The 144,179-nt window shown below is 38.6% G+C and overlaps 3 protein-coding genes, 1 long non-coding RNA gene and 1 pseudogene across 5 annotated transcripts in view; 1 reads left to right on the top strand and 4 right to left on the bottom strand.

Moving 5' to 3' along the window:
* Window positions 1-99, bottom strand: part of LOC309507301 (cytochrome P450 2K1-like) — a 7,829-nt gene extending 7,730 nt beyond the window's left edge. The window contains exon 1 of the mRNA XM_082181461.1: window positions 1-99. This exon is cut by the window's left edge and continues 163 nt beyond it. Within this exon, the coding sequence (XP_082037587.1) occupies window positions 1-41 (41 nt within the window). The 5' untranslated portion in view covers window positions 42-99.
* Window positions 100-11,379: 11,280 nt separating this feature from the next.
* Window positions 11,380-19,263, bottom strand: LOC309507287 (cytochrome P450 2K1-like; annotated as a pseudogene). Its single transcript, XR_014211743.1, has 9 exons — window positions 19,009-19,263; window positions 18,764-18,926; window positions 17,827-17,976; window positions 17,579-17,739; window positions 17,297-17,476; window positions 12,473-12,614; window positions 12,201-12,385; window positions 11,980-12,121; window positions 11,380-11,711 (listed from the first exon to the last, which is right to left on the bottom strand). The product of XR_014211743.1 is annotated as a cytochrome P450 2K1-like (transcript).
* A 21,644-nt stretch (window positions 19,264-40,907) lies between these two features.
* Window positions 40,908-109,786, bottom strand: abca3b (ATP-binding cassette, sub-family A (ABC1), member 3b). Its single transcript, XM_082182426.1, has 40 exons — window positions 109,571-109,786; window positions 108,227-108,304; window positions 103,849-104,104; window positions 97,963-98,090; window positions 93,459-93,624; window positions 90,302-90,561; window positions 90,096-90,212; window positions 86,645-86,765; window positions 83,382-83,555; window positions 83,114-83,295; window positions 81,495-81,641; window positions 81,210-81,339; window positions 79,764-79,918; window positions 78,669-78,824; window positions 78,224-78,434; window positions 76,123-76,273; window positions 74,691-74,789; window positions 73,296-73,494; window positions 71,465-71,774; window positions 71,117-71,390; window positions 70,208-70,412; window positions 68,134-68,353; window positions 67,883-68,041; window positions 66,224-66,384; window positions 66,002-66,136; window positions 65,493-65,687; window positions 65,148-65,335; window positions 62,567-62,737; window positions 62,275-62,471; window positions 62,124-62,197; window positions 60,859-60,986; window positions 50,505-50,607; window positions 50,260-50,422; window positions 44,064-44,213; window positions 43,798-43,958; window positions 43,523-43,702; window positions 41,855-41,996; window positions 41,583-41,767; window positions 41,362-41,503; window positions 40,908-41,240 (listed from the first exon to the last, which is right to left on the bottom strand). The coding sequence occupies exons 2-40, from the start codon at window positions 108,278-108,280 to the stop codon at window positions 41,053-41,055; spliced, it is 6,537 nt and encodes a 2,178-aa protein (XP_082038552.1). The 5' UTR covers window positions 108,281-108,304; window positions 109,571-109,786; the 3' UTR covers window positions 40,908-41,052.
* LOC309508032 lies at window positions 96,115-97,287 on the top strand. Its single transcript, XR_014209354.1, has 2 exons — window positions 96,115-96,299; window positions 96,868-97,287. It is a non-coding gene; the product is annotated as an uncharacterized lncRNA (long non-coding RNA).
* Window positions 109,787-110,710: 924 nt separating the features above from the next.
* ccnf (cyclin F) lies at window positions 110,711-135,720 on the bottom strand. The gene is made up of 17 exons (XM_082180822.1): window positions 135,499-135,720; window positions 133,721-133,875; window positions 133,522-133,628; window positions 132,785-132,852; window positions 132,500-132,696; window positions 131,331-131,384; window positions 126,189-126,293; window positions 126,031-126,108; window positions 124,332-124,480; window positions 123,868-124,032; window positions 121,425-121,548; window positions 118,412-118,592; window positions 116,859-116,946; window positions 115,094-115,193; window positions 114,824-114,957; window positions 113,106-113,278; window positions 110,711-112,188 (listed from the first exon to the last, which is right to left on the bottom strand). The coding sequence occupies exons 1-17, from the start codon at window positions 135,509-135,511 to the stop codon at window positions 111,785-111,787; spliced, it is 2,295 nt and encodes a 764-aa protein (XP_082036948.1). The 5' UTR covers window positions 135,512-135,720; the 3' UTR covers window positions 110,711-111,784.
* Between the last annotated feature and the right edge of the window lie 8,459 nt (window positions 135,721-144,179).

Here is a 144,179-nt window from a genome sequence, read left to right as displayed (position 1 = left end):
CCTGTGCTGAGAAACTGCAGAAGTGACTCAATTACAGCCATTTTATCTCTAAGCTTCTGAACTGATGCACTCACAGATTTATAGCTGCTTTTTAAGGGAGGGTCCTTGTGTGATCCTGAACTAATTGACAAAAAATCTATTATAATAGACTTGTTATGGTTACATCAGCATGTGTGTGACACTTTGTGGTGAATTATTAACCTTCTTCAGCTTGTTAAAACAAGAAGGGAACATCATGGCCTTATTGCTAAACACAAAATATTTGCTCCAATATTATTGCATTTACATGATTAAAACAAGTCTTGTGGTTTATATATGCACTAAATATTGTTGTAATGTCTACTTTCCCAGCAATGCACAGCAAAGCAGGTTTGAACTGTGACACACAGAGAGAGACTGCAACCTTTATCAAACTTCAAACTAGCACAGTATATATTCCAACACTTAACATGAATACGTTTGAACATTATTATGAGCTCTATTATTAATCTTTTATATATTACAATCTTTACAATAACTCAAACACACAAATCATCTATGTGTTTAGATGAGTATTAAAACACAGTTAATCATTCCAAAGTTAGCCTTTTCTCCAAAATGTAACAATCTATCAGTTACAGTTTTAAGATGCGCTGCTTTGCACTTGGGCAATGAGTGTAATCATGTAAATGTTTCATTGAAAAATATTTGCACATACTTGAACTTGTGGGTTGTGTAAGTGATCGGTGGTCGTTGTACAGCAGAAACTGAATCCGACTTGATTGCTTCACGGCACATGAGAAAAATAATAAAATCTCAATTAAATTAGAATATACTGGTGATAATGGGGGGTACTAACATCACTTAATACATTTTATTACACATTTTTGTAAGGGAACTAGGATCAATATAACTCAAAGGGTGATTGAATTAAAGTGAATAATAACCTAATTAATATGAAAATGATTCAGAATGAATATTTAACACTTTATCAACTATTCGTCCACCGGTAAATTGAGATTAGGGTATTTTATCAATTCTGGAAAGAATATTATCCTGTGGCCTATAATAATATCATAAAATTATGATCACTGATTATGAGCAAGGTAGCAAGATCTAACGTTACAGTTTAAGGCAGTAACTTGTAAGCACACTGCACAATACACTTGTATGTAAAATGAACCAAGACTTTATTGAACTACTCTAATACACACAAACTAATCTAACGAAAACACACAAACATTAATTCAAACAGTGACAGAGAAAAGTGATGTTCTCTTACGAGAGGTCTCTCGTACTGCGTAAGATATCTTACGCTAGGGGAAAATCCTTTTTCCGCGAGATATTGAAGCCAAAAATTATCCTTAATTTTGTAATAATGCAAAACGCGTTGCGGCAGCATGCAGACATAGGCGAGGCAGCTCGCGCGCCTATTGGCTGCTCTGCGGCAACTGCAGCAGCCTATCGAGCGAGGCCTGGCGTGACGCCAGACCCAATCAGGGCACTTCGCACCCGCTGCGTCACGTCCCGCCGAAATGGGCGTGGTCAAGGCCTATAAATACCGCTCGCAGGCAGCTATTATCTGATTTTTCATCCTTCAAGCGAAGCACACGCATCGCTGGAGCTGGATAAGAAGCCGCGCCGTCTGAAAGAGAGCACCTTCAGCGGGACGAGTCACTGAAGTCGCTGGCCGCGCCGCCTTCCTTGCCTTCCTGCTGCGCTATCCGGCGTTATATCCTTTCTCTGCTACTGTGTTTATGTATGTGTGTGTGCTCGCCGCCGCGACACACACTCCCATTGCACTAAAAGAGCTGGGCGTCTTTTTCAAGACGCCCCTTTTCCTGATCACGCAGCTCTCGCACTCGCTGACGGCGACTGCCCTCACTGCGAGTTAGTTACTGCCTATGGTGACTCTGAGGACTCACCTGGCATCCTTCTCCGAGACTGCGGACCTTCTCATGTGACGCTCTTATATGCTCGTGCATCCGAAAACCTTTGTGTTCCCCCCTGTGGCTCAGTGGCGGAATCATTGGTTTTCCTCGCGAGAGACCGGAGTTCGAATCCCGGTCTAGCGGCAGTTAAAATTATGCCGCCAATGCTTCGCTCTGTCAGTTCCCTGAAAAGCGACTGCAGATGTGCATTTTGCAGCCAACGAGCGCGTTGCACAACCCGCTCGCCTGCACCCAAACACCGTTTCTATGGTTTCCGTGCGTCACTGGCGTAAGAAAAAAAAAAAAAAAAAAAAAAAAAAAAAGGGAGTTTTTCTGGTCCCGCTGCGGACGGACCAACCTCCTTTTTCCTATACATTTCCCATTCCCCTCTGGAATTCAGGCGACTGGAAATGTCAATATTGCAGTGAACAAGCCTGTTGTAATGCACGCAGGCCTGCAATAAACGCCAGCATGTTGACGCTCTCTGTTTCTATGGCAACTTCTCGCTCGTTCAGTTCCAGTAAATGTGACTGTTCCAGTGTATCCTGCAGTAAACAAGTCGGTTCTGTCACCCGCTTGCCTGCACACAAACGCCGTTTTTACGGCTACCCAGATAAATCCCATAAGTGTGAATTTTTCTGGTGTCCCGGCCACGGCCGATGGTGCTTTATGTGTAGAAAGAATGCCCACTGCCCAGTGCCCATCTCTACACACAAGCACAGCCCGTCACACAGGGCTCGCGCACATGAATCGACTCAGATCGATTGCGCTTCAAACATGGTGAATGTGCCCACTAACACCACGTTATGCATGTCTCACGGTTTCTGTAAAAACGAAACCAACGTGCATTCGCTTCACTCAAGCGAACGATGCTTTCAGTGTGGTAAATTTGCCCGCTGTCCCGCGCCCACATCCACACATAGACATGACAGTTCCTACGGGAACCGCCCAGCCCTCCCCCTCGCGGTTGACCACCGCAGAGGAGTCGAGCGCGGGCAATCTGCCCGCTGTTATCAGCGCGCCCCATGCCTCAAATGTCACGAGCGCGACGCTTGTGTTACAGCACTCCGAAGCCTCCCCATCGCTGAGCGAGCGGAGCGCGCTTCGTATTCAACCCCTAGCTATTCATGCGGACGCATGGGCAAAGCTGCCCGGGGTTTCGAAGTGGGTGCTGAACATTATAAAAAGAGGCTATTCGCTACAGTTTCGCCGACGCCCTCGCCGCTATGTGGCGCGCGTCGAGACCACGGTAAAAACAGAAGTAGCACATTTACTTTGAGCCGAAGTGGCGAAACTATTGAGCAAAGGGGCCATAGAGCCTCTCTCTCAAGTTCAGAGCGAAGGAGGGCTATACAGCAGATACTTCCTGGTACCGAAAAAAGACGGGGGTCTCAGACCCATACTAGATCTAAGGCAACTGAACAAAGTGCTTGTGAAGCGACAGTTCAGGATGCTCACGACCAGACAAATCCTTGTGCAGATTCGCCAAGGAGATTGGTTTGTGTCAATAGATCTGAAAGACGCGTATTTTTCAAATACAAATAGCGTCACGTCACAGGCGATATTTGAGATTCGCCTTCGGGGGCCAGGCATATCAGTACACAGTCCTGCCGTTCGGTTTGTCCCTGGCACCCCGTACATTTACGAAGTGCATGGATGCGGCGCTCGCACCCCTCAGAATGAGAGGCATGCGAGTACTGAACTATTTGGACGATTGGCTGATTCTAGCGCAATCTCGCGCAGTGCTCATAGAACACACGACCATTTTACTCGATCACTTCGAGGATTTGGGTCTCAGTGTCAATTGGGCGAAGAGCTCTCTGTCACCCAGTCAGAAGATATCTTTCCTGGGCACAGAATTGGACTCGCTGTCCATGATAGCGCGACTATCACCACAGCGCGCGGTAGACATTCAACGCACAGCGAACTCGTTTCGCTGCGGCGCGTCTGTCCCGCTCAAGAAATTTCAGAAGATGCTAGGTCTCATGGCCTCAGCATCATCAGTGCTCCAGCTGGGCCTGCTCCGCATGCACCCGCTGCAGTTTTGGCTGAAAGCGCGAGTCCCACGCAGAGCGTGGGCATCCGGTTCGCTTCGCCTCAGGGTCAATCAGAAGTGCGTCACAACTCTGAAACCTTGGAGAGCGAACGACTGGTACCAATCAGGTGTAAGCCTGGGGACTTCCTCGAGGGTGAGAGTGGTGTCCACGGACGCGTCCACCTCGGGATGGGGAGCGCTGCTCGAGGGCAGACCGTTCTTCGGCCAGTGGTCGGAACGGGAAAAGCTCCTGCACATAAACTGCCTCGAAATGACCCACAGACAGTCCAACTGCTGTGGAAGAAATTCGGCAGAGCGGAAGTAGACCTGTTTGCGTCTCAAGAAAACGCTCACTGTCCGGAATTTTTCTCCAAGAGCAGGAACGCGCTGGCCCATGTGTGGCCCCGCCGCCCGCTCTATGCTTTTCCCCCCGTCTCTCTCCTGCCTCAGGTGATAGAATGGATCAGGGAAGAAGGATGCTCAGTATTGCTGGTGGCACCGTTCTGGAAAAACCAACCTTGGTTCCCAGTCGTGATGTAGTTAGCAAGTACTGCCCCGTGGCCAGTACCAGTGAGGAGAGACCTCCTCTCACAGGCCCACGGCTCGATCTGGCATCCTCACCCGGAACTATGGTCCCTTCATGTCTGGGCCATCAACGGGTACATGTTGGACTCCCTAAAGGAGTATTAAACACGATCACGCAGGCTAGAGCTCCGTCTACGAGACGGCTCTACTCCTCGAAATGGTCAGTGTTTTCGGGCTGGTGCACAGCCCGTGGTGTGTCACCCACAGACTGTGGTGTGACGGAGGTGTTTTCCTTCCTACAAGAGCTGTTGGATGAGGGCAGGGCCCCCTCCACGCTCAAAGTTTATGTGGCGGCTATAGCAGTGTCTCAGGAACAACGCTTGGTCAGTCAATAGGAAGGAACGATTTAGTCATCCGCTTCCTTAGAGGGGCTAAGAGACTGAATCCTCCCAGACCTCCCTCAGTCCCCGTATGGGACCTTTCTACGGTTCTGGAAGCCATGAAAGGTGCGCCATTTGAGCCTTTACAGTCAATTGATTTGAAACACCTGTCTTTCAAGACGGTGTTTTTGCTGGCTCTCGCTTCAGTGAAGCGCATAGGGGATCTACACGCGCTCTCTGTGAGTGCGGCGTGCATGGAGTTTGGGCCTAATGACTCAAAAGTTATACTCAAACCTAAGCACGGTTATGTTCCAAAATCCCTCAACACACCGTTTAGGGCGCAGGTTATCTCCCTGTCAGCCCTACCGGTCCCTGATGAGGAAAGAGACGCGAGCCTCCTTTGCCCAGTCAGGGCATTACGAGCTTATGTGTCTCGCTCGTCTGTTTTCAGACAGACGGAGCAGCTCTTTGTTTCATTTAGCGGGCGTTCTAAGGGACTAGCCGCGTCGAAACAGAGCCTATCCAGATGGATAGTTGATGCTATAGCGCTGGCATACGCCTCCAAGGGCATGCAGTGCCCGTTGGGTGTCAGAGCGCACTCCACGAGAGGCATGGCCTCTTCGTGGGCCTGGTAAAGTGGGATTGCCTTGCAAGATATTTGTATGGCGGCAGGCTGGGCCTCCCCGTCTACATTTATAAGGTTTTATAACCTAGAGGTTCCCGCCCTGCAGGCCAGGCTGCTGTCGGTCTAAGTTTACCAGTATTATCTGACCTGATGCTATCAGCTCAGAATGCTGCGTCTACTGAGCACAGCTCAATGTTCGACAGTAAAAAGTAGCAGCACGAGATGTGCCTGGGCAGACTGTGTAAGACCCACATTCCCCCATCAGTTCAGGCCGTACCCCGCCCTGTCTGTATGAAATTCGCGTCTCAGCGACGCTGCCATATGTGGAAGAGTGCGGCTTCGCCCCTCCCTCTTCCCGGACTCCCTGTGAGTTCCCTGAGTGATTGTGCACTATATGTACCCCGGGCTTTCGCCCTTGGGTCTTTGGTGTCAGATCTCAGCATGCACGGCGTTTTGCATTGGGTCCCCTAGCGTAAGATATCTTACGCAGTACGAGAGACCTCTCGTAAGAGAACGTACTCGGTTACTAACGTAACCTCGGTTCTCTCTAGAAGAGGGAACGAGTACTGCGTATCTTGCCGTGCATGCACACGCTCTGGTTGCTTTGATGATGAAAAACCAGATAATAGCTGCCTGCGAGCGGTATTTATAGGCCTAGACCACGCCCATTTCGGCGGGACGTGACGCAGCGGGCGCGAAGTGCCCTGATTGGGTCTGGCGTCACGCCAGGCCTCGCTCGATAGGCTGCTGCAGTTGCCGCAGAGCAGCCAATAGGCGCGCGAGCTGCCTCGCCTATGTCTGCATGCTGCCGCAACGCGTTTTGCATTATTACAAAATTAAGGATAATTTTTGGCTTCAATATCTCGCGGAAAAAGGATTTTCCCCTAGCGTAAGATATCTTACGCAGTACTCGTTCCCTCTTCTAGAGAGAACCGAGGTTACGTTAGTAACCGAGTACGTTATTAACGGAGTGTGAATGGAGGAAACTATTTCTTGACCGCAACCTGAGAAAATCAATCTACTAGCACTTTAATCTAGCAAGGATTAGGAGATTGTGGCCCTGTCCCAAATGGGACCCTAAGCACTCGCGGTCCTCCTTTTGAGTCCGCACTTTCGTGACGTAACGCCGCTTTGTCGGGAAGAAGTCTGCTGCGGAGCTCGCATCAGTGCGGGATCAGCAAAAGTGCGCATCGAGGCTGCAAAACGGCCGCATAGGGGGCACTCGCGGGCACCCTTATGAGACCTAAAATGACAAATGGGACACGATACGCTCTCACGGACTTAACGGACACGCGCATGCGGCAGCCACTGTAAGTCCACAAGACCGAAAGTGTATATGAAGTGTGCCATTTGGGACAGGGCCTGTGTACTTGCGTTTGGATGCTCCTGTAAGTTCCCTTCCGTGACGAAGTTGCTGGAGGGAATCTCTTCGGCGCTTATTGGCTGGCAGTGGGTTGACGATGCGTTCTGAGGGACAGCACTCGATAGTGAATGGTTGGTTGGCTTTGCCGGGTGGCACTTCGTGTGCGAGTTTTCCTGGATTGCGGGTTTCTTTGCAACAGAGTTTCCTCTGAGTCTGGGGCTGTGTTCCAGTCCACTTTTATCAACTGGCCGGAATTTTGCGATCTCAAAATTCCGGCCAGTTGATAATACCTAGAATATAAAAATCGACTGCTGGCGCCAGATCCTTCTCCTATTTAGCACCAAAATTTGGAACATTCTTCCTACCATTGTCCGGGAAGCAGACACACTCTGTCAGTTCAAAGGTAGACTAAAAACACATCTCTTTGACCTAGCATACACATAACACATTATAGACTTCTATATTTCAATGTTAGGCTGCATAGATCAGGTCAGCCGGAACCGGGAACACTTCCCATAAATCCTGATGTACTCGTTACATCATAAGAAGAATGGCATCTACGCTAATTTTAGTGTTTTTGTTTATCCGCAGCCTGCCGGATCCAGGCTGTATCCAGATCTGATGAAGGACCTGTGCCTGGACCCGATGTCATAGCGGGGTGCTAAAGTGCCAACTAGTTTCTCCTTATGGAGGATCCCTTTACCACTCTACAGATAAAGCGTTGTCAGGAAAATTCGGTTCGCGTATCTCCCCATAAGTGATAAAATTCTGGATCAAAAATGTTAAGGCCAGACAAGTAGTTTTTTAAGGCTTGGTTTGTAGGGAATTACAAACCTGCGCACATATATTCAAACGCGCACACCAATAGACTGAACTCGTAATACGCATGTGCACGCCATCAGCGTTCTCACAGGTTTTGCGTTTAAAGTCTGTGTAGAGTTTCCTGTTAATACGGTGTCGTGTTAGCGGACCCTAAGTTAATAACTAATGATCATTGCGACGGAAGTGAATCAATCAAATAAACTTTAGCTGGAAAATAACTTTATTCAAGAACTGCTATAAAGCCAAAACCATCGCTGTTACTTTAAACTATCATTGTATCTCTGTAAAGCCGCTTTGGAACAATCTACATGGTTAAAAGCGCTATATAAATGAAGATGACTTGACTTGACTTTTAGACATGCACTTGCAAACTTTCCTAAGCACTTCCCCTCGGGGGAATCCCTGCCGGCATTTTGAAGTGCGTTCCACTTCGTGAAGTGGACGAGGGAAGTTTATATGGACAGACCCTCGTTCCCTCGATTTTGACCGAGGGAGCGAGTCTACTTCATATGTACACTTGTACACTCATCGTACACTCATCCCTACATACTGGCATTTTCCTTACTGCATTCAAGCAGGCTCGGGTAACTCCACTGCTTAAAAAGCCAACATTAAACACATAATTTGTAGAGAATTACAAACCTGTCTCTCTCCTACCATTCACTGCGACAACACTTGAACGAGTATCTTTCAACCAAGTAACATCCTTCTTGTCTCTGAACAACCAGCTGGATGTCAACCAATCTGGCTTCAAGAAAGGGCATTCAACCGAGACTGCATACTGTCGGTCACAGAAGCCCTACGGATCGCAAAAGCTGCTTCCAAATCTTCAGTTCTCATTCTCCTGGATCTGTCTTCTGCCTTCGACACTGTGAATCATCAGATCCTTAAATGCTTTAATAAGCCAACTTTATAACATCACAAACATCTACTTTATATAAAAATTCTAGAAATCATTTACCCATCAAGTAGGTACCAAATAACATATATTTCCCGCAGTTGAGGTGGAAGTTAATAAGGATTTAGCTGTGATAAATGTTTAACACAAAAAATTAACTTGGGTAATGTAAAGCATACATAATACAGAGGATTTACATATATGAGGCAACTTCTGGTAATTAGTTTCTATAACTGAGGTACATCTCCTTTAGCCATCTTGGCACCATGAATGTGTTTTATGACTTACTAATGGGAATAGTTCCGAACTGTGGAATGCGGAGTTGTGTTCATTAAATGGCCTGTTCACGGATAATCCTACATATTCTATTAATATTATATTTCTCAGAATTAAACATAAATAGTATTAAGGGTTAGCTCACCCAAAAATAGAAAATCTCTGTGGCACACAAAAGAAGATATTTTGAAGATGTTCACGCTGCTCTTTTCCAAGCAGTTACAATGAATGCAGACTAAGCCCCATTCACACCACCAGCAACTTTGTCGCTGTATGTCGCTATTCTCTGTACTGTGAAGACGCTTTTGGGCATTCCCATTTCAGTCGTTCTAATGTTATTGTATAGACTACACGTCTGTGGCCATATCTTTAGAAAATTCAATCACATATGATGTGCACAATGTGTTTTTAATAAAGTACGATAATCACAACAGTGCTGGACCTCTTGCTATAATATCATTGTGCTGAATCAGGGGCGGAGCTACGGCCCACCCAGTCAGATGTTTACAATGTATGGCAGGTTGCCGGTACAGGACTCAGACATTGTAATTTCTCTTTGTGATATAACTTAGTTGTTTGAGAGGACTCGGGTCTCTCTCCTGCTATGTTTTTGTTTTCCTTTTTCACGTGATCGCATTGAGCAATAGCACTTAAAGCTTAAAATGAGTGATTAAAGTTTAAGGATGTAGTCTCTGCTACAACACTAGTGGAACCCAGCAGAATTACAAAAATAAAGCAACATTGCAAACCCTTCTGCCTGGTTAACGGATACCCCTTTAGCCTCAGCCCTGTTGGTGGCTCGGGACTCGGCTGCCCGACTGTGTAAAAGTTGATTTTCAATAAATGTATTGTTGATTTAAATTCTACGCTTCTGGGTCCTCTCTGTTGCAGAACCTGGCAGTGCTTATACTGTAAGCCACCTTGCCATACCCAAGTGCTAAAAAATTCATTATAAATAAAATGCATCAAGATATAAATGATTAAATTAGTTGTAAATTAGTTACAAAAAGAAAAGAATAATACATTGACTTGGGTATATAGGGCCTATTATTTGTTCTAACGTTCAGGCAAAAACTGTCATTCTGACTGTCTGACGACCTGAGCACAACAGAGATAAATACACATACTCTTCTGAGGTTTATACTGTAGCCTTATGTAATTAAAATGTATTAAAGCTGAAATCCGGAAAAAAGAAAACATAGGGTAACTTTTCCTGGGCGCACTGGCACGAACTGCTGCGCGCTCGTGTGTATGTAGCAATGGTGAGGCCAAGATTTTCACTTAATAATAAATAACATTTTCGGTTTGTTTCTCGTCAAACCCAGTAAATATTCAAAAAAAATATAGCACGATTTGCATGAGATTATTTTATGACATGTGAATCCTCTTCTTTCTTTTTTTTTACTGCATGAAAGTGCAGCAGGGATTTTTTTTTTTGTGTGTGTTCTGAAAAAAAATAAGGTAATAAGGCTTTAAAACAACATCGAGGTGAGTAAATAATTACTGAATTTCCATTTTTTGTGTGAACTGTCCCAAAGACAGTCACAGAAAAATAGTGAAGGGGTAAATAAACTTTAAACAGATAAAATACATTGTTTGCTAAGCGACGTAGGCCTAGTGGCTTTTAAACCAACCGAATTCACTAATTTATGAGATATTTCACCTTTTTTTGTAGAATCGTAAGGGAATTTTTATTCATTCATATAGCTCCCTGTTACCAACTTATTTCAAAATATGTGAATATTTTTTTAATATATTTTTTAGGTTTTTAAATCGGTGGAGGGGAGTGTGATGCACAGGCAATGTTCTGCTGGGAAACTTTGGGTCCTGGCATTCATGTGGATGTTACTTTGACACATATCACCTACCTAAGATTGTTGCTGACCGTGGCAATGGTGTTCCCTGACGGCAGTGGCCTGTTTCAGCAGGATAATGCACCCTGCCAAAATGCAAAAATTGTTCAGGAAGGGTTTGAGGGACATGACAAAGAGTTCTAGGCATTGCCTTGGCTTCAAAATTCCCCATAGCTCAATCCGATTGAGCATCTATGGGATGTGCTTGATGAACAAATCTGATCCATGGAGGCCCCACCTCACAACCTGATACCACAGGACACATACGGAGGTCTTGTGGAGTCCTTGCTTTGACACATCAGAGCTGATTTGGCAGCATGAGGGGAAACTACATGATATTAGGCAGGTGGTTTTAATGCTGTGGCTGATCAGTGTACATTGCAAATATTAAATCTATTGTAAACTAAATATAAACCCTTGAGGATACCAGATTAACCTACAATAAGATAACAAAAGAGGGGTAATGAGAAAAGACCCAAACAGATATGAAGAGTTAAGACAGTGGAGGATAAACAAAAGAAACCAGAGGACAAAACAAAATACTGAAGGGTCCGTTAAAGTGATTATGTGCCTAATCTTATCTTACATCGTTGTGCCTCTCAAGTAATCTGGTTTAAGCTACTTTTTGTGTGAAAACCAAAAAAATGTACTACAAAATGTTTTCATAGAAGAAATTAAACACAATATGCACCTGCTGCTCAAGATGTTTTATGCAATAAAAAAGTCAGAAGTGATTTTGTTTTGTGGAGTTATTCGCATACATTTTGTGAATTTAATCATTCCAGTTCTTATTTAAAGTGAGGTAAAATGTGTTCTTTCTGTTTTGATTGTCCAGTATCAGGAGCGTCTGATTGCACACAGCTTGTGTGGGGACGGATTCAAAGTGATTCCGACTATTCCTTTGAGATCCAGATCATCTCCAGACACTCCAGGTGAGTTGTGAAGCGGTAGCTCTGAAGGAGGGAAGTGAAGAACAGGAAGAGCTCCATCCTGGCCAAACTCTCTCCCAAACAAACCCTTCGGCCTGAGAGAGAGAGAGAGAGAGAGAGAGAGAGAGAGAGAGAGAGAGAGAGAAGAGAGAGAGAGAGAGAGAGAGAGAGAGAGCGAGAGAGAGAGAGATGAGAGAGAGAGAGAGAGAGAGAGAGAGAGAGAGAGAGAGAGAGAGAGAGAGAGAGAGAGAGGAGAGAGAGAGAGAGAGAGAGAGAGAGAGAGAGAGAGAGAGAGACCGTTTTAAATTCCAAATCAAATGTTTATTTCTTCAAAACACTAGGTGTTTAGAGTTGAGCGTATACCTGCAGAAAAGGGCATGAAAGCATCTCTCTTGACAAGCTGGCCCTTCTCATCTAGGAAGTGTTCTGGGTAAAAGCTGTTCGGTTTCTCCCATTCGCTTGGATCCTTCAAAACAGACGTCAGCAGAGGAATGACAGTGGTACCCTAGAAAATGGAGAAAAGACAATGTTCAAGATGCACATAGTATCTTTTCTAGGGCTAAATATTTATTCTTCTCACTGACCTTCTTGATGAAGTATCCATTGAAGTGAACATCACAGCTGGTTATATGCGGCAGACTCAAGGGAACGATATTAGCCAGTCTCTGGGTTTCATGAATCACAGCGTCTGTATACGGTAATTTCTTTCTATCTTCCACCGCTGGCTGACGTCCACCGATCACTCGGTCAATCTCCTCATGAATTCGATCTGGACAAAAATGCAACACACGTTTGTTCCTGTAGACAATATTAAACTCAGCATGAGGAAAAACTCTTGGCATTACTGTGTTTTTACCCTGTATATGAGGGTATTTGGCCATGAGCATCAAACCCCAGCGCAGAGTCGTTCCTATCGTGTCAGTACCAGCGATAAACAGATTTCCCACCGTCACAAGAAGATTCTCCTGGTGAAAGTGTGTGTCCTTCTTGCAGGATTGCTGACAAGCAAAAATACATTCATGCTCAAATAAACTTCTAATAGAAAACTTAAACATCCAAGTTCATGTAGTTGTATTTTAAGAACCAAAATTACATAAAAACTTCAAACAATACAAACTTTGGAGAAAAAGAAACAAAGCAATGCATGAAACGAGAAACAGGTGCAATGCATTAATCAAACAATGAATGACCATGGTAACAAAAGCTAACAAAGGAAACAGAACAGGAAACCAATGAAAATACAACTGAAACTCAGACTAAATGTGATAGTACCACTTTACAATAAGGTCCCATTAGTAGTAAGTATTAACTTGAACTAACCATGAGCAATACCTTTGTGAGTGATGAATAAATGAATAAAAGTAATTATTCATTTTTTAATGTAAGGCCTGGGACACACTAGACGACTTTCAAATCTGACTTTTAAAACTGATTTTTAGCATTTTAATCTTCCGAATGCACACACTAGAAGATTCGTCCTGGACCGCGAGACCGCACACCTGTCCATTGTTTTTAACATTTTCACAGTGCGATGATATCTCATGGAGACTCGCAAGATCAAACTTGAGAAAAAAAAAAAATGGAGGCCGATCAACGTTGTCAGCTGTTTTAAAGTTTTGTTTTGTGGGAAGAAATACAATGGAGAAAAAAAGAATATGGGTGATCTTCTTTCTCAATACTCCACTTTTGTGGCTTGTTTGTGGCTACCAAGTTTCAGCTATAGAAGCACGCAACATCCAATTGGTTTTTCTTGACAAAAGTTTTGCGTTTGGTGAGCTAATAAAATATTAAAACTCAGTCGAATCAATATTTTGTGAACAGTTATTTAATTATGCCATCCAGTATCATGGACTCGCTCTCTCGTTTCATACAAGCACAGCTGCTGCCATTTTGTGATTATTGTTTTGTACACTGTTGGAGTTGGATTATGAGATACAAACAGGTACGATTTTAAAACAGTTTAATCTGAAATCAATATACACTGTTAACCCTTGCTGTAAAAAAAGGCCAAATTCTGACAATATCATACCATTTTCCATTAAAACAGTAATATACCGTAGAAAACAAAAATAGCCTACAGGAATATACTGTAAATGAACAGTGCTCAAAATCATAGACAGTATATAAAATGGACACAGCGACCCCATTGGATTCAACGGAGAAAAGTGAAGTCAATTAGAAGCACTAACTTCCTGATGGTCGAGCGTGCTGCGCAGACTCAAGCTGAGCTTGACGACGTAGATGTGACGTGAGCAACCCGTCTGTCTTCTAGTAACTGTGTCGAGAGAAATCTGAATCATTCCCTTCCGAAACTTGCAGAGACGGAGAGTGTGAGTAGGAGGTGTCCATGAGCTAGGAGCAGGAGAAACTTTTGCAAAGTATTCTGGTTAATTACTTTGTCATTTTGCCTCCACGTCCCCCCGATTGCCCGCGAGCTTCTCCTCCTGTCCATACGGTAATCTCTCTACTGTGCGACAGAGAGTCGCGTGTTATCACGCAATCGTTAGCCTACTTTTACAAAAACTGCTTCTACGGGAACATAACGTAAGATACAAGGTAATGGAGCCTTTTATACATTTTTGTGTTTCTCAAGAAATAAATAATGGACAAATGGAGTCTTTAAACGCCTCAGATGTAAAGTTATTCGCTGTCAAAGTGACGCCAAAATGAATGGGAGTCAATGGGATGCTAACAACAGGTGATGGTCCGCTAGCCAATGGCGGCGCCCGGGGAAACTTCAAAATAATATGAAACCCTGCCCCCCTGCTCAAAAATCGACACTCAGAGGCTGTTTTCCCAATCACACCCTATACCCTCATTCACTATTCCCTACATTAGTTCACTAATATAGTCCCCTTGACAGAGTGAATAAAAGAAGTGAGTGAATTGAGACACTGATGAACACCTGATAAGCAGAATAACTGAAGGACAGAGAAACAAGAACAGAAAAAAGAGAAACACAAGAACTACTGACTTCCAGCCACCGAGTGTGAAACCAGTTTACAAACCAGTTTAACATTATTTCTTTCACACATGAGCAAAAGTTCTTGCTGAGAATTAACAGATATTTAGTTGGTGATATTTTATTGAAAATAATAAAGTTTGTAGTCACCATGATGGAGATCAGTATTTGCTTTAGTTGGTCTCTTGACCCTTGACTTTATAATTTATTATGGCAACAGAAAGTTGATCAGATGTTTTAGGCTGTTGTGATGATGCCATAATCATCCTGAACATGTCTGATTCTCTGATCATAGCCTGCATACAACTTTGAATTTATGGGTATTTCATATTTATCATATATCTGTTAATCTACAACATGAAATCGGTAATAAGTTATACTGAAGGATATTGAAGTAATGTAGTGCATTAAAATATTTTGACACAGACACCAACAATCAGCCCATGAATCTCAACAATGGTGACAATAAAAAGTTTCATGTCGCAATACATGCTGGGTTCCAGGATAGTATAAAACTCCCAGCATACACTGCTGCATGAAAAATGATTGCCACCATTGTTGAGATTCACGTGCTAATTTTTTATATCTCTGTGTTTCTACAATACAGTGTAGCTCTGTTTCTTTGGTTGTGCATGATGAATTCATCATAGTAACTCATTGCTGTAGTTTAACAGTAGTGCTAATGTAACATTTTTGATACATGATTAAACTCTGAATGAGATTAGTGAATGAACAGGCTAAATGATGATTTTGGCATCATAATCAATATAACTGCAATCATTCACTAACCATGTGTGTGCACAAGTGTGATCTGCAATAACACAGTTTAAGCAGCAAAAGACAAACTAATGTTATTAAGTCAAGAGTCCAGAACCCAACTAAAGCAAACACTGATCTCTATAATAGTAACTTCAAAACAAACATTTTCTGTAGATGTATAACAGAAATAAAGTCATACTGGTTAATAATAAGTGCAATAATGCGTAATGGCTGGAAGTCAGTTGTATTTCTTGTGTTTCTCTATTTTCTGTTCGTGTGTTCCTCTTTCCTTCAGTGATTCTGCTTGTTAACAGCAGGTGTTCATCACTAATGCTCAACAATCACTTACATATTCTCTTAATTATCTCACTGCAACACTGCGTCAATGTTACTTTTACTCTTTGTAGTGTGGATTTTCCTGTGGGGTTGAAAGGGTTAACAGTGTAAGATAAAAAGACACACCCACAAACTGTAGTTTAAAGGTGCATTGCGCAAGTCTCTGAGTTTTTGCAGAACTATGCCCCCTCTGGCGGCAAGCAAAACTGCAACAACAAAAGTTTTCTTTTCTTTTTTTATCTTACGTGGAGTTTGCGTTGGTGTTTGAAATGAACTACAAGCCAAGCCGGTCTCTTAGAATCCATCTTCTACGGAGAATGGCGGCGAATACACAAACCTGCCAGACATAGCCAGGTGAGCGTGCCGTGAACGCGCATGACGTCACGCCCAGTCTCAAATTCCGACCCGAATCCCTCTTATTTATTTTACTGTACAGGATTATAGAGACAATCGCAGTGATCAGAGAAGGGTTCATTCAGCCCATCAGGCAATTGTTTAAGCATGTATGGGTTAGAAAACGGGTATTTTTAAAATGAAAAGTTGCGCAATGCACCTTTAACAGTAATAAACTGTAAGTTATAAAACAGGTATATACTGGCAACACTGTTGCCAGTAGTTTACTGTAAAATAAAAAAAATGTGGGTCACCATTGTGCTGAAGAGTAGAGCCTGTGCTTCAGTCCAGGAGAAGATCTATAGACATAGATAATATTCTGCATGTTGCTTTGTTTAACAGGCAGTGACTGTGTATTTGTGGTCCAGTGGAAATCTTTTTATGTTCAATAGTTTTTTAGTGGTCTCAAGTGAAATAAGTTCACAGTAATACTTTGCTCACATTTTTTATGCATTATACATTTTTGTTAATACATTTAAATGCCAGTTGGTCAATTTAAGGCAGTCAGTTTCTGCAAGTGAAATTAGTTAACTCGAGTTTTAATTTAGTGCATTTTTACAGTAACATACTGTAGATAACAGTAAAGAACAGTGTTGCCAGTATTTTACTGTAAAAAAAACCTGGTAAGGTCTAACAGTGTATCTTATCCCCATAATTATTTGTGAGGCGAAATGCTGTGTAATAAGTGATATTAATGACTGTATACCGTATCTCTTAAATGTCCGTTTAGTTTGAACTTGCCGCGCTGCTGCTCTCTCCGTGGAAGCTTTGCGTTTAAAAACCTAATAAAATATTTCAACACAGATCAATATTTTGTGTCTAATTATTTACTTGTGTGGCAAGGAGCTGTGTAATAAGTGGGGTAATGTACATCCAGCCGGTGGTTCTCTCAAAATAACCCCCTTCAGGCTTCATACATTATCCCTTACATATTAACTTTTAATTTGAATAATGTATCAATAAATATTGAAATTTACATAAACTATGATGAATAAATGCTTTAGAAGTATTTTTAATTGTTAGTTCATCTTAAATTTACTAATGTTTACAAAAGGAACCTTATTGTAAAGTGTCGCCAATTATATTTAGTTTTAGCATCTTTTGTGCACATTTAATTTACATTTAATAACTATACCTAATAATTAAACAAATAATTGTGTTTAAATATCAAAGCTGATGATTACTTTTTACTTTCTCCTGTATTTCTATGGAACAAGGTGATTTCTGTACCTCATCGCTCTGTTTGCGGATGAGAAAGGAGTCGACAAACCCTCTGCGGTCGTGTGGATTCAGAGTCTCCAGCAGTCCAGTGATCAACCTCGTAATTTCTGCTCTACTTTTCAACACATTTCTTACAATAATCCTTTTGCTGTTGAGGAATGGACCCAACCACGGAAATATATTATAAAGCTGCAAGTACACACAGAGAAAAAAAACAAAATGCATGTATTAATGAGTTTAAAAAAAATGAAGTCACCAAAAACATGCAGTAAAACATACTTAAAACCATACCGTTATAGAAGCCGATCCCAAAAGCTGAACATTTTCATTTGCCCTGTTGACCATTTCTGTGAATCGAGGGTCTGTGTATTCAAATCTGCTGCCGTACACAATAGATGAGATGATGTTTGACACAGCGTAGTTCACAGGCTGTGTTGTGTCGAAGGGTTTCCCTGTGAAGAGAAAACAAATGTCTCTCAATGGATCCTTTAAACTAAGAGCATGATTGCAGATGTCCATAAATGTGTTTCAGCTTGTACCTTCAAACTTATCAAACTCTCCTTTCAGATACTGAATTTCCTCTATGATTTTTTCTTCACTTCCTCTCTTGCCCATCCCGAAGTCCCGCAGGTTGCTGAGAGCGAAGCGTCGCATCTCTCTCCAGTTCTCTCCATTGGAAAAGAGGATCCCTGATCAACACAGACAAAATCAACTGACCGTGAGTTTCAGCAACAACACAAGCAGAAAATGATTACTTACTGGGTTAAACATACGTTAACCTTAGACCTTTGGGACTTATACAGAGTCAGCTTGCTTATACATGTTATATGTCAGGTTAATAAGCGACTAATCATTTTCATCACTGACTACGCAGTAAAATCCAACAGTTCTAACTTTCATTTTATGAGAGAACATCACATAAGCTGACTTCATAAAGTGATGTAGATTTCCCTAAAATGGTTTTGTTTGAACTCACCATTATTGTGATTAGTTCCCTGCGACTTAATTTATATTATTATTATTCTCTTCCTATTGATGCAGTGATGCAACAAGAAATTACAATTATTTGGTTTCAAAGGAAGGGAAGGAATAAATAGGTTGCCTTTGAAGCGTGACCAAACTTATAACTAAATCATTAACAATATTTTTCAAGTCAAATAATGATCTTTTCATCCAAGCTACATTTTTCTAAATGTCATAATCATTTTTTAACAAACAAGTATTCATTACTTCAATGAGCTTATTGTTTCTGCTTATATTATTACATTGTTTAAATTAATACATTTTTAGCTAACTGTGATTTTGTACATGTACATTTCTGAAACACATAACTTAGCCAGTTATCATTGATAACTAAAGCTGCTTTGAAACAATGTGTATTGTGAAAAGCGCTATACAAATAAATGTGAATTGAATTGAATTGAATAGAATTGAATTGAATCTTTTGAGTTGAAAAAACAAAACAAAGATTCCTACCATGTTCTTTGCTCATTATCCTGAAACCAGGTCCAATTTTTCTGTCGCCGAACTCTTCTGCATAGTTCACGAGAGCTTCTTTGACAGTTTTGTACCCAACTAAGACCACAGTTTTTCTGGGACCCAAAAACACTTGGAATATGTTTCCGTAGGTTTTGGACAGCTGGAGGACACAGAGAAAGACATTTACAAACAAATCTTAAAATGTTAGACAACTATTCATTTTAAACGTATCAAGTTCTCACCTCAAAAAAGGTGTCAAAGGGTCTCTTGAGGTCAAGGGTCAGCAGGTTCCCCAGCAGTGGCAGAGGTTTGGGTCCCGGTGGCTCTTTTCCATCTTTATGAGATCTGGATCCAGAGGAAAGCCAATACAAAACCAGAAGCAACAGCAAAGCGCCTAGTAATGTTCCTGTGCTGAGAAACTGCAGAAGAGCCTCGATTACAGCCATTTTATCTCTAAGCTTCTAAACTGATGCACTCGCAGATTTATAGCTGCTTTTTAAGGGAGGGTTCTTGTGTGATCCTGAACTAATTGACAAAAAATCGATTATAATAGAGACTTGTTATGGTTACATCAGCATGTGTGTGACACTTTGTGGTGAATTATTAACCTTCTTCAGCTTGTTAAAACAAGAAGGGAACATCATGGCCTTATTGCTAAACACAAAATCTTTGCTCCAATATTATTGCATTTACATGATTAAAACAAGTCTTGTGGTTTATATGCACTAAATATTGTTGTAATGTCTACTTTCCCAGCAATGCACAGCAAAGCAGGTTTGAACTGTGACACACAGAGAGAGACTGCAAACTTTATCAAACTTCAAACTAGCACAGTATATATTCCAACACTTAACATGAATACGTTTGACTTTAAAACATTATTATGAGCTCTATTATTTATCTTTTATATATTACAATCTTTACAATAACTCAAACAGACGCACACACAAATCATCTATGTGTTTAGATGAGTATTAAAACACAGTTAATCATTCCAAAGTTAGCCTTTTCTCCAAAATGTAACAATCTATCAGTTACAGTTTTAAGATGCGCTGCTTTGCACTTGGGCAATGAGTGCCCAGCTAGAAATGTTTTGTTCTAAAAACGTTCTGAGAACATTACCATGAAGTTTTAATAATGTTTTCAGCGGGTAGTTTTATTTTGGTTCCCAGAATGTTCTCCTAAAACGTACACAGCAAAAAAAAAAAACTCCAGTGATAAAAGTTAATGAGATAATTAAGTGATTAATTGAGTGATGAGTGAGCATTATTGAAGACACCTGATGTTAACAAGCAGAACCACTGAAGGAGAAAAATCACAATTTTAAGTCACCATTATTGTGATCCGTGTTTGTTTTAGTTGGGCTCTTGACCCTTACAATTTTAACTTTAGATTTTGTTTGGCTGTTGTAACTGAGTTATAACTCCCAGATAAACAAAGAAAAAAGGTGATCAGATGTTGTTGGTTATGTTTTGACATAATCATCATTTTACCTGAATCACAAAACTCATTTAGAGCCTAATCTCTGACTTAAATTTATATTGTTGATTACATCATGAAGTGATTCTACAACATAAGATCCAGAATTTTCTATTTATTCCAAAGGATTTCTTAAAAGTTGTTTTGATATAAAAAAATAAAAAAAAAATAAAAAAAAACATCACCAGGCTGCTGCAATTAACAAGGAAAACCTAACTCTCTAAACTTTAGTCCCCTGTTGTAAGTTGCTTTGGATAAAAGCATCTGCTAAATGACTGAGTGTGAATGAGTTTGGTGTTTCAGGTCAAATGATGATTACGTCAAAACATAACCAACACCACCTAATCACCTTTTATCTTTGTTCATCTGAGAGTTATAACTCAGATACAACAGCCAGACAAAATCTAAAGTTAGAAGTTTAAGGGTCAAGAGCCCAACTAAAGCAAGCACTAATCACCATAATGGTAACTTAAAAATAGATTTTCTCCTTTGGTGATTCTGCTTGTTAACATCAGGTGTCTTCAATAATGGTCAATCATCACACAATTAATCACTTAATTATCTCATTCATTTTAACACTCTTCAGTGTTCCTTCAACACTCATATTTTAACACTTTAACCCTTTGAGTGTGGAGTCAAATAAATTCCCAGGAGAGTTAATTTAAGTTTTTGCTGTGTAAGATAACATTCTCTAAAAACATCCTCAAAATGTTACAGTTAAAAGTTATATCTTAGTTTACATTTAACCTTATAGAAACATTATTTGGAATGAGAAAACATCCTCATAACATTCTTTGAACATTACATTCAAATGTTTTCTTTAAAACATTAACCAGAACTTGTAGGGAATGTTAGCCAACGTTCTGAGAACGTTCCCTGCTAGCTGGGTGTAAAGTGTAAATGTTTAAAGGTCCCATGACATGCTACTTTTTGTAGGCTTTAATATAGGCCTTAGTGGTCCCTAGTACTGTATCTGAAATCTCTTTCCAAAAATTTAGCCTCAGTGCAGAATTATAGCCACTACAAGCCAGTCCCAGAATGAGCTTCCTTCAGACGGGCCGTTTCGGTGTCTGTAGCTTTAAATACTAATGAGGAGGAGAAAGGCGGCGCAAGGTGGAGGGTGGGTGTGGCCTTGACCATCTTGCGCAACGGTAACGTGGCGTGCATGTTTACGTTGGATATAGCAATGGCACGAAGACACGCAGTCTTTCAAGCATTTCAGTTTGACCCAGAATCTGATCCGGATGGAGAAGCAACGGATGAAGAAGTTGCAACTCAGCGGCTCCAGCAGGACGTTTCCGAATGGTTAGTTTAAAATATTATGTCTGGATACGGTACTTTATTCGGATGGTTTACAGTTATTATCATGTAGCTAACGCTAACCTACTGTTGCCTTTTCATGAGAGATCTGTAACGTCTGTATTTATCTTATTACAATTACATCAAGCTCTGCGATCTTGAAATGCGGATATCGCGCGTGCCATATAACCAACAGGAAAACGGTTATCCAAATAACAAAGACGTGTACAACACTCGCGTTACAGTGCGTGTATTCACACACATAAACTGCATAGCTGCATAGCTAATGTTACAGCCACATTCTACGTGTAAAATCTAGGTAACCATAAACAGTAAAGCAACACACTTATATATCATTAGTTGACTTACTTGTCCGAGGTGTGTAGCTGAGCCAAAGAGAGTGATCCAGACTTTAGTTTCAAACGTTCAGCAAGCCCAGCTCTGTATTGACCCTTCGGTGTTCATTTGTACATCCAATTATTGAGCAATTATTATGCTTCGCTCGCTCAAAAGCCATGATATCTCTCGTGGACAAACTAAAATCGCGCGCGCGCGTTCCTACTTCCTAGCGCATTTTCTCATGGGCGGAAAATATTCTCTGGGCGGGCAAAGCAGAGACAGGGGAGGTAACATTTCCTCCTTATGACGTCATAAGGAGGAGATTCAAGATCAGTGCGTATGAGCCTCCATTTTCTCAAAGGCAGAGAAAGATAGCAAAAGCTCGATTTACACTGGTTGAAATTTTTAGAAACTTGGGAACCATATACAGGCTAGGGGAACTCATATTAATGTTAAAAAACCTCAGAAAGTGAAAATTTCATGTCATGGGACCTTTAATTGAAAAATATTTGCACATACTTGAACTTGTGGGTTGTGTAAGTGATCGGTGGTCGTAGCAGAAACTGAATCCGACTTGATTGCTTCACGGCACATGAGAAAAATAATAAAATCTCAATTAAATTAGAATATACTGGTGATAATGGGGGGTACTAACATCACTTAATACATTGTATTACACATTTTTGTAAGGGAACTAGGATCAATATAACTCAAAGGGTGATTGAATTAAAGTGAATAATAACCTAATTAATATGAAAATGATTCAGAATGAATATTTAACACTTTATCAACTATTCGTCCACCGGTAAATTGAGATTAGGGTATTTTATCAATTCTGGAAAGAATATTATCCTGTGGCCTACGGTAATAATATCATAAAATTATGATCACTGATTATGAGCAAGGTAGCAAGATCTAACGTTACAGTTTAAGGCAGTAACTTGTAAGCACACAGCACAAGACACTTGTATGTAAAATTAACCAAGACTTTATTGAACTACTCTAATACACACAAACTTGCCAATCCGTCTCTACAGCTCGACTTCACTATCCAGCTAGACTCATCATCAATCACCCCATCAAGGTCGGTTAGAAATCTTGAGTAATATTTGATATACCAGCTGACCTTCACAGACCAAATTACAAAGACCGCTCGATCATGCAGGTTTGCACTGCACAACATCAGGAAGATCAGGCCTTTCCTAACTGAGCATGCAACACAACTTCTCGTCCATGCCCTGGTCATTTCTAGGCTTGATTACTGCAATGCTCTTCTGGCTGGACTTCCATCATGTGCAACTAAACCTCTACAAATGATTCAGAATGCTGCAGCTCGTCTTGTCTTCAACGAGCCCAAAAGGGCCCACGTCACTCCTCTGTTCGTCTCTCTGCACTGGCTACCACTCGCTGCTTGCATCAAGTTCAAGGCATGTCACGCTTGCTTACAGAACTACCACAGGCTCAGCTCCCTCCTACTTTCTCTCGCTCCTACGAGTCTACATCCCTACCAGAAGCCTACGATCGGTCAACGAGCGACATCTCGTGGTACCATCCCAGAGAGCCACAAAATCACTCTCCAGAACATTCTCATTCACAGTTCTGCAGGTGGAATGATCTCCCCACCCTCATCCGGAATGCAGAATCCCTGACAACATTCAAAAGTCACCTGAAAACTCATCTCTCTCGTGAGCACTTAAACTCATAATTTTATTAATTTTTTTAAACGTCCTTTTCCTTTAATCCTCCCTTGTCTGGCATATGCTAATCTGAGCAATGTATTATCTCAAAGTACAAATGTACTTTGTATTTTGAGCACTTCTTGCGTTGTTTTTGTCTCTTCACGATGACTCGCTTATTTTAGTTCTAATTTGTAAGTTGCTTTGGACAAGGGCATCTGCTAAATGTAAATGTAAATGCACACTTCAGGCACCTATATGTCCCACAATGCAGTACGATTGTGACGTCAACACATATCTTGTCTAATCACCACTACAACTAACAACTCTATGATATATGAATTATATATATTTTTAAATTTAAAACAACCTAAACACACCTATATACATTTGGATGCAGCATTAAACAAATTCTTAAAGGGAAAACAAATGTAAATAAAACATTTCCAAACAACTCCATTGCTGATTCCAAGTGATCAAGGGCTTAGGTTCCAGTTCAGCCCATTGCAGTTTCCGCCAGTAGTGGGCACTCGTGCAACATAAGCAATGACGTACATTCGAGTGAACGCGACGGAGGGAAGTTAATGAGTGAAGAGCATGACAATTTTGGACTGTAATGCAGCCTGGAGGAGCTGCTGGAGCGACTCTGAGAGGGTTTTCTTTGACGAAGTTCAACGAAGGCTCTTACGGAAGAGTTGATGAGTTTTGAGTGAGCTCTTTGAAGAGCATGTAAGTGTACATGCTGGACAATGGAAAGGTCTGCACAAATCAAAGCAAGAGAAAAAAGTCACTGCAAAAGCAAGGCAAAAAGCAACGAAGAGCTGCTTGTCATTGGGTTATAAGCATGTCCATCCGACCCATCTTTCCGAGTGTGTCAGCCAATCAGAAATGGTCTTGGGTGGGACCTACGCCCCTTTCGCCAGTTCTTGCATGTAATTAGCATAATGTTCACATGATCTCGTGTGCCCAAACTCCTGAGAATTTAGTTAAACGCTTCAATAAGCCAACTTTATAACATCACAAACATCTACTTTATATAAAAATTCTAGAAATTATTTACCCATCAAGTAGGTACCAAATAACATATATTTCCCGCAGTTGAGGTGGAAGTTAATAAGGATTTAGCTGTGATAAATGTTTAACACGAAAAATGAACTTGGGTAATGTAAAGCATACATAATACAGAGGATTTACATTTATGAGGCAACTTCTGGTAATTAGTTTCTATAACTGAGGTACATCTCCTTTAGCCATCTTGGCACCATGAATGTGTTTTATGACTTACTAATGGTTCGATGGGGAATAGTTCCGAACTGTGGAATGCGGAGTTGTGTTCATTAAATGGCCTGTTCACGGATAATCCTACATATTCTATTAATATTATATTTCTCAGAATTAAACATAAATAGTATTAAAGGGTTAGCTCACCCAAAAATTGAAAATCTCTGTGGCACACAAAAGAAGATATTTTGAAGATGTTCACGCTGCTCTTTTCCAAGCAGTTACAATAGCCGCGTTTCCACTGTCGGGCCAGGGCCAGGGCCGTGCTAGTGCGCGCCAGGGCCAGTCGCGTTTCCACTGTCACTTCCGGGGCTTGATCGGGGCTTACTCGGGGCCAACGGCCAGGATTTCTGGCCCGTCGAATACCTTGGGCCAGAGCGGGCCAGCTCGGGCTAGAGGAGTGGTTATGAACAGAGGCGGAGTTTACGTGAGTCGGGAGACGGCAGCGCCGGATGATTCTGTCAGCATTAAAGACTTTTTAAATAATTTAACTCGTGTTCATGTTTGAATGCCTTGTGTTTGTGATGCAAAAGACTATGCGCGCTAACCATTACCATAGTAAACATAGTAAACGCTTGAAGATACGCATAGTAAAAAAACATAGTGAACGCTTTAAGAAATCAGACCAATCATTTTTTATCTGTCAGTAGCCTACGTCTCGTCTCTTTATACCGGACTATCATAAAATAAAGCAACTTTTTTTTCGGGAGCTTCCTCTGTTTCTCTGACGGAAAATATCTGTATGGGAGTCGAGAGAGTGCTGCTAAAGCTCCTCAGGTCGTATTTTTGGTGGCATATATTTGTAGAAATTATCATTCTTTCTAAATGTGATGTAAATATGTCCTGTAACTACCAGATAAACAGTAACAGACGCGACTGAAGAAGTAAGTGTGTCCTCTTTCTTTTGTGAAATAGACCTAACGGTAATTTATTTCTGAGTGACTAATGTGCAATTTTGACATAAATTAATTCATTATGATCAATGTATCACTTTTTATTGTAAACCTGTGGTAAAACATCGATGCTTGGGTTTTAAATATTCAAGTAAACAACAAAAATGCCAGCAAACGGCCGCTTTTATCATGTTTGTTTTCAACGCTGTTTCCAGTGATTTCTGATTAGTTTTCTGATAAAACTTCCATTTGCTGGTGAAATGATGGGTTAGTGTGACGTTGTTCCAGAGAGGCGTGTTACGGGCGTGTTTTAGTGAAGCGCTGTGGAGCTTCTGGCCTGACAGTGGAAACGCAGGCCCGGTGCTATTAGCCCGAGGCTATCAACCCGGCACGGCCCGTTTAAAGCCCTGGCCCGGCCCTGGCCCGACAGTGGAAACGCGGCTAATGAATGCAAGCCCCATTCACACCACCAGCAACTTTGTCGCTGTATGTCGCTATTCTCTGTACTGTGAAGACGCTTTTGGGCATTCCCATTTCAGTCGTTCTAATGTTATTGGTATAGACTACACGTCTGTGGCCATATCTTTAGAAAATTCAATCACATATGATGTGCACAATGTGTTTTTATAAAGTACGATAATCACAACAGTGCTGGACCTCTTGCTATAATATCATTGTGCTGAATCAGGGGCGGAGCTACGGCCCACCCAGTCAGATGTTTACAATGTATGGCAGGTTGCCGGTACAGGACTCAGACATTGTAATTTCTCTTTGTGATATAACTTAGTTGTTTGAGAGGACTCGGGTCTCTCTCTCCTGCTATGTTTTTGTTTTCCTTTTTCACGTGATCGCATTGAGCAATAGCACTTAAAGCTTAAAATGAGTGATTAAAGTTTAAGGATGTAGTCTCTGCTACTACACTGGAACCCAGCAGAATTACAAAAATAAAGCAACATTGCAAACCCTTCTGCCTGGTTAACGGATACCCCTTTAGCCTCAGCCCTGTTGGTGGCTCGGGACTCGGCTGCCCGACTGTGTAAAAGTTGATTTTCAATAAATGTATTGTTGATTTAAATTCTACGCTTCTGGGTCCTCTCTGTTGCAGAACCTGGCAGTGCTTATACTGTAAGCCACTGAAGGGTTACAAATTTAAGAATCTATTTCAGATATGCTTCCTTACATAACATCACGGTGAAGAATCTTTTAAGGTTAAGATGTCAGCAAAGTTGCAATCTCTATTGTGTCAGATCACTGAGATTCTCACCTTTCGGAGCCCAGACATTGAATCGTTAGGTTGATTGGATTAGCTGTAGGGGAGACTTTCACCTTTGTCTTTAATGGCTCTGGGATGGCCCTTGGAACCGGAGTTCCTGGCCAGTATCAGCATTTGAATAGGTATGCTGATTAATTTGAGACTGCCGGTCTGGGGCGGGTTTCTTAACCTGTATACTCATTTACATGCTTCGTTTGAATTTGTCTCCACCTTCAAAAGTCCCTCCTCCTAAAATGCCTATAAGACACCATGTAAATTTATGTACGTTAGATAATGTTGGAAGTACTGCAGCCACGTACAGCGGAGTTCTCAATAAAGAATAACTTCTGTTGAACGCGAACCCAACTGTCTCCTGGTCTCTGCTTCGATGAAAGAAAACGTTACAACAGATGGGGCCGTGACCCGGATGGAGAAACTGAAACTCAACAAAGAACTTCAAGCTCAAAGATCTGAATCTTGAAACTTAAATCTCAACAAAGATCTGACAAAGATTGCCAGACTGAATCTTTCCAGCTTCCTCCAGATTGAAAACTTCAAGCTCCAAAAAGATCTCAAAGCCTGACTGAGTTCCAGACTGAATCTTGAAACTTCAAGCTCAAAGATCTCAACAAAGCTGACTGAGTTCCAGACGAATGTTTTCTGTACAACCAACGATTCAGTGAGTTTCATTCTATTAAAAGAACCGATGCAGACCAGTAAAAAAATTGGTTTTCCTCTGTGCAGACAGAGAAGAAGTTAATAAACAGCTGCAGGGTTTTGTTAACTAAGTTATCCTCTAAAGTTGTCTTTTAGAGATGAAATTTATCCTCTGTTCTTGTCAGGCAGGGAAGATTAGTGTAAAGTGCTAGTTTTGTATTTGTGTTATCTTTTGCTCAGGGCAAGGAAGGTTAACAATGGTTGATCTGTGTTAACGTGTACCCTCTGTTGATCAGAGAAGTTTAGTGTTTGTTTGTGTGGTAACATAGAAATTCACAAAATGTTTAGGAAAAGTACTAGACTGATTCCCACAACTGAGAAAGCTGGACTAGCTACACCTTTAACAGATAGTGAATTCAAGTCTTTGTTATCAGAGCACATGGACTCCATCGTGACTGAGCCAGTCAGATTGAATTTAACAAAGAAATTTGGCATTGATGCAGACAAAGTATGGTCAATTGAAGATTGCAAGAAAGTGTTGGGTGCATGTATCAGGAAGAAAAATGTGAAAGGTATTATCTTCTGTCACAGAGAATTTAGCTTATCCATTGTACAAGAACAAGCTCGTTGTATTGATAAGTTAAAAGAACAGAACAAACAATTGCATACTCAAGTGTCCTGTTTCACGAAAAAGTTGGGCCCTAACAAGGCCTCAACCAAATGTGACTCAGAAGACCAACAGTCAGATGAAAGCTATCCTGATTTACAGTCTTTTGATAGAATAAAAGACAATGTCAATATAAATGCAGTTGAAATCTGTGGAGCAAGACAAAAAGCTCAGGGAAAAGGGGTTGATTCAGTTCAATCTGCGACCTCCATACTAGCAGTCAACACAGCTTTATGTCCTAAAGATATAGAGAGACTATCCCAGAGCTTACCCTCACCACGCACACATTTTTCTGAATTTAGAAAAGCATTGATCAGTAAAATGCGTCTCTATGACATGTCTCTAGCTGAAGTCACCCAGCTAATATCACAGATCTTGACTGAGTCAGAATTCAATGATTTTGAAAGTGCTGTAAACAATTCTGAACTGCAACAGGCCAGTAAAGATGACTTGAGAGAGGAAGTTTTGAAAGTGTTAAAGAACATTGTTGGACCAAACGTGGACTGGTCAAAGCTCACTAGTTGTTTACAGAAGAAGGGGGGAAATGTTTGTGAGTACACAGAAAGATTTTGCCAGACCGCTGCAGCTTACAGCGGAATTGCTGACACTTCAGAGAAGGTGCTAGGTGATAATGGTCCCCTAGTTCGCACATGGTTTCAGGGTCTTCTGTCAGAACATAAAAATGCATTGCCTTACTTAGAATTAACATGGTCCAGTAGAACCCTTCAAAACAACTTGGACAGGTTAGCTACATGGGAAAGAGACTCTGATGTCAAGGCAAGAGTAAAAATTGCAGCAGCATCCTTTAAGGTCAATTCAGAGAAACAGAGACGCAAATGTCCTAGAGAAGCCAGTTGTTCTTACTGTGGCAAGCACGGACATTTTGGAAAAGAATGTAGAAAAAACAAAAATAACAAGACAAGTTAACAATGTTATGCAGCTTTTACTACATTTGTTTGCTACTTTGAAGCAACCCCTCCCCTCGTCATTGGACTCGTGGGTAAGCTTTTTGAGGTGTTAACCATTTGGGCTGTGATTGCTTATCTCCCCAGTAACTTACAACAAAGATGAAATACTTATTGACTGTCACAGCCTTTGTTTGGGGGACATTCAGTATACTCACAGCCTTAAATGTTATACTGCAGAACATTACAATCAGACACCATCCTCTGTTACTGTATGATGTCTATTATGACTGATGTTTCACTGGAGAATGGAAATGTGGCAATTCATAATTGCATTATTTTGGGAATTTTCTGTCATCTGCTAACTTATTCACAGCACCTACAGGGACAGGATAGGACACACGGACAAGTAAGGTGCCCTGGGAAGAACTGAACGCAACAGGCTTCGGGGGTGAACCCAGGGTGAAGACACTACCTCATAGGCCTTTCCCCATTTAGTCCATCCTTACCTCACTGGTCCATAGGTTTTGGTGAGGACATAAATCAATTGTCAAAACAATTAAGAAATAGGGAAAGAATGAAACAACAACAGCAGACTCTAAAAACCACACAACCCTAGTGTTTGAAGAAATACTGCTCTGTTTTCTGTTTTCTTTCTTCCTCTGTACAGATACCACTTGATGGCTGTTCCGAGATCCATATGCAATGACCGTCTCACCTGCATATGAAGCCACAACCTCAAGAAGACAACTAGACCCACTGCTGAACGAACTATCCCAAAAGAAAACAAAAACAACAACAACACAACGCAGAGACTTCACGGACCCTAATTGCATGTTTTGTTTCTGTGTCAGCATTAGGGTTGGGTATTGGTTGGGTTTCATCCGATACCAGTACCTACTCGGTATTTTTCAAACGGTTCCGGTGCTTAAACGGTTCTTAAACTGGTACTTAAGAAAACGAAACCGCACACACTTTATCAAAAATAAAATAATTCCTGTGTGTGTTTTCTGAAAAAGATTTTCTGATTTCTGATAAAATAAAAAATTGTGCTGATGTAGCCGAAAACACTTAAGTTAAGATCAAAATTTTGTCTTCTCATATTATTTATATATATATATATATATATATATATATATATATATATATATATATATATATATTATATTACATATTATATATTATATATTATAGACTTTTACAAAACAGAGAAATATCTGACACTGAGCAGAAATATTTAACACACAAAGCATAGTATAAATATACTTGATATACTTCATACTTGATATGCAAGATTTGCAGTTGGCATTAAAATACTAGACTTACCCGAAGAGGAACACTGCAGCTGAACTTGAACTTTAGTCAAGAGTGTAAGAGGTTTTGGGTTCTAATCCGCATTCGTAGGTTTTTATTTTTTTATTTTTTTATTTTTAAACCGATTATGCTCATCAGTGGTTGTATATCAAGCAGGGCAACATGACATCATGACTTTGCGTAAACATACACGCCACTTTCAAGTCAAAAGAGGCGTGTTATCTATACGCATTTTGAGCTATCCGCGTGTATGTTCACGCCGAAACGAACCGCCATCTTCCGCGTGTATGTCTACGCCGTTAAATGTCCGAGCGAAACGGAGCAAAATGTACGTGAAATAATCATGTTGGTCCCCTTTGGAAAACGTGTAACGTTAGATGTCACAGTTTAACAGCCTCAGACGTGAATCTTACACGTACCATTATCCCCGGACGTTTGCTAATCCTACCCCTAAATCTAATCATAACCATTTCTTAAAACTATAGGCTACAATTATAAAGAAAAACAACAGACAGACAAGTATAATCACAATAATTTATTTAATGAGAAAATGTCAAAATCGGTACCAAAAGTTGTTCACGTGACGATGTGTCGCAGTCCTCTCTGGCAGTGGTTTTAAGTTATTAATTCAAATCCATGAAAACGTTAATCCGTCTTCATTTCAAATGTGCATGACGCAATCTGTGACGAAGCAGGCGAGGCGAGAGCCAATGAGCGTTTGATATTACTGCCGTAACCATAGTAACCTGTCTTTTCTTGAGGGCGCAATTTTTGAATTTGAATTCATAACAAGCGCGGGGTTTGACGTTTACGGTCAAGATGACGATTACTGGATAAAGGGCTGAGTTTGGATCTTTTTCTTGCAAATAATATATGTGTAAGAGTCACCAGTAAGTCTCCTATGCTTCTGTTATGGATAAAACAAAATAAAAAAACACAAGTCCTATATAATCAAAACATTAGACACTGAACAAGATCAGCGAATCAGGCAATTGCATGATGATGACTTTGTCATCATCATCAATAAACAGCCAACATTACCTGATCTCTTTTTCTCTTGGCTTTTTTGCTGCAACAAATGTGTTTTATAAACACATAATTATAGCAGCCAGAGAATTTTTATATTAAAGAGTCAAGGGTCAAGAGTCCAACTAAAGCAAACGCTAACCACCATCATGGTGACTTAAAAATACACCTATTGTTTTCATTCAAACGGAAATGAAATAAAGTCAGTCTGGTTAGTAATAAGTGAAGCTGGTAATGCTGTTTGTGGAGTTGTTTAATCCTCCTCTGCTGAGATCTTCACAGATTTAATGTCTTCTTTTCTCTTCAGTTGATGTCAATCTAAGGCTGTGGCTGAAGTCAGTTCTTGTGTTTCTCTTTCCTTCAGTGATTCTGCTTGTTAACAGCAGGTGTTCATAATTAATGCTCAATCATCAGTTAATTATCTCATTAACTTCAAGACCGCTTTACCTCTGTAGTGTGCACAAATATGAACACTGAGCAGTGTTAATTTAACATGGGCGTTTTTCTGTGTACTATTACATAAATCTTACCTGTTTCATTTACATACGACTGACAAATATAAATCACATTCAGTTTATTAATACAATTACATAAATCTTATCTGTTTCATTTAGATATGACTTAAAAATATGAATCACATTCAGATTATTGATTGGTTTATGTTAAATGGTAAATGGTAAATGGACTGCATTTATATAGCGCTTTCACAGACCCAATGGCCACCAAAGCGCTTTACAATATTGCCTCACATTCACCCATTCACTCACTCATTCATACACCGACGGCGGTGTCAGCCATGTAAGGCGATCCAGCTCGTCGGGAGCAGCTGGGGTTAGGTGTCTTGCTCAAGGACACCTCGACACTTGGTCAGGTGGAACCGGGGATTGAACAACCAACCTTCCGGTTTGTAGACAATCTACATGAACCACTGAGCCACTGCCGCCCCATAAGTTAAAACTATGTAATCCAAATGCATGGAAATTTGTTATGCAATTCAAATACATAAATCTTATATTTAGATAAAAACATTTTTTTGAGTGTAGGGTATGGTATATACCACACCATGGTGTATATCATCCGAAGAAACGAAAGATCAGGGTCGTTTTCGACTGCGGAGCTACATTCCAGGGAACATCTTTGAATGTTCAGCTCCTACAGGGACCTGATCTTACCAGCACGCTAATTGGAGTTATGACCAGATTTAGAAAGGAGCCTGTTGTGCTCATGGCTGACATCGAGGCTATGTTTCACCAAGTCAGAGTACAAGCTGAGGATTCGGACCTGTTGAGGTTTCTCTGGTGGCCGGATGGAGACCATAAACAGAGCCTAGTGGAGCACAGAATGGTTGCGCATCTGTTCGGAGCCACGTCCTCGCCAAGTTGTGCAAACTTTGCTCTCAGAAAGTGTGCGGAAGATAATCGGGAGCAATTCAGCTCCAAAGTAATCGAAACGGTACTACACAATTTCTATGTGGATGATTGCCTAACATCAGTGGCTTCTGAGGAGGAGGCGATAGCACTCTACCAGGACCTTCGTGCCCTTTGTTTGAAAGGGGGCTTTCAGCACATGAAGTGGATCAGCAACAGACGTGCCGTGCTGGCAGCCATACCTGCAACAGAGAGAGCAAAAGAGGTTAAGGATTTGGATTTGGACAATGACACACTTCCTGTAGAAAGAGCATTGGGTGTTCAGTGGTGTGTTCAGTCTGACACTTTTAAGTTCAAAATCCTCATTAAGGATCGACCCTTAACCAGAAGAGGGATCCTCTCCACGGTCAGTTCAATCTATGACCCCTTAGGAATCTTGGCACCTGTGGTCTTATCTGCCAAAAAGATCCTTCAAGACTTGTGCAGAAAGGATCTAGGTTGGGATGACCTTATACCAGATTTGTCTGCACAGGAGTGGAGAAGTTGGTTGAAGGAGCTCTGGCAGCTTGAAAGGTTTGAAATTGCCAGATGCTTGAAACCAATGGATTTTGGGGAAGTGATTTCTGCTCAGTTACATCACTTTGCGGATGCATGTGAGAGAGGCTATGGAACCGTGACTTATCTTTTATTAAACAACATAGACAGACAAGTTCACTGTGCTTTCATAATGGGTAAAGCCAGAGTGGCTCCATTAAAACCAATTACCATCCCTCGTATGGAGTTGACGGCTGCCATGGTTGCAGGTCGAATGGATGAGCTGTGGAGGAAGGAGCTGCAGATGCAACTTCAGGACTCAATTTTTTGGACCGATAGTACTTCCGTACTGAAGTACATCAGCAATGAGACCTCAAGGTTTCGTACGTTTGTAGCCAATCGGGTTTCAAAGATACTGGGCCCTATTTTAACGATCTGAAACGCAAGTGTCAAGCGCAAAGCGCAAGTAACTTTGTGGGCGGGTCTCGGCGCTGTTGCTATTTTCCCGGCGGGATAAATGACTCTTGCGCCAGGCGCAAATCTAAAATGGGTTGGTCTGAAGTAGCTTCATTATTCATAGGTGTGGTTTGGGCGTAACGTGAAATAAACCAATCAGAGCGTCATCTCACATTCCCTTTAAGAGCAGATGCGCTTTTTCCATAGCGGATTGCTATTGTAACGGCGGATTTGCCAGGCGCGCGCCAGGAGCGGTTCACAGCCAAGGAGAGCAACGCTCTCGTCACGGCCGTAAAAGAGAGAAGTTACATTGAAATGGAGAAACCCACCCAAATTAACTTCGGTTAAACAGGCGTATGATAATTTGGGTAAATGTGTAAGCTAGATGTATGCTTTTAAAATAAATTGTCTATCTATCTATCTATCTATCTATCTATCTATCTATCTATCTATCTATCTATCGTAATAATGTATGATTTGCAAAAATGAAAACTGCTGCTTCTGTGTAGATGAGAGAATCAAAGTGTATGCGCGTTGTGCACACGCTACATTGATTATGGCCAAGCATGCGCCCTTAAAATAGCATATGAATAACATGCGCAACGCGCCACTGACTTTAAACAATTTTTTCCTGGTTAGTGGCGCAATTGTTTTCTTAACCTGCAAAATAGCAAGAAGGAACGTTTGCGCCGGAACACGCCTCCTCTTTGCGCTGAACCGCCCCCGCGAGCGCAAGTGTATTTCTTAGTTAACCGACGTGCTTCTGTGGAGGGAAAAGTCCGCTTTGCGCGGGTGCAAAATAGGAATGATACATGCGTCGGTGTACAAAGTCACTTGCGCTGGGTGCAAGATAGGGCCCACTGAGTGTATCAAACCCATCTCAGTGGAGATATGTTAACACCACAAGCAATCCTGCTGATTTGGCCTCCAGAGGAGTAAAGGTGACATCACTCCTGAGAAACAACATATGGGTGTCTGGACCTCAGTTCCTTGTTGGGCCTGAGGAGGGGTGGCCTGAAAACCCAGATGGCTCTGTGAGAATCCCGACAGATGACCCCGAGGTTAAGATGGGCTTGGTTGTGAATGCCGTGCAGGCTGAAGAAAGGATTGATGCAGTCACTCGCTTGATTAACTACTTCTCCTCTTGGACCCATCTGAAGAAGACGGTTGGTTGGTTCCTTAAGCTGAAGAGTCTACTACTGTACTTCAGTCAGAAGAGAAAGCAACTGAGCATGACTCTTGCTCATTCTGGCTTGGATAAGGACCAACAGGGAAAAAAAAATAGAAAAAGAGATGAAGAGTATCAAGGCTCAGATTGGGAGTGGTCTTCTTTCAGTTGAGGAACTCAGAAGAGCTGAGATGGAGATTAAGTTTTGTCAGAGAAGGAGGTTTCCAGGAGAATTCAACAGCTTGCAAAAGGGAGAAAGTGTGAAAAGGACTAGTCACATTTATAAGCTCAACCCAATACTTGAAGACGGTGTTCTGAGAGTTGGAGGACGACTTAGCAGAGCAGCTATGCCGGAAGAAGCTAAGCATCCTGCCATATTGGCAAAAGATTTACATATTTCTGACATAATTCTTCAGTACATACATCAAGAGGTGGGACACAGTGGTCGTAACCACATGCTAGCTAGCCTGCGCCAAAGATATTGGATCCCTGGGGTTAGTGTGGCTATAAGGAGAACCCTGTCGAAATGTATTGTCTGTCGACGACTCCATGCAGCTCCAGGGCAGCAGCAGATGGCAGATTTACCTCAGGACAGAGTTTCTCCAGATGAACCGCCATTCACTCGGGTTGGAGTTGATTACTTCGGACCTTTTGAAGTTAAGCGAGGAAGGAGTACATTGAAGAGGTATGGGGTTCTCTTCACATGCCTTTCTATAAGAGCGATCCACATCGAAGTTGCATCATCCTTGGACACAGATTCCTTTATTAATGCTCTTCGACGCTTCACAGCAAGACGTGGACAAGTATCGGAACTGCGCTCAGACAATGGAACCAACTTTGTCGGTGCAGAGAGAGAATTGAGAGAGGCAATGGAAGGTTGGAATCATGCTCTAATTAATAACACCCTCCTCCAGAAAGGAATTAAGTGGATTTTCAATCCCCCCACCGGATCGCATCATGGAGGGGTTTGGGAAAGGTTGATAAGGTCTGTGAGGAAGGTCCTGAATTCCACCCTGAGGTTGCAGACCCTTGATGAGGAGAGTCTACACACTGTTCTCTGTGAAGCAGAAGCCATTATCAACAGCCGTCCCATTACCAAGGCATCCACTGATCCCAATGACTTGGAACCTTTAACCCCTAACCATCTGTTGCTGCTCAAGATTATGCCATCTTTGCCACCGGGTCAGTTCAAAAAGGAGGACATCTACGCTCGTCGCAGATGGAAACAAGTTCAGTATATATCTGACTTGTTTTGGAAACGTTGGATTAAAGAGTACTTGCCTCTTCTTCAGGAGCGTCAGAAGTGGTCTGGTGTCAAGCGCAACTTTCTTACTGGAGATATTGTACTTGTAGTTGACGACTCAGCACCTCGCAACTCATGGCTTACAGGAAGGATTGTGCAAACTATCCCTGACAGAAGAGGACTTGTTCGTCAAGTGCGAATTAGGACAAAGACCAGTTATTTGGACAGGCCTATTACCAAGATTTGCCTTATACAGGAAGCAGAGGAGCCATGAGGATATCCATCTGACCTTTGAACTTCCTAGACTTTGACTTTAACTTTGACACTGTTATACAGACCTTTTTTCTTTACATGACTGACTAAGTGATTGTGAAGATCATTCTTTACAAGACAAAGGACTTTGTCTCTTTCTTTGGTTTGGTCTAAAGAAGAAAGGACATTTTCAAACGGACTGCCTTATCTTGAAAAAATAATAAAATATATTATTGTTGATCTCTTCCATAATGTGCAGTTGTATAATTATTGTGTGAAAATAATTAGGGGCCGGAATGTAAGAGCCACCAGTAAGTCTCCTATGTGTTCTGTATGGTTTCATTCATAAATATTCACTGCACTCGGATTGTAGGTGGTGGGCGTGTCACCGGGGTTTGGGCGGAAGTGATGGTTTATTTGTTTTGCTTCACGGGCTCACCTGAATTCAATGGGGCTTTGACGGAGAGAGGGAGTGAGCCTGGGAGCGAACACTTTCTGTTGACCGCACTTTTACCACTCATACAGCACTTTTATCACCTGGTAACTGCAGTACCATGTACTTTTACGTGTTGAAGTGCAATAAATGATTAAACTTGGATCAACGAGTGGAAATGAGTTTTCGCGCGTCGCAGTGCATTCAGACTCTCAGTGTTTAGTCCCTCGCGGCTGCGGGTTTATGTTTTGCCTCGTCCACAATCGCTAACAATATGGATTCTGAAGGTTTGGATTACATCAAGCTAATAAAATTGGTGTATTTTGTGAATCGATGTTGTGTTGTAAGGTTAGTATATTATGGTTCTATAGGAACCATAAATAAATTATTGTGATTATACTCGTCTGTCTGTTGTTTTTCTTTATAATAGTTGCCTAGGTAGTTTTAAGAAATGGTTATGGTTAGGTTTAGGGGTAGGATTCGTGGCTCAAACTATCTTTTAATGCCATATTGTTCATAAAAATGCCATTTTCCTACATATCTGTCCATAACGTTTTATCATTTTAATATTGTCCATAAAATGGGTATGTTTAGGTGTGGGAAGATTAACCCCAGTGACGGGTAGGTTTAGGGACTTTTAGGGAGTTGGGGTAGGTCATATCTATATATACAGACTAAGTAATGTAACGTTAAGTCAACGGCGTTGATAAACACGCTGAAAAGCGATTATGCGTGTTGATAGCACGCCAAAAATGGAAATCGAATTGGTGTGTCATACATACGCCATTTCATGAGATCAGTCTGAGCAGGGACACTTTGTATGCATTAGGCTATATTTTGTGATTTCACCAGAACGAATAGATATGAGGCGCCGTCTAGAGCCTAAATCGAACTTCATTCACGGACACATAAAACGATTGCATACACATACTAAGTAGTCACACATACTGCTGAATGCTCCAACTATATGAAATGCACAACGCCACATCTAAAGTCGCTCACGCACGCACACAAACACACACACACACGACGCGCGGAACTCTCCACGCACATACTCATCTGAGACGCGAGCACACACACACACACACAAACTCTCCGCGCACATACTCATCTGAGAGGCAGCACACACACACACACAAACTCGCACACATACTAATCTGAGACGCGAGCACGCACACACAAACTCTCCGCGCACATACTCATATAGACGACGCCTCATAAATAGATCGATCTCTGCAACGTATTGAAGCGCGCGTCCGAGTGAAGAAAGTGCGGTGTGCGCGAGCCACAAGAGAAAACACTGTATCCGCGCCACTGATCGCAGCGGCAACGAGCACTTTGATCACTTGATTTAAAAAACACAGTTCAGCGCTATATCGTCTCTTATTTAACAAACAAACTAAATGAATGCTCTGCTGGTTAACTGGATATGTTTTGTTATTGGATCATTCGTGCCGCGAGATGTTTTATAGGGGGCGGTGAAAAAAGTCAGGCACCGAAATCAGGCACCGAAAGTTGCGTTCTTATTCGGTCTCGATACTACCGTTTATGTCAGAACTGGTTCCCTATTGGAACCGGGTTTCGGTACCCAACCCTAGTCAGCATGCAATTACAGATGAACAATTAACACAGATCATGCTTGTGCCTATAACTTTTTCAAGATACAAGAATGGACTTTTAAGTGTCTAAATTTGTATTTTGTGAGAGTTTTTAAGAACTCTCAAAGACGGGACTGAAGGGTTACAAATTTAAGAATCTATTTCAGATATGCTTCCTTACATAACATTACGGTGAAGAATACTGATTTTAGCTTTTAAGGTTAAGATGTCAGCAAAGTTGCAATCTCTATTGTGTTTTAAATGAGTCAGATCACTGAGATTCTCACCTTTCGGAGCCCAGACATTGAATCGTTAGGTTGATTGGATTAGCTGTAGGGGAGACTTTCACCTTTGTCTTTAATGGCTCTGGGATGGCCCTTGGAACCGGAGTTCCTGGCCAGTATCAGCATTTGAATAGGTATGCTGATTAAATTGAGACTGCCGGTCTGGGGCGGGTTCCTTAACCTGTATACTCATTTACATGCTTTGTTTGAATTTGTCTCCACCTTCAAAAGTCCCTCCTCCTAAAATGCCTATAAGACACCATGTAAATTTATGTACGTTAGATTTTGTTGGACGAACCGCAGCCGCGCTCAAATAAAGAAACTCTTCTGTTTGAACGTGATCCCAACGTCTCCTGGTCTGCTTTGAAGAAAGAAAAAACTTTCCAACACCACCTTGCTATACCCAAGTGCTAAAAAAATTCATTATAAATAAAATGCATCAAGATATAAATTATTAAATTAGTTGTAAATTAGTTACAAAAAGAAAAGAATAATACATTGACTTCGGTATATAGGCCTATTATTTGTTCTAACGTTCAGGCAAAAACTGTCATTCTGACTGTCTGACGACCTGAGCACAACAGAGATAAATACACATACTCTTCTGAGGTTTATACTGTAGCCTTATGTAATTAAAATGTATTAAAGCTGAAATCCGGAAAAAAGAAAACATAGGGTAACTTTTCCTGGGCGCACTGGCACGAACTGCTGCGCACTCGTGTGTATGTAGCAATGGCGAGGCCAAGATTTTCACTTAATGATAAATACAATTTTCGGTTTGTTTCTCGTCAAACCCAGTAAATATTCAAAAAAAATATAGCACGATTTGCATGAGATTATTTTATGACATGTGAATCCTCTTCTTTCTTTTTTTTTACTGCATGAAAGTGCAGCAGGGATTTTTTTTTGTGTGTGTTCTGAAAAAAAATAAGGTAATAAGGCTTTAAAACAACATCGAGGTGAGTAAATAATTACTGAATTTCCATTTTTGTGTGAACTGTCCCAAAGACAGTCACAGAAAAATAGTGAAGGGGTAAATAAACTTTAAACAGATAAAATACATTGTTTGCTAAGCGACGTAGGCCTATAGTGGCTTTTAAACCAACCGAATTCACAAATTTATGAGATCTTTCACCTTTTTTTGTAGAATCGTAAGGGAATTTTTTATTCATTCATATAGCTCCCTGTTACCAACTTATTTCAAAATATGTGAATATTTTTTTAAATATATTTTTAGGTTTTTAAATCGGTGGAGGGAGTGTGATGCACAGGGCAATGTTCTGCTGGGAAACTTTGGGTCCTGGCATTCATGTGGATGTTACTTTGACACATATCACCTACCTAAGATTGTTGCTGACCGTGGCAATGGTGTTCCCTGACGGCAGTGGCCTGTTTCAGCAGGATAATGCACCCTGCCAAAATGCAAAAATTGTTCAGGAAGGGTTTGAGGGACATGACAAAGAGTTCTAGGCATTGCCTTGGCTTCAAAATTCCCCATAGCTCAATCCGATTGAGCATCTATGGGATGTGCTTGATGAACAAATCTGATCCATGGAGGCCCCACCTCACAACCTGATACCACAGGACACATACGGAGGTCTTGTGGAGTCCTTGCTTTGACACATCAGAGCTGATTTGGCAGCATGAGGGGAAACTACATGATATTAGGCAGGTGGTTTTAATGCTGTGGCTGATCAGTGTACATTGCAAATATTAAATCTATTGTAAACTAAATATAAACCCTTGAGGATACCAGATTAACCTACAATAAGATAACAAAAGAGGGGTAATGAGAAAAGACCCAAACAGATATGAAGAGTTAAGACAGTGGAGGATAAACAAAAGAAACCAGAGGACAAAACAAAATACTGAAGGGTCCGTTAAAGTGATTATGTGCCTAATCTTATCTTACATCGTTGTGCCTCTCAAGTAATCTGGTTTAAGCTACTTTTTGTGTGAAAACCAAAAAAATGTACTACAAAATGTTTTCATAGAAGAAATTAAACACAATATGCACCTGCTGCTCAAGATGTTTTATGCAATAAAAAAGTCAGAAGTGATTTTGTTTTGTGGAGTTATTCGCATACATTTTGTGAATTTAATCATTCCAGTTCTTATTTAAAGTGAGGTAAAATGTGTTCTTTCTGTTTTGATTGTCCAGTATCAGGAGCGTCTGATTGCACACAGCTTGTGTGGGGACGGATTCAAAGTGATTCCGACTATTCCTTTGAGATCCAGATCATCTCCAGACACTCCAGGTGGAGTTGTGAAGCGGTAGCTCTGAAGGAGGGAAGTGAAGAACAGGAAGAGCTCCATCCTGGCCAAACTCTCTCCCAAACAAACCCTTCGGCCTGAGAGAGAGAGAGAGAGAGAGAGAGAGAGAGAGAGAGAGAGAGAGAGAGAGAGAGATTTAAATTCCAAATCAAATGTTTATTTCTTCAAAACACTAGGTGTTTAGAGTTGAGCATATACCTGCAGAAAAGGGCATGAAAGCATCTCTCTTGACAAGCTGGCCCTTCTCATCTAGGAAGTGTTCTGGGTAAAAGCTGTTCGGTTTCTCCCATTCGCTTGGATCCTTCAAAACAGACGTCAGCAGAGGAATGACAGTGGTACCCTAGAAAATGGAGAAAAGACAATGTTCAAGATGCACATAGTATCTTTTCTAGGGCTAAATATTTATTCTTCTCACTGACCTTCTTGATGAAGTATCCATTGAAGTGAACATCACAGCTGGTTATATGCGGCAGACTCAAGGGAACAATATTAGCCAGTCTCTGGGTTTCATGAATCACTGCGTCTGTATACGGTAATTTCTTTCTATCTTCCACCGCTGGCTGACGTCCACCGATCACTCGGTCAATCTCCTCATGAATTCGATCTGCACAAAAATGCAACACATGTTTGTTCCTGTAGACAATATTAAACTCAGCATGAGGAAAAACTCTTGGCATTACTGTGTTTTTACCCTGTATATGAGGGTATTTGGCCATGAGCATCAAACCCCAGCGCAGAGTCGTTCCTGTCGTGTCAGTACCAGCGACAAACAGATTTCCCACCGTCACAAGAAGATTCTCCTGGTGAAAGTGTGTGTCCTTCTTGCAGGATTGCTGACAAGCAACAATACATTCAAAATGCTCAATTAAACTTCTAATAATTTGAAAATTTCAACATCAAAATTCATGTAGTTGTATTTTAAGAACCAAAATCCAAAATTACATAAAAACTTCAAACAATACAAACTTTGGAGAAAAAGAAACAAAGCAATGCATGAAACGAGAAACAGGTGCAATGCATTAATCAAACAATGAATGACCATGGTAACAAAAGCTAACAAAGGAAACAGAACAGGAAACCAATGAAAATACAACTGAAACTCAGACTAAATGTAATAGTACCACTTTACAATAAGGTCCCATTAGTAGTTAGCATTAACTTGAACTAACCATGAGCAATACCTTTGTTAGAGTAATTATTCTTTTTTTAATGTAAGGCCTGGGACACACTAGACGACTTTCAAATCTTAACCGCTTTTAAAACTGTGGGAGACCACAGGGCAGTTTGAACCGATTTTTAGCATTTTTAGCATTATAATCTTATGAATGCACACACTAGAAGATTCGTCCTGGGCCGCGAGAGCGCACACCTGTCCATTGTATTAACATTTTTACAGTGAGATGATATCTTGAGAAGAAAAACAAATGGAGGACGATCAACGTCGTCAGCTGGTTCTCCTGGCGGGAGTTTTGTGGGAAGAAAAACTAAGGAGAAAAGAATATGGGTGATCTTCTTTCTCAATACTCCACTTTCGTGGCTTGTTTGTGGCTACCAAGTTTTAGCTATAGAAGCACATTATCCAGTTGCTTAAGTTTGCTCGCTCTCATTGGCTATTGCAGGTAATACATCAGAGGCAGCCCGATCAAGAGTCATGAGAACATGTTTGATATTTATGATTTGAGATTGTGCGGGCTCCAACGTGATCGAGAAGAGTAAAATTATCGTAATGACACCACACACTTGAGGATTATTTTGGACAAAAAGTCGTTTGCGAGAAGCCTTGAATCGGGTCACACACCCCAGATCATTGGGGGCGCAAATCAGGCCCAAAATTGGGCTTAAAATCTTCAAGTATGTGGCCAGCCTTAGGAAAAATTACAACTGTTGTTAGTTCATGTTAACCTGTGTCTTATTAAATAATATTAACTTTTAATTTGAATAATGTGTTAATAGATGTTTAACTTTTAATTTGAATAATGTGTTACTAAATGTTTAACTTTTAATTTGAATAATGTGTTAATAGATGTTTAACTTTTAATTTGAATAATGTGTTACTAAATGTTTAACTTTTAATTTGAATAATGTGTTAATAATGTTGAAATTTACATCAACTATGATGAATAAATGCTTTAGAAGTATTTTTAATTGTTAGTTCATCTTAAATTTACTAATGTTTACCAAAGGAACCTTATTGTAAAGTGTCGCCAACTATATTTAGTTTAAGTATCTTTTGTGCATATTTAATTTTCATTTAATATCTATGACTAATAATTAAATAAATAATTCTGTTTAAATATCAAAGCTGATGATTACTTTTCACTTTCTCCTGTATTTCTATGGAACAAGGTGATTTCTGTACCTCATCGCTCTGTTTGCGGATGAGAAAGGAGTCGACAAACCCTCTGCGGTCGTGTGGATTCAGAGTCTCCAGCAGTCCAGTGATCAACTTTGTCATTTCTGCTCTATTTTTCAACGCATTTCTTACTATAATCCTTTTGCTGTTAAGGAATGGACCCAACCACGGAAATATATTATAAAGCTGCAAGTACACACAGAGAAAAAAAATGCATGTATTAATGAGTTAAAAAAAAAAATGAAGTCACCAAAAACATACAGTAAAACATACTTCCATACCATCATAGAAGCCGATCCCAAAACCTGAACATTTTCATTTGCCCTGTTGACCATTTCTGTGAATTGAGGGTCTGTGTATTCAAATCTGCTGCCGTACACAATAGATGAGATGATGTTTGACACAGCGTAGTTCACAGGCTGTGTTGTGTCGAAGGGTTTCCCTGTGAAGAGCAAACAAATGTCTCTCAATGGATCCTTTAAACTAAGATATATAAACTCATATAAACTATGATTGCAGATGTCCATAAATGTGTTTCAGCTTGTACCTTCAAACTTATCAAACTCTCCTTTCAGATACTGAATTTCCTCTATGATTTTTTCTTCACTTCCTCTCTTGCCCATCCCGAAGTCCCGCAGGTTGCTGAGAGCGAAGCGTCGCATCTCTCTCCAGTTCTCTCCATTGGAAAAGAGGATTCCTGATCAACACAGACAAAACCAACTGACCGTGAGTCTCAGCAACAACACAAGCAGAAAATGATTACTTACTGGGTTAAACATACGTTAACCTTAGACCTTTGGGACTTATACAGAGTCAGCTTGCTTATATGCATTATATGTCAGGTTAATGAACGACAAGTCATTTCACCACTGAATACACTGTAAAATCCAACAGTTGTTATAACTGTCACTTTTTAGCTTACTTAATGTCTAAACTTAATTGTAAATATATACTAGTAATCTATACTATTCACATACTATGCCTTTACTCAGAAAATTCTTAAAATACTTCTCACTCATTCTTTTCACTCATTTCCTCACTTCTGTAGTTATCTTTCTCTGCATTCACTCATTTCCTAAAGTCATAATCTTGAATGTGGAATTGTCAATACAACTGAAACATTTGAAAGCACATCACATAAGCTGGTTTCATAAATTTATGTAAATTTTCCTAAAATGTTTTTGTTTGAACTCACCGTTATGGTGACCAGTGTTCCCTTTGGTTGGGCACTTGGAACTTAATTTACATTATTGTAATTCTCTTCCTATTGATGCAGTGATGCAAGAAGAAAATCACAGTTATTTGGTTTCAAAGGAAGGGAAGTAATAAATAGGTTGCCTTTAAAAGGTGATCTAATTTCTAACTAAATGATTAACTTCATTTTTCATGTTGAATATAAATCTTTTACAATTGTATTACTAACACTTGTGAAACTTGTATTTGGGTTGATATAATCCCTCTATATTTGTGAAAATATCTTGCAATTGTCCATTCTTGAGTCACACACAGACTTCAACATTCAGCATGCACAACAAAACAATGGAAACAATGAAATGTTATTTATTTGTATTAATTGTAACAATAAAAAAAAATATTTGCTGTTTTTGTTGTGCTACTACTGACACAAGACAGCGAATAAAATTGGCAAATAAAACAAAACAAAAATAGTCAAACAAAGCAATTGCATATTACATAAATTGCAATTACATCACTATATAAGTCACCACAAGGTGGCAGGCTTATCACAAAAACGATGATTACCGATGATGGTAAAGTGTACATACACTTACACTTTCCTCCCCCACTAGATTACTCATACTAAGAAATATGAAACACATAACTATAAACTTACTGCGTAACATTTACAGTTAATCTAACATAGGTGTTGCTAACTACAACATAGCTACAAATCAAGCCTTTGTGGAGGTTTTCTACATCTCTCAGGATAACATCTCTGTAAGCCTGGGTGAGGTTCAGGTGCAACTGGACTTGCCACATCTGGCTTGTCTTCTTGGGACACAGTCATTCACGTTAACTGAGGTAGGAGGGGCAGTTTCAACAGCCTCAATGTCCTTATCATTTGAATCAGGGGCAGATAAAGGAGAGGATTTTGTCTGGCGATCCACCAACTGATCTACGTGACGTCTCCACGTGTTATCTCCCACCTTCACAGTGTACGTCAGGGGTCCAGTTCTAGTGGTAAAGGTACCTGGTTGCCACTTTTCTAGTGCTAAGTGCTAAGACTTGTTGTCCAACTTGGAAGTTTCTTGCGGGTCTGTCATTCATGTGCACAAACTGTTTGTTTGCCACATCACGTCAAACATCGGGTTTGATGAGATCCAAACGAGATCTTAAGGAACATCATCGCTGGTGTTTGGCCAGTTGTGGCGTGTGTTGCATTTCTATACATTAATATCAGTCACGTGACCTCTTACGTCATCCGCTCTTTTTCCAGTTGACTGCCGCCATCTTTAGTACCTACCGAGTACTGTCTATACTATAGTACTAACAAGCATTAACTAGCTAGCTTGCTACTATTTACTGCTTCGTACGGATACAGTAAATGGCTACGAAAGACAACATTTCGCACCTCGACTGCCATGAAAAGAAACGCTACTTTCAAAAAATTATATCGTTAGGGTGTGATCCCTACGCGATACCTGATGCGTACTTCCAGCCTCTGTCCGCTGCTACCGAACTACCAATCCTGGCATTCAATGATATTATATGTTGATCTGACTATTTTAAGTGTGTATTCAAATGGTCCAGGGGCAGAACTTTTGCCAAGCGTGTCAGAGGTTCCTGGTTCTAATCCGCACTCATATAGTTTTTTTTTTTTTTCATCAAAACCGATTATGTTTATCAGTGGTTGTATATCAGGCAGGGACACGTTTGTGTGCAGTTTGTTTTGTAATTTCATCGGAACGAATAGAGAGTCTCTCCACATTGAAGCGCGCGTCCGAGTGAAGACTGTGCGCGAGCCACAAACAAACACAGTATCCGCACCACTGATCGCAGCGGCAACGAGCACTTTGATCACTTGATTTCAGAAACAACACATTTCAGCGCTAGATCGTCTCTTATTTAACAAACGAACGAAATCAATGCTCTGCTAGTTAACTGGAGATGTTTTGTTTATTTGTATTGGTACATTCGTGCCGCGAGATGTTTTAAAAGTGGTGGGGACATGTCCCACCCGTAAATTACGCCGTCTTTTTTCGTCCTGAGGTGGCCTGTAAAAGGATATTTTGGGGTCTCCTTTTTTGTTGTTGCACCCCACCGCACAACATATTGAAGGTATAGCTAGCTAGTTCCTTTGCGACTGACGTGAATCAGGTACTCAAGATGGCGGCAGACAAGTTTTAGAAGTGAGTGACGTCAGTGAGGAGACGTTGGTGACATCATCTGAAATTCATCTATACATGAAAAGGAAGTTGTCTATTTCGTGTTGTAGCGTGATGTTGTCACTGTCCATTGCTTTTATTGCTTTCTTGAAAGTCTTTACAAACCTTTCGCCAAGCTGGATGGTATGGTGCAGAAGTGATGTGTTTGACAGCTTCATGAATTTCTGAAACTCGTCTGAGACGAACTGTCGTCCATTATCCGTGCATATCTGTTCTAGCAACCCGTTCCTGGAGAATATTCTCCTCAACACAGAAACTTTTCAGATGTTTGTCTTCATCGTAATAACTTCAGGCCATGCGAATGCGCGTCCACAGCGATCAAGAACATGGAGTCCTTAAATGGTCCAGCAAAATCAACGTGCACTCTTTGCCATGGTGTTGATGGCCATTCCCAGGGATGCAAAGGAGCTAATGGTGGAGAGTTCTGGGTCCTTTGACATTCAGGACAAGCCTTTGCTAGATCCTCAATCTGCTTGTCGATTCCCGGCCACCACATATAACTTACGTGCAAGGTTCTTCATTTTTACAGTCCCCAAATGTCCTTCGTGCAATGTGTCCAACATCCTATTGTGCAATTTGGAGAGAATGACAACTCGTAATCCACACATCAGAGTTCCTTGACACACAGAAAGCTGTTCTCTCATTACTGAAAATGCTGGATACAGTGAGTTTCCATGTGCTGGCCATCCGTGTACTGTGATAGACTTTGGACAATGTTGGGTCATTACGGGTCTCTCTCTGAATAGTGGCATTTGTTACAGGTAGCTGACTCATGATTGTGGTATGAAACACTTCAGCTGGATCCATAGAATCTGACTCTTCCATAGACTTCAATGGAAGACGCGACAAGCTGTCCGCATTACTGTATAGTTTGGTGCCCTTGTACTCAATATCATTGGTGAGCACCCAAGAAGAGTGACCAATGCTGCAGCCGTGCCGAGGCCATCACTGAGACACCCTTCCGAACATTGAAGATCGAGACCAAGGGCTGATTGTCTGTGATCAGGGTAAACTGTTGACCATACAGGTAATGGTGAAACGTTTTAACATCCCACACAAGACTAAGTGCTTCTTGGTCTATTTGTGCGTAGTTATGTTCTGCTGCCGTTAGTGATCTCGATGCGAAGGCGATTGGTTTTCCTGTGCCTTCTGGAAACTTGTGTGATAGCACCGTGCCAATTCCATACGGCGACGCATCACATGCCAGCCTGATGGGCATGGATGGGTTAAAATGTGTCAACACTACATCAGAAGTAATGAGTATTTTGGTCTTTTGGAAAGCTTGCTCTCAACTGTCTGACCATTTCCACTGTGTCCTTGTTTGCAACAGTGTGTTCAATGGATGTTGCACAGTCGAGAGGTTCGGAAGATATTTGTGGTAGTAGTTCACAAGTCCGAGATATGATCGAAGTTGAGACACATTCTTTGGGTTTGGTGCATTTAACACAGCTTCAATTTTGTCCTGCAACTTATGTAGACCATCTTTGTCTATCACATGACCACAGTAAGAAATCCGAGACTTGAGGAAATCACATTTTTCTTTGTTAGCTCTTAGTCTATACTCACACAGTCCCGTTGTAAGTTTTGGAGGTGATCTGAATCATCCTTCCCCGTTAAAATGATATCGTCCAGGTAACACTGCGTTCCCGGTATGCCCTGCCCGGTATAGCCTGGTCCATCGCTCTCTGCCACAAAGCAGGAGCTGAGGCAATTCCGAAGACTAGACGGTTGTACTGATAGAGCCTTTATGTGTGCAGATGGTCAAGAAAAGACACTTCGGGTGTGAGCCAAATAACTCTTCGATCTGTCTCCTTAATATTATACAGTTCCAGACATGAAAGATCATCCGTACCTGAACTTGTTTTCGAACCATTTTCAGTTACTTGATGTACAGTGGCGGATTTGCGTTTAAATTTGTGCGTTCTCCCCTTTTCTGTTTCTCAATGTGTCCTTTTTTATGACACCTTCTGCACTCTTTATCTTTGAACCAGCAGTCATTTCCATCATGAGACATTTTTCTACAGCGATAACAATTTAGCTTTCTCTCTGATTTCAGTGACAGTTTATTTGCTGCACATTCCATTGATTTTTGTTGCAATTCCAATGCATCTTTTGCTGCTGTCTCCAGGGAAATTGCTATGTTCAGTGCACGCTCAAGTGTCAAATCTTTTTCTGTCAACAGTCTTTTTTGTGTGCTTTCATTTCAAGTCTCTTTCATTTCAATGCATCTGCCAGTCCAGCTCCGAATTGGCAATGCTCTGACAATCGGCGTAACTCGGCTATGTATTCGGAAATGCTTTCTTCTTTAGCTTGGTACCGCTTATGGAATCTGAATCTTTCCGCAATTACTAAGGGTTTGGGGTTCAAATGTTCATTTAAAATAAATGTCCATTATTGCTTGGAAGTTTTATCCGCTGGCTTTTCAGGGGTTAACAAACTACAAAGCAGTCCATACATCTTTGCTCCCATCACGCTCAGCAAAACAACCACTTTCTTATCATTTTCAATGCCGTTAGCCTCGCAGTACAACTCCACTCTTTCCACATAAGTTCCCCAATCCTCAGCATTACTGTCAAATGCAGCGATAGTTCCAATCATTGATATTTTTGCTCGTTTGCAATTTCGCTTTAGACATTAAATACGACCTCACGTTTTGTCAATCACGCTTGCACACTGTAAGTTGTAAGCAAGTTGTTCAACAGCAAATGTTGTGTGCATGTTTAAAGTGAGCTCATATTAGTGTCAAATTTAATAAAAAATAAAAAACGTCTGTACTTCAGTTGTTAAACCCAATTACATTAGCCTGGAGAGGCCACGAGGAACTGAAAGCAGGGTTTTTCCTGCATAGAGAATTACAAGGCTTCCGTCAAATTTCGTGCCGCCTCCGGCTCTCGACAAAACTCGGACACAGCCACATGCTCAGATACACTTTTTCCACCGTGATGGTTCAGTTGCGGGTTCCCGGCCTGTGTTCATTCTCAAACCGTATAGTTTGCCGATAGTGCTGGGTGGACCAAGTTATAAAAACATAACATTCCAATTAATCAACGGTGGATGGTAGATCAATCATTATAATGTGTAGAGTTTAATAAAGACAATGAACTCTCGTCATGGTAAAACGCCATGAACATGCGTCACTCTTTTACTTTCGTTTTCAACAACGTAATACTCTTCAGGGAAACCCAATCAAGGAAAACATATCAGGGCTCGACATTAACGCTTGTCCAGGACGCTGACTGAAAAACCCTGACTGAAAGGATTTGCCACATGTTTGTTTTTTCAGCATGTCTAACATTTACAGTTTGTTCTGTACGTTAAGAAAACAACAAAGATTCCTACCATGTTCGTCGTTCATTATCCTGAAACCAGGTCCAATTTTTCTGTCGCCGAACTCTTCTGCATAGTTCACGAGAGCTTCTTTGACAGTTTTGTACCCAACTAAGATCACAGTTTTTCTGGGACCCAAAAACACTTGGAATATGTTTCCGTAGGTTTTGGACAGCTGGAGGACACAGAGAAAGACATTTACAAACAAATCTTAAAATGTTAGACCACTATTCATTTTAAACGTGTCAAGTTCTCACCTCAAAAAAGTAGTCAAAGGGTCTCTTGAGGTCAAGGGTCAGCAGGTTCCCCAGCAGCGGCAGAGGTTTGGGTCCCGGTGGCTCTTTTCCCTCTTTCTGAGATCTGGATCCAGAAGAAAGCAAATACAAAACCAGAAGCAACAGCAAAGCTCCCAGTAATGTACCTGTGCTGAGAAACTGCAGAAGTGACTCAATTACAGCCATTTTCTCTCTCAGCTTCTGAACTGATGCACTCGCAGATTTATAGCTGCTTTTTAAAGGAGGGTCCTAGCGTGATCCTAAACTAATTGTAAATATCCATGAGAATAGAGGGTTGGTATCGTTACATCAGCATGTATGTGACACACTTTGTGGTAAATCATTAACCTTCTTTAGCTTGTTAAAAAAGACAGGAACATGAATCAAGCAATAAAGACTGTTTTTAAAAGTTGAAGGACATTCAATGCACTCCAACACTTTTTATATAATGTGCAATATGCTTTTTATATGTAATTTAATGTGTATGTTTATGTTAAATGACAATGTACAATGACAATAAATTATCTTGCATCTTATATTATTAGGGTAAAGAAAATGTATTATTAGACAAATTCGAGTTGATATTTTAGTAATTTTTGGCAGTACAAGTGAGTTTAATACGTTGATTGATCGATTGTTAATATGGTTAATGATTTAATGCACTGAGCACTGCTGTAGTTTATATCGCAACACTCTCTAACAGCAGAAAAGGCTACACTGAAAAAAAGACCATTATTGCATCATGCTTTTTAAGTAAATTCAACGAAGTAATTAAGTAAAATTAACAAGAGCAAGAAACCTTGTTATAAATACTTAAATATACAAATTCACTCAACATTCTTTACTTAATGAGTTTACTTAGAAAACTTGAGTATTGGTAACTCAATTTTACAAGTTGAGCACTTGGTTCAGTCAACTTAAAAGTTTTAAAAACCGTTTTCTTAACAAATTTGTTCATAAACTTAAATTATATGGAAACTGATTGCCTTACACTTCTCAAGCATGTTTTACTCAAAGTTGTTAGTTGTTAATATAATGACATACAAAAAAAGTGTTTGGACAACAATGGACTGTACATTTATTTACATTTATTAAACTGCATAATGCAAATACTTGGTGTATTTTAATTAAGAAGTGAAATTAGAAAACATTTGTATAAAGTAGCTAATAAACATCACTTAAATAAAGCAACATGCAGCATATTATCAATGTTTCTTGGTCTTCTCTTGGACTGAAGCACAGGCTCTACTCTTCAGCACAATGCTGACCCACAAAACTCAACAGAATATTATTCAATTTACATCATTAAAACATGCCTTTTTTGTAAAAGATATGCACTAAATGTTGTATTGCCTCCTTTCCCAGCAATGCACAGCAAAGATGATATTGCCGATATGTCAAATTATAGACCCATTTCAAATTTACCTTTCCTGGCATGTGTGTGTTTGTTGGCCAACTCCAAACTCATCTCTATACGAATTGCCTACTAGAAACTTTTCAATCTGGGTTTAGATCTAGACACAGTACAGAGACTGCACTAGTCAGGGTCTTGAATAACCTCCTCGTTATAGCTAATTCTGGGGCTTGTGGCATTTTGGTTTTGTTAGATCTCAATGCTGCATTCGATACCATATGTCACAGCATATTATTGGACAGATTGGACTGGTCTGTCTGGAATTTGTACTGGTTCAAATATTACCTCTCAGATCGCTCCCAATATGTTTACCTGGGTACTAACAGATCTCAGACTGTCCCTTCGTGTCAGGGTGTCCCTCAGGGGTCAGTTTTGGGTCCCGTTTTATTTAGTGTTTATATGCTACCTCTTGTGCAGATCATTAAAAAGAGTCGCACGAATTCGGCTCAAAATCGGATGAAAATCGCACAGTGTATGCCCGCCTTAAAAGGTTGTAATACACAACTCAGCCACGTGTCTTTTGACTTATACACCTTCACGCCATCACATTACCCCCGTGCTCCAGCAACTGCATTGGGTTCCAATTCAATCATGTATTGATTTTAAAATTCTGATTTTAACCTATAAAGCAGTACATGGGTTGGCTCAAGATTACATCTGTGATTTGGTTATTCCATCCATACCCGTTCGCTCTCTCCGCTCTGCTGGCTCTCTCTCTCTCTCTGTGTCAGCATCGTTGTAAATTAAAAACCATGGGGGGAAGGGCATTCTCTTATAATGCGACCAAGTAATGGAACTCATTTCCTGCATCTATTAGGAATGCTGCTTCTGTGGATAGTTTTAAGAAACTTCTAAAGACATCTTTTTAGTCAAGCTTTTAATGTATAATTTATTACTGTGTATTTTTTATATTTGTATTTATTTCTCCTTGGTTGATTTATTTTGTTCTGTACATGCTGTAGTGCTTTGAGTTTGAGAAAGGCGCATTACAAATAAAATGTATTATTATTATTATTATTATTAAAGCAGATCTGAACTGACACACAGAGATACTGCAAACTTTATCAAACTTCTTAATTTTTTCCAAAATTACTTAATTTACATACAAGTTTGTAAGAAATGACTGTTAAAAGCAGGACTAATTTCAATAAACAGCATCCTAACATAACTGTTCGGCTGCTCTAAATGTGTCAGAGCTGTGTGAAGTGCAATTGAGACAGCATCATCTGTAGATCTGTTCGCCCGATAAGCAAATTGATGACAGTCCAGATCCTTAGGTATACTAGCTTTGATGTGCGACAATATCAATCCAACTCTCTCAAAACACTTTATAATAATATATGTCAGGGCATATGGACCGTCTGTTCCTACTCCAGAGTGAGCTCTACTGTTATTTTGATCATCAAAGCGAGCAGAGAAGTAGTTCAGAGAATCAGGGAGACATGGATCATTACTAATAAGTAAAGACCTGCCATTATATTCAGTAATGGCCCTTATTCCCCTCCACATGCTACGGGGATTGTTGTTGTCTTCAAGATGTTGTTTCAATTTCTTCAATTCTCCCCTGGCATTGCTGTAAGCCTCTGTGTCACCAGACTTAAAAGCTGCATCTCGCTCGTTAAGCAGAGACCAAACTCTCCTATCAAACCATGGCTTCTGTTTAAGGAATATCCTAATAGTTTTAGTTGTTAAGACGGTCTCAGTGAAGTAATCTATATAGGCCAGAATTGATGTACTATATTCGTCTAAGTCAACCCCCTCTGCAAATACATCCCATTCTGTAATATCAAAACAGTCTTGTAGTCGTGAGGTGGCCTCCTCAATCCACACTTTTACAGTTTTAACAACTGGTTTGGTTCTGCTGATTAGAGGCTTATAAAATGGAATCAACATCAATGAAGTATGATTGGACAGGCCCAAATGAGCCAATGCAATAGTTTTGTAAGCTCCAGGAATATTTGTATACATTTGATCCAGGATATTCTTTCCTCTAGTTGGAATAGTTACATTTTTATAAAATATTGGTAGTATTATCTTCAAATCAACATGATGAAAATATCCTGCCTCAATCACTGGCCCCATATGCGTTCTGCTGGTTGCTGATAGCAGTATGTAGCTTCTCTAGTGCGACGTTAACGTTTGTTTGTGGTGATGTGTATACAGCCATGACTATAATGACAGTAAACTCTCTAGGTATGAAGAACGGTCTACACTTCACCATCAAAGTGAGTTTGCAAGAAAGAGGTTCGGCAGAGGTGGCTTGTTTGGATTAGCTTGATCAAGCAGATCGGCTCCCTCCGCCATCTACTTCACCTTTTTGGCGGGATAATGCAAACTCCAGCAAGCTGCAAAGTCAAGTTAGCTTTTCCACTCTTGCAAACAGAGGTAAGGTTATGAGGTGTGGAGAGACATCATGTATCATTGGAACATAAACAGACAGGGTCCAATTTGTAATAAATTTAAAGAATACAATGCAATTAACATAAACTTTCTGACAGAGTGTGGGACATCCGACTACTTTCCAAGAAGGGGAGCAACTGATTTACAAATATCTTGATAAATATGTACAGGAATTGAGGCAGTAGCCAATGACAGCAGTAGAAGTGAAAGCTGCAGGATTATGTACGAGTATACAAATATGTACTAGTATTGTACGAATTCGAAAACTTGTTAAATCTTGTGAATTAGGAAAAAGTATTGATTTACCTAACAAATATTGGATTTTACATTATTAGGCATTAAACGCATGGTAAGTGTTGTGGTTACTATGCATTTACAACAATTATAACTTTTAAACTACCAATACTGAGGTAAAAGCATGGTAAGTTTTGTGGTTACTATACTTTTACTACACCTATCACAGTACAGCTAAGGTTACTGTGGTAAAAGAATGGTAAGTGTTGTGGTTGCTGTGCGTATACAACAAATATCACATTAAAACTACCAATAATGTGGTAAAAGCATGGTACGTTTTGTGATTACTGTCCTTTACTACACCCATCACAGTAAAACTAAGGTTACTGATGTTAAAAGCATGGTAAAAGTTGTTTTTACTGCGCTTCTACTACAAATACCACTTTGGAACTAATTGTACTACTTTGAACCTGATATGAATATGATTAACTGATTGAAGGTCTATAGCACGTCACGTGACAAGCATTGTTTAATCACCGTAGTTTAGTAAGGTGTTGAAAGCAAGCAATGAAACGCAAAGCCTCCGTGGAATGACAGATATAATGCAGTGACTGAACATGAGGGAGCTAATCTGATAAATATCGACAAACAGAAAAGACATTATAACAAACATTATTATGACAGCGTATTTACGACTAGGCAACTTACCAACATCTGTGTTCGGAATGAGACTTCTTAAGCATGATTTCCTACTGATAAAATTTGCGTCTGTTGTTGACGCCACAGGTTTCCCATTGAAAGCAATGGACTTCCCAATTCGTCCATAGAGTGACGCAGAGGGGCGCCTTTGGCGTCTTCATTGTGACGCCGGGGGAGCTTGACCATGCTTCAGTTTTTGACTCCTTGGGAGTGAGAATGGGTTGCCAATTAACAACACAAACTATCAATGAATGAGTCAAACTCACTTAGACTGCTGACAGTTTTTCCATGTATCATTTTATTACATCCATGTATGTGGTTACAGTCTAATCATATAAAACTGTGAAATTGCTCCAGAACTCTGTCCTGTCTTACCTGCACTCGAGGCAGTAACGTGAGCTCCACTTAGAGTCTTCACTCCTATTTGAAATTCGCTGCTCATTTGCAAAAAGTTAAACTTTTCGGAACTTTTGTCACGTTACTCGCATCGCTTGACATGCCTACATGCTGTCACTGTCATTCGTGTCACTGGAAGTCGACAGCCCTCCACTGAAAATGAATGGGATCAAAGCCACTGAATGGCAAGCCTGTAACCTTAGCCGAAAAAAGCGTAACGCCTGCTAACACTGCAGCACACAGGGAAGGAGACAAGAGGCTGTTTTTTTAATGGATGTAAATGGAGGAGACTGAGAGGCTTCACTACGCTGAATAAACCGTTTTTGTGTGGAAATAGCTTATCATTTAACGAATCGACAGCCTCATCGGCTAATCTTCAACATGTTTGCTCTTAACCCTCTGGGGTCTGAGATGTTTTCTGGACCCTGGAGGTGTTTTGACATGCTCTGACATTTGTGCTTTCTGTTACTTATAACATTTTTATAGCTAAAGTCTGATTACACTGTATTCAGCACAAACTCTGCTACAATATGTGAGCAGCATGTATGTAAAAGTTTGTAGTTTTGAGAAAATGACGTTTATGCGTAGTTGAAATAAGGCTATAAAATCCATCCTGAATATTTGTTCAACTGGATTTTGTAGCCTTGAATATTTGCTTCAAAAAGATGTGATAATCATCCTGCCCACTCATTCACATATAACAAGATATTGATTTAAAATTTGCAAGACATGTTTTGTGTTAGAAATATCATTAGAGGAGGCGTAAATGATCACGAATAAAGATGTGTTTCACACCTGGGAAGACACAGACCCTTCCAATTAGGAATCAAACAAAAAATATTTTAAAAGAACACCAGGTTTGTTGTGCCTGCTTGTAAGGCTGTACAATTGGCCCCAACAAGTTGTGCTTATATATTAATTTGAATAATAATGATTATTGATTATGTTTATTAGTAGCCTACTAAATCAAAATATATAAAAAATAGAAATGATACAGTAATAGAACTATTTACTATATTAATTATTTCACATTAGTTTCAGATTGATCTATTTTTAGTTTACACCGGAATAAAATGCTGTTTTATAAGAGATGTCACGGACAATTGGTGTGTTTCAGTTTAATGCACTTCTCATTCATTTCCATGGTATCCACAAACTGACAGTTGCACAGCTCTGAACGAAATTAAATGATGCCAAGGCTGTAACGTGAATGTTATCAATTGCTTTGATTTCATGCTTATTTTCTATGCAAAGCACTTTGAATTGCCATAGTGTGATTATTTTAATTCCTTTCTATGTAAAGCATTTTTAATAACTGTTTTAATTTTCCTTGCTTTTATTTTGTGATTATTCTTATACCTTTCAATGTAAAGCACTTTGAATTGCCATAGTGTATGAAATGTGCTATATAAATAAACTTGCCTTGCCTCTCACCTCTGTTACACTTTAACCTGGAGTGATTTCAGACCTACTTTCACAGACCTGATTAAGCAATGCAACGTTTCGTCAGAGGGTTTAGGATTTAAAACCTTGTGTCACGAACACTAACTGCCCCTGTCAATCAAATCAGCTCTCAAAAAGTGTCAGTGAGGTCAAGTCAATAAGATCACTGAAGATTAAGTGTCCACAACTAAGCAAGCCAGAAGAAACAATGGCAAGGAACCCAAACTCCATCAGGTGACAGAATGGAGAAATAAAACAGTCGGGGCTCATGCAGTCGGAGAGCAGTTCTCCTCTGGCAAATGAATGAACACAGTGTCATGATTCAGGCTGCATTACAGGTCAGAAGTCAATATGGACAGATTGTGTCACGCTCAATCTTAAAACCCATGAACTAAACTAAACAAGGTACAACAAAAATGACCAAAGTAAAAATTGAATAACGGTTCACTTGTAATAAAAATAAACGGTGTTTTTATAATCAACCACAATGTGCAGCAAATTAATAATTAATATTAATTAAAGACTTTAACCAACCAAATGCTCAAACTGTAGACAATAACTGTGAGTCCATCCAAAGTTAATTGAATTTAACTTGTGGGCAAAATTGGAATATCGCATAAAACATTTGCGAATAAAGTAGTGTTTCTATTCTATGTGTTTGGTGCAAAATATGAGTATAATAAAAATCGGGGAAGCCATTGTGGCTCAGAACTTGAATATACTTTTTTTTTTGCTAATTTTTTTAGAATGTATGCGCATCTTGTCATGTGCATCCAGCATTTTTTAATACGATATCCCAAAATTTGCATAAAATAGATGGATGGAAATAGCTATTGTAACACTTTTCCTATTCACCCTGTTGTGTTAATCATTTTGCACTGGTCAGATGTTCAGCTATTGTCTTAAAACAAACATTAACTAACTACCCTTAGGTACTATATAAATGGCAATAAAAAATGGCAATCAAACTATAAATGGTTCATTCTCAGCAGAAAGAGCAACATTTTTCCTCTGTTCAGTTTTACTGTTTATTTGGCCTGATATATTGATGGCCAACTGCATCAAGAGGAAGGTTGCATCACTATATTACACAGCTGTTTTAACACCTGCAATAGATCAGATCAGACCAAAGATTATTTAACATTGTGCAATACACTTTTATACCAAGGAAACATCTCTGTACTGCAATCTATCAACACCATAGTGTATCATGTTGATAGTTAATGTGATGAACTTCACATGTGGTTCCTCTGCTATGTGAACTTGAGAAGAACTGACTTTATACATTCATTAATAATCACCATTACACCAGCTGATTCAAAAGATATTGAGAAAAAATTATGGCAAAAAGTAAAGTTAGTCACTTGATCAAATGCAATGATATTTACACATTACAAGTAAGTCTAAATACCTAAATTGTGCCGCTGTACTGAAAGACAGTTGCCATTCGTCCTCCTTTCCCATGGCTGAACCTTCACCTGTCTGAGGATGATTAGCTTTAATTGCTAACTGTGTCAGGGGTAAACAGGAACACGGAGACTGTTTTGATTGTTGTACACTTGTGCTAGCAGGTCTGAGAACATAAAAGGTGAATTATGGTGATTTTCAGTTCAAGATACGGAATGTCTTCACCTTCAACCCATATACTCGTAAAAGTCTACGAAATGAACTCTAGCCTCCTTTTTTTTCCAGAACAATAACACGGGTTTTAAACTTTTGGCATTGATGGTTCAATGAAGAATCTTTAATCGCAAAAAATAAATAAATAAAAGGTTCTTTATAATGAAAAAGGGTTAATTAGATTTAGATGTTAATAATTGCAGAACTGAGTCATCAAACTGAGAAAGGGTCCGTAGGATATCAAAAACAAAACAAATGTTAAACACAATTCCTTTGCATAAGGCTGATTTAATAATAAAAAAAGGAAAAATGACAATACTTACATTTCTCACAGGTTAATTGAGTGATAGCCTACAGTACACAAGATTACAATTATGTAAATTCCCTTTTTGCATTATGTTTTGACCATTTTTAATCAACATTGTCATCATTCCATTGTCAAGTTTGTTTTCTCAATTCTCAAAATGCAATGTTTCAGTTTCAAACAAGCAGTTCAGACACGACAGCCAGAGCACTGTGCAAAACAGACCAATAAACATAGAAAAAACATAGAAAAGAAACTATTTGTGGTCAGTCACCTTAAAGCCCTATTTTATATTTAGTATGTCAGAGTGTATGAGGTTAAGGTGACGAATGAGCCTGCGTTTTTTTTTTCCTTCGCTATGAATTAAGTACATTCAGTTAACATGAATCTGGACGGAAGTGTGGACTGACGCAGGTTAAACTGATTGTAGAATCAATCAAGAGCACAACAATGTGCAAAGCATTGGAGAAATTAGCCAAGCATCATGAAGTACAAGCAGAACAAATTTCTCGTAGTTATATAAAAACCTTCAATGCAGTGATAATTATTTGACAAACAATTGCACAAAATGATTCTTACATTAAATCCTTGGCTTTACGATACTTCATGTTTCTGTGAGCTCTTTTATGGATCTTTCTGACAGCGATTGAGTTGGTCCACATCAGTAGTGCAACAGAACACAACAGGATGAATCCAAAACCACAGTAACAAGCTAAAGTTTCTATAAATGTTGTGTTTTTTGCTCTGTGACAGACTCTCATCATACAAGCGAACATTAGTGTGTATCTAAAGACATTCAGTTTGATGCAGACGTTAAAAAGGTGCACTGTACATCCTCTAGTGTTCATCTGCGGAATTACACATAGCCCATGTTGCACTATTCCAAAAAAATATATATATATAAAAAAAAAAAATTCACAATCTGGTAAAAATCATAACTGGATATGTGGAGAGAAAAAAGCATTAAAACATTTGTGGTCTTGAGGAATTTGGAGTTACTTTTAGCAGCGAAATTTGTTTTTTAAAAAGTGACTTATTTTGACATACATAACACAAACCGTCTATTACTAGAATGATTTCCTTGTTTTTTTTGGAAGATGAATTCAAATATCACAAATAACTGACTATAAATGCCAAAATAAGGGGAATAAAGCTATTGTATAAATTCTAAAAATGACCTAAAGCTATTCTATAAAATTGAACATTTTATTTTCACTTTTCCTGTAAATTGTATTTTCTATTGTTATTGCAAACCCAAAGCAGCAGCATTTTTTGCTTAGACTTTTTTGTTTTGGACATCGCATTTTTCAATATTTCCGCCCCTTTTTGCGCATTTTATCATAAAGGGGATGAAGTGGAAGTGGCTTCAGCCTTAAGACCACATTTGAAAACAAGTGAAGAGAAACAAACAAAAAAAGTAATTCATAAATAACACCGTAATCGTACACAATGAGACATCTGGTCTGTCACGCTTACAGATGATGAACAAACACCACTTCCTTTCAGGCAAGACCCACAGATAAAAATTCAGAGTATTTCAGAGTGTGACGAACTTCCCGTTGAAACTCAAACCGCTCGCAAACGCACAGACAGACTTTAAATACGGTTACCCTACTGGCCAAGGTCTTGAGTTAGTGGTCCTGCCTCTGTGCGACACACACAGTGCTTGAGTCTGGAAGTGTTATGCATGTATGATAATGTCAGAAACGCGTGAAGAGAGACACCTGAGCAATGTCCATAGTCTGACGGGGAGTCAGTCAGCCCAGGATGAACCTCCTACTCAGCAGGTGAAGGAGCGCCGCCCCCTCGGGGCTTCAGCGTGTCATTTCCTGCAGGCCTCAGCGCAGTGTTGGAACTGGGCGAAGCCGAGAAACACCTGTTCCAGAGAGATCTGACTGACGCAGTAGTCCTCGATGCTGTACTTCTCTTTGGCTGTTTCTAGCACCCCGAACACCTGAGACAAAATGACGTGTTAAAAACGTGTCCTATCAGTGTGTTTACGGTGCGAACTGTGCCTTCTCGTGGAGGTCTTGTCTATCGAGCGGCCATTCTGCATTATACACACACACACACACACACACACACACACACACACACACACACACACACACACACACACACACATATAAGTCTGACTTCTTACTACAGTATTTCGAGGTACTTCCCTGAACTCTTAAATCAATACAATACTTAATACTTGTTATATATATATATATATATATATATATATTTTTTTTTTTTTGTGATAAACATGTTTTATGTAATGGCCTCAGAAATGGTAAAAAGGGTATTTTCAGCATGAAATGTACAGAAAAATGGAGACTAAGTATGCTCAGGTCAAAGACCATGTAGACTTGCTTAACACAGTAGAACTAACAGTCATGTGATTAGCTTAGATCATTTTTAAACTCATCACCAGAGCAAATCACAATGAAGAAGACTTGAGTGATATTGATTTTTACTCAATTGTAAGATTTAAATGTACATGTATCTTTTGTTCAGGAGTTTCACTTGGTTGCTGTGACCAGTGATCGCCCGGCCGTGAATAAAACGTAATTTCTTCAAAGAGCAACTTGGGAGTCGTGTCAGATATATTCTGCGCAGCTGAGAAATAGAAGTACTAAAGATTCTACGCTCAAAAGACAACAAAAGAAACAGCTCAAGTGTGATTGAGGTAGTGATAGTAGCTTCTTGACGGGATGCTGTCACCTTACTTAAGGGAAGTATTGGATTGGATTGTAAGTATTCAGGGAATTACCTCGAGATACTGTAGTAAGAAGCCAGATTTAGTTGAGGATTTCCACGACAATATATATTAAAAAAAATCATTTCTCCTTTTAGGCTTTGGCCTTAGACTATAACTTTATATAGTTTGTTTTAAGTGTTGTTTTTGGGAAACAAAAACTGATGTCTACATTTTAAAATTGAATCAAAAGGTAAATCACAAAAAAAATGTCTCGTATGAAAAAGTAGGCTAAATTTAAATTTGAAATGCAGCCGAGATCAAACTATAAATGGAAGGTCAAGTACAGAGCATTGCATTGTGGGAAACTGCACATTTGGGAAAGTCTGGGTAAGCACTGAGACGTACCTGTGCCCAGGTAAGAGTTTTGTCAGTCAGGTGATAGTGGACCATCCCCTGGTGTTCATCCTTCAGAGAACTTCCTATGAAAGCCATCAGGTGAAAGGTTTCAAAACTGTCCAACTGTCCAGCGGAAATACAAAGCGTGTCATTTAAATACCTGGAAAGGTGTTTTCAATGAAGTCTTTGAAGAGCTGAAGGTCCATCTCCTCTATCTCGGTCTCCACACGGACTTTGGCCAGCAGCGTGTAACCGCTCCCAAACTTGCTCTTCAGGTGCTGTGGGCTGCCCAGACATTTGAACTGGCCGTTCACCATGACAGCCAGCCGAGTACACAGCGCCTCGCACTCCTCCATACTGCAGAGACACAATGAGACGGGGTTTATTCTGCTGCAAAATGCTCTTTTCATTTCCAGTTCATATCTGTGTTAGTCAGGAGATGTGTGGCTTACCTGTGTGAGGTTATAATGATGGCTTTGCCAGACTCTCTGGTTCGTGTGATCGCGTCCCAAAGCAACCGTCTGGCCACGGGGTCCATGCCAGTGGAAGGCTCGTCCAGAAAAATCACGGGTGGCCCACCAATCAGAGCCATGCCTGCACTCAACTTCCTCTTATTGCCACCACTGTGCAGAAGAACCAATAGACAACTTAGAATACAACATTTCACAAACAATTGATTTTACTTCTGAACCACCAATCTATCATTCATCGCATCAAACCATCCGTTCATTATATCTAGATCATATCCATTCATCACAACTAACCATTCATTCATCATATCTATAATTCATATCTCATATCTAATTATGCATCCACCCTTATAAAATATCTAACCATCTATTCATCGCATCTAACCATTTATTCATCATATCTAACCATTTGTTCATCACATCTAGCCATCTATTCATCATATCTAACCATCTATTCATCATATCTAACCATTTATTCATCACATCTAACCATCTATTCATCATATCTAACCATATATTCATAATATCTAACCATATATTCATCATATCTAACCATATATTCATCGCATCTAACCATTTATTCATCATATCTAACCATCTATTCATCATATCTAACCATCTATTCATCATATCTAACCATTTATTCATCACATCTAACCATCTATTTATCATATCTAACCATATATTCATCATATCTAACCATATATTCATCATATCTAACCATATATTCATCGCATCTAACCATTTATTCATCATATCTAACCATTTGGTCATCACATCTAACCATCTATTCATCGCATCTAACCATCTATTCATCATATCTAACCATATATTCATCACATCTAACCATCTATTCATCGCATCTAACCATCTATTCATCATATCTAACCATATATTCATCACATCTAACCATCTATTCATCGCATCTAACCATCTATTCATCATATCTAACCATATATTCATCACATCTAACCATCTATTCATCATATCTAACCATTTGGTCATCACATCTAACCATCTATTCATCATATCTAACCATATATTCATCACATCTTACCATCTATTCATCGCATCTAACCATCTATTCATCATATCTAACCATATATTCATCACATCTAACCATCTATTCATCACATCTAACCATCTATTCATCGCATCTAACCATCTATTCATCGCATCTAACCATCTATTCATCATATCTAACCATATATTCATCACATCTTACCATCTATTCATCATATCTAACCATCTATTCATCATATCTAACCATATATTCATCACATCTTACCATCTATTCATCATATCTAACCATCTATTCATCATATCTAACCATCTATTCATCACATCTAACCATCTATTCATCACATCTAACCATCTATTCATCGCATCTAACCATCTATTCATCACATCTAACCATCTATTCATCATATCTAACCATATATTCATAATATCTAACCATATATTCATCATATCTAACCATATATTCATCGCATCTAACCATTTATTCATCACATCTAACCATCTATTCATCATATCTAACCATATATTCATCATATCTAACCATATATTCATCATATCTAACCATATATTCATCGCATCTAACCATTTATTCATCATATCTAACCATTTGGTCATCACATCTAACCATCTATTCATCGCATCTAACCATCTATTCATCATATCTAACCATATATTCATCACATCTAACCATCTATTCATCGCATCTAACCATCTATTCATCATATCTAACCATATATTCATCACATCTAACCATCTATTCATCGCATCTAACCATCTATTCATCATATCTAACCATATATTCATCACATCTAACCATCTATTCATCATATCTAACCATTTGGTCATCACATCTAACCATCTATTCATCATATCTAACCATATATTCATCACATCTTACCATCTATTCATCGCATCTAACCATCTATTCATCATATCTAACCATATATTCATCACATCTAACCATCTATTCATCACATCTAACCATCTATTCATCGCATCTAACCATTTATTCATCGCATCTAACCATCTATTCATCATATCTAACCATATATTCATCACATCTTACCATCTATTCATCGCATCTAACCATCTATTCATCATATCTAACCATATATTCATCACATCTAACCATCTATTCATCACATCTAACCATCTATTCATCGCATCTAACCATCTATTCATCGCATCTAACCATCTATTCATCATATCTAACCATATATTCATCACATCTTACCATCTATTCATCGCATCTAACCATCTATTCATCGCATCTAACCATTTATTCATCATATCTAACCATTTGTTCATCACATCTAACCATCTATTCATCGCATCTAACTATCTATTCATCATATCTAACCATATATTCATCATATCTAGCCATCTATTCATCATATCTAACCATTTATTCATCACATCTAACCATCTATTCATCATATCTAACCATATATTCATCATATCTAGCCATCTATTCATCATATCTAACCATCTAGTCTTCATTTCTAACCATCCATCCTCTTTCTCTCAGGTCTCAGGTTCATACCTGTAGCTGCGGACGAGTTTGTCAGCGTGAGGTTCGAGCAGCAGCGAGCGCAGGACGTTTTCTACACAGGCGGTGGTATACTTCTCTGGGATGCCCCTCAGTCTGGCATACATGATCAGGGTTTCCCGCCCTGTCATGTGATCCAGTACAGCGTCAAACTGGGGACAGTAGCCAATTCTCTGTTGCACCTGAAGAGAAGTCACATTAAACACTGTGTTGAATCATACATCATTCACATATGCCAACTATGATCAAAAATGTCAAAATATCAAATGTAAATCTCCAGTGTTCAGGAACTTAATCTTTTATATGAAGTGTAAAATATGAGATAACAAAATGGCCAACCTTTTTCACATCTCGGAGGATGCTGTAGCCGTCAATAAAGGCATCCCCTGAGGTTACGCTTTCATCTCCCGTCAGCATTTTGAATGTCGTTGTCTTTCCTGCTCCATTAAATCCCAGCAAACCAAAGCACTCACCCTTCCCAACGGCCAGGGACAAACGGTCCACTGCTAACAGCGTCTGCCCGCCTGAATATACCTAGTGAAACACAACCACAGATCTTAGGCAAAGGAGGAGAAAAGGACAATAACAGTAAACTAAATGAGTAGATGATGCTGTGACCAATTTAAAATGGTGTTTTCAGGGCAATGATAAAGTGGAATTTGCATGTCACTAGATTAAATCATTGCAAAAATATGTTCTCACTGATGGAATCTGTAGGTGAATTTAATCCATCAACAAACCTTAAAATGGCAGGAAAATATAGACCAGTGGAAATTGAAACCTTATGGTAAATACAGTACGTTGACACACAGTAGTTTGGAGCCAAATAATACTATGTGACGGCATACCTTGCTGATCTCCTGTAGAATGAGTGGGCTGCCCACCATGGATTCAACCACTGGCTGGCAATCCAAAACTCTCTTCCTCTCCTCGGCAACATCTCTGTCCTCGGGTTGAAGAGCTTCTTCTGCCAACAGTAGAGCCTGACAAAAACACACACCCGTGATTGTGACTGCTAACATACAAACCAATAATATTTTTTTGGCAGCATATTTTCTCTCCTCTCCCACCTTCTTGCGTCTCCTGAAGAGGTTGAGTAGCGTGCGGATGCACCGGAGCTCGATGAAGAAGACCAGGGCGATGAAGACGACACCCTGCAGGGACATGGCCACCAGGTAGCGGCCCACTCCGGGCTCGTCCATGGAAAAGTAGTTCACTTGATACGTGATGTCTGCAGACGACAATGAAAATGACAACACAGTCCCCCATTAGGTGCGCCAGATGATGCTAAGATTTAAAAGGTTTACCAACAATCAAATAAAATCAGGATTTTCAATCTCGTAGCTCATCAAGACAGCAAAATGATTTAATTAGCGTGGACACACACAGGCTAACATGTTACAGAAAACAGGCCGAACAGAAGATTTAGTGTCCACAGCTTCACATTTACATTAGCCAAGTGAAATTCCTAAGATGAGTCGGCACCAAATCCAACGCAACTAAACGACACGGAAATAATAGGCTAATTATTTATTATTAGTTTTCATATATAACCAGCCATCACATACAACCATCCATGTATCATATATAACCATCATATATAACCATTCATCCATCCTTCCATCATATCTAATCATCCATCATATCTAACCATCCATCCATCGTATAACCATCCATCCAGCCATCATATCTATCCATCAATCATATCTAACATGAAGTTATATCATATCTACCCATCCTTCAATCCATTGTGTCTAACCATCCAGACATCCATCCATCCATCCCTCCATCCATCCATCCATCCTATCTAACATCCATCCATCATATCGAACCATAATCCATCGTATCTACCCATCCATCCACCCTATCTAACCATCCATCCATCATATCAAACCATAATCCATCGTATCTACCCATTCATCCATCGTATCTATCTATCTATCCATCGTATCCATCCATCCATCGTATCCATCCATCCATCGTATCCATCCATCCATCGTATCCATCCATCCATCCATCCATCCATCCATCCATCCATCGTATCCATCCATCCATCCATCCATCCATCCATCCATCCATCCATCCATCCATCCATCCATCCATCCATCCATCCATCCATCGTATCTACCCATCCATCGTATCTACCCATTCATCCATCGTATCTAACCTCCATCCATCCTATCTATCTAACCTCCATCCATCCATCCATCATATATAATCATCCATCTATCTTGTCTAACCATCCATCTCTACGTACCATATCTATGTAACCATCCATCCATCCATCCATCATATCTAACAATCCATTTATCATATCTAACCATCGATCTATCATATCGAACCATCCATCCATTCATCATATCCATCATATATAACCATCCATCTATCTTGTCTAACCATCCATCCATCATATCTATGTAACCATCCATCCATCTATCATATCTAACAATCCACCCATCCATCCATTATATGTAACCATAATCTGTCACTCTAACCATCTAACCATTCATTCTTTATATCTAACCATCTATTCTTCATATCTAACATCCATCTATCATATATAACCATACATCCATCAATTCTAACCATAGAACTCTTCATATCTAACTAACCATAGTTTCTAACATCCATTTATAATTTCCAATCATCCATCATATTCATAAATTTTGGACAATTCACTGTGGGCGGGGCTGCCCAGAGCAACGCCAGAAACAGAACCGATCACTCACTGTAGTGCTTGCAGATGTATTTGGCAACGATGCTGGAGGTGCAGAAGGTGATGATCTCGTAGTTCTGGTAGAACTCACTGAAGGACATGCCCAGGCAGTAATTCGGGAAGATCAGGAAGACTTTATCCAGTATATGGGAGAGGTCTAGCAGATTCAGCTCTGGACCACAAGAACACGAGGTGTGTGAATACAAGTTCTTGCAAGAAATGAAAAGCATTCTGAGCGCACGAGTGTGGACATGCGTTTCTCACCAGGTATGGTCATGATGGTGACCGCGAGGAAGGTTGCGGTGCCGCTGATGATGTTGAAGATGGTGAGGCGCGTGTAGGCTGTGGCTGCCGTGGAGAACAGGAAGCTGAGCAGGTACATGAGGGGAATCACCGCCCAGCCATACAGAAGCAGCAACAGTAGAACATCCACCAGGTGGTTGTCGGCCACGAACGCTTTTACTGAAAAGACTCGGAAGACCACCTGAGAGAAAAAAAACAAACACGTCAAGAATGTTGAGCTTAGTTGAACATATAGACATTCAGTCAGAGCAGACGACATAGTAGAGAACCTGTTCTAATTTAAAGGAGTCATGACCTGTAATTTTCACTTTTCCAAGAGAAAAAATGTATGTTATGATTGCCTAACGATTATACACTGGCCGGGAAGCCGATATTTAAAAGTGAAGCGTTTGTTTACCCCTGGGGTTCGTCAACCAGCCCACGTGCACGCGCACTCAAATACGTGATGCTAATTTCTGCGCCGACTTGACGTCAAGTCGGCGGAGGATATACCATATATGGACACCGCAGACCTATGCTGCAGGAAGCCCGCCCTGCCCCTCTCCCCCTCATATTCAGTCGAGCGCCGTCATTACTGAATTCCGATTCGAAGTACGCACTCGACCGTGAAAGATGCAGAAACGTGGTGCACATGTGAGTTGCTCTGTTGTTGACTGCCAGAATCAACATGGAAATGTTTTTTCTCTCCCAAGAACGGACCAACTATCAGGGACCAGTGGATTAAATTCATTTTTAATGACGCGGTTCCTACAACCCTTCCCACTGGCTTAGGTGTCTGTGCTAAACATTTTACAAAAATTTCGTTGCAATGATAAGATCTTTATTCACGCGATCAACAGACTGTCTGTCATCTGCTCAGTCAGTGCTCATCATGCTGCAACCTTTCATGTGATGGAATAGATTTAAATATAATGCTTTAAACGATACTTTTCACGATTTGTTAATCTCGATAGTTGTAATAGTAAAAACGTAGTAAAAGTTTTCGAGAGAGTTCATGTAATACTAGCTATTTCATATGCACCCATGTCAGCCAATCACAGCAGTGGGCGTTTGCACTGCAGTCTCACAGCAGACACGCCCCTTAAAACAGAGCGTTCAAATCTGAGGCTGAAATCAGGCTTGGAAAAATGGCTTTTATTTATAAATTATGACAATTTTTGATGTAAAAATCATACTAACATTATAAGGGCACCCCAGGCAACATTATAAAATAATAAAACAATCCAGTTCATGACCCCTTTAATCCCAGGATTCCGTTAACAGTTCTTGAGCATTTTTCCACAGAATATACACAGGCTCTTTTTCAAATGCCGCCTGCTGGGACTAAGGTCTATGAAGTTCTGAGACAATATGTTGTTCTTGCATGTCAAATGATAAATATGTCCTAGACCAGTGGTTCTCAATTTCTTTGACTCCCTTGTAAAACATATGAAGGACCCCCAAGATATTTCTGGTACTGTTGTAAAGACAAAGCTGCTCTTTTTTTTTGTTACTTTTTTTTTTGTTTGCAGAGACTAGGAGTGGCAAAATAACTAGAATTAAACAGTTAAATATTTATTTAAATATTATTAATTATTTTTCTAATACCGTTTACTTGAAATAATAAAATAAAATGATTCTAAATAATTTAAATAATACAATTCCATAATTTTTTTAAAACTGAAATGTTCTTCAGAGTTTGCACTTTTTAGTATCACAAATTATTTTTATGCTCACAAATAGCAATTTCATTTCAATAAAATATATATTGGTTATATAAGTGTCCATGACTTTTACTTTCGATGACTTTTCCAGGTCTAGAAATGGAACTTTTAAAATGTCTAGGTTTTCCAAGACTGTGGGAACATTGGTTCACAAACAAAAAATGAGGGAATTTATTAAAATAAGAAATATATGACATCAGCTTACATTTGAGCTGTTTTAGTGCATTTTAAATCACATTTTGTCTTATTTTAAAACATTTTGAGCCATCTTGCAACTGTGATGAGGCCCCCAGATTAAGAAGTACTGTCCTAGACAGCACGTTCATACTGACCAGCATGAGCAGGCAGGGCAACAGGAAGTTGATGAGGTCCCACAGCAGGGCGGAGAACCAGAAGTTGGAGAGGTAGACCCCGCTGACCTGCTGCAAGTGCTTGGACTTCACCGACCGCTCAGAGACGAGGAGCAGGGCAAAGGTGCTGGCTAATGACGCCATGCCGTACATGAGGTTTATGGCGATGGCGAAGCCTGTCTGACCCCTGTAGAGACAAAAATGGAAGATCGATGAAACAACCAAACAGCTAAATGTGCCAAGGTTAGGGTTCTGGGTTTGTTCAAATTGCTATATTATACTGTAAAAAGACTGCGGTTTAAACATGAAGTCTGCATTATGCAATGTGTTTCAGCTACATATTTGTCTACTACACATACTTCTTAAAGCAATAATAAGGTCCTTACACACTGAGTCTGAAATTTTCGCATGCGTTTTTTTTCGTATTCGTAATTCGATGGCTCTGAATTGTCAAAACACCATTCAAAATGCTTGTTACGGAAAACGCAGAAAAGCAAGATTGCAAAGATCTTAACTCTGTTTTGCAACACTTCTTGCTAAAAAAGTTACATTTTACACTTGATTATGTTGTAAAAGATTAATTTAAAGTTTTATGCCTTAATTTGATTACCACCATTTTTCATAATAAACAAGTATTATACCATAAAACACAGAATCCAGGAAAATTAAAACAGAATTTCTGGAAAAAAAACAACAACTAAAAGGCATTTTCTTAGGGCCCTGTTATTGTTAAAATGTTAACAAGTTAATGAAGTTTTATGAATTAGATTGATAAGACATTATTTTTGATGATTAAAATTTACTAACGGAATCCAGAAAAACAAAGAATTTGGGAAAAGCTAAAATGGAATTTAGGAAAACATGAAATGGAGTCCAAAAGCTGGCACGTACTCAGACAGCTGGCTCTGCGCCACCTCGGACATGTTGCGGGGCATGGGGTAATTTCCAGTGCGGATAGAGGCGTTGGGTCCTGCTAGTAGCTTGTAGAGAGCGTTGTCAACCAGCATGAGCGCCGATGCGGAGGTGTGGTAGCCCTGGTTGTTGAAGTAGCCGATGATCTCAGCGTACTTCCTGGATCTGCCCCTGAAAGCAGCGCCCACCACACAGTGCTCGTTGAAAGCTCCGCCCTCCCGCATGGCGTTATATAGCACGTACTCTGAGAAATCTGAACAGACAAATGTTAGGATGTTGTCAAGGCAGCTACTGCGTATCACACTAGCACAATAAGAGCAGCGTTACCTGTTATATTAGTGTCAGCAGTGGCTCTTTGGGAAGGCAGCTGTGTGGCATAGATCTCAGCCAGAGCTGCAGCCAACGGCCCAGCGTGGGCATCTAAGGCCACAGGTACGTGGGTAGGGCCGTACTGCTCTAGTGCCAGGCGGAGCTGGGGTGAGTTATGGCTCCTAGGGACGGTTTGGGCCACCACTAGAGCCACCACTGTGAAGATGAGCGGCACCAGGAACTGAGCCACCATCACTTTCCAGTTGCGCCAGCTATAGAGCGCCCTCTTCAGGAACATAGCGTAGAACTGCTGCATATAGAGTCTGGCCTGAGGATAAAAACATGCAGAAAATAATGTTTATAAAAACAGTAAATGCCAAAAAGAGAGAACCACTATTCTGTCTATCCATCCATCTTAATCCTTTTATAAATAAATTAATACTTTTATTCAGCAAAGACACATGCAATTTATGTAAACAAAAGATTTCTATTTCAAATAAATGAAATGCTGTTCTTTTGATGTTCTTTCTATTAATCAAAGAATCAGAAACGTTTCTTGAGCATCAAATCATCATATTAGAATGATTTCTGAAGGATCATGTGACACTGAAGACTGGAGTAATGATGCTGAAAAGTCAGCTTTGATCACAGGAATAAAATTACATTTGATAATATATTACAATTAGAGCTGTCATAATATTACATAATGTGTGTGTGTGTGTGTGTGTGTGTGTGTGTGTGTGTGTGTGTGTGTGTGTGTGTATGTTTGATGATGCATATATATTTGATGATATATATATATATTATGATATTTGATGATATTTCTATATATTGTATGCCTGTGTATAAATAAATAAATATATATATATATATAGTAAACAAACTTTATTCTCCCACAGAAAATGGTCATTAAAAAAAATACTGCACAAAAGTCTCACACCTCAAGGAAGTAACCAAAGTAACCAAAATACCAAAGCTATTGTACGAAAAATTATTAGACAAAAACATTTAGTACTTTCAACCCTGTAACCCATACTAGATTTTTTTTTTTTTTTTTACAGTTTAAAATAATTAAATAATTGATTTTTAATACTAACAATTTTACTTGATGTTATTGCAAAAAAATTTTTTTTTTTTAAAAAGGGTATTAAACTATATAAAATGTCCCACACAGGACTGCAATACCTTTATAAAACAGAAACAAAAATAAAACAACCACTACTTAATGTGACCTCCTCAACAACATTTTCTGAAGCACCTCCTTTCTCTGACCTTGAGCTGATAAATAAAACAATTCTTCTTTATTAATTTCCTGCTGTATTTTGTTATTAGAGAACAAAAAGCCTGGAAAACGCACAGTGGGATCAAGAGGTGAATGTATGCAATTATTTATTATTATTATTATTTTATAGTATTGTGAGTGGTCCAAAAGTCGCTGACAGGTAATTGCATGGCTCTATGGTCCACGTGTCTATAATATTCTGGCTTGGGTTTCTCATTCAATGTTAGATTATAGGATCAAAGTTGCAGTAAGCGATTTCTGAGAAATGCTGTGGAAAGTGGATCGGACAGAGCACCAAAACACACTTGTAGCCAATAGCCAATCAGCAGTAAGGGGCGTATACACTCATTAGTGCCTATGTCGCATAGTGTGTTCATGAATTTGGGGGCGGAGCTATCAAGATAGAAGTGTGATCATTTTGGATAGGGGCATGTTTGTTTTGGTGATTTCAAATATCAACAGCGTTTCTCAGAAATCACTTACTGCACCTTTAATGTCTGCTTAAAAAAGTAATATCACCTCATTTAAAAAAGCTCAGTTAGTTTGCCAAGCGCTAAAAGCACTGACCCCGGTGTTGAGTTTGATATTGGAGCAGTCCTCTGAGATCATAGTGCCGCTGTCGGTGAAATCCGTCACGTCAGTCATGCCGCTGATGCTGCTGGAGTCGTCCATGGTCCAGTCATGTGACCTCCGCTCATGCTGGTACTGCAGAGCAGGGAGCTGGATGGCCTGAATATCCAGACTGGAGTCCACGAGCTTCCCGACCCTGAGAGATTGAGCGCACGCAATCACACACGGTTACATAAAAAGACGAAACAAACATGAGGATCTGCATGAAAGTGGCTGTTACTGGAACACAGCTAGACAGCCATTCAATGTGCCTACACAGAAGTGGTTATATAAAATGTAGAAGGGCTCTACATTTTATGTACACTGAAGGAGAGAAAGCAATGATGTCACTGTAACCTGTCACTCCGAACCCTGTCCTACAGCTAATGGCTGAAGATTCAGGACTGCATTTAAGCTCTCCAAATCCATCATGAAAAAGGTTTTGTGAATGTGAAGGAGAATTGATTAGAAAATCTTCTCTGAATGACACACCAGAGATTGAGCATGTTCACGCAGGATGTGTTTTCAATAACATGGTTGGTTAAGAAGCCCTGCAAATCAATTATTTTAAAAGAATCAGCTCATATATCCAATTAAGTGATTCTTTTTAGTTGCTAATGTGTTTACAGAGATCCTGTCTCTTTTCTAAAAGCATTCAGAATACGTGGCATGATTTCAAAGTGGACGGTCAGTGTTAAAATCAGGGAACATACTGTTTACAAAATGGTAATTTAAACAATTAATTCGTTTTTCCACATCCGATTTCATGTTTACATTTCAGCAAACATATTCACGTAGTTTATTATGAGACAATATGTAAACATGAAAAGCTGTTTATGAAGAGGAGCCCAGTGTTGTTATTGTTCATTAAAACTATTAATAATTGTTTTTGTTCAGCTGTATTATTAAAATACTAGATGAACAATTTGAAATGTTGCCTTGAAAACTAATTGCAATAAATAAGTTGAAGTTCTTAAATGACTAAAATAAATTAAAGCTATATAAAAATATTTAAAAATAAACAAAAGGACAAAAAAAGCACATAATAAAATGTAAATATGAAACAGAAAATATACAATTATAAACCAATTCAAAATGTTAATAAGTTATACAATAGTAAATAAATAAATAATCCTAAAATAACACTGGCAGGAGCAGGGAGGGGAAAAATATGTGTGAGTCAAGAGCCGGTGGGAAATCAGTTTCTCACAGAGCTTTAATTCAGTGTGGAAAACCGGAACACAATATTAAATGAAAAAGATGGGGGATCAACATTATGTCACAACTCCAAAAACTTTACTGAATAAAAATTGGAGCTTTTATCAATAGGAGACTTTTCTTGTGGTCAGATACCTGAGAAAAACCTCCTCCATGGTGGTAACGGACGCCCCGTAGCTGGCGATGCCCAGCTCGTCTCGATTCATCTCCAGCTCAGCAAACAGCAGCTCAAACCTGCGGAGAAACACCAGATCTGAGAGCGCAGTGCAAACTCAAGCCTCAACAGACAGGACAGTCAAGAACTGCTCAAACTGCTGAGACTGGAGAGAAAGAGTCCATCCATATCCATTCATTTCAGTTCAACAAAAATGCAAATGTATAATTCTCACGTCACTCAAAGCTTGTATGATGTACCACATATCTGATCCTTTTTGGCTCTTGAAGCTGCTGGCCATCATCCAAATTCTGTATTATTTAATTTTAGTATAGTATTATTTTAGTATAATTGAGATGCTATAATAGTTTTTGTTAATATTTTGAATAAAATTTCATTTTTATATTTTCTGTTCTTGTTTTAGTTAAATGTTAAGTTATTTTTTCATTTTTAAAATTGTTTAAAATATGTCCATAGTTTTCATTTGAGTTATTTTCAGTGCTTTAACTTAAACTAAAAGAAAATGAAAAATGTTGGCAACTAGCTGAACTGCTTTACGATAATAACCTTGGTTCCACGAAAACACAAACATTTTGTACATTCAGGAACATTGAGGATCAAAAATGGCATCATTTTCCTTTTGAGGTGAAGCATTTCTTTTACAAAGTGCTTTTATGATATTTTTCTCTCACTGAGGAGATTCAGAGTCGCTGAGGAGAAAGATGCGTGTGTCATGAACAGAGAAGACTGTTGTTTCAGGACCTTCACTAAAAAACAGATCAATGGGTAAATTTAGTCCATCTGTTGCTATGGCAGCTCACAAGAATCAAACCCAAGACTGAAGCCTCATGCGCTTCATTCATCTGTATACACCAAAGTACTTTTTTTCATAATTCATTGTCGCTTAGAAGTACCAGCTGAGTTTGTGCAATCGAGGTTATTGATTAAAGACAATGATGATGAGGACCTTGATTTGAAATAACACAACCTCTTCAAAATCAGATGTAAGGATGATTTCAGCAGGATTCGACAGGAGCAAAGGTGCATTTGCAACAGCATACTAAAATACTGCACATGATTTTTTTTTAGTATGCAGTTCAATGTATGCAAATTCTATTATGCAAATGACCACATTTGCCAAAATCTGTAGTACACAACCAGAGCACACCACATTAAATATATCATATCCCACTATGCAATGTACTTGACTCGTTCAAATAGACACAAAATTGGATCGTCTAAAAATAATAATAGCACGCCACTCGCTGCATTAAAAATGCTAAATTATGAAGTCATGTGATGACAATGTAGAAAACTAGTGTTTGAAATGTATTGCAAGCAACATATGGTTTCAACACGCTACTTTAAAAAAACCAGGCATCTAATATGTGCTGTGTCTGAGTGTTGTCTTACCGGCTGGTGCTCTCTTTGGGCAGTATGTAGGAGAGTTCAGCGCCGGCGCTGCTCTCTAGAGTGGCATCAGGCACATACATGCGGACTAGACGGGTGATCTCAGACACGTTACAAAATGCATCTTTTACGATAACCATGTGGTAACCAGCACCTGAGAGAAGTACAAGAGGATAGGTTTAGATAAATAAAATAAATTAAAAAAAAATATTCTGAGGGCGTTTTCACACCAAGCTTGTTTTGGAACCCGGTGTGTTTTCTCCATTAGTTCGGGTTCATTTAGGAATATGTGAACTTGGCTATCGCACTCGGATCCACACTAAAACAATCTCTCTGAGATCACCTTAACGAGCAGTTCGGTTGAGGTGAGAAAGCAATCCGACCCAACGGGCCAACGAAAACCAAGCGGTATAATTATTCAATATGGGGAATTTAAAGCAGCAGTGTCTGATTCTGTGAGTGAACACATTAGTTGATTGCAGTTGAAAACCAAAGAGAAAGCAAGAATGCTGTCCTGACGAAGCCTTGATTCCCGCTCTAACTATATATTTCATTTTAAATACAATTTTAGGGTTGTGCAACGATTAATCGCATCCAAAATAAAAGTTTTTTGTTTACATAATATATGTGTGTGTACTGTGTATAATTATTTTGTATAAATATAAATACACACACATGCATGATTATATTTAAGAAATATTTGCATGTATATGCTATATTTTTAATATTATTATAAATATTTTATGTATAAATAAACACTTTTCTTAAATATATACAGTACATGCGTGTGTGTGTGTATTTATTTACAAAATATTTATACACAGTACACACACATATATTATACAAACTATTATTTTGGATGCGATTAATCGTCGTACAGCCCTAAAAAAAAAATGTATATATAAAAATTATATTATATATAAATAATTTATCAGTCAGGGAAGCGTTTCCTGTACAATGACGTAACTCACTGCTTAACTACCATAGTACGATGCATCGTTGAAGAAACAAACTTGCTAGTCACGACTGTTTCCCGAAACCACGTTGGTTAACGATGTCACGCAGATGGTGGAGTAATAACTTATTTTAACGAATCCTTGAGATCGAATTAACGCTAGATGTTTTGCTATATATTACAGACATGGCATCTGAGGACTTGTTCAAATTTTCCTCAGTTATTTTGCTTAATTTCTAGATTCAATCTAGGCTCGTTCTTAAGTATTAGAGCTCGTACAAAGATGCACACTCTTCATACACGGTGCTTTAAATCTCGACAAACTAAAAGACGTAATAGACATTTGTATGTATTCTAAATAAAAGATATAGATTGTAATGAATGTCAGCTTGCTTATTTTGCCCAAGATAAGGATTTATTAAGCCCACGTCATAAAAACAAGAAACTCTGCTTCTAACCACAGGTCGAGAGTTGTCGTTCCAACCACACAACTTTGCGATGCTACTTGCAAATTTTCATTGGATCTATGTTTTCAGGAAACACGGACTCGTTGAACTATGCTGATAACGACAGAACTTACGACCATAGTTGGCTAACGATGCTATTGGGAAAAGAACCCTGAGCGGGAATGACAGCTACATTCAAGTGTTTATGTGTCTCAACAACTACAGATAAAGCCACAACAAGCTCACGGAACGAACTTGTCAATCATCTTGATGGATGACGCAGAGGAAACTCTAACTATTAAGTGGACAGTTTTTACTCACATGTGACTTGCATAAACAAATTTTGGTATGCTTTGAAATGTTGCCTTGTGAAAGCGAACCAAAACAAAAAGGAAAAGCAACATTATATAACAAATTAAGTCCCTGTTTCAGAACAAAGCAATTGGATCTACAGGTCTGAAAACCCCCTGGGACTTCTCTAGGTAGAAGCAAAGCCCTTACAGGAGCAAGTTGGTTTGTGTGATTGCCATCTTGAAAACACGACTTTACTCTAAATTTACTATAGCCACCATATTGGACTTGGGAAATGTCACATTCTACTCAAGTACCCATCTCTTCCTATCATCTCTGCTAGCACGTTTTATGCATCAACAACTCGTGACAACCTCTTTTTGTTCCTCTCATGATCTTGCAGCGGTCTCACCGTATTTGTTCTTGAGGAAGAGCGGCGAGCCGCAGCACTGGAGCTCCCCACTGGCCATGATGGCGATGCGATCTCCCAGCAGGTCGGCCTCGTCCATGAAGTGTGTGGTGAGCAGGATGGTACGTCCCCGTTTCTCGCCCTGCAGCAGGTCCCGGGTGGCCCGTCGGGCTGAGGGGTCCATCCCTGAGGTGGGCTCGTCCAACATCACCACCTACAGGGAAACAATGGGTTTCTTCAGGATTTGAGTGGCTAACGCTAATAGGAAACCTTTCCTCATCTAACTTATACAACCAGCATTACTATGCTAAGTAGCATAAACCAACCTGGATAAACATGAAGATGTTTTTTAAAAATTTACGCAAATACAACATAAAAGCATTTGCTAAACATAAAATATCTGTGAAATAAAACAGCAGTGGTTTAAACAAAGTTTCCGTTGTCTGACCTTTGAGTCTCCGATTAAAGCAATGCCGATGGAAAGCTTCCTCTTCATCCCACCAGAGAGGGTCTTGGATCGCGCACTACGCTTATCCTCTAAATTAAGGATCCGAAGGATACGGTCGACCTCATCGGGGATCTTTTCACGAGGGTAACCCTTCAGCTGAAGAGAAGAAACAAGCTATGTAAAGATCCATCTCAATGTTAAACAGACTGCAACCGTCTAAAACTCCCATTAATTTTCTCCACATGGAAATTGATTTTTATCGATAATTTATAAACTGTTAAAAACAGGCCTAATGTGAGCTATGAAGTTCATCGATGGCATATGCTTTTGTCTAAGCCATCAACTATCAGCTTATTTTTTAACTAATCATGTTCTAAGTCGTCATGAAATAAGAATTTACTCTATTTACTTTGTTAGCGCAAATCATTAGTCTTCTGGTGAACAAATCCGTGCAAGTAACAGAAAAAAATGTGTTTGTCGTGGTAATCTTTGATCAAAATCTGAACATTTGCTTCCGCTCTGGAATGGCGTTCCTCCAGTCAGTTTGACGGCTTGGGTTGAATATCTTTAACCACAACCCTTCAGCTGCCAATCTGCTATGAGCAAGGGATGGAGGAGGTGCGCTAAAGTAAAAGCCCTTCACTTGGAAATACGTCACAACACTGGAGAAAAGATTGTTGCAACTTCCAGTTCACGGGGACTTGAGCGTAATTCCTGTCGAAAACTACATTACTCATAATTCTGTAAAGAAATCCACCTGTCAGAGACTAGCGACAAGCAAAATCACTCCACAAGAGCTCCGCCCATTACCTATGACATAAACGAGTCAGTCTCCTGACGCTTTCAAACCACTTAAATATTTGTGTATAAATGTATATTTTGCAATAAAGATAACTTGTATTGTTTCTGTATACATAATCAACATCTTTAAATTAATAGCTTTATAGATTTTGGTTTGGTTTGTGACATCTCGAATTTAAGTTAATTAAAAAAAAGAGCATGTCGGACATTTGACCAGAAAACATGTATAACATATTATATGGAAGATCACAGAGTTAGGTGTCTTATAGACCTCCTCGAGTGATCTGTGTCTACCTGCGTGTAGAAGAGCAGGTGTTCTCGGACGGTGAGGTTGTCGAAGAGCACGTCGTGCTGCGGACAAAGACCCAGGCTACGCCGGATCAGAGCCATATCCTGACATATGTCATAACCGTTAATGTACGCACGGCCGCTGCTGGGCGGGAAAAGGCCTGGGAATGAAGAAAGAAAGAGAATTTGAATGATGTAAAGAAGCGTTCTACTCTGACTGACCTCCGTTATCACTGTTTACAGCTAGGAGCAGAATCAATGGTGTAACTGTTAAGAGATAAGCTTCAAGCTTCTCATACTTTCAAGGTAAATTAAAAGCTTGTAGCTTGTAGCTATACAAGCTGCTAACAAAAATTTGCTAAACTGTGATATATTTAAAAAAGCTTTATCTTTTTATAATATAACTTATATTGATATTATGATCAATATATGTACCTACTATGATATTAGACTACATAGCCTGTAATAAAAGATATTTTTATTCAAAGATCAACAGTCTGTCATTAGTCTTTAGTCTGCCACAATAAAACAACATTCAAATCATAAACTCAAATGTCATTGTGAAAAAAACAAACTATGACTGTTGTAACAGTGCGTAAATCAGACCTTTTCAGGCTATAGCCTAACGCTAATAAGCCTTATACCAAAATTATTATTTGGCCTACAACTAAATTGTCAGTCATTAAATAAGAAAAACGAAATAATTGTGTGGATGATTTGCTTTGTGTAACCTGTCATCAGACATTAGGCCGAAGTATTTTTTTTGCACACAGTGCCGCGACCAATCAATCACTCCTTTACGACTGGCTGCCTGCACATTCACTGTCCTCGCGGCTGCAAAAGATGCTGCAGCCAATGAGCAGCCGGCGGGGGCTGGCTGCAGGACGACTCAACCTCCACGGACAGTTTTTAATGTTTTATCAGAAAATAACTACAAGATTTTGCTTTAGTATAATTTTCGAGGGACAATTAGGGCCAGATTCGGGATTTGGGACAGCAGCTTAGATTTCGGGACTGTCCCGGGACATCTGGTCACGTAGTTAAACAGTCAAGCTAGTTTAAAAAAAGTACTTAGCTACTTTTTTTGTTAGTAGCTTAAAATGCATTATTTACCAAGACAAAAATGATTTAAATGCTCATTACATTATTCAGTTAAAAAAAGAGCTGTTTTATTTAGATTTACACTAAACACTCAATTATTAAACCTATAATACAACACCTTAATTCAACTAAATCATACAAATAATGCTAAATAGCTACAAAACAGATCATGTACATTGTTCAAGGAACACAATACAGATATGATTCAAATGAATCATTTATTGAACCAGTTCATTCAAATGAACCATTCAAATGAACTGAAGAATCACATTTCCTAAAGCAATTTGAGAGGGACAGTCACACAACTTAAAAAACTTAAAGTACATTAAAACTAAATTTCTGTGTTCTCACCTGTCAGCATTGATAGTGTGGTTGTCTTGCCCGCACCGTTGTGACCGAGCAGGACAGTGATCTGGCCTTCGAACATGTTGAGCGTTAAATCCCTCACCGCCTCCTTGGTCTTATTGCCCACTTTGAACACCTGCGACAGAATGATCCACATGTTTACCTTCTCCAACAGTTTATAGAGGAAATCCATGTCTCTGTCACACTGACCTTGCACACACACACACAGAGTCTGCCATCTGTCCCCTGTGAATCTAATAATATTAATGCAAACCACGGTGCATCCGATACCTTAGCCAAATGTTTGATCTTGACCCCCGAGACCAGTCCAGCTGGCTCCTCTTCGATAAATTCCCCCTTCGTCGCCTTCTCGGCTTCCTCGTCATCCTCCTTCTCCTTCAGAAAGGCCACACGAGGGCTGCTGCACCAGTACGAGGGCTGAGGGCAGATGAGGAGGTCAAATATTTGACAACCCTTTTTTTTAATACCTTAATTTTTTATTATTAATTTTTTTAACACACATGCTCCTAAATACATTTTGCAGTTCGGACACACCTAATGTGAGTAAAACGCTCACACTGTTGAGCCCTGATGATGGCTAAAAGTTTCACGATAAAGGGGATTTAATCCTGCCGAGATTAAAACTTTAATCACATGATAATTTTAACATTTCCTCTTGTTAATGAGAGAAAACATATGTCCAAAGGTGCGGTCATATTAGCAACATTTTGGCTACAAAATATGGCAATTATCTATAATCAATACTGTAGCTTTATGCTGGTTTCAGACAGCAACTGTGTTACACCAAGTCATTTGTGTATAAACATGCTAGACATCCAGACACCACCGAGTCATAGGTGTGACCCAGGAGGCCATTGTTCCATATCACTTTCACTCCGGCGGGGTCTTTATTACCGGCCCGATGATAAGCCAGTCTGCAAACACAAGCACTGACGCAACGGGTGTCCTACATAAACAATAGCTCTGCGCAAACCGAGTCGCTGTTCTTCGTACCCTCCCTCTTCACACCCTACAGTAAATCCTGTACGTCAGGAGATAAGGTTGTGCATGCACTTCCTGGCCGTCATGATGACATAAAGCAAGGTTTTCCTGCCGAGACCAAATGCTTCCTGTCTTTCAAGGGCCTCTGATCAAGGCACTCCAGTCCTCACTCACTCACACTTTAAAAACTTCTCATAGGTGAACCGCTAACCACTGCGACAAGTTCACAAGGCCAAAGTAAGACTGTTTTGACCAGTTTCGCAAGAACGCCAACCCATGTGATGAGCACGAGGAAGTTTGAGGATTGAGGAAATAATCAATGCACTCAAACAGAAGACTAGTTAGACTTGTGACTACATTCTTTAAAAAAAAATTGATGGTTCCAGTGAAGAACCTTTAACATCCATGGAACCTTTCCAATCCACAAAAGATTCTTAATAGTTTTAGAGATTTTTTAAATGTTCTTCAGATCAATGGTGTTAGTTTTTTACATTATAAAGCCTGATTTGTTCCCCACTTTAGGAATAAAATGTATGGAATTTATGATCAAATCTGATCTGAAATAATTGACTTCTTGAAGGGATAGCCCAAAAATGAAATTTATATAGACGTTCAATGAAGAGAGAGAAACCTCTTTTATTAAACATCTTAATTTGTGTTTTTAAAATGAACCACAGTCTTTTGGGTTTGGAACGACATGAGGGTGAGTAAATGATGACTGAATTTTCATTGTTGGGTGAATTGTCCCTTTAAGAACTTGAACATTCTTACAAACTTATACGAATTTAGAAAAAAAGAATAAACTTTTTTCTTCAGAAGATTTTTGTGAATCCGGCCCAAGGTCTTCAATACAGCTTATAGTGACCAAGAATATGGCTATAGACAATGTGCACGTATGAAATACGTACCAGTATGAAGAAGTACCATGGAAGAGGGACTCCATACTCTCCAGGAAACACCGCCTCCACGTACCAGGTGACCAGACCGTACAGCACAGCGTCCAGAAGAAGCAGTCCGATCACCTGGGCCATGGAGAAGTCATCGTCCACCGTTACCGGATCAAACAGGTTATGCCACTGGATGCCTGTCCCTGAGGACAACATAAGACATGAGCATCAGGTGCATGGCAGCATTATTAGAGCAACTATAGTGTCATGTTCAGCTCGACCCCCTGACCTTTGCCCTCAAACATGCCGATCAGCTGGGCTCCCATGGCCATGGCCACATTGGAGATGAGGCAGGCGGACACTTTCTGGGCGTGTGACAGCAGGTCATAGTGAGGCCACAGGAAGACGTACGGCAGGTAGCTCAGGAAGTAGAGGAAGCCCCCTGCTGCCGCCGCCACATTCGCTATGGGAGAGAATGACACCGACATTTAGGTTGTGCTTACAATTATATGAAAACATCACAAGAACATGTTTACGTCACACGCACTGAAAAAGAAAGACATAAGAAATTATACTTTTCTTTAAGATGCCTTCATAAGATCTTCAAAATGTTTTGCATCGTGTTTTACGTCAATTAGGCACAATTTCCCCTACAAATGATCATACCATAAAGTGCATGGAAATGTTTTTTTGTGCCATTTCCAGTTATTCAAAATGTTGATTCTCTAAATAAAATGACTATAATATAATAATTTATAGAGATTTAAATAAAGGCAACAAAATAAATACTACCATTGTGTATAAATACTTTAATATTTAAATAGTACTTATTTTTATGGTTTATTCTATTTTTAAAATCAAATGAAATGGCATTTCATTATTTTTCACATTACATTAATGTAAATTCAGAGAGAAATGTATGGAAGCCTGCCTTTTCTAGAAATTACTCAAATATGCTGATTTGATGCTCAAGAAACATTTCTTATTTTAACAAAGTTGAAAACAGTTGCTTAATATTTTTGTGGAAATCATGATGAATTTTTTTTCTGGATGTTTTGTTGAATAGAAAGTAAAAAACATAATTAAAAAAATTGCTTTTATTTGAAATTGAAATCTTTTGTAACATTTTCAATATATTTGATGTATTTTTGGGTGAATGTGACCTGGACAGACATGAGTTTCAGTGTGTGGGATTGAAGGATGGACATGTGAATGAGTTCAAACCCTGGTCTTGAACATCCTTCCCTCCGACCCTCAACCAGCCACAAAAGAGTGAGAGAGAGAGAGAGAGGTGATGGGAGAAAAGAGTGGCACTGCTGTTCAACAAATGGAAGAAAACGACACTAGGCTATTTTTATATTCAGATCTCAAAGGGACGCATAGATGCGGAGAGCCTCTTCAGACTCAACAATATGTCATTTGGGGTTTGAATGGGCAGTAGCAGGACGTGTTGATTAAGGTTCATTTTCAGCCTCTCTAAACCCAAAAGAGGACAAGTCTCTATAGGCTTTTGAATAAGGTCGTTGAACCGCACAGATTCGATTTCAGAAGAAAAAACAGCCAACCTTGTTCTACATCACATATATCAGCTGTAGAAAACCACAAAAATAAAACCTTCTCAAATAGTGACTGCAAGATTAAAGGCCCTATTTTAACGATCTAAGTGCATGGTCTAAAGTGCACTTAGGGACGTGTCCGAATCCACTTTTGCTAGTTAAACGACGGGAAAAATGGTCGGTGCACCCGGTGCATGGTCTAAAATGTCCCTATTCTCTTAATGAGTAATGGGTGTGTTTTGGGCATAACGTGAAATAAACCAATCAGAGTCTCATTCCCTTTAAAAGCCAGTAGCGCTCGCGCCATGGCGGATTCGCTATTTACATGACGGAGTTTGATAGTGAAAAGACTGAACTCGTCTCCAGAGAGGAACGAGCAGACCATCTACGGGACAAGTCGGATTCCACCATATGTTTATGTACACAAAAATAATCTTTTACAATGTAATCCTTTTATTTGTAATATTTGGCTAGTTTGTGTGCTGCTGCGCGTCCCTGTGTGTGTAATAAGCAGAGTGTACGCGCGTTGTGGACCCGCCGATAGGCGCACATTACTAATATGCTCTTTAAAAAAAAAAGAAGATGGGCGCAAATGCATTTGCTATTTAAACAACGTGGCACAGGACGTGAAAATGATAACTGCGTCGGGCTGAAACTAGCCAAAAACGGCGCACCAGGTTTCTGATAGGGCCACGAGTGTTATAACAAAACAAGAACATGTCAATAAAATGCTCAAGTTTAATTAAACTTTAAAATAAAACAAGCCATTGTATACGGATTATTAGGAGTTTTTGCATTCTTTTGATGTTATTTTCATGGTTATGGTAAAGGAGCGAAACACGCTTGAAGCGCTTGACCAATCACAACACACTGATCCAGCCGACCAATCAGAGCACACTGAGCTTTTCAGAAGGAGGGGCTTCATAGAGACAGGAACTAAACAGAGCGTTAATGACAGACTGACAAGAGGTGACAATGTTAATATGTGGAAAATCATGTGTTTTTGAACATTCAAGCATTAAAACCTATTCTAGTAAATCCCAAAAACAAAATCAAGACTTGGAGAGTTTTTGCATTAAATGGGATCGGTTATGCACTTTTTCAATCAAGCTTCATATAATGTCCTTTGCAAGTAAAAAGACCTATTCTCAAATCAGTGTAGTTTCCATAACGAGTTTCCAAAACTGATTAAAGCGGCAGGTCTGTACACCAACAGCCCTTTGATTTTACATTCTTTCTTTTCATCAGGATGAACAGTTAAAGCTTGATGAATCTCAATGGCCTCCTCTTAAAGCAGGTATACATATCTTATTATTAGCTCAGGTGAGGGCCGCCATGCACACAAGCACCAATCAAATGCAATGAAGTCCAGCCACGAGTTCTGCCTTTACTCACTAAAAGCATTTCAAGCATCAAAAAGGGTCAATAACTGCAACCTGAACATTTTCCCATAGCTGGTTACCTGCATTTACACAGTTGGTGGTTTCGTTTGGCAGAGAAAAGAAAGAAGTAGAGCAGGTTACGCACAATGGAGAGCTGATTTTCAAAAGCTTTATGCATGCGAAGTGTGAATGTAACAATAAGTATCTGGTAACACTTTACAATAAGGTTCATTAGTTAACATTAGTTTATGACCTTAGTTAACATGAACTAAGCATGAACAATACTTCTACAGCATTTATTAATCTTAGTTAATATTAATTTACCAAGTAATTACCAAGTAACTTATAATGTTTGTGCATGTATTTAGACAAAGATATACCGAACACGTCCTATTTTGTGCCTTCATTCCTTTGGTCACCTTTTCTTGCTCCTCGTTCACGTTCTACTATATCTTACCTTTGATTATGAGGCTTTGTCTATTACACCGAAATAAGCCTGCTTGATTAAAAACCGCTGCGTATGTGTTCAGATGAGCGTCCTATCATTGTCCTACAGAGAATACAGCATAATAACTACTACACTCTGCGATAATAAGAGTAGATGGATAACTCACCCCTGGAGAAGAACACACTGATCATGAAGCTGAAGTTAATGGTAGATACGGCAAAAACCAGCAGGAAGAAAAACACCAGCGTGGGGTCACTGTAGGTCAACACCGATCCGTTAGGACTGGCCTGATAGAAAACAAGACATACACATTATGATTCTTTGACAAAACTAGTAAATAGTATGGAATACTAAAGATGGGAATCAATTCCCATTTTTCTTGATGATTCAGATTCCTTAGTGAATCTATTAACAATTAATTGCACTCCTAATGTCGTGTACAGAAACATATAGATGAAAATATTCAAGACATTTTTGCTGCTGAGGAATTTATATTTATTTATTTATTGGTTGAGAGAATTGTATTATTATGATTATTATTATGGTCAAATTTCATATAATACATGCAAATTACAAATTAAAGAAAACAACTTTATAGTCTAACTTTATATTTTTTAGTTTTATACAAGTATTTATTTGACTTATACATGTACATAATAAGCTTTGTATTAAGTGTTGTGTTAGTGTTTTATATTTTAGTAATTATTCCTATTTATTATCTGTTATTTTTTCCTTTTCTGTTAATTTTTACAATAAGGTTCCATTTATTAATATTAGTTAACAACATTATTTAACATGAACTAACAATGACAAATACTTCTAAAGCATTAATTAATCTTAAGGCCCGTACACACCGGGACGAATATCGGCGCGCGTTATTCGCCAGCGTTTTTCAACGCGTTTTTTGTGTTCACACCCAAGCGATTTCCGCTGACGATGAGCTGAGTGAACATGCAAATTCATTCCCTGACATTAGATGGCGCTTAATGTAAAACAGAAATACAATACCACTCCATAACAGTCTATACTCTGCAATACCACTCCATAACAGTCTATACTCTGCAATACCACTCCATAACAGTTCTCTTTTAACAAGATTTTTGTAGTCGCTGTCGCGTTTGTCATATAGTTCTGTATTCCGACACCAACGAGACCAGCAGCTCTACATTCGTCTTGCCTTGCATCTTCCTCGTCATTTCTTCCCGGCAGTGTCTGTCTATGGGCAGTGTACATAGACAGTATATAAACTGGACACAGCGACCCCATAGGTTTCAACGGAGAAAAGTGAAGCAAATTAGAAGCACTCATTTCCTGATTGCCGAGCGTACTGCGCAGACTCAAACTGAGCTTGACGACGTGGATGTGACGTGAGCAGCCTGACTGACAGTTGTAAGTCTTCTAGGAGCTGTGCCAAGAAAAATCTGAATCATTCCCTTCCGAATCTTGCAGAGACGGAGAGTGTGAGTAGGAGCTGTCCATGAGCTAGGAGCAGGAGCAACTTTATGACTCTCTATGGGCTTCTCCCTTGACTTTATCGGACTTTATGCCTCCACGTCCCCCCGATTGACTGCGAGCTTCTCCTCCTGTCTCTACGGTAATTTCCAGAGAGTCGCGTGGTTATGACGCTATCGTTAGCCTACTTTTACAAAAACTGCTTCTACGGGGTCATAACGTAAGATACAAAGTAATGGAGCATTTTATACATTGTCGTGTTTCTTTAGAAATAAATAATGGACAAATGGAGTCTTTAAACGCCTCAGATGTAAAGTTATTCGCTGTTAAAGTGACGCCAAAATGAATGGGAGTCAATGGGATGCTAACAGCAGGTGAAGGCTTGATAGCCAATGGCGGCCGCCGGGGGTGGTACGGAAATCGAGAGCTCGATTACCCCCCTGGCAGTGTAGACGCTACTTGGCGTATATCTTCTTCGCTGTTACGTATGTGTGCTCGGCAAGACCGTTTTGTGTTTGAGCGCCCCCAAGTTGTGTTTTACTGTAACTTCAGAAGCTCCAGACACGTGAGCAAAAGCGGCAATCTCATTGGTCGGATAGTTTTTGACGCGGCGCGTCAAACCAAAAAAACGAACCCGAGGCGTTTAAAAAAAAATTACGCTTTTACGCGTGGCGTTTTTCGCGTCGGTGTGCACACTCACATTGGCGCCCTTTGTTTAGTCATGAGGCGTTAAACGTCGGCGAATATCGCGCGCGAAATTCGTCCCGGTGTGTACGGGCCTTTAGTTCATGCTAATCTCAACATTTACTTAAACATTATTAAAATCAAAAGTTGTATCTGCTAATATTATTGAATGGACCTCAGTTGACATGATCTTACAAAAAAACAGTTTTTATTAGCTAATGTTCACAAATATTAATAAATATTGTAAAAATGTTATGCTCATTGCTAGTTAATGCATGTTGACTAATAGGACCTTATTGTAAAGCGATTTCATTAGTATTATTTTTGAGGACACAATTAACTTGTCTAAATTTTATACTACAATAATACCTTAAAAAAAGGTACAAATATATATTTTAAAAAATTTAATTAAATCAAATTAAATTCTGGGGGCAAAACTCCATGCATACTGTATCTTCTTTAAAGGGATACTCCACTTTTTTTGGAAATAGGCTCATTTTACAACTCCCCCAGAGTTAAACATTTGAGTTTTACCGTTTTCGAATCCATTCAGCCGAACTCCGGGTCTGGCGGTACCACTTTTAGCATAGCTTAGCATAGATCATTGAATCGGACAAAATCATTAGCATCTCTCTCAAAAAAATGACCAAAGAGTTTCGATATTTTTCCTATTTAAAACTTGACTCTTCTGTAGTTACATCGTGTACTGAGACCGACGGAAAATGAAAAGTTGTGATTTTCTAGGCGGAAATGATCAAATGATGAAACGTTAATGATATGACGCAGCGCCTGAAAATAGTCCCCAGCTCGGTAGACTATAGGGTCGACTATTTTCAGGCGCTGCGTCATATCATTACGCCTGCTGCACCCATGGTACGGCAGCAAAGTTTCTTGATTATTACGCAGGAATGAAAGTATAGTTCCTAGCCATATCAGCCTAGAAAATCAAACTAGCAACTTTTCATTTTCCGTCGGTCTCAGTACACGATGTAACTACAGAAGAGTCAAGTTTTAAATAGAAAAAATATCGAAACTCTTTGGTCATTTTTTTTGAGAGAGATGCTAATGGTCTTGTCCGATTCAATGATCTATGCTAAGCTATGCTAAAAGTGGTACCGCCAGACCCGGAGTTCGGCTGAATGGATTCGAAAACGGTAAAACTCAACTGTTTAACTCTGGGGGAGCTGTAAAATGAGCCTATTTCCAAAAAAAGTGGAGTATCCCTTTAAGTACGTTGTACAACATTGAAAACAACAGTGAAAAAAATTACATTTTCAAGAAACGTCAAGAAAAAAAATTTGGTTCCAGTGTTTTTGTGGAACAAGTAGAACTTGTTCTGAATATAAACTGGTTCTCAATTCTCAACCCTCAAGTTTACTTGTCAAGGAGTTAAAAAACAAACAAAGAAATGCAAACATTATAATTCTAGAAGGAAGAGGTACTTAAAGAACAGATTGAATCACCAATGTGCCTCTGTTTACCTTGACACAGAAGAGCACAGTGACAAAGAAGACGGAGATGGAAATGAAGAGGAAAAACATGAGGAACCAGGCGCTCCAGTGCAACCAGTTACTGAGACCCATCATGCGCATATACTCCTGCAATAAACAAAAGACGATTATAGTGTTAGTTATCTTGCATCAAAACCAACATAATCTATTTTCTTTCAACACAACAAGTTCCTCACCTTTAGTTTCCTCTCCTTCTCCTGGACCACAGCGCGGACGATATTCAGAGACGTGTAGGTGAAGCTGAGCACTAGCAGCAGGGGCAGCTGGTTCTGGATGGCCAGGATGAAGACGTCGTAGATGAACGCTGGGTAAGGGAAGCGGGCCAGCAGCACTTGCGTTTCCTTGAAGAGGGCCGCCGCAGTCGTGCTGTTGTAGGCCTTCATGATGGCTCGGTCCACCGCGTGCTGAACCTGCAGGAAACCCTCGCGGTAATAACCTGTCAAGAGGCGTCGAAGAGAAAGATACGGTACTTAGAAGGGTCCATGATTGAATCAAATGAAATTTTGATTTCCTTTAAAAGGAAATTCTGAGCTCTGTAAAAGTTAAGCTCAATTGACAGTATTTGTTGACAGCATAATGTTGATTACCACAGTTTTAATTAATCTGAAGGGTACGAAACTTGGTGACTTGTGTCACACTTGCTATGTGAACACACAAAAATTGGACTTGATTCAAAGATATTTTGGTACAATCTACCAACAAAAAAAAAGCCAAAATTTGGTTTACAGTGAGACACTTACAATAGAAACGAATGTGGCCAATCTGTAAACATTAAAAAATCCACTGTTTCTTTTGCAAAGTTATAAGACGTAAACAAAATGCATGTTAAAATGATTTCAGAGTGAAACAAATGCACTCACTAACCTTCTTTTTTGTAAACATTTTATCCAATTTTACAGCACACAAAGCCACAAACAATAACTCAGAAATGGCTGTAAAAATGATGATTTAAACAGCTTTCAGCTTGAAAAAGAGAGACGTTTTAAAAGAACGATTAATGTAAATGCTATATATTAGGGGTGTAACGGTACACAGAAGTTACAGTTTGGTCCGTACCTCCGTTTTGGTATATTTGATCAAATAAAAAAATAAGGAATTGTTGATTTGTTCCTCTAATTGATAGATTGACCAATGCTGCACGGTAAAATTCAACGGCACAAAGATCAATGCAAAAAGTGCCATCTACATCTGAGCCTACTTCAGCTTTCCACGAGGTGACGGCGAGTGAAGCCACATTTCCTGGACACGTATATTTCATCACTGGACTTCCATGACACAAATCGGCACAATGTCTAATGATTTTGTCTCATTATAACAGCAGAAACAACCTTAAATACTTCGTCATTTATGGTCATATAGATAGATAAGCAAGCATGATGCGAAAAGCACTATAAAAACAAAACATTTTGCTTTTGTAAAATAAAGAAAACAAACAGGATACCGCTTTCTGCCATCCCGGCAGATATTTCTTTACATGAAGTTTGTGGAGCGTGTCACAAAAACGAATTGAAACTCAGCGTATAAGCTACTAGCAAGCTCTTGCGTGCCATCTGAACTCTTGTTTTGGGTTGGTGCATAGATCATCTCTTCTTCTGCTGCTTTTTCCTGTTGTGGTGGTTAGCAAACAGTGTTGCATTACCGCACACGCCCCCTTCTGGATTGAAGTGTGGATCGCCTGTGACTGACCGCATTTCGTCATCTGACTGTATGAACAGAGCCGTGACATCCGTACCGTGAAGTTTCGGTACCGATACACCCCTACTACTTCTTCACAACTTTGGGACTTATCTCACTCACTATGCGAACACAAACGCAAAAACACGAATTGCAAATGCTAAATGCTCCTATAAAAAAAGTCACTCTTGTGTTCTCATCGGTCAAACATTACCAGCAATAGGAAATGAATGGGAAATATAAAAGACACACCTATTTTTTGGGGTAAAATCTACAAATCAGCCACGATGCAGAAAAAACACATAGCCATGAAGGCGTTAAACTTACATAAAACACCTATAATATTTCTTTTGAGCTTCATATAGTCATATTTCTCAAAGCGTAGACATTCATTCAACAGTCCTCGCTGCTCCTAATGGCTTTCCAAGCCATAATGACCCTTGAAGATCCTTTTGCAACTCAACGCAATTAAATGCAGATAAAAGGACGGCGTTGAAGTGTGAAGAGTCGTGGAAGCAGAGATCAAGCTGTAATTTGGAAGCACTGTACCAAAAATAGAGGTTGACAGACATCAAAGACCAGACAGGACGCCAACGCAGCGCTCATGATTAATAACACACACGCTGCAGGCGTTCTGAAGCTGTCGGCAACACCGTAGGCCGTCGGGCAAAGGGAATACTAACCAACCAAATCACTTCCTAATCAATAGCTAGCGCCGTCGCGGGAAGCCTCGGATACAGGAGGAGATCGTGAGAAGCAGAGAAGAGAGAACAGGCTGGTTTATCTCATCTGTTAACGCTAACTGACAGTAAAGATGGTATCAAGTCGGTTCAAGGAAGAATTCAATCACACATTAAGAAGTTTCCGGGTCTAATTTGCACGTTGATGGGCGATTCTTGATTACAGAGCTTTTTAATGCAGTTTTGTAGTTTTGTGGCTGTTAGCTTTAAAACATATTTTAATTCATAAAAAAATAAACATCTAGCAGAAGTGCACATACATTCACAGATTTACCCTTGCAGGAAAATGCATGTATTGACTCAATTTGGATGCAATTTTTAGTTTAACCTGAAATCGATGACCTGTAGATTTGCTTATCCACGGAAATGACAAAAAATTCGGTATTATGAAGGGCAGACAAGTAATTTGGCGATGTCCCTTTGTAAAGAAAGGCTACGCTCCTGCGTACATATGTATTCAAACGCTCTTACCTATAGACTGAACACGTAATATGCATCTGCACGCCGTCAGCGTTTTCACAGATTCACGTTTTTACAAGTTTACGCGGAGATGATAATGTTTTTCAAAATGTTTCAAAACTTGCACCTTGGAACCCATTTCAAAGCTTGCCTTCTCGAGTCGCCAAACACTTTTGTCATGCAAATGAACGGCCAGAACGCATTACAAGTTTTCTGTTTTCAGTTAAAACGGTGTCATGTAAGCGGCCCCTAAGTTTATAACTAATGATCTTTGCAGCGGAAGTGAATCAATCAAAAAACGTACTATAGCTGGACAATAACTTTTTTCTAGAGCTGTTGTAAAGCCCAAAACTTTAATTTCCTATCACTGTAAAGCTGCTTTGAAACAATCTGTATTGTTAAAAGCGCTATATAAATGAAGGTGACTTGACTTGACTTCAATGCATGAGTGCAGACTCACCTGGCGTGCCGCCTTGTGCCTTGTGTTGTTCTCTAGGCCCGGGCAGCTGGAACAGCGGGAACAAGCTGAGCGTGTGCCAGTCCAGGTCATTGTTGGGGTTGAACTCGGACTTCTCTGGGGACGGAGCGTTCCTGGGGCTGTACGTGAAGCGCAGATGATAGCTGACCTGCCACACATCAGATCAAGGGTTGTTTAGCATATGAGTTTTGCAGGCTTAAGAGTTCATCTATTACTCCTCTGGAGTAACATGAGTGTCTTGATTAGCAGCACATCGAGCAACTCTTAGGGGGTTTGAACCTGCAACCATAGGGTTACCACATCAGATACTATTGAATATTGCTGAATATATATACACTTCAGAGCACATGTAACAGTTAATTTGACATTAACAAAGCTGTGAGGGGTTGAAGTTCAACGTGTCTTGTACTTCAATGAGAATTATTTTTAGGGTTGCTAATTGTGATTTTTGTGATAAATATTCAGATTGTGATTTTAAATATGATATTTTAAAAAACAAACATGTTTGCGTGGCTGCACAATTTGTCCAAACATTTTGAGACTTTATATTAAAATGGCTATAAAATAATCAATTAGGCTATACATTAATCATAAAGATTATTATTACTAAATATCAAGATAAGAAATCATTATCTTGTAAAATGTAACTATAAAATAAAGAAATTGAGTATTTATTTTAATAATAATATTAGTAATATTATTATTATTGCTAAATAAAAATATTAAACAAAAGATAAATATTTCTGTTGTGATATTTAACTGTAAAATATAATATTCAATAATAATAATAATCTCTATCATTATTATAATTATTATTATTATTACTTAATAAAAATATTAAACAACATTATAAAAATCTTTCAGTTGTAATATCTCATTGTAAAATAAAGAAATGTATTTTATGAACAATAACAATTATTATTATACAAAAATAAATAAATTTCTATGATAATATTTAACTGGAAAAAAGACAGTATTTAATAATAATAACAACAACAATAACTTATTATTATTATTATTATTACTAAATACAAATATTGTTGTAATAGGACTGTTATAATATTTCATTGTAAAATAAAGAAATTGAGTATTTAATACTAATTATTATTAGTATTATTATTATTGTTACTACTACTAAATATCAAAATAAGAAATCTTCCTGTAGTAATTTACCTGTAAAATGAAAAAAAGTGTTATTATTATTAAACAAAAACATTAAACAAAATAAAAAAAATATTATACCGTTGTAAAATTTTACTGTAAAATTAAGATACTGAGTATTTAATTATTAAATTATTATTTTGATGAATAGATGCCCTAATTGTCTTTTTATCCACAATAAAAATATATCTCAAATGTTTCGTCATGTGAGCGACAGACACACAATATGACACACTGACCGCACAACGTACACACAGCCTAGTTTTTATCTGAATAAAATTCAATTCTGCATCTACTCCCAGGTGAGTGACAACAGTTCATCTGACAAAACATTCAATTAGTCACTGACAAAAACGCACCTTTCAGTCTACTGGAAATACAAGTAAATCCGTAAACACTGTAAAATTTTGGGTCTCATTTAAGTGTTATAAAAACATACATTTTATGAACCCCATACACAGAAATGCCCTTTCCATCGCTGCAGATGCAGGAGCTGCGGTAAACTCATTAAACCCTCGCGCTTTCATCATGAGAGATGATTCACTCATGTCCTTATGAGAAAAGACCAGACCAGACCTCATCTCTCCATTAGACACATGGAGGAAACTCAAGAAGTGCATCTCAAAATGGCTGAAACAGCGTCAGCTGGAAGAATCAGTGGTTCATAAACACTCGAGCAGGCGCCCGAGACATGAACAAATATGGTTTGAGGGCATTTGCTGCTAGGGCACTTAAGCCTGATTCCTCCAGCTAGATTTGACTCTGCACTTTTCACTTCTGTGGAAAACCGGTTATTTTCCCCTCAAATGCTCAGAAAAGAACATGTCCTTCCTTTAAGTAACAGTAATCATCGTTAAAGACTAGACTCTCACAAAAACTGACAAGAACGTGCTGTATCTCACACCAAAATCAAAAGAAATGTAAAACTAATCCCATTTTTTGGATCACTATCATATTTGCCAATTATTTCCCCCCAATTTTCAGAACTGAAATCTTGTATGCAAATGATGCAAATGAAATGTAAAAACAATTTATGCTGTTTTTAATAAAAAAAATTAATAGATTTTCTAAATAATTCTAAATAAATAACATGTTTTCTAAATAAATAACATGTTTTATTTATTTATGGGAGCTTGTTTCCGCCACGGAATAAAACAATTTATAAGATAATTGAGTCTTTTTATCTCTTTTACCTTTTATCTTTTTTTCTCAGAATTGCGAGTTATAAAGTCAGAAATGCGAGTTATAAAGTCAGAATTGCAAGTTATAACGTCAGAATTGCGAGTTATAAAGTCAGAATTGCGAGTTATAAAGTCAGAATTGCAAGTTATAACGTCAGAATTGCGAGTTATAACGTCAGAATTGCGAGTTATAACGTCAGAATTGCGAGTTATAACGTCAGAATTGCGAGTTATAACTTCAGAATTGCGAGTTATAACTTCAGAATTGCGAGTTATAACTTCAGAATTGCGAGAAATAAAGTCAGAATTGTGCGATATAAAGTCAGATTTGCGAGTTATAAAGTCAGAATTGCGAGCTGTAAAGTCCGAATTGCGAGCTGTAAAGTCAGAATTGCGAGTTGTAAAGTCAGAATTGCGAGTTATAACGTCAGAATTGCGAGTTATAAAGTCAGAATTGCAAGTTATAACGTCAGAATTGCGAGTTATAACGTCAGAATTGCGAGTTATAACGTCAGAATTGCGAGTTATAACTTCAGAATTGCGAGAAATAAAGTCAGAATTGTGCGATATAAAGTCAGATTTGCGAGTTATAAAGTCAGATTTGCGAGAAATAAAGTCAGAATTGCGAGAAATAAAGTCAGAATTGTGCGATATAAAGTCAGATTTGCGAGTTATAAAGTCAGAATTGCGAGCTGTAAAGTCCGAATTGCGAGTTGTAAAGTCCGAATTGCGAGTTATAAAGTCCGAATTGAGAGAAATAAAATCAGAATTGAGAGAAATAAAGTCAGAATTGCGAGTTATAAAGTCAGAATTGCAAGTTATAACGTCAGAATTGCGAGTTATAACGTCAGAATTGCGAGTTATAACGTCAGAATTGCGAGTTATAACGTCAGAATTGCGAGTTATAACTTCAGAATTGCGAGTTATAACTTCAGAATTGCGAGTTATAACTTCAGAATTGCGAGAAATAAAGTCAGAATTGTGCGATATAAAGTCAGATTTGCGAGTTATAAAGTCAGAATTGCGAGCTGTAAAGTCCGAATTGCGAGCTGTAAAGTCCGAATTGCGAGTTGTAAAGTCAGAATTGCGAGTTATAACGTCAGAATTGCGAGTTATAAAGTCAGAATTGCAAGTTATAACGTCAGAATTGCGAGTTATAACTTCAGAATTGCAAGTTATAAAGTCAGAATTGCGAGTTATAACGTCAGAATTGCGAGTTATAACTTCAGAATTGCGAGTTATAACGTCAGAATTGCGAGTTATAACGTCAGAATTGCGAGTTATAACGTCAGAATTGCGAGTTATAACTTCAGAATTGCGAGAAATAAAGTCAGAATTGTGCGATATAAAGTCAGATTTGCGAGTTATAAAGTCAGATTTGCGAGAAATAAAGTCAGAATTGCGAGAAATAAAGTCAGAATTGTGCGATATAAAGTCAGATTTGCGAGTTATAAAGTCAGAATTGCGAGCTGTAAAGTCCGAATTGCGAGTTGTAAAGTCCGAATTGCGAGTTATAAAGTCCGAATTGAGAGAAATAAAATCAGAATTGAGAGAAATAAAGTCAGAATTGCAGGATATAAACAATTCTGACTATGAATTTTTGAAAATAATTCTTATTTTCTCAAAATTGTGATATAAACTCACAATTGCGATATATAAAGTCCAATTTTGACTATTTCTCACAATTCTGACTTTATTTCTTGCAATTTTGACTATTTCTCACAATTCTGACTTTATTTTTTGCAAATTTCTTAATTGTGAGATAAAAAGGCGCAATTACCTTTTAATTTTTTTTTTTTCGGGGCAGAAACAAGCTTCCATAGTTTTTGCATTAATGAGAATTTGAGGAAAAAATTTGTTTAATTATACAAATTCATGCAAATATTGTTACAATGCAAAAAAAATAAGCTTCAGTTTCTTTATGTAAAATATAATTTAAATTGTCATGCATCATATATACTTAATTTATAATTAAATTAATTGTATTTAAATAACAATAAATGGTGTAATGTATTTTTTTCCATCTGATGTTGAAGTGAAATGCATGAACATTTCTTCATGAGATTCATCCACACAACTTGATCTTGGCTGACGGGAAGACTGTGATTGGTTGTCAGCTCAGAGGAATGCTCTGAGAGTCTCACCTGCAGAGGAAGAGGCTCATCGTCGTGGCTGAAAGGATGCTCAAACACAATGGCTGCCAAGATCTTGCCTGACTCTGTGTCAGTTTTCACAAACTCCTCGAACTGCTCCACTGTTTCAAAGCCCCGGACTGGAAAACAAGACGACACATCATTAGTGTCACATACGTCACTATTACTGTTACTGCAGCTCATGCTTAAACATCGAAGACTCGAGGGAAGACTCTTTTCATGCCAGAACCATCTAGCAAATCACCTTGGCAACACCTAGACAATCACCCACTTAAGCAAAGAAAACAAATTTTTCAAACAAATGCAAATTGTTCATATCGTTACATGCGATCAGCGATGAAAGTTTGAGGGTTAAACTGATAAAAATAGATTAATCGATGTGAAATTTAGCCATTTAAGGATTTATAATTGATTTTAAGGACACATAATTGATTTTAGGATTTGTCAGTCTGCTGTAAACATATGCTAATGATATCATGACCCCTAGGTATTTTTTTCCAGAGAAAATGTTGTTAAAAGCAAAAGCTAATGAGACACTAGGCAAAACTGGGATTTCAGCCAGGTCACGACTGGGATTTATCTGATTAAACGCACGCACACACACACACAGACAGACAGACAGACAGAGACACACACAGAGAGGCACACACAGAGACAGACACACATACAGATACACAGACAGACAGACAGACACACACACACACACACACACAGAGAGACACACAGAGACACACAGAAACTCACAGAGACACACAGAGACACACAGAGACACACAGAGACACACAGAGACACACAGAGACACACACAGAGACACACACAGAGACACACAGAGACACACACACGCAGGTTAGTGAGGCTCTTTAAAAGAATATTTGACCAAAAATGAAAAATGTGTCATTATTTACTCCTCTTCATGTTGTTATAAACCCATACAATGTCTGTTTATTTTTTGTGCAACAATAAATTAGATACATTTAAGAAGCTTTTGTTAACGTTTTATTCTTTGGATATAGCAGGGATGACTTCAAAACCAGGAAGACCAATTTTCCACTGGTTACTTCCTTCAAGATTTCCCGATGGGGTTTTAAAATGAGATTTTTTAATTTATGAGTAAAATAAGGTCTGTGGTAAACATGTCTTGACGATGCTTGAATGTTTTACTCCACAACGTGTTTTATTTTTATTTTATTTTTAAAATATATGTTTCTAAGCAACTAGATACGAACATCTGTGGTGTGGGTGTGTGTAATTTACACTGTAGAATATTGTAAACATAAATCATCAGTTGTGTTTACCACCTTATTTTCCTCATAAAACCCCCATAGGAAAATCTCAAGAGAGAACCAGTGGCGAATAAGTCTTCCGAGTTTTGACGTCATCCACGCACCACTCTATTAAATGCTACTTTTATTGTCCTTTTCGGAGCTTGACAGACGTGGTCTCTATAAATTGTTGTTATATGGAAAGATCTGAATGAAGATATAATGCCACTATTACTCCTTTATTTGTTGCAGAAAAACACGTAACACATATGGGTTTGAAAGACATGAGGGAGAATACATAATAGCAGTTTTTATTTCTAAGTCAAACGTTCATCTAACATGTAACCAAATGTCCTCACATGGCTTTTTATTGTGAGATACAGTGTCTGCCTATATAAAAACAGGAGGAGCCGGTTAAACCAGGATCAACAAGCAAATCCAGTCGACGCACAACCAGGAAGCATCTGTGCTACATGTGCCAATGTAAACCACAGCCAGCAAAATGGTAACAATTTGCAATAAGGTCCCATTAGTTAATGATGCATTAACTAACAATGAGCAACTCATGCGTTACAGTATTTTTAATCTTTGTTAACATTAATTATTAAAATACAACTGTTCAATGTTAGTTCATGTTGGCTCATGTGAGCTAAATAATATCAACAGATCCTACTTTTGATTTTAATAATGTGTTGGCAAATTAACATTAAAGGGATACTTCACCTCTTGAAAGATGAATGTGTATTTAAAATAGGTCATTTATGTAGAAGAAATGTGAAATTATTTTTGAATTTGGAGCATTCTAGACTGTATTTTTGGCTTATGTGGATGAAAGACAACAACTCCCAGAATGCACTTGCTTCGCTGCCCTAGGAGGCCACTCCCAAGCCACGCCTACCGGTAACAGAGCGCAGTTTAAAACAACAAGGCTAGGCTACTAGTGAGTCTCCGTGATGCCCAAAATGTCCGGTATTTGGCTTTTGCGATCTACAGTCGCCATTCATTATGTTTACTGTGGCGAGCAGGACGAGGCTGAGGGGCGCGGGAGAACGGCGCGAGGCCGGTGGCGTGATTACTGAGACGCACCGGTCTCGTATCTCTCACGGAGGAGCGGGAATTTTCTTAGCAATGTTAAAACGCACATCAACCGATCACTTGTGTTTAGCGTTCATGTAAACACTACATTCAGATTCACCAATCGGAATGAATTCAGTTAGACTGAAACAAAAGGTGTGCATGTAAACAATGAATGGCGACTGCAGAAAGCAAAAGCCGAATCCCGGACATTTTGGACGATCTCGACGGCCGGACATGTCCGGGAAAAAGTGTAAGGTAACCCCTACTACTCAGCTTTCTCCACAGAACAAGAGCCTGCTAGCTTAGCTTCCAAAGAAAGATGGCTGACACTGTGTACATTCTGTGAGTGAGATCCCACCCTCTATGGGCGGGTTGTAAACATGCGGGACAGTGGCTGTAGTCTTAAGCCTCTGGCCAAAAAATCCTCCGATGACGCAAAATGACGATTTTTGCGTCATCTGAGGATTTTTTTTTTTAGACAAAAAAAATACATAAATCTCTCGTCTCAGGGGGATATGAGGGTGGAAAGCACGGTAATTCGAAAATACTACAGGTTTTCTACTAATACAAAGCTTAATGCTAAATCCTGAAGCATCCCTTTAACTAAGTAAAATGCTTAGTTAACATTAAATAAATGCTTTAGAAGTGGGCAGTAATTTCTCATTTTTAGTTCATTTTAACTAATATAAATTAACAAAAGTTAACATACTGTATGGAAGCTTACTGTAAAGTTACCAGCAAAATTAATAAATACTGTATAAACCAAAAATTAAGTCATTTTTGAAGTCCTGCTCAAATTCATTACGGCTGGAAATCGGAAACCAGTTCTAGTTCTGAAGCATTTGCAGTTTTTAAAAACTACCAAAACAAATGAATCGGATTCGTTAGTGGTGGTGTTGATACTGTTAACTAAAACTAAAAAACAACAACATTTTCGTTCATTGAAACAATGCTGAAAAAATAAATATATATAAATATAATATAATAGATGAAAAACTTTCACTTAAAAGACTAGCAACTAAATGAAATTAAATAAGTACTAAATTACTCAAAATTAAATTAAAATAAATTAAAGCTAAATAGAACATTTTTAAAAACACAAACTAAAAAAATGCAAACTAAAAATACAAAACTGGTGGTGGTTGAGGAGAGATCCCCAGATATGATTGTAAAGCGCTTTGGGTGTACAGTAGTACATATGAAAGCGCTATATAAATGCCTCATTCTATTCTATTCATTCTAAAACTAAAAGCATATTCAAAATATTAATAGTATAAAAATAATACTATAAAACACTATATTTTGAATTTTTTATAGGGATGTACGATATATCGGCCACCAAATCGGTATCGGACGATATATGTAATCGGCCGGATAAGAAGATTTGGCTGATATATTAAAGCTGATAAATAATGGATTATTTCCTTCAGCTGAGACACTTCAGATGAGCACTGTTCACCATGATGCTTTTGAATTGCTTCAAAAAGGAAAATACAGTTAAATGTGCATTCTCTCTGTGCTAAAATACTCCTGCGACACTACTGAATCTACAGCGTCAAGGCAAAATGTATTATCTTATTTCTTAGGGGCGGTTTACACAACAGCGTTTTCAACTAAAAACGTAAAACTTTTTACGCGTTTTGGCCGTTCATTTACACGACAACGGCATTTTGGGTGCCTGACAACGCAAACTTTTGAAAACGGGTTTCAAAGTACACGTTTTTGAAAACGGTCTCCGAGTAAACAGCAAAAACGCAAATCTCTGAAGACGATGACGTCATGCACGTGCGTATTACGTGTTCAGTCTGTAGTGTTTCATCGCCATCTAATGGTCTGGCAGCAGAATACAGTGTTTTTAGTCGTTTTCGCGGATCATTGTGAATGGGGATCGTTTTGACAGTGGTGTCGTCTGTACGTGGAAAACTCCTCTGTTTTAAGGATATCGTTGTCATGTAAACGTACCTTAAATTTGCAGTCTGGTATGCATAACAATATAAAGACAATAGACAGAATATATTTCTATTGTGTTGTCTTTGATGGTTGTACACAACAGCAAACATACAGTCAGTGTGAGCAATGCTGCTCATGAACAAAGAACTTATGAACTGTTATTTTAAATAAAACAGTCCAAAAGACTCCCAAATCAGTCAAAATAATCCGGGCAAATGGCCCACTGAATCATTAACTTATGACTCACTCGTGTATCCTTAAGTCATCACTTTCGTCATGTCCATATATATAAACAAACCTCTACTCATAGCGCTGCAATTTCATATAAATTATCTATTTGCCTGAAACGTCCTCTTCTCAGCTATCCCACAAAATGTCAAAATCATAGACTTTCATTGCATGAGCACAGCTGAAGACTCATTTAAACCAGTATGTTCAGTCAGTTGTGAATATTACACAGCACTTTACCACCATCAAAGCGGTTGATTTTACAGTCAAAGTTGAGGCATCAGATTATGGACGTCCTCCTCCATTATCAGGACGCTGGCCAGCTGTATGACTTTATGACAGCTCATAAACACAAGCACCAGGAGAATTCAAGGGTCGGACAGAAGCTTTATTGCCAGGAAAACCTGCCATTAAGGTTTTTGGTGAGGTCATGATGCTGTTCATTCATAAAACTCAAGAGATGCTTTGCATGTCAACTGTAAACTCGCTCACATTGTAGAGACTAAAGATCAGTGATCCTCACACACTTTTGGACCAACAAACTTGATGATGATTTCCGGATAGACGTGCAAATGCAATATCTATAAATATATTTGAAAGATATTGCTCTCATGAGATGCAATTTCTAGGCGATAACAACATGGAATTCCCATGATTTTTTTTTCAAAGTTTGTATTATTTTTGACTGTTAAAGCTTTCATGACAAATAAAATGATTTTAAAAACATTTTCACTACGAGGAGCAATATCCATATAATTAAACATTTTAGAAAAGAGCATAACAAAACAAAAAAAATTCTATAACCTTTTTAAAAGTTGCCCAGGCCTGGAAATCACACATTTAAAAGTTCATGCTATTTCCAATAAAATAAGTTAGGTTTTCAATATAGGTTTTCCAACTTATTGATGTATATTTTTTCTCTTTTTGTCATTTTCTAACAGTATTAATAAAATTATAATAATAATAAAAATCTCTGTTAATTCCAGGTTTTCCATGTTGTCAATTTGTTGCATACATTTGCTATATAGTCATTAGTCATATAGTCAAATAAATATTCAAATGAAAAAAGCCCCGCTATTTTCGATGTAACCAATTTATTGCTTTGATGTGTTACATTTTTTTCTTTCTATTATTTTTTGGCAGTATTAAAATAAAATAAAATAAAATAATATAAAATATGCCATTTCTAGGTTTTCCATATAGGTTTTCCTATTTATTGCTTAAGGTTGATGTATATATAGGGAACGAGATTAGTCAATGATACAAGCCAAACTTGTGTCTGATCTGATACTCTTGGCCACAGCTCTGATGAGCTTTTGTGAATACACTGATATGAATACCCAGAAGCTGAAGCTCTTACTGGTTCCGATGCAGCTTCCCAGGTTCCGCTGGACGTCCTCTGCGATTCCCCGCACCACGCTGGCGTTTGAGGGCATGTAGGCCAGCTGCAGGTTCTGGGCGCACAGTGTGGGCGGCAGGCCGCTCAAAGCGAATCTGGCGTAGTGTGTTGCATTAGGGTAGTTGGTGACGGACACGTTCTGCCGCAGGATGATCAGGGTGGCTGAGAAGAGCAGAGGCAGTGCGACCTCCACCAGCATGACCAGGATCTGACGCTTCTGGAGACCGAGAGAAAGAGGAGGTCAATGAGTACAACAGAGGATGGATGGATGGATGGATATGGATCATGGAAGAATGGTTATGTAGATAAGGGATGGGTTTTTAACGGATGGGTGAATGGCTGTACATAAAATAAAATAAAATCAAAATAAAAAAGCTATAATTTTATTGACAATGATTGACATTTATTGACAATGACAGTACGGACAGAGGTTGGAACGAGAAGGGACAATGATACAAGCCAAATTTGTTTCTCAGCAGATGCTCTAACCACTAGGATACAAAAGTGTTTGTTGGATTTTTATGAATACACTTCTATACTTTTAGGCTGATTTAAAAAAAAAAATCAATTGAATAAAATAAAATAAAATAAAATAAAACAATTTAATTCAATAAAATAAATAAAAATAATAAAAATAAAAATAAAAATAAAAAAATAAAATGTTGCCATTTTATTGACAGTATGGACAGAGGTTGAAACAGGACTGGCCTTGGTTCAATTAAGACATTTAAAGGGATAGTTCACTTTGAAATAAAATTTTGGTTTTAAGCGTGCGCGCCCTCAGATCACTTGGACATGGCTGTGTTCAAGAGGTAAAAACGATATAAATACTGTTCGTTTTCTCACACAAACCACTCGTTTCGTGTCTTAGGCCATCAATGTGTACTTACGATGGGGAATTGTTTAATTTGGACTCTGTGCATGCTCTTTGAGGTGGTGACCATAGACCTGCATTATATGACTGACAGACAAGAACGGTTTGACCTAAAAATATCAAAATTGAAACTACTGCGGAAACAAAGACACCTACATCTTGGATGCCCTTGAGGTAAGCTAAAACATACCAAAATTTAATTTCAAAGTGAACTATCCCTTTAAATTAAAATTTTAAGTAGCTTTTATAAACACATCTTATAAAGAAAACCATTACTGATGTGCATCTTGAGACAAAACAATGGCACTGACATATTTTAAGAGATATCAGTGCAAGTTACATTCAGTTAAAACAGCTCAAACATGCAGTTTAGTCCGCGACTAAACTTGCCCCCGGTTTCACAAACAAGGCTTTAGTGTCATGTCAATGCATCATGTGTAAGCACGAGCCCACACAGCACCTGAGGCTTGATCTGGGTCGATGAAGAACGTTAGACCTCTGATCTGGGTCAGGAAGGATATAATCTTCTATATATGTCTGCTCTAATGAGGCGTGAAGGGGCCAGTGTTTACTGGGGTTTCCAAGCAACAGCTGTGTGCAAACAGCCCTCTATCACGAGGGAATCGGGACGCTTCTTGCAGCACTATGATCGAGCTCGATTGATTGTTCAGAAAGTTCAGTTCTGATACACTTCACCTGCACATGGTCTTACACAAGACAGCAAATCTCCACAAGTGTGCAGAGCAAAGATCCGGCATAAAGGAAAATAATAATACACACATGAACACTCACACAACGATCAAAGCCATGCATCCGCGGTAAACAACTGAACAAGAAACTCTGAAATCTAATCTACGAGGCCAAATACAGGAAGGAACATAAAAGCTATTCAACAGGGCAAAAGAATCGGCGAGTTAAATCATTACAGCAAATAAGGTGAATGGGGGTAATGATTACATTTGAACACCAAGCCTTGGTTGTGCTTGTGTCTTTTTATTCGCCGCAAACTAGTTGAAACATTTCCTTGTTTCTACAAAAATAGACTTGCTGTAGCATCTGAACTATAATGTCTGGTTTCAAGAAACAGACTTTATAGATTTACACTAGTGGGCTTTAAATAATAAACTCTTTCCCCGTCATCAAATTGATGACATTTTCCAGTAGCACCTCAATGCAGTCCACAAGATCCAGGGGGCGGGGTTGGATCCACATCTAAGGGGTGGAGATGGGTAGGTTTAGGGGTTGGGTTTAGGGATCAGGGGGTGGAGATGGCTAGGTTTAGGGGTTGGGTTTAGGGATCAGGGGGTGGAGATTGGTAGGTTTAGGGGTTGGGTTTAGGGATCAGGGGGTGGAGATGGGTAGGTTTAGGGGTTGGGTTTAGGGATCAGGGGGTGGAGATTGGTAGGTTTAGGGGTTGGGTTTAGGGATCAGGGGGTGGAGATGGGTAGGTTTAGGGGTTGGGTTTAGGTATCAGGGGGTGGAGATTGGTAGGTTTAGGGGTTGGGTTTAGGGATCAGGGGGTGGAGATTGGTAGGTTTAGGGGTTGGGTTTAGGGATCAGGGGGTGGAGATGGCTAGGTTTAGGTATATGTAAGGTGGGAACATGAAATCCCATGAAAATTTCATGTTCTGCAGTGAGGACCATCTCGAATTTTCCGGCAATCCATGTTTTCAGTGTTATACGGTAGGGGGCGCTATGACATCAAAGAGAACTGAATCTCCTGATCAAAACACATGCAAAGAAGATGCAGAAACAAGCCATATATCTAATCATATGCTTGTGTAAAAATACACATCAACATTAAACAGCATATTAATCAGAACTGCCCAATGTTACTGAACTAAATGTCGACCCAGGACGAGCTGTAGGACTGCAGCCATGTTTCCATTAGCCTTCAAATTGCGCAAATTGAAATAGAAAATTCTCCCACTGGAAAACACGTCAATTTCGCAAAAACTCCCATAGGCTATATGGCAAAAAAGTTTTACGTTTGGACAGAAGACGGGAATACTGGATTCTAAATCACAAAGAAACATTGGTTAATAGAAACGCCGTCATTTCAAAACAGTTTTATCGACATTTAGAAAACATCGCAAAAGTTTTGAGAAAATCTGTAATGGAAATGCAGCTTGTGAAGCTTTGGGGTGTTGATGGACTCGATCTCCTCCATCTGTGTTTTAATCATCGTTCTGAATCCCATCTGGATGAAGTCTTTGACAAAAACGTGATTTATGAAACTTAACCACATTCAAGTGTTGATAAAAAAAGAATGCATGAAGGTAGAATAAAACTTTTTTGTTTTTTTTGGGGGGGGGTTTTGCAGAGGGACTGTTCTTTCTTTTGATCTATTGCATGTTCAGATATTCATACAACAAAATATTATTTGGGCCATGAAACTTTTGTAAAAACAATTAAAAATGCTGGCGGTGGTTGGCAACTTTTCTTTTTTTTTACGCTGGAAAGAGTTAACCTAGGGTCATTTTTAACCCTGGGTTTACATAATCCTGGGTTATCTCATTGCATGTTTCACATTGTCATACTTTACCCTGAAGGATTCATTTTAGGTAGTTGATATATTTCACAATGCACAATACAAATGTACATTCAGGGCTTCACATTCTTATTTGCATGATTTATTAACATCAACTGGATGAGCAGAACGTGCCAAGAAAAGCATGCAACCCATTTAACCAGCGGCTCGTCCATCTTTCAAAACACTCTGGTTGTTTTAACTCTTCTAAAACATGCTAAGAATTCTAGGAATCATAACACAACAGGTTTATGTACCAAACACATGAATATTTAACTGGGCAAGTTTGGAGGGAGTTTATGATTGGTTGCCTGGTGCAAAACAACTTACACAACTGTCCAGAACAGCATTTCGCCGTCATTTGTGGGCTTTATAACCCAAATTTAACCGTATTGCCATACATATTATATGATAACGTTCACAAGTTTGGGGTTGGTAAGATTTTTTTTTAAATATTTTTCAAAGAAGTCTCTTCTGTTCATCAAAACGGCATTTATTTGATTTAAAAATACAGTAAAAACAGTAAAATTGTGAAATATTATTACAATTTAAAACAGCTGTTTTCTATGTGAATATATTGTAAAATGTAATTTATTCCTGTGATCAAAGCTGAATTTTCAGCATCATTACTCCAGTCTTCAGTGTCAAATGATCCTTCAGAAATCCTTCTAATATGATGATTTGATGCTCAAGAAACAATTTATTTGAAACAGAAATTATTTGTGACATTATAAATGTCTTTACTGTCACTTTTGAGCAATTTAATGAGTCCTTGCTGAATAAAACTAATAAAAAAAAATATCTAAAAATATCTTACTGATGCCAAACCTTTGAAAAGTAGTGTATATCATTGCCATAAAACCTTATATCCAATATCCAGCAATAAAACAAAAGAATATCAGCACATGCATTGCACTTATAAACCAAATACTCACTTGCTGAATATAGTTCTTCCACAGAAGCAATCCAAACTGCTGCAACACGGCCATTTTCGATTTACAGAACTTCACAACCTGGACCGAGAGAAAGTGAACATCAGGTCACTGCTCAAGAAATGTAAGGAAAACCATATCAGGGCTATTCCTGGAATTTCACTGTTTCGCAACTACATTCGTTGATAACAGAATAACTATAATACTCATGTTTCGGATAAGAAACAAGAAGTTGAGACAATTTACATCTATTTCAGTTCTGATTGCTCAACGATGACATCACGGTTTTCTCCAGGGTGGATATATGAAGAGTTCAGATGCAAAAGCCTCTAAATTCCATCTGAAATTTTCTTATAGAATGATCATTTTTATCAAGCTTGTAATATTTAAGTTCAGTAATTTCACTTAAATGACAATTAATAGGTAATCTTCACTGCCATTTAAGTGAAATTATTGAATTTAAATACACGAGCTTGATAAAAATGATCATTCTATGAGAAAATTTCAGATGGCATTTGGAGGCTTTTGCATCTGAACTCTTCATATAGCCTAGGCCTATATATATAAATGAACTCAATTAATAACTTTTTTTGCAATAAAAATAAACCATCACTGAACTTCCTTAAGCTGGACTATGACGCTATATTCTTCTAGATCTGCTGTCCAGCCGAAACAAACTTTGTTGCATTATTTTCCTGTTATCACTGTAAAGCTGCTTTAAAACAATCTGTATTGTAATATAAACAAAGGTGACTTGACTAGACAATGTGGTCCGATTAAACAAGGACTACTGAAAGTAACTAAGTGTGAAGACATGCCATGTTGTTCAGCGCTTTAAACTAAGAAGGCCAGTTTAACCACCATACAGACACTGAGGGGAACGTCATCTCCCATATCAATACTCAGATTAAAATATCACCTGATTTGGCCTTAAATAAAATACATCTTTGTATTTAAATGTGTCAGTGATATGCATGGGACTATATAACACTAGTAGTATTTAGTAAATGCTTGTCGTTATTAAACATACAGCAGGGTTAAGATTACTGACGCGGCAGTGACATCATATTGATGACACAGCTTTGGTGCCTGTCTAGTGCGTTTATTCAATTATAGTATTGTATGCTTTTATTTTATTTCCTTCTTTGAAATAACAGCAGTCTGTTTTACATCAAACATGCATCACGCTGTTTCTCTCTCTCTCTGTTTTATGCATTCGATTCCTTTAGTCTGATCGTTGCGAAGATCTTGTGATTGAGTCAAGAACTTGTTTATCAACCCAATTCCCACAGCATAACAAACACAATAGAAAACAGGCAGGCACGCGCGCGCTCGTGCACAACTCACCTTACACTCGTCTATCTGTCCTGCATAGAGCTCAAATATCGGCTCTTTCAGTCGGAAAGCATTGGATTGATGTTCGCAGTCAGCTCGGCTCAGTCACGGACGAATTCCATCAGGAATCATCACTCATAAGGGCGATAATAATGAGGAAAATGAAGATGATGACATTGCAGCGCAGCGGCCGTGCCGTGTGGACACAACAAATACGGTCACGTGACCTCGGCCAGCTGGGCGGATGCTCGCGGTCATGTGACCGTCGTGAGTGACAGACGCAAAAACGTCACCTCGCATAAAAATGAAATTGAAATTAACAGAAAAAAAATTACCTTTGTCGTGTTTTTATTAATTGTTTTGGCTAATACATATATACACACACACACATACATGTATAAACACATACGTATGTGTATACCACAAATACTTCTCGGAGACGTCTATTTGATGTCTGCATTTACATCTGCAAGTGTTTGCTCATCTGCAATACATCCCTAAGACGTTTCCTGTTAAATGTCATTTAGAAGATGTCTTTAAGACGTTTAAAGATTTAGAATGTATGTAAAACTGCTTTTTCTACGATGTTTTTACACAGCAGATGCTTTCCAGATTAACAGATCTTTAGCAGACATCTTACAGACGTACCTGTGCTATATGATGCTGTCAATTCAATTAATCACGATTAATCTTATCCAACATTAAAATTTGTTTACATTGTGTATATATAATATATATTTATATACATCGTTTGTGTGATGCGTCTATATATATATATATATATAAACAAACATACTATTATAATATTTTTGTATGGTGACTAAAGGTTTGAAGTTTTAAAACTAAAATACCTCAATATCTCATTAAGCAATTTGCATATTCTAACTTCATTTTTATCAGTTTTAAAAACATGTAAATCAGGTAGTCAATTTGTTTTGTTTTGTATCTTTTCTAGTTTATTTTTTATTTATTTATTAAATACCAAACAACTGTTTGACCAGCAATTACTCCTCATCAAACCAGTGTTAAAAAAATCTTGAGGTCTGTGCTAAAGCGAGTTGAGTGAAATGGTGTTCAAATCGGCAGTGCAATGAATGTGTGCAAACCACAAGTTCCCATCTGTATGGAAAAGAAACACTGTAGACATGCAAATGTGACTACTGCATTGTTTTATTGTGGTTTTCAGAATATAACAAACACATGTCTGTTTTCAAGTTCACATGACCTTTCACAGCTTCATACATTTATTTATTTACAGTTATAAACAAGGAATCATTATTTACAGTCGCAATCCTTAGTGATGTTCGACATACAGTACCAACAAGACCTGCACAAAAATAATAACTTAATGCTTTTAGTGTCATAACCTCAATCAGATGAACACTCACAAATATATATGTATGGTTGATTGTTCAAGCATATCAAAGATAAAACATGGAGACTCGTTCGTTACGAAGCAACATTTCGCTTTCCAGCATCGGTCATAAAAAAAGTGCTCGGTGTCTCTCGAGGTCATTACGAAAAAGCATGTCAAACGATCACATTCATCGGATCTGTCGTAAAAAAAAAGCACATGGAGTTCATACAGATGTACTGTACGTTTGCAGGTTTCACAGGTCAAAACATCAGTGGTATCACAAGCAGACAGAAAACAGTACGAAAATCGTTAACGTAGGAACTTTGGCAGAAGATTTGACGAACGCAAAGCAATGCGCGAATACAAAAAACACCGGAGTTGGAGATAAATAATCGAGATACGTGGCGAGAAACATCCGCGTAAACAAACCAGTTCAGTTCGGACAGTGCATTAATCGGCATGAAACTTCATGGATCGAGTCGCTTTCCTCCGTAGCTGCATGTAACTTCGTAAAAAAAAACATATTTGCACATTTGATAAACTACAATAGTCAGTTTCTGTAAACAGTCCGGTTTTAAATACTTACGGAGACGCAACACAACGTACACGAGACTTCAAAAACAGAGACAGTTCCAGTGATTTCAACACACTCATCGGCATTCATCACGTTGCTTGTCAACAGTCAGGAGCTGAAGTGAAATGCATTATGGGAAGAAAAAACCATGACCTTTGTTCTTACTTAAAAAAAGCTCAGAAATGGACGCAAACTCACGCCCGAGTCCCTCTGAGATAAAAAGCACCCGTGAATGAAAGTGCTCCTGGCGGGCGGCCAGGAAGTGATGCGTTAAGGGACAGCAGCTTCCTGTCGATCACAGGCTGAGGAAGCCCAGGTTGGCGTCGCCCTCGTCGCGCTCCGCTTCTCCTCCGCTGTGAGCCGCAGTGTTCTTCCTCTTCACCTGCCGGCGGGTCCTCGGCACGGGCGGCAGCAGGAGACGGAAACCGGAGAGATTCTGAGGAGAGACCAGAGACGAGGAGACGGACGGACTTGGAACGCTTTGGATGGAGGAGTAGCCCGAGCTGCGGCGGTCTGTGCAAAAGGTGCTCGATGAAGAGGAAGGGGATATGTGGCGTATCCAGGGTCTGCTTCGACTGCTGGTCTCCTCTTCCTCGTTGGGTTCCTCACAGAGGCTGTCGTCGTCGTCGGTGGAGAGAGCGCAACAATGTCCCTCAGCGATCTCCACCGGCAGCTCCATCTGTACCTCCATCACTGAGACTGGGGACGAAAGAGAGACCAACTTTAATGAACGGGACTTAAATGCAAACATAATGCAATTTAAAAGGAATAACCATGAAAATTGACATTTTAATATATTGTATTATATTTTTTCTTCCATGATGCACAAAATGAGATTGTAGGCAGAAAGTCTGAGCTCCTGTTTTCAATACAACGAGAGTGAGCAGTGATTTAATACAGTTGAGCAACAAAACAACACCATAAATGTCAAAACCTGTGTGCTTCAAGTCAGTTCACATCAGCTGAAGCTTTATGTGAGGAACAGAACTCTCAAATGCAGTCGCATTAAAACAATTTTTTTGTTTGTTTTCTTAAGTTAATCTGAAATAATTTAAATTTATAATTTAAATTGAAATATGTAAAATAGATTTTATGAATAATTTAAATTTGATTCAACTGAAATATTTTTCCAATTAATGAGATACTAATTAAATATTATTAAATTAACAATTTAACAACTGCATTAAATATGAACTTGTTTCAATAATTAAATAAAAAAAGACAGATTTTTTTAATGTGATAATTTATTATTTTTGTAATTTATTTTAAGTATTATTGTAATCAATGAAATTTGTAACAATATTTTCAGTTGGGGGGGGGGGGGGGGGGGCATGTTTCTATGGAGTTAAAGAAATACAGGATTGGAATGACATCAGGGTCACCTCTGGGTAAAGTAGTTCTTTAAAAGTAATTGAATACACACACACACACAGATAAAAGTGTCTGCTACATGATTGAATCACAATGTAAATAATGATCATGCTAGCTGATATATAACACAACGACGTTGTGACACTAATGTGACTCGTCACGCATCAATGACAACTGGTTTTGTCTTAATGTTTTAGTGTAAGATGATTCAGAATATGATGTAGTTGATATATGAGGCATCTCACCTTCTCCTCCCTTCTCGCCCTCGCTCTCGCGGTCTCCTTCGTACCCCGAGCAGGAGGTGTCGAGGCTCCAGTCCAGCATGTCTCCCAGCAGCATCTCCTCCTGGCTGGACAGCTCGGCTGTGGGAGTGGCCAGGAAACTGCCCCTGTGCGCCTGCATGCTGTCCTCCCGCCTCCTGCTCAACACGACAACAACAACACATTTAAAGAGTCTGTTCAACACACACATCTAACAAAACATGCTCTTCAAGATACAGAGAAGTGAGAAACATAACAGGATTACAGATGCATTGATAACAATTTGTACCTATTTGCAGGTGTCAAAATGTTTATATGAATAGTAACGTATCACAGCTGACCTTTTCTGTTTTATTTATTAACGACATTCACGCTAAAATAAAATCAGCCATAAATGGTAAAAATACTGTTAGAAGAAAATACTAATTAATTAAAAAAACATTATCTCTCAATATCAGATATATTCAATGATCAGTATATTTTTATAATAAAATATGAATACAATATACTAATTACGGTTAAAAATATCGTCAATATCAGAAATATAGCCCGATACTGATCATTGAAACACACACACACATTATATATATATATATATATTAGGGGTGTAACGGTTCACAAAATTCACGGTTCGGTTCGATACACCTGTCACGGTTCGGTTCGGTACGTTTTCCATAGGCTACAGCAAAAATAAATAAATGCCAGAGAAATTTCCTTGAATTAATTTTTTTTCTTATTATTATTTTATTTGATGAAACTAACATCATAAAGTATGATTTTTTTTTATTATTACTTTTTGTTGCTTTTTTTACTGAGCAATAATGGAGCTATACTTGACTCTTCTTATGAGCATATAAAACAAAACAGCTCCTTGGACAAAATGAAATGTAATATTGTAGTAGTAGGCTAGTTATAAACAAAGGTTTATTTTAGTTCAGATTAACATTTGAGGGCAGCAATTGTATTCATAATGTCAAAATAAAACCGACGTAATGTTACTTGAAAGCATTATAGCCCACTATTCCTGACAAACTTCCATACCTTGCAGTTAGTGTTACTACAGCAAATCCATTCCACGGTGAATGTTGCTGATCTGTGGACACCGGCCAGTTCATTCATGGCACGATGTTGCACCAGCCTCTATGAGCGCGCTTGCCACCCGCGACACGCCTTCATTTGAAATAACGAAATTTTGGTCGGCAGAAAAAATGGTCCAACGAACCATTCGGTACGTAATGCGTACCGAAAACCGAACCGAAAGCCTCGTACCGAACGGTTCGATATGAATACGTGTATCGTTACACCCTAATATATATATATATATATCACACACTTGTCCTGTTTATAGGATCTGTCCTTATATTTTTGAGTGTAATAGTATAACAGATAAAATATAGAACAATGAGTTGTGTAGATGTGGTGTGTACAATTGTATTGGTGTAAAATGTCAATTTTCTTTATCATAGTTGATTTAACAGGATTATCTAGAGATATATCGCCCCCTAGAAACAGAAGTGAATGACATTTGACAAGTATGGGTCTTGGTGTCCATGTCCTAATCATGTGATTCCTAGATATTTGCACTCACAAGAGGGCTTCGCAATAAGAGTTTTTTTATTAGTCAAACTTCAGGGTTAAAACACTGATATTAGGCGATACATCCACCCTCTCTATCCTGTGTAGTGTTTGGTTCACACACACACCTCTTGCTGTTGCTGGTGGGCGAGGACAGGAAGGTGTGCATCTCTGTGATCTGACTGCTAGCGCTGGACTCCTCCACCTGCGGCTCCACCTCTGGCACCTCCAGCACCTGACACAGCTCTTTAAAGCTCAACACCTGACACACACACACACACACACACACACACACACACACACACACACACACACACACACACACACACACACACACATCCTTCAGAGGACACACTTCACATGATCAACCCAACGAGAGCAGACTCTGAGACACTCACCACGTCTCTGCTTATCTGCTGGTACGCATCATCCTCGAACCTCTGCTTGACCCCCGTCAGAGACACGTGTCTGTAATCTTTGGGCACATCTTGACCGAAACTGTGAATGCAGTGAAAGAGACTGGTGAGTTTGACAACCACAATATAAATCACAGATATCAAAGCGGTCTGGCTCTAAAGACACCATGAAGTCAAAATCATGGCATTTACTTTATAAACAATAATATCATTATAGTAGATTAATGATGAATATAAAATATATATATATATATATATATATATATATATATATATATATATATAACAACTAGTAATTAAATCTTGTTGTATTAAATTGTATATCATTATTAGAAAGAATAATAACTAAATATAAAATACTATATTTTACTAATGAATTATAGAATAAATAGTGGTAAATATTACAATAATATAAAAACTAATAACAAAACAATCATATTACAACTCATAACAATTAATAATAATAATAATTACACAACAACAACAACAAAATAATTTGATTAGCCTAATCATAAAGATAAAAAAATAATATAACCGTTATAACATTTTGTTGTATTAACTACTAATATATATATATATATTAACTACTAATATATATATATATATATATATATATATATATATATATATATATATATATATATATATATATATGCAATAATGAATAATAAATACATACATTCTACATTCATTTAAGACATTCATATATTAGAAAATAACTAAATTAATAGATAAGAATTATTATAACTATTATAAACAATGCAACAACATGCAACTAATAAATAAATATTATTATGCAAAACAATACCATTTTATATGGAAACAAAACATTTTGTAACTAAGTTAATAAAGATAACAGATAATATTAAAAATAAACTGATTACAAATAATCGTTAATATAAAAACAATCATGAATAAACAAATATTGTAATTATGATTCTAATTAAATATTCACATTTTATGTGACAAGCAATTATTTTTGTAAAACAAAAACCTAAATAAATGTCGGGCCCACAATATAATCCCAAATTCTTCAAAGAAATTGCAGTTGCTAAGAAAAACGCTGTAACTCGTCTCATCCTGTGCTATCTGATGAGAATGACAGAGGTGTATAAAAGTCATCGCCGGAAAACAAGTGACGCACGAGATTCTCGAGCAGCAAAGCTTCAGTTTTCTCAGAGAAAATGCGAAAGGCCCACAAGATGAGACAAGGGATTTAGTCCAAAATCTAGTACGCGTTTTAAGGCATCAAAGTCTATTCCAACCTGTAGGCAGGAAAGTTACACCTTATTTAGGAAAAGTCAAAGCCCTTTAATATGTGCTTGATTTAGAAGGCAAACCCAGAATGCATTGCGACAAGCTCAATAAAAACATTCATTGAAGACGCTAGAAGGAAATAGGAAATGTCAAAAGAAATATATCCCATTAGGAGCTGAAAAGTACTGATAGAAAATAGCTTTGCATTTACAAAATGCACTATTTCACCCAATGTCTTTGTTTGCCAATTAGAGAATATTTTTAGCTTAGCAACATGCTAACACCAGCTAAACTCCTCAAACCCAGAGGAGATGCGCCTCATAAAGGGCAAGAGTGACAAGCACAGATAACGTGTTAACACAACGCCCGTCTGACTGCACATCACCGGCTCCATGGAAACACCACTTCTCTCGGGGTCAGAACAACCACTAAACTTCATTAGATGAAATGCACGTAGACCACTGTGCGGATAACTGACGTGGACACTCACCACTTGACGTAGAGCGATAAAGCACAGGAGACCAGATCCTGCTTGGAGAAGCCCGTGTTTTCCTCCAGCTGGATGGGCCATACAGGAACTGTGGAGAAACGGACCGGGAAAACTTCAGTAAGGCTTGTACAAGTTCGTGGAATGGTTCAGCCCAGTTCTACACTGTAATTTTTACAGAAAAGGTGCAACACTCACTCTTGAGGAATAAACTTGAGCTTCATCAGTTAAATGTCTGACGGAGGCCTTGAGATTGGCTGAAAAGTTTCCTAAAGCTCAAGTTTATTCCTCTAGAATCTTCCCAAATGAGATGAACATTTGATTTTTGGTTGCAGCTGTTCTTCAGTTGGTGCAGTATTTTTCTGTAAAAATGACTAAAACTTGGTAATTGGTTAACTAAGCTATACAGTGAAAAAACGGTCAATGGTTTAACCACATTATATGCAGTTTTACTGTAGAATACTGTCAAATGTATGGTTCCGATAACTCTTTATTTTGAAAGCCGGTAACCGATATGACAGACTTGCTCTCCACTTTTACTGTATTTTCCTTTTTTTAAGAGATTCCAATCATATTTCAAGCTATTTAAAATGTAAAAACAATAAATAAATAAAAACAATAAAACAAAAAATGTATCGGCTTTATTATATCGGCCTTATTATATCGGCCAAATTTTCTTATTAGGCCGATAACGATAACACTAAAAATGAACATATCGGCCGATACCGATATGGTGGCCGATATATCGTACATTCCTAGTTTTGCCAGTAAAAATAGCCATTTAATGTATGATGAAAACCCGTAAAAAGTCCCTGTGTGACATCACATATGATTATATTTTGTATAATTAATTGTTTCCTCTTTTTTTGTTACAAGTCAAATAATTGTGTAAAAGTGTTCAATTGTTTTGTGTAACATGTTCTGTTGTTTAGTTCATGTTTCTTGCAGTATTTTAGTGTTGTGTGTTACCCTGGAGGTGTTTTGTGCTTGTGTGTATTTGACCATGTGCCCTATCTATATTTACCAGTATTGACCATGTTTTATGGAATAAGTCAATTATGATGAACCCTGATTGATCATGTGGTTTTCTAGTGGCTTCCACCTGTTTTATTGTGATGCTTATTGGTACATTTTAAAGTAAAAAGGCATATTTTGATACTTCATGTACTGGGTATTTTAAAATGACATCACTGTATCACTGGCACTGTAGGGCTGGGCATTGACACAATTATTGATTCAACTCCATTTCAATACACAAGTTTGCAATTCAATTTCAATTGATTTGTAAATGTATCAGGTATAGCACGTACATTTTTCTCAAGGAAAAATATGTTTAGTGAAGTTTTGCAAACTGAAAACTGCACAGACTCAAAGATCGATTAAGAAACAATATCCGTTCATCGAAACGAGAATCGATTAAAATCAAGAAATCCTTATTTTTAACTCAGCCCTATAAAACTGGAAACACTGCCACAGTATTTTTTACAGAGAAACTACAGTTGCCAGTGTTTTACAGTAAATGTAACATGATATTTCTGGTGGGATGGCAGTAGTACCGTAGTTGTGCAGTGCTCTGGTGAGCAGCAGGATGGCGCTGGCGAGTCGGGCCGGCCCGGGAATGGTGAGAGGCGAGCAGAGCAGAGAGAGTTCACAGATGTATTTGAAGAGGTGAGAACTGCGTCGCTCCGCAGGGACTAGAGACAGCAGCACTTCCCCATAATCCAGCACTGTGGCGGTCTGAAACACAACATTAACACAGAAATCAATTACTGAGCACAAGAGCCAGGGCTCCACGAGAAGAGCTGCTTGAACGGACCAATGCACACACAATTATGGAGAGTATCCTTGTAAACGCAGTCAGTTATTTTTATACTAGAGCTGTCAAGCGATTAAAAATGTATGATGTGTTAACTAATTGATCACATTTTAAATATTGCTAAGAAATGACCCCAAAAGATAGTTTCAAGTCATTATTGTTGTTAAATTAGAAGAGCATCAAAACCACATTACAAAAAGTATATTTAGAAATAATAATATAATAACTATAAAAAAAAATCCAGAAGCTGCATCTGAATTGGTGTGTAGATTTATTTACAGACTGTTTATCACAGCTCAAAAGTGGCATGAATGCATTTACACTGCAATTACACTTGTGTAAATAATGGCATGAGATTAATGGGTTTTAAATGGGTATTAAAGGGACAGTTCACCCAAAAAATGTAATTCTGTCATTTGCTCTCCCTAATGTCGTTTTAAACCTGTATGCCATTATTTCTTTTGAGGAAAATAAAAGATAATTTGAGAAATGAATTGTGAAATTTCACTAATCTCTCAAATTTGGGTGTCTTAACCTTATTTAATAGAATAGAAGGTTACATGGGTCAAAACCCACAAAAACATAACCATTTTATTCATTCATAATTTTTTTGTGGCAGGCCCAGTGAATATTTTGTACTAAATAAATTTGAACTACTGGCCCTCTTTTTTCTTACTTGCACTGCCAAAATTTTCACTGAAAAAAAAAGAAAAACAGTAAAATAAAACTCCCTAGTATTGAGCGCTGAGAGCAAATAAATAACATGAACGTCAAAAAGGGACCCTGAACACTCGCTTTGAACATCCGTGATACTATCTTTTATTAGATACAGATGATAATTGTTTGACTCTGAAATATCAGTTTTACTAATAAAATGCCGTCTTTCATCATCTGGTACGCCTTTGTCATTAAACTACTGCGCATTCAACAGGAAGCCCCATTCTTCAAACTAGGGATGTCAATTTTCACAAATTCCCATGATCGATCGTCGTTTAAATTAACGATCAATTAATCGATTAATCGTTAGCCTTAATACTGCAATATGCGTCTACTTCAGTGGCTATGACAGCATGACAGGGTCTGCAAATGCTGCTCAAAACGCTATGTTCCTCACCAAATCAATTAGAATGGTTTTAAATATAAATAAAGGGCTAGTAGGATTGTAAAATGTTTCGATGTGATTGATAATTAAATTAATTATTTAATAATCAAATATAACTACTAATACAACGTGTCAGCAACGCCGCCTCATATGCGCTTAGAATGTGTGACTGTTGTGGACGCGCTCTTCCTGGAACAACCGCACGCGCTGAATGAATCTGCTACCGTTAAACTGGAGCACTTTGCTAGCACGTTATTTATCTAAAAGAAACGCATCCTATATGAGAATAATCAGATATATTCAAAATAAACATAATATTACAAATTATATCTCCACAAAATGACGCAAATTCATGCACAAGTGAACTTGAACTAAGTTACGTGCCATTCATTCAGAACTACTCATGTTGTGGACGCGGTCTTCCTGGAGTAACGCGACACGGCAACTAAACCCAAATAATTCACAATGTTTTATTACAATATTGTTCTCTTTATAATGTTATGTAATATTACAGTCCCAATAGTCATTATTAGTCGTGCATTGCCGTTTGAGCTGCGCGCGCTGAAGCTGACGCTTTACTACAGAGTTAATTCTTAACCAAATGCATCCAATATGAGATAAATCAGATATAGATAGGCCTACAGAAAATAAACAGTAGGCTATTAGAACTTACATTTGCACAAAACAAAAGGCTGCGAATGCACACGCAAACTTATAGTCATGATGAAGATGTAAAATGGTCCCAAACATAACTCCGGCGCGCTCGCTTTACATGTTTCGTGGTTGAGCAGCGCGCACGCGCATGAAGACCTGCTTAATCGATGATCGATAAGTTGTATCGATTAAATGTATTATCGACAATTAATCGATCGTCGATTAATCGTTGACATCCCTACTTCAAACGTAAAGCAACTTCATATTTTTAATTATAATTAAAAACTCATATTTGAGTTTTGCTTGCATACATTTAAAAAAATTTAATAAATACTTTTTTATTATTCAAGCAATATTAATATAACTTAAAAGCATTGGCTTTGCATATAAAAATTTAATATCAGTCAATCTCTATCTTTATCGACTCAATTAATTAGTTTTATGCTAACATGCTTCGAAGAAAGCTGTATGGCACTCAAAAGTATCAAATAAAATATTGAGTTAATATGATAATAACTTGAAATTTTCTATGATATTGATTGTAAAATATCTGTATATCCACAAACAAACGATCAATATACAAATAAGATTGTCTATGGAATTTTACTTAAATATTTCAGATCTGGGCAAAATACTCTACACATATAGACCAAAATAATTATTATAAATACTGGCTTAATGCAATTAATTTAAATACTGATTTAAAAAAAATAATGCATTTTTAATTAGATTGCTGGTCAATGTTCAATGAAATGCATTTAAGGTCAACATTCTGCTCAAATATTATTATTTTTTCTTACTAAGAGCATTACAATGCCTTCTGGAATAACCTTTGCATTGAGAGACGAGGTCTTAAAATGCCATCTAGACTGGTTGCTCACTCAGCTTTGGCGTCGAGCTCTAAACCTCAGACACATTAATCTGAGCTGCTAGTCTATAATGAGGTTTTTGTGTGCTGGAGTGAAAGCAAACAAGAGCATGTCCTTCAGTAACTGACCCGTATCTTCCCGTCCAGCACGGAGATGACCTCCCCCATCATGCGCACCAGGTCTTCATACTGATAGGTGTTGTCAGTGAGCCACACCGCCTCACGGATGGTCAGGATCTCTTTACTGATGTATCTGAGTCAGAAGATTAAAAAAAACGTGTTCAGTCTAGAATAGATAGGGCTGCATGATTCTGGAGAAACTAAGAATCAAATATTTTTGTTTCAAATAGAGATGATGATTCTCCCATGATTAGAAATAGACAACCAGACAAAATAACATGCAATTTACAAGATGTTCTGACAAAATGTCAGTTGCTGCAGTCCATAAAAGAAAAGAAAAGATTTAATTAGATTGTTTCTTTTGATGAGAAATCGGTTTTAATGAATGATTCAATGACTCACTCAAAGACTACTCATTTAATTACTTGATGAATACATTTTTTGGAACAAATCTGTTGAATGAATAATTCAAAGATTCACTTAGCCTTTACCCATTTTATTACTTGATGAATCAATGTTTTTGGACAAATTTCTTGAATGAGTAATTCAATGACTCATTCAGAGACTTAACTCATTTTATAACTGGATGAAACAATGTTTTGGAACAAATCTCTTGAATGAATGATTCAATGGCTGTGTCAAAAATTGCCTAAAATCCCAAACCATAGTGGGCGTTATCGAGTGCACTCATTCAATCCCACAATGCACTCCAATGACTGTACAACTGATGTACACTCAATTGCTAGAGAATACGCATAATGTACTGTGATAGTCATGGGGCCAGAAGATGGCGCTCACAGCCGAATCATCCCGCCATCTATTTTTCAAACCGCTGGTTCAATGTGGCTACAGCGTAATATCCTATATAATTGATTATTAAAGGAAAAGTTTGGTATTTTACACTTAAAGCCCTGTTTTCAGATCGTTTCTGATGAAATAGAACGGTTAAGATTGAAATTTGGACACATGCTGCTGCACTGATATGCTCACACAAAAATCGCTGCAAAAGATGCTTTCCAACAGGTCTTATAGTAGTTTTTGTCCATTTACGGGTGTGAGGCGTTCGGAAAAATAGGTCCACAGTTTTACAACGAATGGTAAAACACCTGTTTGAAAGCATCTTTTGCAGCGATTTTTGTGTGAGCATATCAGTGAACACCCCTGACCACTCGGTGAGTTTCACGTCTTTGTAAACGAAAGTTTAATGCGTTTTAGGAAGGATTGTTCCAGTGCACCTATGCAGCCATTGGGGGGGGGGGGGGGGGGGGGGGGGGGGGTGCTACCACAGAAACCGAAAATTCTCGGGCCAGCAGCATGTGTCCAAATTTCAATCTTAACCATTGTATTTCATCAGAAACGATCTGAAAACAGGGCTTTAAGTGTAAAATACTGAACTTGTCCTTTAAATTGTTTAGTAAAGTTTATAGTTTTTATGACAGAGTTCAAGATAAATCTTCTCATTACTACTAGAGCTGTCACTTTGATAAGTTTCAAATGATTATTAAATCAGCAATCACAAACTATGCAAAAGCGGCAGCCCTTCCGGCGCACTCAGTGTCCGAATTCACTCACTCCTTCAAGTGGACTATATTAGTGGAGTAATGTAGGGAATAGTGAATAGAGGGCGATTTCGAACACAGCTAGTATCATTCATAAAGACTTCTTGTTTCATTTACAGGATGAATACATTTAACGAATCTCTTGAATGAATATTTCAATGGCAAATACGCTCATTGTGAACGTACTCAAAGGTTTAATAGACATAGTCGAATCGTTGTCATTTAGGAAAAATATTGCATTGGGTGGTTGAATTAAAGGGTTAGTTCACCCAAAAATTAAAATTCTTGTGCGCAAAAACAAACAAAAATAACGACTTTATTCCACTATTCATTTCCGTCTCTCTGGGCCTCGAGTCTTTTCACGTAGTGTAATAGCGCAGCGCGTCTGTGTTGCACGTCACAACGTAGGCTCACTATTGGCCGATGCTAGTCATGTGTGAGATACGTGGTGACGTGCAACACAGACGCACTGCGTTAAAACACTACGTGAAAAGACTCGAGGCCCAGAGAGAAGGAAATGAAAAGTGGAATAAAGTCGTTATTTTTGTTTGTTTTTGCGCACAAAAAGTATTCTCGTCGCTTTATAAACTTAAGATTGAGCCACTGGAGTCACTTGGACTATATTAACGATCTCTTTAATACATTTTCTGGGCCAGCAAGTTATAGTGTCCATAAGCCTGTGGAGGAGTGAGACAGCTCTCAGATTTCATCAAAAATATCTTAATTTGTGTTCCGAAGATGAACGAAGGTCTTACGGGGTTGGAACAACATGAGGGCGAGTAATTACTGACAGAATTTTCATTTTTGGGTGAACTAACCCTTTAACATTGCAATCTTTTAACGATTAATCGTTCAGTTCAAGAACACGATCAGCAGAGTGTCTCGTTGCTCACCGAGTGCAGATCACCATGCAAGCGATGCCCAGGAGCTGCAGCTGGGCCTTGGGCACTGAACACAGGCTCAGATAGCGGTCCACGCATCCGATGGTCACATGCAGCACTTGACTGGAGAAGTCTTTCATGGTGGTCACCTCCACCAGCCAGTCCACCAGAATATACCTGCAAAAAAATATGGTGATGAGTGTAAAACATGAAGCTGAAAAGCAGAGGATACAGGATTTACTCAATCAGTGATTAAACAAAATAAAAAAATATTATATATATATATATATATATATATATATATATATATATATATGTATATGTATATGTATATATATATATATATATGCAGACTTTCAAGCCAAGAAACAACAACTTTAAAATCCCCTGATATTCCAGGTTTTCCATGATTGTATACTGTGAACCCTGTAGGAATATTTTGAGACGGGCGTTTGTCCAAACCGTTGATGACGTACCTCTTAGTGGTAATGTCCTGTCCCTGCAGACTTAGCGGGTATTGCAGGGGTGACGGCCCGGAGTGGAAGAACTGGGCCACGAGTTCAGCGCAGGCCCGTGGCTCCAGACCCAGAGGGTTAGCGGTGCCACATGACTTCGCAAACGCCAGCTGGGAGATCAGAACAGACAAGTTAGATAAACATGAAACCCTGTGTGTGTGTGTGTGTGTGTGTTTAATATGGCATCACAAATGAACAGATTTTCACCCCCCCCCAAAAAAAGCATTACTCTTCATTTGAAGAGCCCCCCATCCAAACCCATTTACACACATCAGAGTGGCTTTCAATCTGGCACAGCTGCTGATTATTACAAGTCAATGTCAACAATGGCAGAGAAAACCTCCAGATGAGATAACAGGAAATATGACGCATCTTTCCCAGGGTGTGCACTTCCATTATGAGCACGCTCAGAGCACTGACATTGTGAGAATGGAGGAATAATGGAGACAGATGATTGGTCATGACTTCAAACACCCCATCACAGTCATCATTTTCGAACAACAAAGGTAAAAAAATGAAAATAAACTGAAGGCTGAGCCATCCAAGGAAAAAAGTAAACGGACAAAATATATATTTTTAAATATTTTTTATAAAAATATATTCAGTAACTCTGTTTGTTTTCAAACAAAAGCAAAAAGATAAATAATAATAATACCTCAACAAAACAGCATTTGCACTACTATACCTCAATCCTTCATTTTGCGTATGCCTTAGGCGGGAATTATTTAAATATATATAGAATATAGAGTGGTGCAGGTATGACATCACTTTATAGGCCAAAACGTGGAGTTACATTTTAGCACTTCTGGTTCCATCGTCCCGAAGCCAATAGGGTTTTGGTTAAATGGCTTAAATAAGGTCTATGGTGAACAAGCTCAAGACAGTTTCACGTTTTATTCTACGGCATAAAGTACATCAGTATTACCCCCCACTCATGATTTTTTTAAGCAGTTATGTGTCTTGAAATAGGCTGTTGCTAACAAGTAGGTAAATGGGACTACAGAGGCTGTCGAGGAGATTAAACATCATCACGCTGAACAGGTAAACTCGGTCCGCTTTCACAGCATCATTATGCTCATAATTGTGCTCTTACAAACTCTAACTCAAACGTTCTGGGAAAATGTTTTTAAGATAAAAACTGTTGGAGGAAGCTTAGTGATCATGGTGACGTTCAAGTCGTGGGACCGTGGTGTAGTTCGTTTATGGTCTACCTTTAGCTTTTTACTTCTGGCGACTGCATTTAGGCTACAAAATTCATAAAAGTTGACTTCATCTGCGATAATTATCTTGATGGACAAAATGTACAAGTATCAAACTTTTCACAGAGTTTTTTTTTGCGATCATCCAAAAGCCAATTGGAAAAATCATATTGGGTTTTCGTCGAGGGAACCAGCGCGAACCTACAAAGTGACATCATACCTGCACCACTCTATTGTGACGTGTTTGTTCCCAGAACAAATCTCAAGACTACAATGGAGGCGTTTCAGGGAGTTCAGAAACAGTGTTACTGATATAGAGAATAACTCCCGCTGGAGTGACTTTGTGCTTTGCAGACGTTTTTCATGCTCAAACAGCAACATTACACACTAAAGAAAGTCCAACATGTAAAAAAAGCACAAAAGGTCCTCTATAATTCTCTACACGTCATTTCTCCAGTCACCTGAGCTTCCCAGCATCCTTTAGCAGCGTAGTCCCTGAGTGTGCGCATGCACTGCAGATACCTGCCGGGGTCAGCGGTCTGAGGACAGAAAATAAACCAACGATCAGCACACAGCCTGCAGAGATACAGGTTATCACGAGCGCTGGAGAAGCTCTTACCGACGTGCCGCGGTTCATTTCCCACAGCAGATACGAGCTCTGCACGCTCCCGCAACGAGCCGACTCCTTCAGCATGGACGTAGCCTCCTCACGCTTCTCCTCATCCTGACACACACACACAGTCACAGATTGAGTTAACACCTGCCGCTCAAGGGGGTTACGGGAGAACCAGAGCGGAACTGCACTCATTAACACAAGCGTTTCTCTGGGACATATTGACTGAGAAGCACAAATCATAAAGTCCATACACAGAAAACATCAAATAAGCAGCCCACACCCAACTTAAAGGATTAGTTCACCTCAAAATGAAAATGTCCTGATAATTTACTCACCCCAATGCCATCCAAGATGTTCATGTCTTTCTTTCTTCAGGGGAAAATAAATTAAGTTTTTTGAAGAAAACATTTCAGGATTTTTCTCCACACAATTGGCTTCAACGGCAACCAGAATTGCTGGTGAAACATGATGACGTAATACCAGAGACCAGCACAAGACCAACAATTGTGGTTAAAAAGAGTTTTTTTTGTTGAAAATGACGTTCGCTAGATAAGACCATATTCCTCAGCTGGGAAGCCCTTTGAAGCACTTCAGAGCCCTCTGAAACGCCATTGATTTGAACTTCAACATTCTGGTTGCCGTTGAAGCCAATTGTGTGGAGAAAAATCCTGAAATGTTTTCCTCAAAACACTTAATTTCTTTTCCACTGAAGAAAGAAAGACATGAACATCTTGGATGGCATTGGGGTGAGTAAATTATCAAGAAATTTTCATTTTGAAGTGAAATCCTTTAACAGGGTATATGCAGGAATCATAGAGATGAATTTACTACCTTTTTTACCACCTCCACAATATTTTTTACTACCAACACGACATCAAGCAGCAGCCCTTTTTTTGGGTGTGGGGGGGTGGGAGGGGTATGCAAAGCATCACTTACTACTTACTATAAGGTATAAGTGTGACACGGTCACACCCATCATACAGGTACACTAATGTTTAATTGTGATCATTAAGTATTGTCATTGTCAATTATGTTTTTTTTGTAGTGTCGAGTTGAGTTTCAGTTGTCCTTATCTTAACCCTAGCCCTTGAGTTATCCTAACCATAGCCCTGCCTTAGCCCTAATAAGGTGAATAATAACCTTGGCATTTTGTCATTGCTATCAACTCCGACTCACTCAGGGCTCGACATTAAGCCTTTTCATGTGCTTGTCCTTTGAACAAGTAAATCTGTCATTCACTTGTCCGAGTAAAAAAGTTGCTTGTCCGGAATTTTTTTTGGTGTGTGTGTGTGCTGTAAATATAATTTATTCTGAAGAAATATCCTCATCTGTGTTCAATCAGCACTGATATATTTAAATCTGCATATTGTCATATCTGCACCTTTAAAGGTCACTGCATTAAATAATGTTATGAATATGAGATCGTTTTAAATATTTTTGAATATACAAATAAGAAACGTTGGAAAGAATGATAACTTTTAAACATGAAAGTAAACCGCCAGTAGGAGGCGGCAGGCGACCGTCTTAATGAGCGAGTCATTGAGTCATTCATTCAAACGATTTGTTCAAACAACTGATTCATTCAAGAATGAGACATGTTTATGAATGGGACACTGAATCTTTGACTCAACCGATTCGTTCAAAATGCTGAATCATTCAGTAATGAAACACGGTCAAGTGTTGCTGTGAGATGCGTTACGGTTCTGCTGTGATCTTTGTTTGGAACTATTTTTGCTGCTGAAACAGAACAAAAACAGTCAATTAGTGTTGTCAAAAATATCGATATTTCGATAAATATCGATACTGAAATATCTGAACGGTACCAATACTAATTTCCTGAAGTATCGATACTAGCCGAGCTGTCACTTTCACTTCTCTCCAAAGGCGCGTTGACAAACACCACACGCTCACTCGTCTCATTCGCTCTGATTAAATAGCAAAAGTGAAGTAAATGGGGTCGATCACACCTGACGCGTTTTTTTGCAGTGAGAGGCGCTATTTTAAACTGGTTTCCAGCGAGCGTTCTGCGCGCTGTTTATTCGCCTGCTGCGCCTCGCGGGTCTTCCGTTTTAATGATGAAAGCTAGTTGCTTGAACGCCCGGAGAGTGCGATGATGGAGGATAAACTTGTGGTGCTCTCGCGGGTTTCCAGGAGCTTAACGACTTCACGAACCGTAACTACCACAATGTTAACAGAAAGTAAATAAAGTTAATAAAAGGCTGATTTGACGTTTACTTGACTGACAGGACAGCTGTTTCAGTGGTTGCCTAGCAACATAACAAACGCAGCGCACTGCTCGTTCTGTGTGATGGTAAGTGCAGCTGTGTGCCTCGCGTGTTCGAACCTGAAAAACGCGTCAGGTGTGATCGGCCCCTAATACAGCAAAGCACCTGAAAGACCGACACCGGGATCTATATAAATAATTTCGAAAGGTTGGTAACTCTTCTCATTTTAACATTTCTGAAACATTAACCAAGTTGGCCTAGTATTGTTGTTGATATGAGTGTGTGTTGTCTCGTTTTTTCACCGTAATTCTTAAAGTTAATATAATCTGACTGAGAAATCTAAGACAAGACAAGTAACGTTAAATATTTTAACTGTGGTCAAATGTAAATTAACTTGTGCTTATTTAACTTTATTCAAAAATTAGTATTTAATTCTGCAATTTGCCTTCATATCTTATCATCAATTTGATTACACAGATACTAATTAAACTAAACTGAGCTATTGAATGACATCTTTGAATTCAATAATGAAATGCCTTTAACTGAAAATGTAATGTTTTATCTTATTATTATACATTACTGACACTATCCTCCAATTTGATACTGTTAAGTGCTTTGACACAATCTGTATTGTTAAAAGCACTAATAGCATTGTTTTCGTGTGTAATGCACACACGTTTGCGTTTAAATCTGTTCATCAAATAACGTTAATGTATTAACCAGCATTAATGCTTTTGAACAAGTTCACTACTTCAGGACATTTTTGTTAATGTAAAATATACCTCATTGTCATGTTCTAGACTTGTTATATTTAGCTTTAAATAATAAAAAAAAACGTAATATTGTGGCAGTTTTTTTCTCCGTGGTATCGAAAATGGTATCGAATATCGATATTTTTCAAGGTATCGTATCGAAGTTAGAAATTCTAGTATCGTGACAACACTACAGTCAATATTGTGTCTAAAATGTAAGTGACTTAATTTGAACTGTTTATTGAACTGTTGTATCAAAAGCAATGTCACATTTTCAGTCGTGATGGTACTCAAGAAAACAGCACTCGTCGTGTGAGGTTGCTAAACTGTATCATATGTTAAAAATATTAAAACACATTTAGAATTTTGGCACTGGCAGTAACGTTATGTTGTTAACTGAGTTTAAACTGAGTTTACATTTGTTTGGATTTCTCCTCGAGAGGCTGCGCGAGCCTCAGCAGCGCAACCTTGTTACCGTCAGTAATACTTATCCACTATCGATCGCAACTTACAATAAATATAATACAATCAGAATCATTCTATCATTTTAGTGATTCCCTAGTTATTTTTTTGTTATTGACGTTTAATCAGGCTACTTGTCCGGTCGGGCAAGTAAAATTCTCTTTTACATGTCCCTTCAAAAAATCCACTTGTCCCGGACAAGCGGACATGCGTTAATGTCGAGCCCGTCAGGTCCTGTTGTTAGCACCGTATATATTTTTAATTTATGCTAGATGAAGTTAAAATATGGAGACACAAATATTAAGCAAAAAAATGGAAACTCATATATTGAGGTCAAATTCCGTTTGTTACCTTTTACTACCTTTCAAGGGCCTTAATTTTGGTAGATTATTTTTACTACCGCGCGGACACCCTGTTTAACCATGGTAATGATGAACATTAGGGGTGGAATGGTACATGGTATTCGTATTGAACCGAAACGGTACGGGCGTCTCGGTTCGGTGCATAAATTTACACGGAGAATACACAGTATAAAAATAAATAAACCTTGCGTGCAAATTAATTAATGTAATGCGGAACTACTGTTAGATATGCAGGTTCTTTAGGGACACCTAATCTGTAGCCCCGCCTTAGCTCTGAAGCCGACTGCGATGTAAAGATTGCAATGCTGGAATATGTTGTGAGAGAGAGAGAGAGAGAGAGAGAGAGAGAGAGAGAGAGAGAGAGAGAGAGAGAGAGAGAGAGAGAGAGAGAGAGAGAGAGAGAGAGAGAGAGAGAGAGAGAGAGAGGCAAGGTGTTTACTTACATTTGTGTGTGCGTGAGGCACGGGCGCGATCGAACAGTGGAAACATAAAAACATACTCCGTCATTTTGTTTATACAGGACATCATTCAAACTGCAAAGTGTTTAAGTTACTGTTCATTAAAATTAAGGAAAACAAATATATTAATCTGAAATGTAGCAAATTAATTTTCAATTAATTCAGGTACAATTACCAAACATATCTCAAGGTCTTTTTGTCTTTTTACTAATTTAATTAATAAACTAATATAAAACTATTGTCAGTGCACTACAAATAAACTGATCAGATGTGCTCCTACAGTGGTCACATTCAAATCCAGACTCAAAACACATCTGTTTAGCTATGCATTTACTGAATGAGTACTGTGCCGCTGTTCGTCCGACTGTTTGTACTGTACTGTATTTTATTTTTCTAAACTGTTTTAATTATTCTTATTTCTTTTAATTATTTTAATTTCTCCTATGTAAAGCACTTTGAATTGCCATTGTGTATGAAATGTGCTATATAAATAAACTTGCCTCGCCTTGGTTCTATGCCTTTACTTTATTAATAAAACTTATTTAAAAAATACAAGGTTTAAGTAATTTATTTTCCTTTGGTGGTACAGCCTGAGACATGCACAAGCCTTCTGCATTTTTGTTTTGCTTTTCCCTCCATTGTACCGAACCGTGATGTCTGAACCGAGGTATGAACCGAACCATGACTTCTGTGTACCATTCCACCCCTAATGAACATCCTGTGGATGTCGGAAATTAGTAACATTTCACGCTCTAGTTTTTGAGGATAAACCATTCTGTGATGCTACAAATGAGACTCCATTTTTAAAACCTGGTAGTATTGTACATCTGTTTACACAATCAATCTCAGATAGAAGGCCATCTTTTCAAGAACAAAACCAACTCACATCAAACAGCTGGAGGACTCTAGCCAAGCAGTAATATAACATCCCTCTCCGTTCCTATACAGACCAGAAGAAAGAAAGAAAGAGACATTAGGATGTGTTTAGAACTAGATGGCATCTGCGTCGTGATTGACAAATATAAATATATTTTATTTATTAAATTACATTTATTTATTACCATTAAATGTTTTGGGTCAGTATTTTTGTATTTTATGTTTTTTAATGTCTCTCACGCTCACGAAGACTGGATTTATTTGATCAAAATTACATTGTGAAAATTTTATTACAGATTAAAAGAACTTTCACTTTGAATATATTGTAAAATGTAATTTATTCCCGTGATCAAAGCTGAATTTTCAGCATCATTACTCCAGTCTTCTGTGTCACATGATCCTTCAGAAATCATTCCGATATGATGATTTGCTGCTCAAGAAACATTTCTGATTATTATCAATGTTGAAAACAGTTGAGCTGCTTCATATTTTGTGGAAAACGTGATTAAAAAAAATTCCAGGATTCTTTGTTGAATAAAAAGATCAAAAGAACAACATTTATTTGAAATAATTCTTTGTAACATAAGTATATATATATATATATATATGTGTGTGTGTAATTCTCATTTCAAAATCAGATGATTTTAATAGTGAACTAAATTAATGAGAAACAAACTATGGAAAATATGATAAATAATTCTTGGAGTTTTGGTTTACAAGAACCAGCTAATTTATAAAAAAAACAAAAACAATTTACAATAAGGTTTCATTTGTTAACATTAGTTTATGTATTAACTAACATGAACTAATCTAAACCACGAACAATACATTTGTACAGTATTTGTTAACGTTAGTTAATACAAATTCAAGGTTAAATCATGTAGTTAAATAATGAAACCACCTTGTAAAGTGTTTCCAAAAAACGAAACACTCAGAAACCTTTTTTCAGTTCCCAATCCGAATTTGGTCTCATTGAATACCTAGTTTCACTCTGTAACGTATATCCGACTATAAACTTAACACGAAAGTTTAACTTAACACTTAGAACGAAAGCTTAACACTTGCATTAAGAGCTGTAACATATACAAATCTAAGAAATTTAAGTGTGTACTGTGTACTGGGCCTGAAGGAGTTGAACTGTAGTGGAAGTGAATGCTGGGAACTCCAGGAATGGCTCACCAGGTTGGTCTCACACTCGGCTTGGAGTTGGTCGTACACCAGAGCCTTACAGCAGCCTCCAGACATGGACCAGGGCGGGCGGATGAACAGCCAGATGAACGGCTCGGCCAGCGGGGACCTGAGGCTCTCGGCCAGGCTGAAGTATCGAGACGCCATGCGGCCGCACAGATCGGCACGACCCTCCTCGCTGAGCGACGCTGAAGAAAATTCACACATCATTACAGCTCTGATCAGTCACTCAGACGATTACATCACTCAATAAAAAAAGAGACTGTAGAAACTTACGCCCTTCATTGTACAAATACGCAATTCCTAGTTTCACAGCAGCTTCAAAGTTCCCTTTCTCCGCAGCCCTAGATATGGTCGAGGATGAGAAAATTCATTTAAAATGTGGAATTATGGATATCAAACAGGAACTAGCATGCTTTGGATGTCACAATTTAGGCATTACTATGAAAACAGAGCTTAGGAAAACCTGGAAATATCATGGAATTTAAATATATATGTTCAGGCATGAAAATTATTAAAATGTTATTATCTCTACAGTGAATGTATCTACCTGTAACATGTCCTTAAATAGTTCACAAACTGATCTGAATGAATTGTAAAGGGTTAGTTCACCCAAATATGAAAATGCTGCCATCAATTACTCACCTTTATGTCATTTTGTTTACAATATGTGAGCGCTACATGCATGTTGTTCGCTGATCAAAGCTTATATGCGAATTAAATCGGTTCATCATATAAAGCGATTGTGCCTCTTCTGAAGACTTGGACTAAACCGCTAATACACATGGATTTATTTTACGATGTCTTCATGGACGTTTTAAAGTGTCAGTCTTTATATGGAGAGACAGAAATCTCTCAGATTTCATTGAAAACATCTTCATTTGTGCTTCAAAGATGAACCAAAGTCTTACAGGTTTTGATCGACTTAAGAACGAGTAAACGATGAGAGAATTTCCAAACTCTTTAAAATACTTGTTTTATAAATATGGTGCAAACGTTGATGTATATCATACCTCTCAAAGAGCCAAACGGTGTTGAGGGCCGGCCAGCGGTCTTTGAAGCTCACTCGTGCCCAGACGCTTGAGTTACTATCAATAATGTCACGGAGATGAGAGTGAACCTGCGGGATCACATGACATTCAACATCACAAATGCACTTTCAGTTAACGGGGAATTTCTGAGGTTGTAAGTAAGGCGTCCATCTTGACGAACCGCTCTGACGGAGAGGAGATCCTCAGCGGAGAGGCATTGGAGGACGTACAGGAGCAGCTCCTCAGGAAGAGACAGCAGCGTGACGGCAGACGCACGCTTTCGGACACGCTTCCGGACAGGGAGAGAGAAACATTTGGCACATCGACAGTGGAGCACTACAAACGGAGAATCAAGAAAATCACAATTAAACAACAACACTGAATCACATTTCGAATATAATTGCAAGGCAATCAGTGTGCGGCCAGGAACTTCTTGAAATTACAGTTCGTCACTGTTATTATGGCCTATCCTAGTCGATTAACTGGCCGTTTTGAGATTATTAATATCAATAATTGGGTTTGTTTGGACCATTAAAGGGTTAGTTTAGTTCAGTTCAGCTAAAAATGAAAATTACCCCATGATTTAGGCTACTCACCCTCAAGCCATCCTAGGTGTACATGACATTCTTCTTTCAGACAAACACAATCTGAGTTATATTAAAAAATATCCTGGCTCTTTCAAGCTTATAAAGGGAGTGAATATTAAAGGTATAGCGGAGGATCTTTCCAAATTTTAGATAAGACCCGCCCTCTCCACTTTTTGAAAAGTTTGATTGATTCACCAGAATGATTGACAATTAGGAGGACCAATAGTTTAGACTACCCACCAGGAAGTAAAACATCCTCCGCTATACCTTTAACTGAGATTTTGAGGCCCAAAAAGTGCATCCATCCATAAGCGTAGAGATTGAGGAAATTATGGGATAATTTTCATTTTGGGTGAACTACTAACCGAATTATTCATAATTGTAAGTTCAAACAGTTTGGTCAAATAATAGTGCACATATTCTGTTCTTAAAGGTTTTAGGCCTAATTTATTTGGACTCTAATACAAGTATTCATACAGGTAGCCTACATCTTATTGTATGGCATTAAACTGTACTAATTAAAGAATATCTGCATTATATTGGTCACTCTGTCAGCTAGACATCAAAACTGACCATTAAATATAGGCTAAATAAACAAAAACCTATATTAGTTGAGCAAACATTGTGGTAAAAGTGTGGTACTTTGAAATACACTGTGGTGCCAATATTACTATATTCATACCATGGTATAGCCTATAGGCTACTTGTTAAACCAAGGTACTTCAAGGAATGTCAAATTCAAAATTGTTTTATTGGCATGACTGTAAATGCAATATTGCCAAATCAAATACATTATCACGGTACTACCACAGTACAAGCCCATTAAAACATGGTATTACCATGGTATTTTTGTATACTATGTTGCATTGCGAAAAGATCGGTCACCAGAAGAGGCTATTTACGGTTTAAACTAATTTAAAAGCTTAAAGATACATTAACACAAGTATTAAACACAAATTATAACTAATAACGGTTAGTTTTGTTAGTTTCCAATGCCAGTTTTGACATGCTCACAACCAGTAGCCAGTTTTCCCTCCTTATTCATAAACCAGTTACCTTATGGGACAGAGGACAACTGACCTATCTTTAGGAGATATTACCTCAGTATGTATTAAGGACAATTCAATAACACAGTTATGGATATGGGAAGAATATTTATATTGAAGTAATGAAAGTTTACTTCAATTATATACAGGTTAACGGGTCAGTAAGTCTCAACTTTGTAAGCATAAAAAACAACAAAAAAACATCAGCTCTGATTATGAGGTAATCGAAAGATAAACGTTCATCATTCTTGATTAAATATGAACATAAGCATTTACAACTGAAAAGTTTATTATTCGATGAGAATAAAGTAGTTAACTTTACTTACCGCCCGCTTTCATTTCAAGGAAGGATTAGAGAAGTCAGTTTGCAGCGATAATGCTTCACAGTGATCCGAAATTAATACTTAAATCTGTGAGTATTAGACCTTAAATTAATATAATCAGTTTCACTGATTAACCTACTTAATTCCTGTTAACTAATAGTGTTGGACTGTTTAAAACACAACTCTCCTCTGCTCTGACCCAACCATGCAACTTCCATTAAGCCCCTCCCCCCGATCGCTTAGCCACGCCTGCGCGGACAGTTTAAACATCAACTCTGGACGCTCACTGGCCAGAAGAAGGATACGCCCATCACGGTCACTGCTGCGTTCTGATTGGCTTTCGCGTAAACCTCGAAGCGCCATTGGTCCGTTTTTCTGAACGGATAAAAGGCGTCGATGTATTGGCTGAAAAGATGCTATTTCGAATTACGCGCTTGCAGTGCTGTGGGACGAGTGGTTAAGGGGTTTCGCTCGGAGAATTCTGGGAGATGAAGTATATCATTGCATAACATTAGCGAAATCAGTCAGAAGAAATGTGTATTTTTACATATATTAAATCAAATAAATGTTTAAGACTTACGTCCAAAACAACCCTCAAAACGAGCCTGTAATGCAATAAACTAAACACACTTTCAGCTAAAGCATAGGCTACTAGATAGAACTTACCTCAGATGCTGTTAAAAAAATACTGTCACAATTATGAAATAATAATATACTAGGCTACATGTATTAAATAATACATTGTTATGATACATTGTTACATTCAAATAATTTTAATGAATCGTTTCAGCCTTTTTAAAATACCCCATTTATTTACCATTTTTAAAATCCTTTAAAAGAAAGATCCTTGATTTTTAAAATTACATATTTAACTATTACAAACAAAGTAACAATTGTATCATTATTATTTAATGCCTTTAATTAATCCCTATAGTAAAAAAATAAAAAAAATAAAAAACTTTACCAAAATGTTTTTGAATGTAAATGTATATCAAAATGTATGTAAGTATTAATCCATTAACATATTTACTGACATATCACTTACTGATATATATAGCCTATATAAATATTATAATTAAACTTTATTTGGAGTAGGCTATCTTTATAGCACAATGCACATTTCTTAGTATTAGCCTAAAATGTGTTTTAATATCACTATAAAGTATGATCACTGTATAATATCAGTAAATGCAAGATATTTAAAGTGTACCTCAATTACTTGCAATAGTTCCACTTTAGTCAAATACACTTAAGTATATCTTTAGTTGGACCTCAGCACTATTTCCGGATAACTAAAGTACGTACAAAGACTTAAGGTCAATTTAGTATACCAAAAGCACAATCGCATATTTATACTAAGTACATAACTATGTAAATGTATTTGTAGTAGCATACACTTAGCATAAAACAAATGTATTTCAAATACATGTTGGTATATTTATTTTTCACTGGAGTCTTTTTATGAAAACAAACAAAATAAATAAATGTAGATGAGATATTGATTAGAGTTTTATTATGTGAGAAGGAGGACAGGCATAAAACTAATCGCTATTGATTGTTTGGGTCAATGGTCGATATAGTTTAGCAGTCATTTTACAAACATACCGACAGCAAAGGATTTCACAAATAAGACCTTTGACACAATGTCTTTCAGTACAGGAAAGTTAAATCATTCTCACATGTTTATCAGTGTCAGGATGGCTTTGAACGCAGGTTTCAACCACACACTCTTTAAAAAAAAAGGTTCTTTATTGGCATTAATGATTCCTTTGCATTGCACAAAAGGTTCTTTATAGTGGAAAAGGGTTCTTTAGATTTTTAAAATGATGTTCGGTTCACTGAAAGATTCTTTAGGGAACTTAAAATGGTTCTTCTATGGCATCGCAGCAAAAAAAAAAAAACTTTATTTTTAAAAGTGCCTTGAGACTTTGTCATGAATGAGGGTTGTGTGTTCATGGTAACCGTCACAAAGTGCTGACAATTAGCTTTCATCAAGCCTGTCACGTCTGACAGAGTGATTATTAGTGGCTGTCAGCATAGACAAAGAGAACAGGAGGAAAACGCCACTCATTAATGGAGTGACTATTCATTTGAGTCATAATTCATGTCATTTTTGTTTGGTTATACATGATGCGTTCCTCAATATTAGCTGTTTATCGATAGGCTTGTGCATATATTGCATCATTTTAAAAGTGTAGCAAAAAGCTATTGATACTAATCAACTGCATGCATGATTGAAGTGTCTATTCAAGTCATAAAAGCTTTGCATCTTGTTAAAGAAAGCATCTTGTACGCATTTGAGCCAGTAATCTAATCAAGTGACAGTGTGAAGAGCAAGAGGTGCTTTAGTCGGTCATTGAGAATTAGATTATTGGCAGCAACAAGTAATGAATATAAACAACTGAGTTACAGGCGCATATAAAGCTTGCTTAGATGCTAGTGCGTACCTTTATGTGATATGATATTCATCTGTTTATTGTTTTTCTCTCGTTGAAAGATGTTTTTTTGTATACTCAAGGTTTTGACTTCACATAAACCTAATGAAGGTCTGAAGGTTTTTGAACTGGCACAGAGATAACAGCCTCCACTGACAGCGTAAATTACGCTTATACAAAGGAACAGAATTCTGCTTTCCAAATGACCAACATTAAATGGGAGTGTGTGCACCTGTTGAAGAATGAAAGGGTCCAAATGAGGGCTGAATTGACCATGGACGTGTTTCCATGGCAACCTGAAACAATATTATAGTTGGAAATCCAGGTGTAGCGGATCGTGTCTCTCGGAGGATCTGGAAAATTCCAGTTGATTTTTAGTGTTTATCGGCTCTCGTCTCGTGAGCTCAGTGGAAGAAATGTAAAATAAACATGAGATATAGCAGCGCGCTTAAAATTCGTCATAGGGTTCATACACAGAAAGCCTACTGAACTTTGTAACCATTAGAAAAATAAGTATCCATGTGTTGAAGTATTTCTGTGTTAAACAGACTTTCAGAAATATGTTCAGGTCAAGATCAGGCACTTAAACTTTAGTAAATATAACTCTGATTATTTACACAGTTTTGAGAAAATGAACAGAATGGGAATAAATCAGTGAGGGGCTGATGGTTTGCTTACATGAGGATGTCAACTTGAAAATAATTGATAACCAGATTTAAGACATATCAAACAGGATTGAATGTTTTAAAGTTGGCGTGACATGGAAGTTGAGATGTCTTTTCCTTTTCTATTGTGATGTTTAAGTAAAATATTCTTGAACAAATGTAGGGCGGGGCTTGATTTTGTCCATGTGGACTTGATTGGATGGTTGTGGTTTGCTATTGGTGCATCCCATGTGAGTGACAGGTTGCTCCGCCCTCGCGCCAGTAAACACATCATCAGAGAAGAGAAGATGCAAGAGGGAGGGAAAGTTATTTTGATTGAGATTACGAGGGCACATGAAAAGACATGCATGGAAATATCATTTAAACTGCACTAAAGGAGTGATTCATAGAAATTTCATTAAAAAAAAGATTAGTCAATTTTGATTTCATGGTGACTTTAACATGACACAAACCCAATCTAACAGCACAAAACATTACAGAATTAATCAAATCTGGTGATACTCACTGGACTTCGAACTGTCGATTTCCCTCCAAAATTATTATTGAACTTTTTATTTTAAACAAAATTAATAGCAAACGATCCAATGAATTCCCAATGGAAAAAATCAAGTCTTGCCCTACATTTTTTTCTTGTTGGAGAAGCTGTTATGTGTCACAATAGGGAAGAAAAGACTATCGCAACTTCGTTTTATACTGACTATTGCATTGCGATTCGCAAGCATTTCCATCAGTTTGTGTACCAGTTCTAACCATTTTAAAGATACAAATGCTGTATTTCCATTGCATTGCATCAGCATGTTCATGAGAGACTTTGTGTTTATTTACTCATCAGCTCTCTCGATTAATGGTGCCAAATTCTCTTTCTAATTGCATATTTTGGTAATCATGGATACAGCTGGTTATTTTAAACTCACTGAACCCTATTAGTCCAAATATTTGTCTTGGTGAAACAGGAAACGGATCATCCTTATTTATTTTGACATTCCTGCCGTGCAGTTCTCCCTGTGTGAGCTGAATCTGAGCATAATTGAAGAACCCCAAGCAGGCAATTTTCCAGGAAACTCTCACTGCTTAATTGGTGGATAAATGCAGTGGAACATCTGGTAGAGTTCACCCTGCCATCTGATGCAACAGTCAATTTAGCACCTCCATTTACCCTACTCAAGTTTTCCTCACAGGGATAATTCACCCCCCTCTCAGGAAAAGGCTGTTTGATGGCACAAAATGGGACGTCTAAAAGCCATGCAAGGACTTCTTTGAAAGATTATATCAGACTGCAGTTTGCCTCTGCGCATTGTGCGTTCTGGGACAGAGATGTTAAGTGTGAGACATTTTTAGCAGTTTAAGCATAATCATTAATGAAATTATCACATGCACATCCCCTCTTCAGCTTTGGAAAGATGATTATGGACTGTTTGCTATATTAAGTAGGATATGGTGTATTTTTAGTTGTGCTTGTGAAAAAAAAAAAAAAAAAAAAAATTCCCACTGACTGACATTTAAGAAGGGACCAGAGCTATATCTAGAGTAGAGAGTACTTTTTTCCATTTTTTCCAGATTTGTGTGATGAATATAAAATAAAATAAATCTAAATAAAAGTTAAAGTCAGTGAGCAACAACCTAACTACCCAAAACATCCCAAAAACACCAACACCATAGCAAAAAAACATCCTAACAGCATATAGCAAACATCTAGAAACACTCTAGCAACACCTTGACAAGCAGCAAAACACCCTAGTGATGCCCTAGCAACCAGCCAGAATATAGAAACAGCATAGATTAGACATAACCTAGAAACCACATATCAATGCCCTTGAAACCACCCAGAAAAACCCAAGCAACCAAACAAAACCTGGATAAGCATAACAACCATCTGGAAACACCCTAGCAAGCAGCCAAACACCCACCCTAGTGATGTCTTAGCAACCACCCAAAATATAGAAACAGCATAGAAACAACAAAAAACACCCCAGCAACACCCTGGCAAGCAGCGAAACACCATAGTGATACCCTAGCAACCACATAAAAACAACAAAACCACATAGCAATGCCCTGGCAACCACTCAAAAAAACATAGCAAGTCAAGTCAAGTTTATTTGTATAGCGCTTTTCACAATACAGATTGTATCAAAGCAGCTTCACAGTATTACATTTAAATAATACAACAAAGTTTGTTTCAAGAGGAATTTATTGATTGATAAAATTAAATTAAATATCCCCAAAATATCCCCAACTGAGCAAGCCAAAGGCAACATTAAAAACACCCTAGCAACATCCAAACACCGTAATGATGCCCTAGCCACTAGTCATAATATAAAAAATATAAAAAATAAACAGCATTAGAAACACCAAAACCACATAGCAATGCCCTGGCAACCACCCAGAAAACCATAGCAACAACAAAAAAACACCCTGGCTAGCCGCTAAACACCCTAATGATGCCCTAGCCACCACCTAGAATATAGAAACAGTATAGAAACAACAAAGCCACATAGCAATGCCCTGGCAACCACCCAGAAAACCCAAGCAACAACAACAGAAAAAACAAAACAAAACTGGCTAGCCGCTTAACACCCTAATGATGCCCTAACCACCACAGACACGCATAGAAAAAACATAACATAGCAATGTCCTGGCAACCACACAGAAAACCCTAGCAACAACAAAAAACACCCTAGTAACATCCTGGCTAGCAGAAAAACACCCTAATGATGCCCTAGCAACCACCCAAAATATAGAAACAACAAAACCACATAGTAATGCCCTGGCAACCACCAAGAAAAACATATAAACACCCTAACAGCATAGTAACCACATAGAAACACCCTGACAAGCAACCAAACACCCTAGTGATGACCTAGCAACCACCTAGAATATAGAAACAGGATAGAAACAACCTAGAAACCACTAAGCAATGCCCTGGCAGCCACCCAGAAAACCATGGCAACTAAACAAAATATCTTAACATTATAGCAACCACATAGTAACACCCTAGATACTGCATTTCATCGCCCTGGTAACCACCCACAACAAACTATCATGGTAGCTGCTCACATTTTCATTTACAGAAGTTATTTACATTCTTTGGCCAATAAAAACAGTATATTGGCCAGTAAAATAAAACGCCAGTTTTTTCCTCCTTGTATTTTACTGCCACTTGGAGAAAAAGAAGCTTGAGGGAATAGGCCTACTCTAAAAACATTTTTTTAGAAAAAGAAACGGAAAGCAAAAAGCTTTGCCTTTTATCACTACTCAATTAACAACTTAAAGTTCAACGAAACGTGACCTATTTTTAAAGCCACCCACTTTTCTCAGCGCTCAGAGAGGAAGCAGGCGTGCTGAAGTTGCGCTGAATCCGTGTGCATGTGAAAAGGCAGGAAAGGGAGCTGGTGTAATTGATCGGAGAGTTCAGTGGAGCGGGAGAGGTCATCGCCGGCCGGCTCTAAAGTCAAGACTGGGTGGAACGGGGAGGAAAAGCTTCACTGCCAGGATTCCTGTAATCTACCCTGACCATCACACGCCCAGAGTCGCCTCCTGTGGCCTTTTCCCCTTTTCCCTAAATCAACCTGTTTCCTGCTCAAACATTCACACGCTAACTAGAATTTAGAGTCTCTGGTGGAAGGGCATGGACGTTTCACACGGTACGCTCAGCTTGTGGGAAATTACCTGTGGTTAGGTAGTGCCTGAGCACATTTGAGAAGTGGAAAGCAAGGACATGGAAAGAAAGTGCTCGGGTTGTTAATGGATTTCTCATACGGAAGTGCAGAGTAAGAACAGCACTATATTGATCCTGAACAAAAGCTGTATGTCTCGCTGACTATCCTATTCGCTTATTTCACGCTAATCGCACTTTTGGAATTTCTCCAAAAGAACACGAGGCTGAGATTGGGGAAGTGAGAGCAAAAATCAGCAAGTTAAGCATAATAACCAGCAATTACACATTGTTGTGTACAAAATATGTGATGAGGAATAACTCAAATGCGTGGGCCAAAAGGATTGGATTTCATAATTTAGATAAATTCGCATTTATTTGTTTAGCACTTTTCACAATACACAATCGTTTCAAAGCAGCTTTACAGAAAAGGCATGCTTACATTTCAGTTTAGAGTAATCTGTTAGCAGATGAGACTGTGTACAAGTTATGTCCATATGTCCAGAAATGTTCTAAGATTATGCAAATCATGCTGTTAGCTAACATCATGTATTCATTTAGGCAGAAACAATGATCTCATTAAAGCTATTACAAGTTGTGATCATAATGATTACAATATATAGAAAATTTGGCAGTTGTGCATGTTGATTCAGAGTTGGCATCATCTGTTGCCGTCATAATCAGGAAGGCTATTCCAGAGTTTAGGAGCCAAATGAGAAAACACTCTCCCTCCTTTAGTGGATACGACCAGAAGCCCTGAGTTTAGTGATCTTAAAGAGCGTGATGGATTGTAAGGTGATAGAAGATCAGTTAAATACACAGGAGCTAAACCATTTAGGGCCTTATGGGTCAGCAGCAATACTTTGTAATTAATACAGAACGTAGAGATGATAAAATTGGTGTTATATGATCATATTTTCTTGACCTAGTAAGAACTCTGCCTTTTGAACTAATTGTAGCTTGTTTATTGAGGATGCACGACAACCGGCTAGTAATGCATTACAGTAGTCTAGAGGTCATAAATGCATGAACTAGCTTTTCTGCATCAGAAACAGAGAGCATGTTCCAAAGCTTAGCAATGTTTTTGAGATGGAAGAAGGCTTTTTTTGTAACATATGAAATGTGATTTTTGACAAGTTGCAGTCTAATATAACTCCCAGGTCTTTTACTGTAGAGGATGAAGTGACAGTACAGTTTTGGTCCACCTCAATCTTATCTGAATATAATAGAAAAAAATGACTGGTCATCCAATATTTTATATCTTTAACACACTCTTTGATAATTTAAAGATTTCATCTGGTCATGATGAAATATATAACTGAGTATCATTAGCATAACAGTGGAAACTTATTCCATGTTTTCTTATAATATTACCAAGTGGCAGCATATATATTGAAAATAGCAGAGGGCCTAACACAGATCCTTGTGGCACTCCATAATATACTGACGTTAACTTGGATGCTTCCCCGTTTAAATAGACAAAATGGTAGCAGTATGATAGGTACGATCTTGCACCTTAATGCCTGTCCCTGAATACCAGTCTAATTTTGTAGTGGATCTATGAGTATTTTTGATCTGTAGTGTCTCTAAATGAGTTTTCCATTTGCACTCTAGATTACAAGTTTCTCTCTTGACAGCATGTGTTGAACATGTTGAACTTTTCATGAAAACATGCACAGTACTTTTCTCGCCAACCTTTTTTTAATCTGAAGGGTACAATTTCTAATGTACTAGTGCCCGTACAGCCAGGCATTTCATCAAGTTCATTTGTATAATCAAGTTCATAATTAAAAATAATAATAATAATGTAATATATTTACAGAAACAAAGTTTCTGCAAAGTTCCTAAATGAGATTTTCCATCTCAATACACATGCAACACATTCACCGCATTATGCTTCCAGTAGGTGGAGTCTCTTGACTGAAGCCCTTC

The sequence above is a fragment of the Leuciscus leuciscus genome (assembly GCF_965113295.1).
Source record: "Leuciscus leuciscus genome assembly, chromosome: 1".
Classification (NCBI taxonomy): domain Eukaryota; kingdom Metazoa; phylum Chordata; class Actinopteri; order Cypriniformes; family Leuciscidae; genus Leuciscus; species Leuciscus leuciscus.
The sequence above is the reverse complement of the archived record's forward strand: the minus strand, read 5'-3'. Positions and strand labels throughout refer to the sequence as shown.

Bases quoted from the DNA above. Each gene is read 5' to 3' on its own strand.
- ccnf (XM_082180822.1), bottom strand. The intron at 132,853-133,521 runs GTATGATATACA...GACCATATCTAG, and splicing joins ACCGTTTGGCTCTTTGAGAG to GGCTGCGGAGAAAGGGAACT. The intron at 124,481-126,030 runs GTGACTGGAGAA...CTGATCTCCCAG, and splicing joins AAGGATGCTGGGAAGCTCAG to CTGGCGTTTGCGAAGTCATG.
- abca3b (XM_082182426.1), bottom strand. From the start codon at position 108,280: ATGGCCGTGTTGCAGCAGTTTGGATTGCTTCTGTGGAAGAACTATATT. The intron at 78,825-79,763 runs GTAGACACAGAT...TCTTCTCTTCAG, and splicing joins ACCTGCTCTTCTACACGCAG to CTGAAGGGTTACCCTCGTGA. The intron at 71,391-71,464 runs GTAACGCTGCTC...TTGTCTGTTCAG, and splicing joins TGCTGACACTAATATAACAG to ATTTCTCAGAGTACGTGCTA.